The sequence below is a fragment of the Monodon monoceros genome, unplaced genomic scaffold (assembly GCF_005190385.1).
Source record: "Monodon monoceros isolate NGI ecotype Baffin Bay Population unplaced genomic scaffold, NGI_Narwhal_1 Super_Scaffold_6, whole genome shotgun sequence".
Lineage (NCBI taxonomy): Eukaryota > Metazoa > Chordata > Mammalia > Artiodactyla > Monodontidae > Monodon > Monodon monoceros.
Genome location: NW_021703783.1, coordinates 71,664,870 through 71,800,672, shown reverse-complemented (window position 1 = coordinate 71,800,672; position 135,803 = coordinate 71,664,870). Strand labels below are relative to the sequence as shown.

At 36.1% G+C, this 135,803-nt stretch overlaps 3 protein-coding genes across 3 annotated transcripts; all 3 read left to right on the top strand.

Annotated features, from left to right (window-relative positions):
• Positions 1–29,717: 29,717 nt before the first annotated feature.
• On the top strand, positions 29,718–37,463 carry KERA (keratocan). Its single transcript, XM_029206519.1, has 3 exons — positions 29,718–30,002; positions 31,342–32,235; positions 36,485–37,463. The coding sequence occupies exons 2-3, from the start codon at positions 31,350–31,352 to the stop codon at positions 36,658–36,660; spliced, it is 1,062 nt and encodes a 353-aa protein (XP_029062352.1). The 5' UTR covers positions 29,718–30,002; positions 31,342–31,349; the 3' UTR covers positions 36,661–37,463.
• Positions 37,464–74,396: 36,933 nt separating this feature from the next.
• Positions 74,397–112,681, top strand: EPYC (epiphycan). Its single transcript, XM_029206376.1, has 7 exons — positions 74,397–74,476; positions 76,841–77,018; positions 98,626–98,797; positions 104,059–104,217; positions 105,064–105,266; positions 106,572–106,667; positions 112,045–112,681. The coding sequence occupies exons 2-7, from the start codon at positions 76,854–76,856 to the stop codon at positions 112,213–112,215; spliced, it is 966 nt and encodes a 321-aa protein (XP_029062209.1). The 5' UTR covers positions 74,397–74,476; positions 76,841–76,853; the 3' UTR covers positions 112,216–112,681.
• Positions 112,682–118,876: 6,195 nt separating this feature from the next.
• CCER1 (coiled-coil glutamate rich protein 1) lies at positions 118,877–120,040 on the top strand. Its single transcript, XM_029204339.1, has one exon. It carries the CDS (start codon positions 118,877–118,879, stop codon positions 120,038–120,040), a length of 1,164 nt encoding a protein of 387 aa, XP_029060172.1.
• The last annotated feature ends 15,763 nt before the right edge of the window (positions 120,041–135,803 follow it).

Genomic DNA, 135,803 nt, shown 5'->3' with positions numbered 1-135,803 from the left:
TTCGAATTATAGGGGTCCCAGAAGAAAAAGAGCAAAAGAAGGGGACTGAGAAACTACTTGAAGAGGTTATAGTTGAAGAATTACTTAATATGGGAAAGGAAATAATCAGTCAAGTCCAGGAAGCACAGAGTCTTATACAGGATAAATCCAAGGAGAAACACTCTAGGACACATATTAATCAAACTGCCAAAATTTAAATACAAAGAAAAAATATTGAAAGCAGCAAGGGGAAAGCAACAAATAACATACAAGGGAATCCTCATAAGGTTAGCAGCTGATCTTTCTGAAGAAAATCTGCCAGCCAGAAGGGAGGGGCAGGACATATTTAAAGTGATGAAAAGGAGAAACCTACACCAAGATTACTCTATCCAGCAAGGATCTAATTCAAATTCGATGGAGAAATTAAAACCTTAACAGACAAGCAAAAGCTAAGAGAATTCAGCACCACCAAACCAGCTTTACAACAAATGCTAAAGGAACTTCTCTAGGCAGGAAACACAAGAGAAGGAAAAGACCTACAAAAACAAACCCAAAACAGTTAAGTAGATGGTAATAGGAGCATACATATTGACAATTACCTTAAATGTAAATGGATTAAATGCTCCAACCAAAAGACATAGAATTCAGAATGGATACAAAAACAACACCCATATATATGCTGTCTAAAGAGACCCACATCACACCTAGGGACACATACAGACTGAAAGTGAGGGGATGGAAAATGATATTCCATGCAAATGGAAATCAAAAGAAAGCTGGAGTAGCAATTCTCATAGCAGACAAAATAGACTTTAAAATAAAGACTATTACAAGAGACAAAGAAAGACAATACATAATGATCAAGGGATCAGTCCAAGAAGAAGATATAACAACTGTAAATACTTATGCACCTAACATAAGAGCAGTTCAATACAAAAGGCAAATGCTAACAGCCATAAAAGGGGAAATCAACAGCAACACAATCATAGTAGGGAACTTTAACACCCCACTTTCACCAATGGACAGGTCATCCAAAATGAAAATAAATAAGGAAACACAAGCTTTAAATGATACATTAAACAAGATGGACTTAAATAATATTTATAGGACATTGAATCCAAAAACAACAGAATACACTTTCTTCTCAAGTGTTCATGGAACATTCTCCAGGATAGATCATATCTTGGGTCAAAAATCAAGTAAATTTGTGAAAATTGGTAAATTTAAGAAAATTGAAATCATATCAGGTATCTTCTCTGACCACAAAGTTATGAGACTAGATACCAATTACAGGAAAAAAACTGTAAAAATTACAAACACATGTAGGCTAAACAAAATGCTACTAAATAACCAAGAGATCATTGAAGAAATCAAAAAGGAAATCAAAAAATACCTAGAAACAAATGACAATGAAAACACGATGACCCCAAACCTATCATATGCAGCAAAAGCAGTTCTAAGAGGGAAGTTTATAGCAATACAATCCTACCTCAAGAAACCAGAAAAATCTCAAATAAGCAACCTAACCTTACACCTAAAGCAATTAGAGAAAGAAAACAAAAAAACCCCCCAAAGTTAGCAGAAAGAAAGAAATCATAAAGATCAGATCAGAAATAAATGAAAAAGAAATAAAGGAAACAATAGCAAAGATCAACAAACCTAAAGCTGGTTCTTTGAGAAGATAAGAAAAATTGATAAACCATTAGCCAGACTCATCAACAACAAAAGGGAGAAGACTCAAATCAATAGAGTTAGAAATGAAAAAGCAGAAGTAACAACTGACACTGCAGAAATACAAAGGATCATAAGAGATTACTACAAACAACTATATGCCAATAAAATGGACAACCTGGAAGAAATGGACAAATTCTTAGAGAAGTAGAACCTTCCGAGAGTGAACCAGGAAGAAATAGAAAATATAAACAGACCAATCACAAGCACCGAAATTGAAACTGTGATTAAAAATCTTCCAAACAACAAAAGCTCAGGACCAGATGGCTTCACAGGTGAATTCTATCAAATATTCACAGAAGACCTAACATCTATCTTTCTCAAACTCTTCCAAAATATAGCAGAGGGAGGAATACTCCCAAACTCATCTACGAGGCCACCATCACCCTGATACCAAAACCAGACAAAGATGTCACAAAAAGGAAAACTACAGGCCATTATCACTGATGAACATAGATGCAAAAATCCTCAACAAAATACTAGCAAATAGAATCCAACAACACATTAAAAGGATCATACGCCATGATCAAGCGGAGTTTATCCCAGGAATGCAAGAATTCTTCATTATACGTAAATCAATCAATGTGATACACCATATTAACAAATTGAAGAATAAAAACCATATGATCATCTCAATAGATGCAGAAAAAGCTTTCAACAAAATTCAACATCCATTTATGATAAAAAGTCTCCATTAAGTAGGCATAGAGGGAGCCTACCACAACATAATGAAGGCCATATATGACAAACCCATAGCCAACATCATTTTCAATGGTGAAAAACTGAAACTATTTCCACTATGATCAGGAACAAGATGAGGTTGTCCACTCTCACCATTATTATTCAACATAGTTTTGGAATTTTTAGCCACAGAAGTCTGAGAAGTAAAAGAAATAAATGGAATCCAAATCGGAAAAGAAGAAGTAAAATTGTCACTGTTTGAAGATGACATTATACTATACATAGAGAATCCTAAAGATGCTACCAGAAAACTACTAGAGCTAATCAATGAATTTTCTGAAGTAGCAGGATACAAAATTAATGCACAGAAATCTCTTGCATTCCTATACACGAATAATGAAAAATCTGAAAGAGAAATTAAGGAAACACTCCCACTCACCACTGCAACAAAAAGAATAAAATACCTAGGAATAAACCTACCTAAGTAGAGATAAAAGACGTGTATGCAGAAAACTATAAGACACTGATGAAAGAAATTAAAGATGATACAAACAGATGGAGGGATATACCATGGTCTTGGATTGGAAGAATCAACATTGTGAAAATCACTATACTACCCAAAGCAATCCACAGATTCAGTGCAATCACTATCAAACTACCAATAGCATTTTTCACAGAACTAGAACAAAAAATTTCACAATTTGTATGGAAACACAAAGGACCCCAAATAGCCAAAGCAATCTTGAGAAAGAAAAATGGAGCTGGAAGAATCAGGCTCCCTCGCTTCAGACTATACTACAAAGCTACAGTAATCAAGACAGTATGGTACTGGCACAAAAACAGAAATATAGACAATGGAACAGGTTAGAAAGCCCAGAAATAAACCCACACACATATGGTCACCTTATGTTTCATAAAGGAGGCAAGAATATACACTGGAGAAAAGACAGCCCCTTCAATAAGTGGTGCTGGGAAAACTGGACAGCTACATGTAAAAGAATGAAATTAGAACACTCCCTAACACCATACACAAAGATAACTCAAAATGGATTAAAGATCTAAATGTAAGGCCAGACACTATAAAATGCTTAGAGGAAAACACAGGCAGAACACTCTATTACATAAATCACAGCAAGATCCTATTTGACCCACCTCCTAGAGAAGTGGAAATAAAAACAAAAATAAATAAATGGAACCTAATGAAACTTAAAAGCTTTTGCACAGCAAAGAAAACCATAAACAAGAGGAAAAGACAACCCCTAGAATAGGAGAAAACATTTGCAAATGAAGCAAAGGACAAAGGATTAATCTCCAAAATATATAAGCAGCTCATGCAGCTCAATACCAAAGAAAACAAACAACCCAATCCAAAAATGGGTGGAAGACCTAAATGGACATTTCTCCAAAGAAGATATACAGATTGCCAACTAACACATGAAAGGATGCTCAACATCACTAATCATAAGAAAAATGCAAATCAAAACCACAATGAAGTATCACATCACACTGGTCAAAATGGCCATCATCAAAAAATCTACAAACAATAAAACCTGGAGAGGGTGTAGAGAAAAGGGAACCATCTTGCACTGTTGGTGGGAATGTAAATTGATGCAGCCACTATGGAGAACTGTATGGAAGTTCCTTAAAAAACTAAAAATAGAACTACCATATGACCCAGCATTCCCACTACTGGGCATATACCCCGGGAAAACCATAATTCAAAAAGAGTCATGTACCACAATGTTCATTGCAGCACTATTTACAATAGCCAGGACATGGAAGCAACCTAAGTGTCCATCAACAGATAAATGGATAAAGAAGATGGGGCACATATATACAATGGAATATTACTCAGCCATAAAAAAACAAAACTGAGCTTTTGTAGTGAGGTGGATGGACCTAGAGTCTGTCATACAGAGTGAAGTAAGTCAGAAAGAGAAAAACAAACACTGTATGCTAACACATATATATGGAATCTAAAAAAAAAAATGGTTCTGATGAACCTAGGGTCAGGACAGGAATAAAGACACAGACATAGAGAATGGACTTAAGGACACGGGGAGGGGGAAGGCTAAGCTGGGATGAAGTGAGAGAGTGGCACTGACATATATACACTGCCAAATATAAAATAGATAGCTTGTGGGAAGCAGCCGCATAGCACAGGGATATCATCTCGGTGCTTTGTAACAACCTAGAGGGGTGGGATAGGGAGGGTGGGAGGGAGATGCAAGAGGGAGGGGATATGGGGATATAAGTATACGTATAGCCGGTTCACTTTGTTATACAACAGAAGCTAGCACAACAATGTAAAGCAATTATACTCCAATAAAGATGTTAAAAAAAAAAAAAAGAATAGGCAAGACACACCTGAAAATAAATGATGGAGGACTTGTCCAACTACAAGACTATATAAAGTTATAACTAAGATAGTATGGTATTGGCAAAGCACAGAAAAATTGACCCATAGGATAGACTACAAAATGTATAACCATATTCCTATTTGTATGGAAATTTGATATATGAGAGACAATGTTTCATATCACTAGGGAGAGTAGGAACAAGTCAACAAAAATAACTGGAAAAATTGGTAATCCACAAGGAAAAAAGATGAACTTGGATTCTTCATCTCACACTCAAAAATCAGTTCCAAATAGATTAAAAACCTAAATGTCAAGCACAAACTTTAAAATGCTTAGAAAAAAAGATAGATGAATATATTTCTGATGTGAAGTCAGGAGTGATTTCTTTTTTTTTGCGGTACGCGGGCCTCTCACTGTTGTGGCCTCTCCCATTGCGGAGCACAGGTTCCGGACGCACAGGCTCAGCGGCCATGGCTCATGGGCCCAGCCGCTCCGCGGCATGTGGGATCTTCTGGACCGGGGCACGAACCTGTGTTCCCTGCATTGGCAGGCGGACTCTCAACCACTGCGCCACCAGTGAAGCCCAGGAGTGATTTCTTAAGACAAATCATTAAGGAAGAGATTGATGAATTGGATTATATTATTATTAAGACTTCCTGTTTATCAAGAAATACTGTAAAAGGGAGTGAATGAAAAGACAGAAACTAAGAGAAGATAATTGCAACATATATAACCTGTAGAGGATTAATAACAATAATATGTAAAGAACCTCACTAAATCAATGAGAAAAAGGCCGACATTATTTTAAAATGGGAAAAATGCTGAATAGAGATTTGACAGAAAACACTGTGACCCTTTAGTTTCCCCACCTCCAAAAAAGAAAGGATGTTCAACTCATTAGAAATTAGGGAAATGTAAATTAAAACCACAAAAAGACATAATTTTTGCCTTTTCAATTGTCAAAAATTAAGTATGACAATTTAAAGCATTGGAGGAGACATAAGTTTTCTTATTTATTAATGATGTGAATGTAAGTTGGTAAAACTACTTAGGCAAACAATTTGGCATCATCTTGTAAAGTTGAAAATTCATTTATCCTGTAACCCAGCAATTCCTTTTCTACAGTGTTTCTCAAACCTCAATGTGCATATACATAAAACAGAGATCTTGGTAAATTGCAAATTTTCAAGAATGTGCCAAGATTCCATGTTTTTAGCAAGGTCCTGGGTGATGCCCACACAGCCAGTCAGCTCACACTTTGAATAGCAAGACAAACCCAACACAAACTTTGCATATGTGCAAAGAGAGATGTGTATAGAATATCCATAATGGTCCTTTAAAAAATAGCAAAAGAGTAGCAAAACCCAAATGTGCATCAATAAAAAAGTTAATGTAGTATCAAATGGTATATTATACAGTGGTAAAAATAATCAACTATGGCTAAACAGAATAACATGAATGAATCTTGGTAATAGAAAATTGAGTGAAAAAGCAAATCTGAGAAGACTGATATATTTTTTATAAAGTTCAATATTAAGTAAAATAAGACAATATATTATTTATGTATAAATATATGAGAAACAATTATAATTATGAAAGCAAAATCAAAAAATGATAAACACAAAATTCAGGACAATGGTTTTCATGGTGGGAGTGGCCATTAGAAGGGTAGCATAGGCACGAAGGTAACAGGCTCATGGAAGTGACAGGTAACACTCTACTTCTTGGAATGGATGCTTTACCCATGGGTATCATTATGTTATTAAAAAATGAATTTCAAAAATACATCAAAATCAAGAGAAAATAATATCTAATAGTATATAGTTCAGTACTTCATATATATTTTATATCTTAGAATTTATCCTCTCAACATTCCTATGCATTTGATATATCATAAAATTACAACGAAGAAACTGAGGAAAAGAGAGGTAAGGTAACTTTCCAGGATAATAAATGATATCCAGAGATTTCTCAAGACAGCAAACTAGAGAGCATCCTTGCTTCTTCTCTTACTCTTGTACCTCACATCCAGTTTATCAGCAATTTCTAATGAATAGGCCACCAAAATGTAGATCAAATTTGTCCATTTCTCCCCATCTCCACTTCTACCACCCTAGTGCAAGCTTCAGTTGATCTGGCCTGAACAACTGCAATGTTTCTAGCTAATCTTTCTGCTCCCTCTCTTACTTCCTGTTACGGGTTGGATTTAAGCCCCCCAAATATTCATATGTTGAAATACTAATCCCCAGTACCTCAGAATAACCATATTTGGAGGTCTCTATAAAGACAGGGGCCAAAGCCTGTATTTTTAACCACTTCAGACATTGTTCCTGTCAGGTTTCCAGAGTTAAGTTGCTTTGCTTCAAGGGCCCATACATCACTGAAAGATTCGGGTTAGGTAATACCCAAAGAAACTTTTATTCTAAAGTCCCTCATAGACTAGCAGATTCCTTGGCTCGAAATAACCTATTCAGAGATTGTCTGGTATTCTATTCTCCCTTAGGTGTTATGCAGATTCCCATTCTACATCAATTCAGTTTTAAATATTGCTGTTAAAAGATGAGGGAGAGGACTGGAGAGATCATTTGTTCTGCTAATTACACTTGGCCAGTTAACATTGGCCAAGGATTGACACTCCTTTGAGTATTTCTATTCCCCAGACAAATACATAGTCTAAAAATCAGGGCCATTTTTATGGGACCTGATCATTTTGTTGATAGGAACATGGCTTTTCTTCTCTTTAGTTAGAAAGACTAAAGCTTTCCAAGATTTTGCAATCACTTTTCCAATTTGTCAACTCACTGGAAAAAAAAAAAAAAAAAAAAAAAAATTCCATCTGTCTTCTCATTTCTATTCCTTGGCATTTTCCCAGAAAAATTCTGGGAGGAAGGTTCCATTTCAATTTTTTTTAATGGCCTTTAGTCCTGAGCACAATCATCTTAATTCTAGGTTTATTATTAAAATTTTATTGTTCTAAGAAAACAATAACCTTTATTTGTCTAAGATGGAATTTACAAGTACTATGACTTCATGGCTATTAGGATGTATAAAGAGGTGTTCAGATGTTTTAGCCTTGAAAATGGCTTTGTCCAAATTCTTAACAAAGACTTGCTTAGAAAAGGATTATTTTAAAATTAAAAGAATGGGAAATCTAATGCCATTTGCTAAACTTTTTGATCATGACTTAGATATCACAATTTAGATCATTTCAATAAGAGACATTGCCTGGTAAATAGACATCCAGATTTTATCAGGAAAGACTGCCAACGATGCAAATAAATCACCACACTCTCAGAAGTGGATGTACACACTTAAATTATTTTCCAGATATGTATTTTGAAAAGCCCTTGGGGGAGAGTTTCTTGACTATTACAATCTCGAGAACTACTTCTAACTCCCAGTTCACCACCATTCTCATCGCTGTTTAGGCTATTGCTAAGGTTGGAGTTTCCTCGACGACTGCTAGCATAGTTTTAGCTATTCCAGGGTTGTACTTTCCCTCTATTTACCTCATTCCACTATTTTAGCAACAGCTGAAAAGGTAATACTGTAAAAAAAAAAGAAAAAAGGAAAAAAAGAAGGTAAGCCTAATGAATGCCAGGAAGTAACTCTAGAGCAATTTTAGCTTATCTTTTTGCAATAGGTATATTTTTAAATATTCTCAATTTCAAACAGGGCAACCATTCTAAGTTTGCCTTATCTCTAGCCTTCCTTTACCCTTCCTCAGACAAGAAACAAGTGGAATTAGATTTCACTTAGACCTTGAAAAAGTAACTGGAGACACACTTCAGGGCTATTTGTAACCATGATAGATGTCACCACACTCAGTACTAGAGAAGCCTTTCATTTATGTACTTTTTTTTCTAAAGTGTATCTAATTCTCGCTTCAGAGATGAAGTATCAGGCAGCAGTCAGCCAGGTTCCAATTAATTCTTTTACCGTAGAAGTAAAATGCTTCCTTTGTTTCTCAAGTAAACCCATCTAGCACCTGCTGAGCTGAAGTATTAGATACACAAATTCCAATAGCATGAGTCCAAGATCTCCCTCCTTGAGAGGATGAGAATGTTTAGCTTATGATAAAAGAATTCTCTCTCACTTGTACCTTTTCCATGTCAAGTTTAGAGTGAGGACAAAACTTGAAGGTTTGGTTATTCACTTGGAATGTAAGCTGTTATGCTGTCTCCTCTCTCTCTTCCTCCTCCTCTTCTTCTTTCTTCTCCTTCCTCCCCCTCCCCCTCCTCCTTCTTCTTCTCCACCGAAGACAAGATAATGTAAGTATGTAAGCTGTGGCAACAAACAAACAACACTGATAAACGATTCAGTTTGTACAAACAACCCAAATAGGCTATTTTTTAAAATCATTAACAGTTTTATGCAAAACCCTAATATAATTACCTCCTTTAAAAATCAAAAGAGGGCTTCCCTGGTGGCACAGTGGTTGAGAGTCCGCCTGCCGATGCAGGGTACGTGGGTTCGTGCCCCGGTCCGGGAAGATCCCACATGCCGTGGAGCGGCTGGGCCCGTGAGCCATGGCCGCTGAGCCTGCGTGTCCGGAGCCTGTACTCCGCAACGGGAGAGGCCACAGCAGTGAGAGGCCCGCATACCGCAAAAAAGAGTTCCATGAGGTAAATCTTGCCCTTATTTTACACACTAGGAATTTGAGGCTCAGGGAATTTATATTAACTAGCCAAATTTCATACCGATGGTGAGATCTGAAGCTGAGGTTTAAACACAGATCGTCTCATCCTAAAGACTGTGAACTATTCTGTAGACATTCACACCCATTTTTGAAAAGAAGAAAATGAAGCAAAGTTTCCTGGCCAAGTAGGTGGTTTTATAGAGCAGAAAGAACACTGAGTGGGAATGGAGAGGCCTGGGCTATATATTGGTTATGCCACTAAGTATCTGGCTGAGTGATTACTTCTTTGATCTTTGTTATCTTCATACATAAATCAAGAAGACTGGAATAAATGAGCCCACAGTCTACTGAGCTGTAAGTGTCTATGAGTTTTAACTGATTCAAGGCCACAGAGCAAGACTTTGGGATCACCATGTGTCTTGACTATCTCAGTATTCTTCCTATTGGTCCCCTTGATGACACAGGTTACCCAGGCAATTGCAGGGAGCAGGGCTAGACATGTGCCATCCTACAAAGGAGGTGAAGCTGGACTTTGGCTCATCCTGGGTTGTTGCCTCTTTCGCTGTCTCTCTACAGCTTATGGTTTCCAGACTGTCCACTCAATCTCCAGTAGCCTTATCCTACCTGGAGGCTGCTGAGAGACACTAAGAAGGACACCCCAGGCAGAAAATAACCCATGGGCTCTTCTTGATTCTTATACTCTTAAGAAGAAACAGGTTACTCAGTTTTGTAGATAGATACAAATTGGTTCCTCTCTTTCATTAATTCAAAGGCCTACTCCATACTACTTACCCTTTTCCATGACCTCACCTCTGCAGAACTTTCCCACCCCTGTAATAAGCTTCCTCTGCCTTCTATGGTTATTCTGCTTTTACTACAACCTGAGATGAGTCAGTAATGTTCTTTCCCTTAAGAATATAAAAAGTCCAAAGGAGACACAGAAAAGAATGTGGTCATTGCAAGGTAGCTAAAGATGAAATCCATCAACTCCTGGCGCAGAAGCTCTTTGTTAGTTTCCTTCTAAAACTATAAAGTATTTATTTGTTTGCTTTGTTTGTTTGTTTGTTACATGTTTGCTTATTTGTTTTCTCTTCCTTACTTATGCATGTAACCCTGGTATCTTTCTAATGAATCTGCCTCTATGTTTAAACTAGCCAGAGTTGCTTTTGGTAGTAACTCAAAGAACCTAAATTGATTCAGAATGGTTTGCTTCCTTCAGATCCTTATAAAATGTCACCTTGCTCAAATTCCCTTAACTAATTTTTGAAATCTCTTCACACATCCTATCCCATTCCTCCACATTTGTCACCACCTAATATGTATATTTTATTTATTTACATTCTCTTATTAATTGTTTTACCCCTAATAGAATATAAGTTCCATGGAGGCATATATTTTAGTCTTTTACTTCTAATGCTCTCTCTCCAGGGCCTACTGGAGCATTAGCTCCTGGCACATATAAGTCACTTAGTAAATATTTGTTGAATGCATAGACATTTATGGGACTAAATTGTTGGGGTATCGTTTATCTCTCTCTCAGGACTTTGAGTCTCCTAATAATAAACTCTTCTCCCTTCTCTTCTCTTCCCTTCTCTCCTTTCTCTCTCTCTTTCTTTCTCTGTCTGTCTCTCTCTCTTTTTTCCACAAGGCCAAATTGCTTGTTAGTTTGCCTGTTTTCTAGTTGACAGATTTGTAGGATGACACAGTATAAAATTTTCCCTACCAGACTTATACATACAGCTCACCATTCTCACCTATCTAATAATATAGAATAGAAAAGTAAGATTTAGTTGTGAGCTTGGGGTCTCCAGTGTTGCTGGCCTCTGATGTCTGACCCTCATCTAGAAAAAGAGTGTTTTCCATTTGGGCCAACAGTGTTACGGAGTAACATTGGGAGTAAAAAATCATCTCAAAGAAATTTGCATCTGTATGGCCTTGACTTCTGTGCATTTATTCTCCAGATGCCTGGGGCGGAGAAGAAGAGTGGAATGCAGGACAGAATAGAGACATGATGAGTCCTTGGTCTTGGCCATCATTCAATATCTTTTTCTCCTTGGATACGGGAAATTGAAAAGTTAAAAGAAAAGACAAATGCTCAGAAAATACAATAAACAGAAACAACCTGATGAAGACCAGATTCCTTATTCCACATGTAATCCATCAGGTTTTCTCACATTATTTTTTAAAAAGTGCTAGGACATTCCATTCAAAGATATAAAATAAGTTCATTTATGGTATAAAATAAATATGCACAAATTCTAGAAGATGACACAAAACTTTTTCCTTTGTTTTGGGAGATCCTCTGTAATGCTTTTTTTCCTTTCCGACAGGAACCACAATAGGGTCAGCAAATTGTGACATTTAAATCAATTTTACTGATTACAGGAGAAAAATGGAACACCTGCAAAATCTCTTTTAAAAACCTTCTTTTTCAGAGATTAACCGGCCTTGCTCTTTATGTTTTCGATAGAGAGTAAAGAAAAATTTGTGATCTAGTGTCTTGATTAGGTAAGAGAAATATGAGAAATACATTCAGGTGTTACCAAGGGCCCATAGTTTCTTACAAGTTCTTTCTGATCTAAAGCGCATTTCTTTTTATTAGTTTACTCCTTCTGAACTGAAATCTTAGATTTCTTTGCACCACCTCTCCGTTCTCTCCCCCAGCTCTCCCCCTAGTCTCTGAGGAATGAATCCTTGCAGAATCCTCCTACAGGGGACAAAATATCACTTAAAGAAATCTGATAGAAATAAAAGTACATGAATTCATCTACTTAAGTTGTAAAACGTGATGCAGGTCTAGTTCTCAGACATTGTGAAGATTACGCATTTTTAATAAAAATCAACATTATTGACAAGGATGAACTTTGAGCATAATCTCATGAAAAAACCAACCACGGCTAAGAATTTTGAGTCCTTATCATCATGTACTCTAAATGTTAAAGGATAAAGAGAAGTTCTCAGGTGCTCAATGAAAACTGTTTTCATTCTCTCTAGCTCCCTCCAACCCATATTTCATGCCCTAGAGAACATCCCTGGCTAAATACTGATCGACTGAATGTAGTATCTGGGAACATGTCATCAGCGATAATTCTAACACTCCTTTAAAGACCTAGTCTGACCACTCAATACTCTTAATACATCATACTTTCCCACCTCCATGTCCAAACACTTTTACGGGGGATTTAAATGCCACTTTTTCTGTAAAGTCATTATTGCCTCCCATCATGAAATCAAATCACAGTCTCTTTCCCTGAACCTCCTGCCTGTCTGTCCCTCTCCCCACACCTCTAATTCTTTCTTTTCTTCAGGTGAGCTCTATGACAGTCCCTACTGTCTCATGCCACATACCATTTTATACCTTGTGTTAAGCTTGTTTACACACCTCTTCTCCACCTGTCTGGAAGATGAGTTCTATGGAAGAGGTGTTTATCTCCATTTATTCAAATGATTACTAGGGTAATACTTTCACCAAAAAGTGTTCTTGGCTTGGGGGACAGACACAAGGTGGCTTCCCACCTGTAACTGGTGTCTGCTAAATGTGCCAAAGCATCTCTTGTGCTGGACCAGTGGGAAAAGAGGAAAGTTTCCTTTCTCTACAGCCAGGGAATAAGCTCATGATAACAAAGAAGCCAGCAAAATGAATTAATGCTAAAGACTAATTAATATCTTTTGCAAAGATGTTTATAAGTTTCCCAAGAGATAGATTCAGTGCCTAGAAATAGGGATCCTGTCAGTGCTGGAGCTGACAGTCTGTCTACAGCACACCCCTCCCAGCCTGAGCGGCTTTTAAAATGGATTGTTATGATAGATTCCATCTGGTGAAAATGGAAAGAAAACCATGCAGGTTTTTCATTACAGTCCCCACATTGGCATAATGGCCAACTGGCAGGGTGTGCATTCAAGGTTTCTCTATTTTTCTCTCCCTTCTCATAAGCTATGGAAAGTTCTAAATTTTAAAGAACAACAAGGCTATATTTCAGAGGTGCCAGAGTGAAATTCTATGCTGTTCTCTCTACCTCAAGCTTAAGTAACTCTTTAATAACCGATTATAATATAGCTAAAGGAAATTCCCCAGCTTTGAAAACTTCTGCTGTAGGCCCTGGTCTTCCAGGAAACACAAGGAAAAAGAAAATGGTTGAGATCAGTAATCAAAATTTAATTAAAAATAGACAGCAAAAATTTTCAGAGTGTTTTGTTTGAACAATCTGAATCAGTATCACCATGAAGTCATGATAAAAGTACAGATTCCTGGGCTCCATCTCAAATTTACTAAGTCAGAGTCTCTGATACTAAAGCTTTGGAACGTGAAAATTGGACAAGTTCCCTGGATGATTCTAAATTTTAAGAATCCCTTAGGTAAGGGTATGGAAAGAATATTGAAAGTTTCTAGAAGGAATCTTCATTTAAAAATGTGCTTCTTTTTGGATCATTTATAGGAGGCATGATTTGTTTTTTGAATTTTATTTATTTCTTATACAGCAGGTTCTTATCAGTTATCTGTTCTATACATATCAGTGTATATATGTCAATCCCAATCTCCCAGTTCATCCCACCACCACCACACACCCACACCACCGCCCCCCGCTTTCCCCCCTTGGTGTCCATACGTTTGTTCTCTACATCCGTGTCCCCACCCCTGGAAGGCATTATTTTTAAAATCTGAATTTAGATCATTGTTCTTCTAAGAATTTAGAGAAGGGTAAGAGGTATATTTAAAATTACTTTGAGGTACTTTCCCTAATATTCATAGATTGAATAAGTTAAAAGCAATGCAATTAGGTGGCCATTAAAGGACTTAAAAAGCCAAAAAAAAATCACGTATTCTTGCATAAAGTCTATGAATTTGAGATAAAATCCTAGAAATGATTATAAGGAGTGAGCTGTCAACTTATGAAGCCAACAGCTTGGAGGCATTTTGAGCAATTGAAAATGAATTTAACAGTGAAAATATTTATTGTCCTTTGGCTGAAAACGTTATTTGAAATGAATATGTTTGACTTGGGAGAAATTTGTGAATGTATAGTGGATTATGGGGCCAGTTCTTTTTAGATTTATAATATTTCAAATACAATGTGCAATATTCTACCTGAGGGGAAAAATCCTTAGTAGCAAGTACTCCCAGCAAAGTCACTTTAGATTCCAATAACTTTGCTTCAGTTTACAAGAATTTTTTTTTTTTTCCTGTGGTACACGGGCCTACTCACTGTTGTGGCCTCTCCCATTGCGGAGTACAGGCTCTGGACGCGCAGGCTCAGTGGCCGTGGCTCACGGGCCCAGCCGCTCGTGGCATGTGGGATTTCCCGGACCGGGGCATGAACCCGTGCCCCCTGCATCAGCAGGCGGACTCTCAACCACTGCGCCACCAGGGAAGCCCACAAGAATTCTTTTCTATAAAGTGTGTATGCTTGTTCAATTTTCCCCTTGGATTTTTCTTTTTCTCTAACAATTCTCTTTAGCTAAATTCCAAGCAGATGTAAGAATAACTTTGATTATAATGGAAAATATACAAATGTGAGAATAATAACAATCATTTCATTTTGGGTACAGATCTCTTTAAAAAAACTTTTTTTTGTTAAAAAAAATTTTTTTATTAAAAAATGTTTTATTAAAGTATGGTTGATTTATAATGTGTAAATTTTTACTTTTTTAAAAATTTATTTTATTGGATACAGATCTCTTTATAAACAAAATGCTTAAGCTCACTACGAACTTTCAGGTAAATGTGGAGAAACTATTTTGTAGTTTGAGGAGGGAAGGAAAAGGATATTTTGAAAATCCAATGTCTGTTGGTCCTCTTGCTGAGGTGTTAAGTCTGATTTAAGTGTGCAGACAGTGCAAAGACAATTCCAAAGGGCTTCAGACAGTCATTTGACACTGTGATAGCTCAGGTGGCCTAGCTGATCATGTTTCCCCAGGCAGAATTAGAAAGTGTAAGTTTTTATAAAATTTTAATTTGATATTGGTTTTTCCTTACTGGTTTAATAAGGTAAATCCATCTTTACTAATAGCAATCTCACACATACACTCTCTCTCACAAGCACAGAGAGACTGAAATATTAAGGATTCTAGAAATAAGGTCTTCAGAATCAACAGACACAGTTAAAATGATATGGTAGATAGCATTCCCTAGAATCTTCATAGTAGAAAAGCCAAATATGAGGAAACACAGCTATTTGAATTGGATTTGCGGAAAAGTTCTGATTGTGTAACATTTCCATTATAAAACGTAAGAACTGTTGCAGAAAGGATTTATTCCAGGCTCCTCTAATACCCTAGCACACATTTTGTACTTATTGCGTATGATTATTTCATAATAGCCTTAAACACAAATTATGGTACAGAGACTTTGAGTGGGTTTGTTTTAACAAATTAGTCTTTGGGAGACTCAATAACTGGCAAATGGATGGGGACTGGCAAATGGATGGGGAAGTAGTTTGACATCTCAGTTCTTAAGAATTGTGGGGTAAACTATCTCTTCTATATTGTTTGTACCTTTTATAGCATTTAGCAAGGTAAATGATGGTAAACTTGATTTGATATGATCTAAATCTGAAATAGTGTGACATTTCTTGGCTTAAAACCTTGATCCAGCAGCCACATAATCAAAAACTTTCCCCAATATTAACTTTCTATTTATATCTTTCACATTGTTTTTCTTTACGCACAAAAAACAGCTCATGTTAAGGCCATCAGTTACTGCCATCAAATTCTAAATTAATTACAAGTGAAGTAAGTGACCAAAGACAATGACCATTTCAAAATCTTTATCCTCCTTGAACTTTCTGAAGCACTGAACACTGATAGGTAATTAGTAATAAAATTTAAATAGATGAAGATTCTTTTTATTATTGACCTTGAATCACACAGCTTCTTTTTCCTGTTTTCTCTTTTGTTCATTTAAATACTACTTTGTTTGTATTTTCACCGGGAAAAAACTGGAATTACACTGTATACAAACTTGTAAAAAATAGTATGGTCCTGAGAGGTATAAAATTAGTGATGAGATTTTTTAATGCAAAAATAGTTAATTAGTTAATAAATTTTCCTTCAGACTACTAGAAGGTATCTTTATTAAAAAATTGGACAAAGAACAAAAGGCATTTGTTTGAGGTTTTCACAGCACAACTGCAATCACTTTATTTCTGCTTCCCTAACTTAGCAGATAGAGAGTGAAGAAAGGTTGGCTGTATTACCACCAGTGCAGTTTATTTCTTCAGATTCAATAAATGAAATTCACAGTGGTTTCTGGAATTTCCATTACTGTACACTGGCACCAAGCATAGAATAAAAAACACATTTTATTTGGTTTTATTCAAGAAAAGTAGGTTTGTATTACACTTCTTCAGTACTTTAGCTATGGTAGTCAAACAATAGCACCAAACATTTTTTTCTTTAGAGTTTCTTAATTTTTTTTGATGCCTCAATTAGGAATGGCATCATTTTAGTAGAAAAAGAAGGCATCTTATCCAAAGTTAGGAATATGGAAAATATGGATGTGGTTTCTAGCCAGGAACATGAATGATTATTCCAACAAGAACACGAAAAGAACATTGTTATACAACATCCTAGCAGTTTTTAAAAGATCTGCTAAAGAAAAAGTCAGACTTTCAATTACAGGTCGCGGACAAGATGTACACATTGTAAGGTTGAATCGTAAAAAGAACTTGCTGGTTTAAAAAGTAAGAAACAGTGAGATATAACCAATAACATTTATATAAATTAAAAATGCGTTAATATAAAGATACATATTTTAAAGGAACAAATACAAACCAAAAGGTGTATATTAGATGAAAAGTATTGTTCATAAGGAGGGGCACAAGAAAAGCAAATGGTAAAAACTGCAAAATATTAACAAAACACAAGAGAGGCCTATATGGACAATTAACACAATCAGCCACACTTGAAGTCTGGCTAAATAAACAAACAGAATGCCAGTTTCCTGATTCATTAAGGTGTGTTTGAGGCACATTTCTTACTTTTAAAAAAAAGGCACTTCTTTTTCTTTTTTTATACTTATTTGTTTGGCTGCACCAGGTCTTAGTTGCCACCTGCAGGATCTTTAGTTGTGGCATGCAAGCTCTTAGTTGCGGCATGCGAACTCTTAGTTGCAGCATGCACGTCGGATATAGCTCCCCGACCAGAGATCGAACCTGGGCCCCCTGCATTGGGAACGCAGAGCCTTACCCACTGGACCACCAGGGAAGTCCCCTGACGGACATTTCTTGAACCAGCTTTTCACTACAATTCCAGTTAGACCTTTCCCTTTAGCGTTCTGACGCTCTTATTCCTTAAAATAGCAGTGATGTTAACAGCTAAACTTTGATGATTGCCAATGTTCTATGTGTTTTATATATTGATTTATACCTAATTTTCAAAACAACCAATGAGGTAATGTCACCATTGCCTCTATTTTACTAATGGAAAGGGCTGAGTGAGTGACCCAAAGTCACAGCTAGTTAGGTTCCTGACTCTGGAGACTTTCTTAACCATTATAATCCAGTTCTCACTGAATTCTTGTGTATAGTTGAAGTCAGTGTTTAGCATTTAATTACATACTATCTTTAGCTATCCTTTAAAAAAATAATTTACCTTCCAGTGAGGAAACTACTACAGAAATGTTTTTATTTAAAACTATTCTTCTCTAACATATTTTAAAATTTGAGGAAAATACAAAAAGCCCATATTCATAGGTGATTTTTGCCCTAAAAGTTTTACTAAATGCCTAAAGTATTTATTAAAAAAAAAAGAAAAAAAAGGAAAAACCTATACATAGGGAAGAAATTAATTGGACTATTCAATCCCAGAGAGTAGTTACAATCAGTAGAACTGAAAATTCCTATTGAGATAAACGATAAATATGCTAATTATTAATAATATTAAATATTTTATAACCAATAACTCTTCTCTCACAATGGAGAGAAGAGTTAAGAATTAAATGCTTAAAATTCAAGGGGACAGGTAGCTTAAAATTATTTTGTTAGGGAGTTAAAATTGGACTAAAAGGGCTATGAGAACTATTGACCAAATTCAATTTATCTTCCCCATCATATAAGCATCCGTTGAGCCCCTATGATATACCAGCACAATGCTGTTAGTCAATGGGGGAAAAAGGCAGAAAAAGAATTGCCTGCCCTTCTCCCTGTCACCTCTCCACTCCTTCTTCCTGCTGCCTCCAACCTGTGGCTCCAGGAAAATCAAGTGTATCTGAGCTCAACTAACTGTCCAGGGCCATAGGGAAAGCATATGAAAGTGATCCTTCTTGGAATTACAGCTGGAGGCTGCTTGACATATGCCGGCCTCACAGCACACGGGAGACGCTGGGTTAAGCTGTAACAACAGCGCTCCACGCCATCAGGCAGTAAATGGATTTCAGTTCCGCTTTAATTTCTAATGAACAGCCATGACTACGCCACACCCATCAGCAGGAGGAGACGATCCTGCCGCATTGACAGCCTTGTTTAATGGCTGCCTTCCCGCTTATCACACCTCAGCCTGATTAAATTGTTATATAAAGAGAAATGTTTTTGCAATAAATATCTGTCGGGAATTTCAATCGGGTTCCAAGGCCAAAACGACAAACAAAAAAAGAATTGCCTGTCATCAAGAAACTTGTAGCGTAGAAGACAGAGAAACAATCACAAATTGTTAGCTGGAATTGAGTCTACATTGGGTAAGTAGGTTCTAACAGGAGCATGTACTTATTTCTAAAGGAGAGTAGTATTGAATGCCTTCGTTGAGGAAGTGATGCTGTATTTGTTGTGTTCTACAGACGGATGGGTGGTAAGGGGATTTTGGTTGAGCAAGCATCACAAGCAACGCTTGGAGTGAAGATATAACAGTAAATTCAGAAAACTGCAAAAATCTGGGTAAGGATATAGCAGAGGGCTTGTGGATGCAGGGTGGGGGACCCATCAAGACAGAGTCCTGGAGTAAGCAAGGGACGATCATGAAGGCTTCTGTGCCGAAAAGTGTCCAGTTCATGCTTTTAATCAGGCAATTACATATTCCTGAGTAAAGGTCTGTCACTTTTTCATCTGTCCCACCTCCAGACCTTTTTCTTATATGTAGAAAACTGCCCTTGATTGTAATCTTCTTAGTGGGGCTCAGTAGCCCCTAAGTATCTCTTCTCTTCCCAGCCTCATAAAGCCAGGGTGGAGCTTATGGCAGGCTTAGCCAAGGAGAGGCGTGTTCTTGGCTTAGAATTCATCTGCGGTGGCCCCCAGTGAAGGCTGTTGGTAAGACCCTCTGGTTCCAGTGATATTCAGCAGTAATGGCAATGTTTCCTGGCCAGATGATTTCTATCTAGTTTTTAAAAGCTTCCTTATCTTCTGCCTGTTTTCCAGGTTCACTCTTCCACCCTCTTCTCATTTATGTGATTCCACCTATCATTTTCAAAGAAACCCTTTTTTTGTTGAAACACCTGGAATTATTCTCTGGTATTTATAGCCAAGGAGTCTAGTAGAAAAAGATATCAATACCAGAAATCCATTATTGACATCAGATTGTTGGGAAATATTGGAGAATTCACATTGGTTATCTGCATAGCTTAGGTAAAGGGCAGTCAGAACCCTGAAATTATTCAGAGGTAAGAGTCTGGATGAGAGTGACCCACAAAAATGGGACACGGGCCCTGTATAGTGACCGGAAATGACACATTTCCTGAGGGTAAGGCTTTGAAAAACCATACAGTAAGTCCCCTACGTACAAACGAGTTCCTTCCAAGAGCACATTAGTAAGTCCAATTTGTTCATAAGTCCAACAAAGTTAGCCACTGATCTGGAAATAGAGGGCCACCCAAGAACTGGCATAGGGATTAGACAATAAGATACAGATGAGAAGGAGTGGTCATGATTCTCAGCCCCACCGAACCTCCTTTGTTTGCTGAAAGAGCCCCAAACTACTTGATTTGTAAAGCAATTCCTTCCTTTTTGAAGATGCAACTAGTTCCTCAACTCAAGGCATTAACTTTAGGAGGGAATTTATTCTTTTCATGCCCCATTCCCCTTAGCCTTCAATGATGCCCACCTATAATAAGAAGGAGCAACAGGGTATCAATTAGAAAGTAAAATCTAGAGATGGAAATACTGTTATAAATGAACTACAGGAATTGCCTAACTTATATTGGCTAAATATTGGAAAAGATGGATGGATTCTGAAGGTACTCAACCAAGGAGAGAGAATGATAACATTAGATAAAGCTGAATTAGCTATATGAGTGTACTTTCAGAGACTGTGGATCCATTAACATAGTTTAAGGAGCTGGGAGTCTGTTAGTTTGCTGAAACACTGCAAAATGGAACTCAACGGAAGCATACATTAAATGAAGTTGATTCCTTGGCATAGTATAGAAGCACAAAATAAAAATTTTCACAAAATGGAATTCTTATACTATATGATAAAATGGGTTTTTATCACGTATAATCCACCCATCCATCTTCACCAATTGAGACATATATTGGAGATGGGAATACCAGTATCTTTAAAAAGACTTTAGTGATGTCCATGAATTGTTGGTGGAAGGCATAGCAATGAAAATTGATTCCCTGATTTCAGTGAGGAAAGGCAAATCTGGAGTGGAAGAGATAACGTAGTGTCATTCAACTCCCAATGAGTAAAACAGATACATTTTCCATTAATAGATATCAGGATCAGTACAAAGTCAGAAAAGTCTGATCCAAAAAGAACTTAACAGCCAATTGAGAATTAGATTTCTGGGAATGAAAGAGGTGTGAAGTCCTCTGTAGAGCTATTTGATTTGTGAAATTAATAACCCTCCGGAACTGCTCATCAGAGCCTTGGGTGTGTCATTATGACATATGATATGGAACTTCTGCCCTCCACTGAATTTTTAAAACATAGGTAAATCATGGACCTCGAGTCACCAGAATGAAAGAGAGGCCATCTTGTCTTAAATAAGTACTTTGCAATGATATCTCAAGTGTGTGCTACTATTTTTTTTTTTTTTTTTTTTACCTAGTCTTCGCCTAAAAGAACCAGAGTTCGTTACCAAAGTAACTGTGCCCTGTGAAAGAAAACATGGTTTTGAAACACAACTAATTCCCGGGGACACAGGACACTTCTGCAGTCCACTAGTGAGGGTATTTTGATGTTAAAATGACAAGTGGAGAAGCTACCTTTATCCTTCCCATATTTATTACCCAAGTTCTTGTACAGCTGGAATAGATGACTTCAAAATATGATGGATTCTTATATCAGCTCTGTAACCCATGCAAAAGGAACATTTTGATTGGAAATACCAAGTTGAAAATTGCAGAGCTTTCTACTACAAAAATATTAAACTAATAGCAATAATGCTTCAATAGAAATCAGAAATATTAGTGCCATCTTTAGTGACTTAAAAGTGCAGGGCTAATGATCCTCAGCGGATTCTCATTTGTGTTTAGTAGTGGAAGGATAGTTTGAGAAGATAAAATTGGATTTTCCAAAGTTTAATTAGATGGCAACTTCTGTTGCAACTGCTGTTCCATATGGGGTCCAAATCATTATAGCTCTTAGTACTTTGTATAAAGCAACTGATCTGAATAATGTCTTTCTCCTCTATTCCAATAAACAAAATTACTAGAAGCAGTCTGTTTTATTTCACCAGGCAGGAACAGTAATACAATTTTGCCATACTGTTTCTGGATTGTGTTAACTCCTTGGCTTTGTACCACATTATAGTCTGCAGAAATACCATCTCACAGAACATCATGTGATACAACCTAGAGGGTAAACTTTATTAGCTAGATACATTAATTAGACACTTGAATGCCAACACATTGGAGCCAAATACAATGGAAGACTATAGGGCTGTCAAGTTATTGATTTATTTTAAAGGTTAAGAGGTCTAAGAAAAGTTGGGCTAGCTCTCTAAAGTGAAGGCAGTTTGCTGAACCATGTCTCTGTGACCACTAGGGACATGAAGAGTCTCTTTGAATTTTGGAGGCCACATATTACTGCATGTGAGTCTGGTGCTGAGAAGCTGTAAGATTTGAGTTTGTCCCATGGCAAGAGAAGGCTCTCCAGACAGCTGAGGTCACAGTGATCCTGCTACTTATCACTCATCAGATTAAATGATATTTAAAGGGTTCATAGTAGGTCAGGTTGCTATATGTAGCGTGTGGTAAGCCTTAGTAAGAGAATTAAAACCCTAGCTTTCCAAAGCAAGGATATGCTTATATTTAGCAAATAATTACTATCCTTTTAAGAAACTGGACCCAAGGGGAAGCTAAACAACAATTTGACATTAGCTACTCATAAACCTAGTATTACCTGATCTATCTAGCCTAATCTCAATTGCTCAGCAGTGCTGATTCATCAAGTACACGGGGGCTCATGGGGGCTTTCTCTATGGTCAGCTGACTAAGAAGAGTATAAATACAATTATAATTATATAAATTATAATCAAAATTATACGATATGTAGGAAGAAATTGAGAGTGAAATGCTGCAACAGCATAGGACTGATTGGGATGCCCTGGAAGGCAGTTTGATAAGAAGCTAAGGAGAACAAGAATACATATTTGACTCAATGGATCTCCTCAACATTCTGGAGACATTATGAGTCTAATTCTCACTATTCTGATGAAATGACTTCTTGTAAGAGACCCCTTCTGAAGTGCTTTGGAAGCGAGCTTTAAACTAATTGGCTTTCAAGTTGCTCACTTCCTGTTATCTTAGTATCCTCTGAAAGCCAATAGTGCTAAGGTGGAACATTTGTAGAAATGGAGGGAGCTTGAGAAGCTGGAGGAGAACAATCCTAGAGCATATTGGTTCTGGATAGTTGGTAACACAGCTCACCCAAGAATCACAGAGATATTTTTATTTTTATCTTTTGATTAGGTATTCAAAGTCTTCTTGTAGAGTCTTGGAGGAACCGGCACCAGAGAGAGTCATAAATATCAAAATTGAATCAAAACATAAATAGCTTATAAGTGACAGGGTGTGCTACTAATTTCAGATAAATTTTGGACAGCATAGCCTCAGGACGCTTCATATACAAAGGCTAAACTATGCATGGAAGGTTATTTCCTATTTAGTCACAACCAAAAAAATTCATGTTAGCAGTTTTAATTAAAAAATCAAAGTTATAAAAAGTACACTAAGAAGAATACGTGTTGACTTTTTCAATTTATTCCCAATATGTGTGTGTATGTGTGTAATATATATAAAAAGAGAGACAGAATACCTGATCCTTAGCTGACAAGTGCTATTGATTCTCATAGATCTTCTAATAAGGTTACTAGTGCTTCTTCTTAAGTATCAAAATTCAGCAAAGCACCATCAGCTATGTGAGGAATGTTTCCAATGTGAAATACCTCTATAGGTCAAATCAAGCCAAGAAAAAAAAAAAGATATCAAGGGAAATAAAATTCTTGCAGGGAGCAGAAAAAAACTCACAATACTATCGAAACCTTGTAGTTTTTAGTCTCATTTTGAAGAGATTAAAAGAGAAGGTAGTAATTACATAAAAGAAAAGAATGCTTTAGGAAAGGAACAACCAGAGAATGTTTCCAAAGTAAATACATGAAGTATGATATAGAAATTTTAAAGAAGACAAAATTAAGGAAATCTGTTGGAAAGCATAAAAATCTTTTGATAATGGAAACAGAAAAGAAGAGATCAAAGATTTAGACAGTGTAACAAGGAGGTGCACCATCTAAGACTTTCAAAAAGAGAAAATAGAAAAAAATGGATGGACCATATGGACGTGAATTTCCAGATTGAAAGGACTCCCTGGGTACCCAGTGAGTGAGTGAAATACACCCTCTCAAGACATATTGTTGTAATAGTTCAGAAACTGAAGATGAAAGGAAAATCTCAAAAGTTTAATGAGAGCAAAAAAGGTCACATTCTAAAAACTGAAAATTAAAATTTTATTAACCTCTTCTATTTCAACTCAAGAAGCAACAAGACAATCACTTTCTTGAGTATCTTCAAAATTTGGAAGGACCATTATTTCAAATTAGAATTGTATCTAGTCGAAATATCAGTTAAGTGGATGGGCTGAGTAAACACATTTTTGTAAACGTGACTTCACACACACACAAAAAAAGAGTGCACAGGAAGTGATCAGAAGCTGTGTTCCCCCAATGCTGTGGAGTTAACCAAGAAAGAACAGAACACAAGATTCAGAAAGTAACAAGGGATCTAACCCAGGAGATGGGTGAAGGAAGTCCAGGACCACAACAATCTCACTGGACTAGAGACCAAGGATTCTATTATTCATAAATGTACTTTAAAAGACAGTACTTTGTCAGAGACAGCTGATTTTGTTGTTTGGTTTTTTTTCTTTGACATATCGTTGACTTACTATGTTGTGTTAGTTTCAGAGGTATAGCAAAGTGATTCAGTTATACATACATATATCTATTCCTTTCCATTATAGGTTATTATAAGATATTGAATTTGCATTAGTTTTGACACCTTAGTTAAGCTTAGTTAACATTTGAAGAAATTTTATAATGGAGACTCACTTCATGAATTTTTAAAATATTTGGTGCAAAATAAAGGCCTGTTATGTAACATACAGTTAAACTTATTTTCATCAAACTTAACACCTCTTTGTAGGTTGTAGGGGAAGATTCCTATAGCCCTCATTAATTATGAGTCAACTGAAATGTACCATAAAGAACTTAAAAATTGTCATTTACCAAATTTGCTTAGGTTGGTTTACAACAGCAAGCAAACTAGATTGAAGTAGGAGGATATGTAATTCCAGAAGAAATATCTCCCAGGAGAAAAAAGTGAACTTAATATTTCTGGGTTTTTTTTTTTTTATGAACACTTTTACCATGTTCTAGGTGCTTTAAAAATACTAACTCATTTAATTTTCATAACAATCCTATGAGGCGGTATTATTGCTATGATTATTTATATTATTATTATCCTTAATTTACAGATGAGAAGACTAAGGCAAAGATAAATAATTGTTCAATATTTCACAGCTAGTAAATAAGAGAGATTTATTCAAGCCGAAGCATATCTGACTTTTAACCAGCATACTATGTTACCCTACCCTCTGGGTCAAAATATTTCCAAAATGGTTTTATAATTCTGTTTGAGAAATAATTCTGTTTTGGAAAATATTAGTGACATAGATATATATGTATAGATAACATCACATATATATGTATGTGTGTATATATATGGCAATTAAGTGCAATACAATGAAGGAATTAAACTAATTTTGCACTGTTTTCTTCAGCAGTAAACAATATTTATATTACGTAATAACATGCAGTAAATATTTAATCAAAGTTTGTGGTATACATACATTAGGAGTTATTGAAAGGAATAATGGTTGCAGGTGGGGTAAGAGTGGGAATGAGCAAATGTGCTAAATCTTTATCTAATTGGGGGTGGTGGAAGGGAGGTCCAAGAGGGAGGAGTTATATGTATACATATAACTGATTCACTTCATTGTATAGCAGAAACTAGCACAACATTGTAAAGCAATTATACTCCAATAAAAAAAATAAAAAGAAAAAAATAAAAGAAAATAGTTGATGTTTAAAATTGATAAGTTAAACAAAAAGTACAAGCAAGGATATTGAAGTAAATATTAAAAGAAATCCAGAATAGAGTTGAAAACAATGGCCTCTTGGGAGCGGGACTTACACTGAAGTGTGGGGTGGGGGATTGCTTGGTTCATTATCAGTTTTGTAGTAATTTTGACCTTTTAAATGTGTCATTGCTATATTTTAAATGTATTATTTTGAAAAAATTTAAATACACATGTATATGCATGTGTGTCAGCTATATATTTTAGTGAATTCCTTTTATATTTTTAAATTTTTTGACAGAATTTAGTTAAACAGGCTAAAATTGATCTATGAAGAGAAAATTATTTCTCTTAGTAAACGTATAGTCAGTTGGACATAAACATAGGTCCTGGGAGCACCTAACAGTCCAACTATTGCTAACATAGATGCCAACAAATTTGAAATCCTACTAGAGTTTCGTGTCTTTTATACCTTTATGCATCGCCTTCTTTTTTTAAATGTCAACGATCTTTAGGAATGCAACAAGACAAATTCCCCAGTCTAAGACAGTTTAGCAAAGCGTCCTCCCTTTTACTAAGGAGTAGAAGCAAGCAAGATAAGCAAACAGGAAACATCAAAACGTGCTAACAGAAGGAAAAGAGGTTAAGCCACCAAGACTTTAACTCCATCTCAAGTTTCTAGGACTTCTCTCAGGAGGGCCAAGATACCAACTATCACATTCTCTGCTGAAAGAAGTTTCTGGGCCTTCTGACATGTTCACCTTCATTATCTTCTTTGATTTTCAAACAACCCTTCATAGTAGTCAGAACAGGTGCATTATGGGTAGACTTAGGCTTACGATGGTTAAATAACCTGTGCCCGCACAAACAGCTAGTAAGATGCAACAGGAAGACTCTAACTCACGTTTTTTAACCATATTTTGAAGGTTCTTCACCATATTCCTATACACATAGTAGTTATGCTGATCAAAAAAATCATAACTATCAAAATGATACGTGTGCCTTATGCGTTTATTTGTTCATTTGCTCATTTGGTAAATAGTTATTGGATACGTACCATGTCCAAAGCCCCAAGGACTTCTAAAATATTAGTCTGTCATTAGAAGGACAATTTCAAAGCCACATCGTTACACATTAGGCTTCATTTTTCCCTCTTAGCAGAGTCAGATAAGACTGGGCAGAGTCTTCCATTAATTCTTATAACAACTAGCATGACTCAGAGGTTCGCACCATTGTCTTAATTTAATTTATTGAACTTCCACTTAAGCAGTCCTAATGAAGAGTTAAGTCCCCATCCTTCAGGAATCAGTAATCAAAGAAGGGTAGATTGAATTGTAATGGGAAAAATTAAGACATAGACAAACAGAGATTATACTAACAGCAGAAGACATCCTATATTTTAGTCTGGAAACAATGATACCAAACCTGGCAAGCATTGTAGATGATCATTTTTATTTATATCATGTCTCTCAGGGTCCTTAAAATGTGATTGCTATCATATGCTCACAAAATAAGAAGGAAGAGTTGAGAATGATTTCCAGATTTCTGGTTTAGGAGACTGAATAAGATGATAGCGTCACTCAAAAGTATAAAGTGACAAGAGCAGTTAAAGGGAGATAGTGAATTTCATTTTAGATATATGGCTGTGAGACCTGCAACAGGAGATGTCTAGAAAGCAAGTGGATACACACATTGGAGTGCAGTTTTTCTTCCGTAGGCTAGATTGAAGAAAGAGCCCCAGGAGTCATCATAATAAAGGGAATGGTTAAAACCTTGGAATCGTTTAAAAATCTTTGAGATCTTAGAATCTCAAAGAGACTTAAATGCTAGAAAAGCTTTTTAAAAAACTGTTAGAGGAAACAGAGAGCTTCAGAACATAGATAGAGAGAAGTCACAAAGAAAGGGGAGGAAAAACTAGGAGAGAATGTAGTCCAAGAAACATTTTATTAAAGGGGTGGGTCTGCTTTGCCAAAAGTCACAAGCCAAGTAGGCGAAACACTAAAAGACTTCAACAGATTAGTAAATATGAAGGTTATTGCTTTTTTGTTGTTGTTGTTAGAGCAATGTGAGGGAAGCAGAGGGATTAGAAACCTTATTTTGATGGGTGAATCATGGGTGGAATGGTGAATAAGAAACAGAAATTGGAGGCAGCCAATGTACAACTAATTTTCCTACAATGGACACATAGCAAAATTTGTGTAATAGAATTAAGAAATGACTAAAATAAGTTTGGCTAAAAAAGAAAATTAAGAAATAAGAGAGTAGCTAAAGCGGGCCATGCAGATTCAGACATCATCTGTTGTTTTATACTGAGGGTTTAGAAAAAGAAGAAAGAGAAAAGGAAAAGTGCAGTAGAGAGAGGAGATCATTGTTGTGACAAAAGCAAATTAACACTTGATTTTTTTCTTAAAATATGATAGGAGTGTACCTGTTGGGCTACTAAGAGATCATGTCTGAATTTGATGGTAAGCTATCAAGGCTCTGAAAATTAAAGGTATTTTTCAGTTGAGAGTGTAGGGCTAATGCTACAGAAAGGCTAACATTTCCTAATCATTTACAACAAATTAGGGCCAACCTTGCGAGGTAGTCCAGCAGTATGTTTTTTTTTGTTTGTTTTTGTTTTTTTGCGGTACGCGGGCCTCTCACTGTTGTGGCCTCTCCCGTTGCGAAGCACAGGCTCCGGACGCGCAGGCTCAGCGGCCACGGCTCACGGGCCTAGCCGCTCCGCGGCATGTGGGATCCTCCCAGACCGGGGCACGAGCCCGTGTCCCCTGTATCGGCAGGCGGACTCTCAACCACTGCGCCACCAGGGAAGCCCCCAGCGGTATGTTGTAGATGACAAAACTGTGTTTAGGAGAAAGGAAGTAAGTGGTTCAGAAAAAATTTTTTGAGTCCAGTGCGCTCCCCTCTTTACTGTGTTCTATCTTTGATAATATTTATGTGGGCAGTGTTGAATGAGTGATATCAATACAACTCCCTTTTCCCAGAATATGATAGATTTTGAAAAACAAAATGATTACAATCAATCAGCAGGGTAATATCTGAAAATGAGATTTTCAAAACTTTCTGTCTTTCCTTAAGAGGCATACCATTTTTTTCCCTCAAATTACAAGAGCTGGAAGACATATTATCCTAAACTTGTATGTTAAAGAAAAACAAAAAACAAAACAGTGCAGCAGAATGTCCTATAATGGCCTAAATGCAAAACATCTTTTATAATGCAGGAAAGAAAAATCTCATTTTAATAATTATTTGGAATAAAGCTCCCAATGTGAAATAGAGACACAAAAATTATTTCTATAAAACAGTTATTTCTATACACCATATTTAGTGCCAACATCAGGTAGAGCTTTCCTGATTTCACTTTAAAATTTTTCAAATACATTTTTTATCTTTTTCCCCTTGATCAAAAACAATATATCTAAATAGAATCCCAGCATCTGTTTTATACAAAAAAATGAATAAAATATTTCCATATAAACAGAAAACATTGGTCTTTATGTCTTTGTATCCAATTTTTTAAAAAGATCATCTAGAGAAAAATGCTTTAAAATCTTTTTGTTGTAGTTGAAATCAAAACTGCTTTTAGTTTCTTGCTGTTAGATCAGGTCTCCAGATCAGTGCATTACAATATCTTTGGGACTGTGAACTCAGAGTGAAAGTTGCACTGAATTTTGTTATAGGTTCTTGAGATTAAAGTCAGAATTTCCTGTGCTGGGCTACGTAGGTACTGAGGTGCTGTGGTTGTTGGAGGGGTTAAAGCTGGAGCCATGGATGCATATATATTAGGGAGGATTCACCAAAACACGACAGTGGAGCCTGGGTCAATCCATTACTTTGAATGAGCAGTGACCAATAGAAAGGGACGAGGAAGAGCCAAGAAAACTGAGGTAAGCGGTGTTCTGAAGCTCTGTCAAAGTGGAAACAATAGATCAAAGGTGTTCATGGTGACTGGTCAGAGGAGGTTTTATTTTTTCTCGTAGGAGGCTAGACAGCATAAAATAAAAACAAATTCTTCTAGTCAAAGTTTTTTTTTTTTTTTTCTTAACTGATTTTAGCAAACTTCAGATCCAGACACAGGACTCAGCGATACATTCCTGGACAGCAAGGTAAACTATTTTACGCTTTTCAAAACTCTTAAAGTTAAGAATTCAAAGTTATGATTCATCAGAGGCAGGGTTACTGCTTCAATAACTAAAGCAAATCCCTATTCTGAAAAAAAAAAAATAATGTTTTAATGTGTCTCTGTTGGAAGATGACCAGAGCAGTATTCTGCAATCGCAAGAAATTTGACAGCTTGCAGAAGCTGCCCTGTGCTTGTCATTTCCCTCGATTTAGGGGCAAAATTGAAAGATCAGCATTTCTAAATGATGCTGATTTTATCTCTTCCTAAGGAATCAGTGAAATTTATTTGGTCTTTATTACCAAGTGTTTGAACTAAATGTACACTGATAAGAACGTTATTGTTATATAGATACATATTATTTTCCTGTTGGGATAGTTCTTTGTTCCCATAACCTTGTTGAAACTCAACAGGGAGGATTTATGTCTTTTAAATGTATCACATATCAGTAAGTGTTAACCTTTGCTCTGTTAGCATCCATACTGAAAATATGGAGATCCACCTGTATCCTGAGCATGTTCTTTGTTTTGTCTTGTTTCTTATCAACCATAGTAACACCGCTTACTTATGTGAGTGTGATATATATCTGTATCAACATCTATAGCTATATCTATATATAGAGTTTCATAATCCAAATTTCTTGGCTAAACAACTTGATCCTCTACTTAAAATATTAGAAGTCTTTCCCTAAACCCCCAAAATAAAACTTACCTGAGAAGTTGAGCAACAGAGCAAGAGATTAATCACACATTTTTCTTCAAATCCTAAAATTTTCCTTCACAAAAAGTTGCTAAAATGTTCTTTGATCTCTCTATTTCTTTGGTTGAAGGGCCAAAGAGCCTGGGAAATCTCATCCAGATGTTCTGCTCATTTAGGAGTAAAAGTGAAAGCATATGCCAACTTCTTAGGAACAACATAGACTCTAAATTTGAGTTATTAAAAGGTCACTTTTTTGTACTCGTGTGTTCAACTCTGGATTTCAGTTAACTTCCTTGCATTAAATAGCTTGAAATGGAAAAGCACTTAAGAGTTCCTAAAATTTGCTTTTTCTTTCTTGGTTTTCATTGTGATTGGGTTAAAACCAGAAAGTTACAAGTTGGTGAGTCAGTTTCAGTGTTTGCAAAAATGCTTTGCATATAGTGCCCACTAAATAGATGGGTATTCGTGCCCACTAAATAGATGGGTATTGGTTGATAAATATGTATAAAATGCTGACATGTCTTTACCTCCCCATGAAGAAGCAATGTTTATGGATCATTTTGGTGCATGCAGTTATCTAAAGGTCAAGATCGTTAAACATCTGACAATTGTATCCCTTACTCTAGGTACTAAAATGGCAACCACAATCTGTTTCATCATCTGGGTGTTATTCATAACAGATACTGCATGGACTCGAAGTGTGAGACAGGTTTATGAGGCAAATGACCCAGAGGACTGGATGGTGCATGACTTCCATTGTCCCAGGGAATGTTTCTGTCCCCCCAGTTTCCCTACCGCTTTGTACTGTGAAAACCGGGCTCTCAAAGCAATCCCTGCTATACCATCAAGGATCTGGTATCTTTATCTTGAAAACAACCTGATAGAAACCATTCCTGAGAAGCCATTCGAGAATGCCACCCAGCTGAGATGGATAAATCTAAACAAGAACAAAATAACCAACTATGGAATTGAAAAAGGAGCCCTGAGCCAACTGAAGAAGCTGCTTTTCTTATTTCTGGAAGATAATGAGCTAGAGGAGGTACCTTCTCCATTGCCAAGAAGTTTAGAACAATTACAATTAGCTAGAAACAAGGTGTCCAGAATTCCTCAAGGGACCTTTAGCAATCTGGAGAACCTGACCCTTCTTGACCTGCAGCACAATAAACTATTAGACAATGCCTTTCAAAGAGACACCTTTAAAGGACTCAAGAACCTCATGCAGCTAAATATGGCTAAGAACTCCCTGAGGAATATGCCACCAAGATTACCAGCCAATACTATGCAGCTGTTTTTAGACAACAATTCCATTGAAGGAATACCAGAAAATTATTTTAATGTGATTCCTAAAGTGGCCTTCCTGAGACTCAACCACAACAAATTATCAGATGCTGGCCTCCCTTCTAGTGGTTTTAATGTATCATCAATTCTAGATCTTCAACTGTCTCACAATCAACTCACAAAGGTCCCCAGAATCAGTGCTCATCTGCAGCACCTTCACCTCGATCATAACAAAATTAAACGTAAGTAAGCATCAGGGTGTGTCTTGGACTAAGATATTCATGGTTATTAAATTTATTCTATATCTTCTTTAAGAATATCAATAATGTTCATTTTCTCTCCAGCTCTCATGCCCTTAGATATTTTTTTAGTGTATTTTCAAGTTTTGTCTATTCACAGACAGTGTCAATGAACCAAGAAGTTCAAATGTTCAAATTGCAAATTGAAAAGTGGATTTTAGTAATCTACAGAGGGCTATTACCTGTTGGAGAAACTAAATGTCTCTATCTTCTTTTACTCTGAGGAGATTCTGATATTTCTGCCTCAGTGGGAAGACTTATTGAAGAAAGTGTACCCCAGCCACAAGCAACCTCATGAATAGTAATAGAAGGAATATGATTTAGGAGGTATCAGGAAGGGACCTCTGTCCTAAAACCTACAGGACAGCTGATGCCTACAATCACCCTAGTTAGAATTTCTGCTTTAGATCAGTGGGTTTCTCAAACTTCAGAGTACACAAATGGGTGGCCCCATCACAGAGTTTCTGATTGAGTAGGTCTGGTGGGACCTGAGACTTTTCATTTCTAGCAAGTTTCCTAGGGATGCTGAGATTGATGTTCTGGGGACCATACATGGGAAACCAATATTGTACTTTAAGGCTTTGCTCAATTGAAATTGAAATAAATGTCCCTGGAAGTTGGCAACTCCTTAGGACTAATGGCAGTCAACAAGGTAGAATACACACTCCTTTCCTGAAAATAGCTTTTTTTTTTAACATCCTTATTGGAGTACAATTGCTTTACAGTGTTGTGTTAGTGTCTGCTGTATAACAAAGTGAATCAGCTATATGCATACGTATATCACCATATCCCTTCCCTCTTGCGTCTCCCTCCCACCCTCCTTACCCCTCCCCTCTAGGTGGTCGCAAAGCACCGAGCTGATCTCCCTGTGCCATGCGGCTGCTTCCCACTAGCTATCTATTTTACATTTGGTAGTGTATATATGTCAATGCTACTCTCTCACTTCATCCCAGAGTACCCTTCCTCCTCCCCGTGTGAGAGATGAGTGCAAAGTGTCTTGGAGGCAGAGGTGCCATGAAGGGAAGAAGTGGTTATATAAAGAAGGGGCTGGAGACGTTAAAGGCAAACTTAGCATCTTCACAATTATGCCTGAGACCAGGATGACTCAGGTGTAGATGTAGACGATATCTTGGTCCAGCTACAGGGGATGATACCAGCCTGGCAAGTATCCATGCATGCTCCACCCTAGCATAAGCCCTTTAGAAAGCTAATCTTGAAGAGGTTTCTGAACAACCTTATAAAATACATTCCTAAAATGAGAATCAATTGGATAGTTTGCAGGAAAATGACACAGATAATTGTCAGAAGGTTGTGCTGCCTGCTTATTACTCACTAAACTTTTCATTAAGCAAATAATTACATAAACATCCAACCTATAAGAATAGACTATTTTGCACTGGGTATTCTTCAGTTTTTCAATGTTTTTTGGTTTTTTTCTAACAGCATACTTGAGCATAAAATCCAGGAACTCATGAGCAGGCTGCTCCCACCGCAGTGATTTTTTTCCATGGTGATGAGACACATTGTTTAATCTTGTAGTTAAAGCAAAAGATGCAACAGAAAAAAAAATGTTAATAGCTGAATCTGTGCACTGAACCAAATAGTACAGCAGCTAATATCAACCTAAATAAATGTAATTTTTTCCTGATGAAAGTTCTGTGCTTCTACAGGTGCATTCCTTACCTGACAACAAAAGTCCCATAGACATTTGATGTAGGAAGTTAATTTAAAGGGATTCCACACAGAGCACTATTTGTGAATTGGGAATTCCCCTGAAGTGGGAACTTGAGAATGAGAGTGTTCAGGAGTGAGATAGCAAAATTCAACACATAGTTGGGCACCTATGCTAGGGACTTACATAGTTTTACAAAGTTACACAAAGAAGAGGACTCTGTTCTTCCTCCACTTTTATTTTAGAGAGTTTTTTTCAAAGTTTTCTCATATATTTCTATTTTCCAATCATTCTCATACCTTAATGTGCATCAGAACCACCTGGAGGGCTTATAAAACACAGGCTGCTGGGCTCCAGCCTCTGGGTTTCCCACCTAACAGGTATGGGGTGGGGTCTAACCACGCAGTTCTCAGGTAGTATGGATGCTGCTGGTCCAGGGACCACACTTTAAGAACCACAAATTAATCATCAAAAGAACCTTGTGTGCTGTTATTAGGAATTTCTGAAGAAAGAAAAACTGAGGCTCAACTAAGTGAGGCTATTTTTCCAAGGACAAAGGATAAGTATAATAGCCAGGACCTGAACCTAAGGTTTCCCATATTAGGTGTTTTTTCCCCCACTCCAACATTATTATCATAGCACATTTTTCTTCAATGCCTAGAATATGAGACTTAAGACAAATTTCTATCAATAGAGGTAAAAATCGTTTTCACAGCAACAACATCAACAAAGAGAAATTGATTTACTTGCTGCTTAATGTAGATATCAAGCATGGTCATTTCTATATTCCAAGAAAAGAAATGGAAAAGAAGAATTTCCCTGGCAAGAGTTCTTGGCTCACCATTGTATCACAATGCATTATAATAACTGCTAAAGTACTTACTTCTTCTTACCTCATAATCTAGTCTAGTTGTTAATGAAGTGGTTGCCAAGAAACATACCTCTTATATGAAGAGTTCTCAGAATTTATAGGACAGTGAACTTTTCTTATCCAAAATGATGGAAATACTTATTTCTTCTGAACACCTTAGGGGACTTTAAATTTGACAAAAATGTTATCTATTCGAACAAGTTACTTCTTGGTACTCTCAGAAACATTATAATTAATTTATGAAAATATAATTAAATTTAGAATGCTTGTTTTTACATTCTATTTATTCACACATGCATGGGTTATGGGTCATGAGGGTGATAAGGATAGGAGATAACACATCAGAAAGGACATAATCTCTCCAGCAGGCAAGGGACCCTGTGTAGTAGGAAAGGGAAGAGGCTGGGACTCCGCTCTGCCACTTACTTGCTGAAATACCTGGTGCACATTGCCTTACCCGTCTGAACCACTATTTCAGCAATGCCCAGGTGGGGAGAATAATAATGTTGCCCAATACAGGTTGTGTCATGATAAGGTTATAATATATGTAAGAAAAAATACCTTGATGAATATAAATCTGCTATACAGAGTCATTATTTTTAGCAAGTTGAATTCACAAAATGGCATAAGATCAGAACAAAGCACCCTCACTGTAAGCATAAAATCCTTCAGAACGAGTCAGGACACAAAAGGAAGGTCATTGCCAAAGTTAGTTGGGTCTTATCTTCTAAGGGAAGATCTCTTCCTCAAAACAGTTTCAAAATAGGATTTAAAAGGAGTACATGAATTCATGGTTGAGATCAGCTATTATGCACACTTGTCAGAATTTCGCTGGTTTAAGAGGCTTTCTCTCCTGAATGCTCCTAAACTTCAGTATAGACATTGATGCCAAGGGCTCTGATCCAAGGCAGGTGCATGATTTCTCACATCTTAACCATATGAAAAGGCTGACGGGATAGTTCCTGGTTTGAATTTTTGTAATTCAGTTCTTGGCAAATGTTTCATTTCCAATTAAATACACTTAAGTATGGAGATTCAAGGTTGTTTTCTGCAAATATCACATATATAAAGTTATATTAATTGCACTTTATAAAAAACTTATCATCATGTACTACTAGTTTGAGTGTTTGCATTTTTTTAAGGTAACTTTCAAGCACCTTCTCTAATAATAGACTGGCTTCCTTCCTTTGCATCCATCTATTCCTCCATTCCACCATGCACCTACCCATTCTTTCAGTACCAGCTCTGAACCATTGTTTCCACCTCTAATGCCCAAATACTACCTTTCTCATTCTACAGTAATCAAATCATGCCTTATCTGGCTTGCTAAAGGAATAAGACAAGTGATATATCTTATACAACTTTTTTCCATCACAACTTTTAACAATATGTCCTTTCTAGTGCTCTGTATTAAGCATAGCAAAGTATGGACTGAGATGACTATGTGTACGTTGCACATTTTTTCAGGGTTACTTCTATAAAACAGATATGCATAACTTCCAGCTTACATGAAAAAGGTTTGTCTCTCTGCCACTTTCATAGACCAGGCCACTAGACCCTCCATAAGACTGTTATAATAGCTCTTGGTCTTCCCATCCTTAGTCTCTTGTATTCCAGTTCATTTATCCACGCTTTCTTTGTCTCCGTAGATGTGAACGTCTCTGTAATATGTCCTACCACTCCTATCACATTGCCTGCGGAGCACGATTCCTTCAGTTATGGACCTCATCTTCGCTACCTCCGTCTGGATGGAAATGAAATCAAACCACCAATCCCAATGGATTTAATGACCTGCTTCAGGCTCCTTCAGGCTGTCATTATTTAAACATGTCTTCAACAGTCTAAAATTCATTTAATGAGTTCATATTTCTGACCTGAAATTTGGTTGCCATTCATAGGTTTAAGATAAAAATCACTTTTCTAATTGCTTATGGCCACCATTTTTATTTGTATAGCTTACTTTTTTTCTATTCAAATTGCTTTTCCCCATGATATATAGCACAGACTGCTTTTCTTTAATTAATAAAACAGACACAGAGTTAAGATAGTTTATCAACTCAAAGATAGTTCCTTTTCGTCTCTCTCACAGCTTATTAATACCAAATAATACAAATACATTGTGATTCAATAGGAAGGATATATTTGTTTGCAAATGTTCAAAATTGCTTATGCAGATATTATATTCACAGTATAAACACAACATCTAACAGGAGGTAGGAATTTCTAGAGAAAATGAAAAAATGAGATATTTCTTTATCATAATTATAAAGAAATAATTAAATTCAGATTGTTAAGTAATATTTGTAAGTATAAGTTTGGTATTTAGCTCACGAATGGGTATGAAATGCATCAGATACTTTATAACAAGAAAATTCTAGTCATTTAATATCAAATAACAGAGCAATAGTCATTTTTAGTTCATTATACCTATTTCTTATATCTGCTGTTCTTAGATATAGTACAGTGTACTCTAGTAATTAAAGTTCTACATTTATTTTAACACATTTCTGACAGAACCTTAGTGTTTTAACACTTGAAATCCACTTGAATTGCAAATTGTTCAGTCCTTATATTTGCCAGTGCTTTTTGGATTTCTGAAATAAAAAGAGTGAATGCTTTCCAACAAAACAGAAGTAAAATATTTATTTCAGGAGGCTTATCACAAGTCTTATTAAGAATATATTTTTAATAAAAAGTGTTATAGTAACAATTAATTCCATTTTTCTAGCATGAGTACATTAAAATATATTTTCTCCTACCCGTTTTCCTCTTTTATCTAGTGAACACGAGAAAAAATTTATATTCTAATCACTTGACATAATATACCTGTTTCTCATGAGTCAAAAACAAAACAAAACTGGATTTTGTTAAGTAACAAAGTACAGTTTTCTTATATTTCTGACTTTTTTAGGTATATGTTATTAACAATAAATATTCCATGCAGATTAATACATCTATTTATATATATTTTTCCAGACATTATTCTGAAAAATTCTATAAATATATTTCCTTGGAAAAAGGATCATATACATTTGTGAATCACCACATTAATGAAAGCCCAACATGTTACTTTAATCCAAGGCTTCTCAGAAAATTAATATGTTACTCTGTTAAGTGAATTCCCAAGAAGAAAAAATAATGTGCAGGATTGCCTATGTATTTTCATACCAAAATTTATTTGGGGGTGGGAGGAAAGAACAATGAACATACATTGAACAGGTTTTTAATGCTGGCTGAAGGCAAGACATTAAGAAAAAGAAAAAGTTTAAAATACTTCAAAGCACATAAAGAAAATTATGAAAATAATGTCATATAAAATTATGTCATAAAAATACAGGTAATCAGATATTGTTAGGCTGAGGGAAAAGAATATGTTAACAGAAACATAATAACTTTAAAAATTTGAAAACTTGCTGTGTGAAAAGGGGGATGACACATATTCCAGGAAGCTCCAAAATGAAAGTAAGTAGAACATATGAGTGAAATTTATAAGGAGCCATATTTCATAGCTAGCTAAGGAAGAATTTTCTAATATTTGATCAGAGTCACCCAGCGATGGAAGCAGCTCTTCCTAAGGTACAGTTACCTACCACTGAAACTGTTCAGAGAGACGATTCAAGAGAAAGGATATAGCACAGGGAATTATACCCATTACCTTGCAATAACCTATAATGGAATATAATCTGCAAAAATACTGAATCACTACGCTGTACACCTGAAACTAACACAATATTGTAAATCACCTATACTTCAATTTAAAAAAATGAGAGAAAGGATGTGAAAAGAATTCCTGATCCGAAAGCAAAATTGTAAAATGTTCTTTTTAGACCTTTTCAACTCTAAGAATTTTCAGCCTTCCTTTTTTTCTTTCTGTCTTTCCTTCCTGTCTTTTTTCTTTATTTCATAAAATATATATTGAGTGCCATATATATAATAGACCAGGGGTCCCCAGCTGGTCCTTGGCCTGTTAGGAACGGGGCCGCACAGCATGAGGTGAGCGGCGGTGAGTGAGCGAAGCTTCATCCTCCACTCCCTATCGCTCATATTACCTCCTGAACCATCCCCGCCCCCTCCCCGCCTCAACACCTGGTCCATGGAAAAGTTGTCTTCCACGAAACCGGTCTTTGGTGCAAGAAAGGTTGGGGACCGCTGTACTAGACTATACTACACACAGGGAATATAACAGTGTGCACGATTTATACTACAGTGGGTGAGACACAAATTAGCTACATAATCACAAAAATATGTAAAATTTCATCTGTGGTAAGCTATATTAACAGAGAGCTGCATGGTGCAAAGGAATTTGAAAGGAGGATTCCCTAAAGAAATAATGGTTAAGGAAACACATAAAGCATGAGAAGTATTTAACCACACAGACTGAAAGGGGAGAATATTCCATGCCATGTTTAAAGAGTCTATAGTCCTAAGAACAATCTGGAAGTCACTGAAGAGTTTTAAGTCGTAAGAGATTACATTCATTGAGGTAATATCACATAGTGGTAAAGAATATTAATACTGAAGCTAAAATTGCTGAGTTCAAATGCCAGCTTCACTGTCCTGTGGTCCTGGGCAGAATCTTTAAATTTTCGGTGTCTCAGTTTCTCCTAATCTATAAAATAAGGACAAATAATAATACCTACCTTATGGTGAGAATTAAATGAGTTACAATATGTAAAGTGCCTTGAAGAGTGCTTAACACATGGTAAGTGATAAGTGTTTTTTATTATCATTGGGTGCATATGTATATAATATAAATAGAGATATGTACTAGATAGATATATACAATATATTTATGCACATACACAAAAGTTTCTTCTTGGCTCAGTGAGTGAAACAATTTGGAGGAAACTAAGACTAGACGTGAGGAGATCAGTAAGGATTTTAATACAAATTAGAAAAAAATGGTATCTCGAAGTGTAAGTTCACTGATCGTGGTGGTAGAAGTAGAGAGCAGTGGACACTGTGAGAAAATCAGGAGGTAAAATTATTAGGATCTGATGGCTGATTGGACAGATGGGAAGAGAGCAAGAAGGTGAGATGTTTTCTGACATGCATAATTGAATAGATGGCAGTACATTTCCTAAGAAGAACACATTTAGAAGAGAAGATCATGAGTTTGATTTTAGACGTTGTTAGTTTGAAATTATTTTTATTTATCCAAGAGGAGATGTCATGTAAGTTGTTAAATGAGGTCTATGAGAGGCCTGAATAGATATATAAACATGTAGGAGAAATTTTCTAAATTTTATTGATATTTCCAATAATTTTGGAAGAATTCTGCATTTAAATATCTATGTTCCCATGAGGTAAGACTGAGTCAGGGACAGAGGATGGATTAGGAGAATGCACACATAACTCTAAGCATTGACACATGAAGTTATGAGGAATAGAATGAGCTTTCTAAAATCAATTCCTTCATTTTTAATTTTTTAATATATGCACAAAGTTACTAGAATGTCCCTAAAATTTACGAATCTTGATGTATACATTGTGACTATTAAGAAAATCAAGAAGAATAGGAGATGGGATTATAATATGGGATGGGGTCATAATAAACTCTCAGTCCCTCATTTATGGCCCTAACTAAAACACAGAACAAAACAAAACAACATTATCCATGATCTCTGCATGTAAATATCATGAACATACAGGCAAAAAAAAAAAAGAGAAAAGGCAGTGTCCAATGATAATGAGAAATGTATTTGCAAACAATAATGTTTAAAAAAATAAAGATGGGGGGCTTCCCTGGTGGCGCAGTGGTTGAGAGTCCGCCTGCCGATCCAGGGGACACGGGTTCATGCCCCGGTCCCGGAATATCCCACGTGCCACGGAGCGGCTGGACCCGTGAGCCATGGCCGCTGAGCCTGCGCGTCCGGAGCCTGTGCTCCGCAACGGGAGAGGCCACAATGGTGAGAGGCCCGCGCACCGCCAAAAAAAAAAAAAGATGGACTTTTGGTAGTAAGAACTTTATAACAGAATTTTTTATTTGATTTCCCTTAAAAAAAAGAAAAAAACTAGACAGAACAACTGGCATGGTGGAAGAAAATTCCCAGATGACATCTTTGACAAAACTGGTGTCAAAGAATCCAATGAATTCTCCCAAATGGTTGAATGTAAATGTGTGTGTGTGTATACTGATAGACAGATAGATAGATAGATAGATGAGAGATGAATATATGTAGATACTTAAAACTTAAAATGTTCTAGGAACCATGCATTGGCAAGGAGGAGTATAAAGTTTATTGGTTAAAGTTAGGATTGTATATAATATATAAGGAATAATTTTTTAAATAAACTTAACCACAATATATAGGTAAAGAATGTATAACTGTCAAACTAATATAGAGAAAAATAGAACGACAAAGAGAATTTATTGAGTCCAAAAGAAGGCAAGAAGAGAAAAGTAATAAAAGGACAATAGAATGCATCTAAAAAAGTAGTGTATTTGAAGCCATGTATTACCATGTATATTGGTAATTACATGGTACAGTGGTTAGGAGCTTGTGCTTTAGAGGAAAAAGATTGAGTTTCAAATTCTGCCTGTGACATTTACTAACTATTTGATCTTTGGAAAATGTCTTAACATTTCTAAGCTTTGGATCCTCATCTGCAAAATAGAAAACAATATCTACGATCTTACACTTTTGCTATGGAGAAAAGAGAGAGAACAGATGTGCAGTTCTTGTCACCTGACACATAAAAAGTATCCGATAACTGATAGGTAGAAAGTTTATTACAAGTAGGGACTCCAGTACACAAAATTGCACACATTTTCTCCAAACCAGACCATTTTACAAATAAGGAACTGAGAAAAATGATTGAACTGATCCAAGTTGTAAGTTTTAAGTTTTAGTGCATTGGGAGGGTAAACAATGAAATGGAGTTGAGGGTTAAGGAGTGGGGCCAGTGAACCATGAGACTGAAGTTGATAGTGAAAGAGATGAAATCAGGAGGGGACAAGAAAATTGGAAGAAATAAGACTGAAGTACAGGGCTTCCCCGGTGGCGCAGTGGTTGAGAGTCCGCCTGCCGATGCAGGGGACGCGGGTTCGTGCCCCAGTCTGGGAAGATCCCACATGCCGAGGAGTGGCTGGGCCCGTGAGCCATGGCTGCTGAGTCTGTGCGTCCGGAGCCTGTGCTCCACAATGGGAGAGGCCACAACAGTGAGAGGCCCGCGTACAGCGCAAAAAAAAAAAAAAAAAAAAGACTGAAGTACAGGTTTGAGGGGAATTACAGAATACAAGACCTGGAAGAAAATGAGTGATCTGAGCTTGGGAGACTATACCTTAAAATGTCTTGAGTCCCAATGCTAAGACATGAGATTCTCGGTGTGGCTATGGAAAGGAACCACTAAAATGAGGAAGTGAATGTCACTGGGGTCAAAGAGACCAAAGGACTTTGAATTTGTAAGAATCTCAGATGCAAGTGCTTCCAGTTTATTTTAGCATCCTGGAATCAGAGAAGAGTCAGCACAAAATGAGAAAACTTTCAAACAATACAAATAGTTTTAAGTATCTTTGTTCAGTGTCATGGAGCTGCCGAATGGCAGATACAGGATTTAAACCCACGTAGTCTGGCTTCAGAGCTCCTGCTTTCAATCACTATGTTATACCACCTCTCATGATAAAATATGCCATTATGGTTGAAAAAAATTAACAAAATTATTCTAAGATATTACATATATACTTATAGTAATTGATTATTAAAATACCAGTTTAAAAGTTTGTGTACTATGAAATTATATTTTGCACAATATCTGAAGCATTGCATGTATTGAAGGCAATTTATACTTTAGCAAAACAATAAAATGTCATATTTACCAAAAAACTCTAGGAAATGTTTGTTCTTTATGCATCTGAGACAGATCTCAGGAATACTTTGCTCAGAATATTTCTGTACTGGGAAAAGAAGGAAAATGATATAGTTGATATAGTTGATATAGCTGATATAGTTGATATAGCTGATATATAATATCAGCATATTGTAGAATTCAAAATTGTTAAGTAAATATAACACGTAATTTATAAAATCACAGGACTATTATCTTGAATTTTGAATTTATTGTTCTACCTTTGGAAAAATATCACTTTCTTTGTGACATTCAGCTGAGTAAACACAATTCAAGTGTAAAAAAGAGACTCGTTGTCAGTTCTTAAAGATTTCTTAAGACAAGTTAAAATTATCCTGGAAAAAAGATCAGAACAGTACAATCACTAGCAGGAGTGCCTTTTGCAAAACTCACAGGAAAAGTTATCTATAGTGTATATAATGGTGCCAGGGTTTGTTTCCAACAGGGCAAGAGCCCTGCCATATATTCCATTTGCTGGCCTCCAGCCTGCATTAAAAGTGACATAACAAAGCTGTTGGTTAGTGGGAATATAGACCAGGAACACTATCCAGGTTGAGAAGTAGAAACATTGACTTCAGAAAGATGGAAACAGAGAGGGAGCAAACATATTTTCTATACAAGATTAGCACATTAGGATCAAACACACAGTTTTTATACACTGTTTGTTTAGGAGGAAAGAGAAAGTGATTTAGGTGACAGTAGTTTCTGATGTATTAAAATCAAGGCTGATGAGATACAGTAGTAAGAGCATTAAGGATGTAGAGTCAGATACAAATGATTTGAATCCTAGATCTGCTAAGGGAACGTGAGCAAGTTACTCAAACTCTTTGATCATTGGTTCTTTAATTAAAGTAGTCAGAGAATAATATGTACTTTACATGACAGTCCTCTGAGGATAAGAAATAGTGTAGTTAAGATGCCTAGACTACAGTAGGTGCTTGGTAAATATCTTCTTAATTGAAGTATAGTTGATTTACAATATCATGTTAGTTTCAGGTGTACAGCACAGCAATTCAGTTGTATATATATGTACATATATATATATTCTTCAGATTCTCTTCCCTTATAGGTTACTAGAAAATATTGAGTATAGTTCCTTGTGTTATACAGTAGGACCTTGTTGATTATTCAATAAATATTATTATCATTAGTATTATTGGTATTATTATTATTTGAATTCCTTAAGCAAAGTTATGCTAAAGAAGTTTTAGACAGTAATATATCTGGAAAAAATACGTGATAAAGCAAATACAGCAAAGTGATAATGATAAAGTCAAAAGACCTAGAATATAGGTGCTCACTGTAAAATTCTTTCAATACTGTTGCTTGAAAATTTTTATCATAAAATTTTAGAAAAAAATACCTAGAGGTAGAAAAAGGACTTGAAAATGTGTTAGGCTTTTTTCACTCATAATCTAATGGTTTGTAGAGGCTCCAAAATACTAATTATATTATTGAACCTATCAAAATCTTTAAATGCATATTTCTTTATTGTATTGGAGATATCCAGTGTTCACCCACACTATTTTCTTCTCTTTCTTGGCACACTGAAGGATTAAACTTTCCCATCTCCTTGAAAGAAAGAAGAGAAGCCATATGATAAGTTCTGGCCACTGGGCAAGGAGTGGAAGTGATAGGTATCACTTCCAGGTCAGAGGATTTCATTGCTGAGGTGCAATCCTCTTTTCCATTCCACTGTTGCGAGGGAGAGAAACGTACACATGCTCCAGGTTCCCGTGGTAGTGAGTCTTGTCTGCCACTCTGTCAGCTCTCTCTGTAGCTCTCTGGTGGATTATATGGGACAGAGCTGCCCTGCTAACTGCCATAGGGACAGATAGCATTTGAGGGAAAGTAACTTGGGTGGGTGGGTATTAAGCCGTTGGAATTTGTGGTTATTTGTTATTATGGCATTACAGCCTATCCTTAATAATTCATTCATATTTTGCATATCTTTTCAGTGATGTAAACTGATAAAGTTTGAAAACAGTGCTATATAATCAGTTTAATATTTTCCATTTAAGTTATTTATAACTAAATGATACATGAGCTTAGTAAAAAATCAAATAACGAAGAAAAGCTTCCAATAAAAAAAAGTGATTTCCTGCCCCACCCTTTCAACCCAGTCCAGTTCTCTAGAAGTGACATTTTAAATGTTTATTGGTTTAATTTTTTGTAGTTTTCTCCATACTGCTGAGAACATGTTTTTATCATTCCTGATTTAGCAAGTTTATGCATGCTTTATTGACTCTGATATAGAGAACCATTTAGCATACTCACACCTATCCACTCCCTTATTCCTAGATTTTGATAGCTATCTTATTATCTGTATTTCTTAACTTAGGCAATAAACTTAAATAAAACCTTACAGTTCTATTTCTAGTTTCAACAACTCTAGAAAATTATCTCAAATTTTCTCTATGTGAAAAGAGAACCCTTCCTCTATTCTTCCATCATCTTCTGTGAAATATTCCTTTAATTTCATGGTCAAAGTTGTTCAAGTTTACCTTTTCTTAAACATTAACTACGTTTTCCATGCATTGCCTATAAACTGATTCTAAAATGTGAAAGTTTAAAAATGACAGTTTAGTGTATAGTGAGTATATAAATATCATTTTTTCCAAGGTTAGGATAAGAGATGGGCTTCTTTTCTCTATCCATCCTTCAGCAAATACTGAAATGTAACTTTGTCCTCTCTGACACGCTAGTTGACACATGTTCATTTTCTTTCCACTATCATCCAAAGAGATGTTGAAATCTGCCATCCACAGTTGACCTCCTCCTGAATCCTCTTTGCTGTAATAAATTTAGTCCTTTTAAAAATTCTGTGCAATGATTTCAATGGGATCCTGGGAAAACATGAGACAAGTGTGCTTAGACAGCATCTTCCCTGTCCATCATTATGCTACTAAAGATTTAATGTCATGTAGCTGTTTGAAATCTTCTACCTGGAGTGTGTATGAGTCTTGGGATGAGATAAATGTTTGAAGCCGGAAGGAGAAGTTTTAGGGAAAGTGTCAGGAAGTGGGGAGTTAAAGGTAAAGGTGTATAGAATAGGGTGTCATAAGGGAGCCACAGCAGAAAGGGAAAGGAATTATGCATGGTCCCCTGGGTTACGTGACTGCGGTGGCTGAATCTGAATGACCTTTGACAACATTTAGGCTTTCAAATGTAGAGGTAGGCACTTATTTCATTTTGAGAGTAAATATTGTATATGCTTTTAGTAAAATTGCATTGCTCTATTAGGCTTATATAAACAGCTTTGCTCAAATGTTCCACTGTTAGTAATCCAACAACACCTCGTCTCCATACACTTTCACTCCCTGTATGCCTGATATTAGTAGGATTCCTGTTTTCTCTAATTACAAGATTTTGTTCTTCAGTTAAATATTGAAATTACCATGTAGCTTCCTCCTCTCTCTTTCTTTTTTTAATTTATGGAACTCCAAACAACTTACAGTTGATTATCATTCTTTCTAAATTTTCAGTTAAATGTGCTTCTCTTTTTAAAACATTAAAATCTTTATATTCTTATGAGTGACAGTTGTATTAGTTTGCTAGGGCTACCAAAATGAAATAGCACAGATAGGGTAGCTTAGACAGCAAAAGTTTCTTTTCTACCGTTTTGAAAGCTAGAAGTCCAAGATCAAGGTGTTGGCAGGTTTGGTTTCTCCCGAGGCCTCTCACCTTGGCTTTCAGGTGGCCGTTTTGTCCCTGTGTCCTCACATGGTCCTTTTTCTGTGCACATGAAATCCTGGTATCACTCAGGATGTTCAAATTTCCTCTTCATAGAAATACACCAGTCAGATTCGATAAGAATTTACGTTAAAAAACTCACCTTTTTAAAGAATTTATCTCCAAATACAGTCCATTCTGAGGTACTGGGGATTATGGCTTTAACGTATAAATTTTGGGGGCACAAGTCATTCTATAACAGTAGTCCTCAGAAAATTTAATATTTTCTTTTCTTGACTAAGTATTTTACTGAACAACTAGTAAAGGTACACAATAATAGATTGTGTGAGTGTTTCTCCCACATTTTATCAGACTAACTGTTACTGTTCACTAATATACACAGGTATATCTGCTAGGTGCTTAGTGCTTAAAGGAAAATCTGACTGCATTAGTAGCTATTGCTATAAAAATCTTTGCATACAAGAGAGCCCAGAAAAGGGAAAATGCATCAATCGCTACTAGATTCGACCCTCAGTTATCAGCCCTACAAAATACATCAAACTTTAAATATATACATGCATAATTTCTGATAGAAATAAAACTAATTAGTGTTCTCTGAAAGCAGTTCATTTCTTAGGAAGATGAAAATTGGTACTCTCAGAATCTAAGCAAATAAACCTTACGAAGAATGAATACTCAATCTAAATTATTAGCAATACTAAATGGCCAAGATAGTTCAACAGTTCCTAAGTTATCTGACAGAATCTTTTGGTCCTAAATAATAATTCCAAATATTTCAGTATTTCTCCAAATATTTGGAAAAAGATCTCAACAGAATAAACTGAGAATTGCCAAGTCAGTTCTGTGTTTATAATAGAAAACAGCTGTGACTGAGGGCACTGAATTAATATTCCAAGTTATCTTTCTGAATTGGAATTATGAATTTGAACATGTTCACAAGAAAATAAAATAAGCCCACACCCATTTGAAATGATCTTTACAGATGCTATGTAAATATATACTGATCCACTTTGCAATTAAATACCACATAATTAGTTCAGGGACTTCATGCCAAAAGTATGTTGTAATTCTACTAAATTTAAATTGTGCATAGTGGTAAATGAGAATAAACATTCCAAAATGATAGCTCATTTAACATTTTCACACACACAGACACATACACATGCACAACAGAATTAAACCAATGCAAATCTGGAAATAATTATATCATCTCTTTACTGGCAAACCCAAAGGAAAAGTTCACAAGAAAACTAGTTTTACATTTAATTTCTCATATTTCATGCAAGAAATATGAAAAAATAAATGACGGCAAAAAAATGGTTTCTATATATCTTTGTTGCATAAATTGCTTATTCTACGAACATATTGTAAAAATGTCCAAATGTTCTTTCTTTATCTACTTTACTAAATGATAAGTATTTTAATTCCAGATGGTACATATTACACAATATCATTCATTGAAAGCTGTGTGATTCCAAGCACATAAGACCCTTTTGCAAGAAAGTAACTGCTCTACAGTTCCTTTCTTTTTGGGTTGTTGTTTCTATTTCTTTCTCCCCTCCCATTTTTTGCAAGAGACAGCAGTATTAATTTCTGGGAGTGTGACACCTAACAGTACCTTTGAAAAGCAACAAAGATTCAGACACCATGAACTATTCTTTTCTAAGTGAAAAGTTAGCCTTTAGTCATGATTCTTTTAATAAGCATTTCTTAAGCTATGTACTTTGTCTAGGGAAGTCTGAAGAAGGGCTCTGCAGTAGAGTAACTAAAGTGAAAAAGCAAACAAACAATCAAACAAACAAAAACTAAGAAACTTTACACAGCAAAGAAACTAATCAGTCCAATTTGACTGGAAGATAATGTGTCAAAAATATTATGCTATGTCTATATGAGATTTTATTTTAATTAGAAAGTAGAATTAGAAGTCCTAGCAGAGTCCTAGGTCCTGATAGAATCAGTTTCCTGTAATCTATTAGCCCATCAGCTCAGAGAAGATAATTTAGTCCATGAGGTTATGGCTGAGATTAAGATGAAAAATACGCATAAAGAAACAAATGGCTGCTGTTTTTAACCAGCAAAAGTAAATTGCTATATATGTTTATAATGTTATGAATATACAATATCTAATATGTATTGAGCAATAAATAGTAGAAGTTTCAACTGCACAAACAAATCAACAAAATTTAGAGCAAATCAAAAATCAAAGATGTTATCTCTCAGTCTGGAAAGAAAGAGATTGCAGAATCAACTAAAGCAAAAGAAGCTCAGCTCACTTCTATTTCTGGTTGACTCCAGCCACAGGGAACATGCTCTCACATCCTGTAATTGGTGGCAAGTAAACAACAGATTATACTTGTTCATCACACCACTGACTTCTTGTATGATTTCAGGCAACTACAACCTATCTAGACTTTAATTTTCTCAATTTTTAATGAGATTAATAATAGGTGCTACAGCAAAATGGTTGGTCGCTTATGTCAACAGCCTCTGCTGATTCCCATTTTCTATTTTCCACTTCTCTATAGACATTGGAAAGGCTAAACACTTACTTTCCAATTCTCCCTTTGTCCTAATTTCAGTTGTCCCCAAAGCACATTCTGAGACAAAGATCTGGATGTGAAAGAAAAGAAAATAATTTAGAAGGAAGTGAAATAGAAAAGCCAGTAAAGGATGCATTAATAAGCAATTACCATGGAGGCAAATAGGGATCCAACACTATGCGGACTCTGAGAAACTATGGAGAAGATCTCCCAAAATTATCCAGTGAGAGATGAGGAAGCTGGGGGTTCTTGTATAACTACTCATGTTCACTTGTCCATTTTACCAATTCAACTTTCCACCTCTGTAAAATGGACAAGTGAACATGACTGCACCATGAGTAATTGGACACATAGGCATAGTTTTAAAAAGTTATATTAAAAATATGTGCTGGGCAGTATTACAAATTTGTCTTGGTAGTAGGAAGAGTACAGAATTTGATCAGAGACCTGGGTTTTATCTGGTTCTGGCTTTGCCACTAGCTGATAACAAAATGGAGTTGCCTCTCTGACTGGGCCTTAGAGTTTTGTTACTTGAGAAATGATAAAGTTGGATTGCTGATGAAACGAATTGTTTTTCCAGTTCTAAGTCCCAAGAATCTTGGATTAAATGCATTTTTATGATGTTTAGAATAACTTTACTCTTTTCTTTGTCAGATCCTAAAAATTTTCATTGCCGCATGAAGGTTTTTCACTAAATAGAAAATAGAATGCCTTTCCAATGTCAGAAAGCCCTCTGTATTGTGAATAAATTAACATGGCTAAAACAAAATCTCTTTTCAGGAGAAACCAAATTATCTGTTAAAGTGACTGAACATAGCTCACACAAATTTTCATAATAGTCCATGTAGTACAAGCAATGTTACCTCAAGACTTGAAATTAGTCAATGTTTAATTTTGAATTTTAAAGAGAATGGTATCAGGTGTTAGTAATAAAGCTAGAATCCCAAACAAACCAAATCTTCAAGAAAACCCTTTATGATTAAAATTGTTTCCTAAACTACCATATTATTGATGCCAGATGTTAATCATGAAAACAAGATAAAGAACTTATGCAGAGAGAAATTTCCATTTTAAACAGTAGGACATTAACTTATGAAAGTAATGAGTCAGGGTAAGTCAGATTAGCTAATAAGCCTCTGTAACTTATTAAAATGAACCATAGTTTGTATAGTCAAAATCTTTTTTACAGGACAAAATACATAATTTTTTTGGATAAAAGTCTTAGACTTGTGGAGGTTAGTGGCCATGTGACAAATGCACAAAAAGTTACATTTGAGAGATTTGGGGGACCTTTTCCCTTTTTTTGTATTTTGTTTTTCTACAATGAGTTTAGAGTCTCATTTACGGTCACTAGCTATGTCTCCAAATCCTGCCTTTCTCTTATAGTCCAAATCCACATTTCACAGCTTTTGTAACATCTTTACCTGATTACTGCTTTAGCACCAGAGTCCCCATAGTGTTTGATCCCTTAGTATGTCCAAACTTCTTTTCTCTAAAAGTTCTTTCCTCAGGCTGATTTCCTTTTCATTCAACGAGTTCATTCATTCAAGCATTGCTTCATTTATTTATTATCTCTTCACTCAACAAACAAGGGATTGATATGTTGGCAGAAGCTAAGGCAGATATAAAGAACAATAAAATACAGCCTGCTCTTGAGGGGTCTACCAGGGCAGTATCATACAGGATAATTATAATAAAATGGAGTAATTCTATAGTTGCTGTTAATGAAATCCTAAGCACTTCTTTACTCTGTAATTGTCAAGAAGTTTCCTCAGAGAGAATCAGTTGAATTTTGAATGCTGAGTAAAATTTTCCAGGGTACACAGAAAGGCAGTGGTACAGCATAACCCAAGTCAAAAAGGAGAGGGAAATAAAAAAATGATAGCATGCCTAAAATTTAGATTCATATTTCAAAAAGTATAATTCCATTTATCTCTCATCCTTTGTATTGCTATTTTTGTGTATGTATATATATCTACATATGCATATATATATAACATCTACATACGTCATAGTTCCCATAAGAGTTTATCCAGTTCTACTGGATACAAATACTCTTAGTTTTTATTTATTGACAATGTCTTTATTTTACTCTCTTTTAAATTTTGTTTTTGAACATTTTTTTTTCTGAATATAAACTTCATGGTAGACACCCTTTCAGCATTTTAAAGATGTCACTTCACTGTCATCTGCCCTCCATAATGCCCTAAAGGTAATGTGTTTCTCTCTGCCTACTTTTAAAAGAGTCTCCTTATTTTTGATTTTCAAGTTTTATTATTATAAAAATAGGAGTGTTTTCTTTGTATTTGTCTTGCTTGGGTCTGTTAGTAGATACTTGTTACCACATTTGAGAAAATTTTAGCCATTATTCCTCTGTTATGGACTGAATTAAGTCCTGCAAAATTTGTATGTTGAAGTCCTAATGCCCTACTTGACTGTGTTTGGAGATAGGACCTATCAGGAGGTAGTAGAGGTTAAATGAGATCATAAGGATGAGGCCTTAATTCATTAGAACTGGTGTCCTTGTAGAAGAGAAAGAGACGCTAGCTCTCTCTCTCTCTGCATGCCCACAGAGGAAAGGCCAGGTGGGGACACAGTGAAAAGTCATCAGTCCACAAGACAGACAGAGAAGACTCACAAGAAACTGACCCTAATGGCACCTTGACCTTGGACTTGCCTCCAAAATTTATGAGAAAATAAATTTCTGCTCTTTAAGCCACACAGTCTGTGATATTCTATTACATCAGCCCAAGAAGACTAATATATCTTACAAATATTTCTTATTTCCCTTTCTTTCTCTCCTCTCCTTCATGGACTCCAATTACACATATCTTAGACCTTTTGATATAATCTCACAGATCACTAAGAATCTACTGATTTATTTTCAACCTTTCTTCTCTCTGTTCTCTATTAAAATTGGATATTTTCTATTGATCTTTCCTCAAGCTTAGTAACCACTTATTTTACCATATCTGACATTCTTAATACTACACATTGTTTTGCTCAGTTGTAGAATTTCCACTGGGTTATTTTCTAGAGTTTCCAGTTCTCTTCTGAGATCCCCTATCTGCCTATTCATCATCATCATATTTTACTTCAAGTCCCCATACTTATTTATAATCGTTTATTTAAAGTCCTTGTATTCTAATTTCCATGTTCATGGTACTTTATGATTGTTTTCTGTTGACTGCTTTTCCTCTTGAGTGTGGGTCATAATTTCTTGTTCCTTCTCATTGTCTACTAATTGTTTATTGTATAGTGGACATTGTGGATGACCACTGTAGAAACTGGATTCTGTTATCTTGTTCTAAAGATGATTGATTATTATTCTAGTAGTTAATTAAATCGATTTGACACAAACTCAAAGTTTCAGCTCCCCTGAAGTGGGTATCAATGAAATGACTCATTTATCTCAGTCTTCTGGCTGTGTTTTTCACTGAGAAATCTGAACTCTCCACACATGTGAGGTTCAGTGGTTAGCAAATAATTTGGATAAAGTTTATAGACAGATGTGGGCTCTCTCCTCTGTTAGTCCCTCCTTTATTGACTCTTCCTCCTTACTCTCCTCAACCCAGTAAAAATACGGCTTGTATACTAACTTGAGAGTCCCGTCAAGAGAAAAGCTAGTGTAGTTTCCTTCTTTCATGGGTCAACTCCTTCCAGTTTCTGTCTACTTTGTTCACTATTTCTTCAAATATTTTACCCAGTGTTTATAATTTTTATCTGAATTAGGATTAGTAATGTATCATCTACTCTACCATTATGGGGATAAGAATTTATAGGAAGGTTTTTAGTAATAGTTTACACTTTTAAAATAGCTATTGGACACATCAGATTTTTTTTTTCTTTGCTCTCTCTCTCTCTTTCCCTCTCTCTCTCTCTTTTGGTCATCTTTAGTAATTTGTCTTTTGTAAGTACTTGTTTATTTCATATAGTTTTGTGAAATTTCTTGGCAGAGATCCCGGGTTTCTTAGTTATATTATTGAGCGATATACCATAGAGTCTGGTGCTTACTTTGCCTCTGGATTTTGAGTTGTTGATTATGCAATATTACCTTATAATATCATAAATTTGATTCAGATTTTTTTATCTGAAAGCATCTTGACTAAAGAGTAAGAATTTAGTAAATATTGATATGAATTAAATTGTCAAGATCCAGAATTTTTTACATTAAAAATTCACTTTATTTATATATTGCCATCATATAAAATCTTCCAGATGAAAATGACAATTTCCTCATTTCAATTTCAAATGGTCCCATAACTGGCATCAATCTGTGGTTGTACAAGAGGAGTGTGAAAATTTCCACTATTTCATTAAAAAGTTTAAAATAATTTACTTTATTTAGTCCCTTGTGGATGCAATTAAAACAGAATTATTCAAGTTATCACCAAATAATGGGAGGCTTCCTGTAAGGATACAAGTGGATATAATGAAGTATGACACTCAGGTATGCAATCAGATCTGAGGTATAATGGAAACCATAGCAGTGCCTGGTATCACAAAGGCTGAAACTGGATTCTAAGCAGCTCTAAGTAATGCAGTAGTGACTAACCTTTAATGAATTTTTACAAACATCTGCTTTTCATTCTTTTCCCCAAACCAATCTATTTCTTTATAGCTTTTGCTTCCTCATAATTTGATTTTTTTATGATTCCTTTTCTCTGCCTTATGGGTGACCTCTATCTCTGTTTCTTTTTAGCCTCAGATTTCTTTGCCTATGAGTAAATTTTCTCTGTATTAATTGGGATACTTTCAATTGCAATTAATAAAAATGCAAAGCAAATTACCATTAATGTAAAACAATTTATTGTTGTATATAACAGATAAGTAAAGGTTTACCATTGCATTCAGGAATGGTTGATACAGGGACTGAATAATATTTCTCTCTCTCAATCTCTCTCTCTCTCTCTCTCTCTCTCTAGATAGGTAGGTAGATAGATAGATAGATAAATACAGATAAAGATATATACATATATATTAGACCAGATTGCTCCATATGGTGGCCATATTGACATTACCAGACCTAGAGTTACATCATATCTTCTTAGTGACCTGGATGAAAGAGAGTGTGTATTCCAACAGCTTTAACATAATATCCACAAGGAGTATTCTGATTGACTCTAATTAACATAACATATTATGTGCCCATCTCTGAACCAATCTTTGTTTCATACCTATGGCAGTAGAAGCAGGGAGAATGCCAGCCCCTCCCAAACCACATCCAGTAAGTTTCTAATAGGTAAAATTATTATATTCCTAGAAGAAATATGAAAAGAATTATTGGACATAAACGCAAAGAAGGCTAGCATACTAAATAGTTCCTAGTTCAGATTTCCGACAATGATTATGTGGCCACTCTCATAGTCTGGCATGGATACACTTCTTGGATTCAGTCATTGTCTAGTCAGAGGTGCTTTTGAGCAGTATCACACGGTACAAAACTAGGTGTACAGAGCAATCCTGTGATAAAAGCTCTGAGTGGAATTGTTTTCCCTTAGAAGTGTTTGTGGGCTTGGAAGACATCATAATCATCATTTAGCTATTATTTCAGATGAAGGAAGTCAGTTGGTTACATTACTTTTAAAAACACCAAGATTCATTATTATTCTCTCATAATTTCCATCTAATATGTCTATAAATCTATGCCTTAACTCTTATTAAATGACAAATATTATAAAATCCCGACATTTTTGTAGATATACTGGCATATACCAATTTTGATTAAGTTGAATATTTAGGTTGACTAGAGAGGCAAGAATAGAGTTATAACCAGAAAATTGTCTCTTATAAAGGAACTGTTTGAAGCCCTGGTTTGACTGTGGTTCGTTTCATAAAGTTAAACAATTCCAGGGGTTATAAATCTTTATTGAAGCCAAAGATAATGTTTATGCAAAAATGAACATTTAGACATGGAAAGGGGTAGAACAAATTTCATACAGAATGATGTCTATGTTATTATTTGTACTAAACTCTAGTATGTGCTTAAATTCTGAATGTTCTCATAACTTAATGGTTTAGTATTCAAAGCACACTGTGTCTAGAAAAAAATGTATAGAAAAATTAAAGAAGGAGACAAATCACCTTATAAAATTGTCTGGTTTAAATATAAAGTAGGATACCAACTGGGCTCAAATATGTTTCATATCTTTAAGTATTTTCAGTAAAACAATTGGAGCATACACAATTTGAATACCAAACTGAATAAAAAGTAATATTTCATTCAGAAAACAAAACACAAAAGAGAATCAATGTTCCTTTCCTTTTCATCTCTCAACCTAGGAAAAGGCTTAACTTTGAAATGCAAATTCTAAATTTGGTATTCAATAATTCTAAAGCTTTCTCAATGAAATTAAAAGGAAATTCTCTTTCCTCGACTAAAAATTCCTTCTGCATTCCTCACAGGAAGAGATATGATTTTACTTATCTACTCACCTATCATAAACACTTGTATAAATACAATTTTTCCATAAAGTTGAAAACAAGTTCACCCTACTTCCCAACTCCACATGTCTGAAATATTCCACAACCCTTACCTTCTTTGAGAAATAGCAACAGACAAATCTGTCACTACAAACTTTCCTCACAGTGATTTTTAACTTTGCTGTATCCAATACAAGTCTTTTAAAACAACGGCAGTAGTGCCAAATTCATCATTTGGTTTCTTGGGTATAATATTTGCAAAGTACTGAACTAGGCTTCCACAAATGAGAAATAAAAAGTGATTCCAGGATGGACCACATTCCTCCACAGGTAGGCCAGTGACCACTGTGGAATTGGAGTTCTCCAATGTAATATTTGTGGTAAATTGGTTTTCAATTAAACCATGATCTTCTATTCATATCATTTTATGAGACTCTTCCTCTAATTGTGCAAGTTAAGAAATATGAGATCTTACAACTTGAGTCATGAATGTCTATACATATACACATTTATATTCATTTTCATACTTGAGAATATATATGTAAACATATTTTAAGAATTTGATATAAAATTTAATTCAAAATTTTGTAAACCTAAAGAAATTTAATAAAAATAAAGCATTGCACGTTGATACAATTGTGTAGTGTTTAAAGCTCACCCAATACTGTCTTTCTTTAGCTATTCTTTTTTTTTAGAGTCAAATTTCATGAAAATTTCGTCCTCGCATTCTTTTCCTACTTTTTCGTTTCTCTTTACCTCCAGTAACTCTAATTTGTCTCCTGATCCACTGAAGCAGTTTTTTACCAGTGTCACCGGGGTCATACTTGTTGCTAAATTCAATTATAAACTTAACCCCTATGGTAGTGTTAGTTACCCAACCAATATCCATTCTTTAGGTGAACAGACCCCAGTTAACCTACTGGTCCCAAGGTAGAGCAGAACAATTGCACTTACAGCAATCTCTTACCTCAGGCAACTCAGATCCACGGGAATAAACAGCTGATATTTTAAACTGCCGAATTATTGGATTATTAGTTTTTTTGTTTTTTAATCGAAAACCATCAACACTTTTGAAAGAAATGTATTGCAAACAGTGACTTTTACTAAAGAGGTGAATTTGTTCTAAATGAAAAAAAATTCCCTCCATGAAAGAGCAAACACATTTACCAGACAACTTATACTGCATTAATGATTTAACAGTGCACAAATAAGGACCATAGATTTTATTTTAATTAGGACTGAAAGATCAGTATAAATGCTGATGGTGGGTGGGTGGGGGGTATGTTTTATACCTTGAGCTCCAATATTCTAACCCTGTCCTGTCCTGTTGTTATAATTTGTAAAAATCTTTGAGTTTTTGTAACTTCAATGATGTGTTAAAGGCAAAGAGTCTTGATTTGAAGAATTTGTTGTAGCCAAAGGCCAGAATAGTACTCAACTCTGATGAGTAAATACATAAAATGTTGGGTGATTCCTTCATGTATCCAATATTTTATTTTTAAATTCTGAAGTGGCAACTGTTCTAATTTTTTTCCATTATAGATTCATTTGCCTGTTTTCGAATTTGATACTAAAGTGTACGTACACTTTGTGTAAATCTTCTTTCACTCATAGTAATGTTTTTGAAATTCCTTTACATTGTGTGTTAATTAAAAGTCCATTCCTTTTAATTGCTATGTAGTATTCTTTTGTATTTTACCTATTTTGATAACATTTGCCTTTGCTTTTATTTGTTTAGTTTACAAACCTTTAATGGAATTATTGATACTATAGTTTTGGGTCTATTATCTTACTATTTGTTTTCTGTTTATACTCTCTTTGTTTTTTGATCCTCTATTCCCTTTTTCTTCTTTTTTTTGATTATTTGAGTATGTTTTTGAATTTAACTTATATATTTACTTTTCAGTTGTATATATCCCTTTTTGTTATATATTTAGAATTACTTTAGGATTAGAATATTCACCCTGGAATGTTCTTAGTCTATTCAGATTTTATATTGTTGCTGGTTCCATTCTGATAACTCATGTTTGAATAAAATGATTTTTTCTAGCCTGATTACTTGAAGGAGGTTTTCCTGAAGAATGGGCCAGTATTATATTCCAGGCTGGTGAGAAATGTTTTTATGCTCTAGGTTGGCGTGCATGAGAAGTTTATTAGCTTTTACTGATCCAAAAATATTACAGTTAGCAACTGGCAGGCAACTCACAATGATGTGAAGTGCCTCTCATCTCTCCTTGGACTGACCTGCAATGTAGGTTGTCTGTGTGATTTCACACTCATCCTTTTCCATCTTCTTTTCTCAAAACAGAGCCAGTTCCAAGGAAGCTCCCCATGTGCTTCAGGCACCCTGTTGCCATTTTTGCAAACAAGAAACTGTTGCTTTTGAATCTCAAGCTGTACCACCTACTTAAGAATAAACATGTTTATGGCTTTTTCATTGAGTTCTGCAACCACAAGGATCCTCTCTGTATAACCCTGTTGGTCTTCATGGTTTGGACAGTCCTCTCTCCTATTTAGGAATTCAGTGTTGCTTGTTGATACATCTGAGATTTTATTCATATATTTTTATTTAGTTTCTAATGGACTTCATGATTCTATTTCTTATCCTCCTCGTTGCCTCTGGATGATTGCCAAGAAGAAGAGGGGGGATGTTGATTATACTTGTCCATATTAAAATAAAAGTTTCACCTTCCCAGGAACTTTCCTCTTTTAACCTGTTTTATTTCCTTTGTAACACATATCAGTATTTAAAATTTATTTATTTTTTCTTTTTATTTGTTTGTCACCTCCACTTGACAGTAGACTCAACAAAAGCAGCAGTTTTGACTGCCTAGATTGTTTCTGTATCTGCAGTGCATAGAACAACTCCTGACATCATAATTCATAAATATTTGTTGAAGCAATAGGAATCCAGGAAACATCTTTTTTTCCAAGTTTTTATTTTATATTGGAGTACAGTTGATTAACAACATTGAGATAGTTTCAGGTGTACAGCAAAGTGATTCAATTATACATTTTCCCATTTAGGTTCTTACATAATATTGAGCAGAGTTCCCTATGCTACACAGTAGGTCCTCATTCCCTGTGCTGTATAGTAGGTCCTCGTTGGTTATCCATTTTAAATATAGCAGTGTGTACATGTCAATCCCAAACATAAATATCATTTTAAAAGCTATATTTTTACCTACATAAAACTAATTTTTCCCCAAAGCATGATACACTTCCAAGTGGTTTATGAGATACATATATTGGCAGTTTACATAGGGAGTTAATTTATTTTTAATGTGATATGCACACAACAATAACAAAAACATGATTTCACAGAAATCATGAGATAGTATGAGGCTAAACTTTTAAAGAAATCAAGTTGCATTTGATTTGAAAAACTATTAAGTTTTTATATTTAAAACTTAATGGGTTCATAGGGATATGACAAAATTCATTTGAGTAGTCTGAGAATAAGGGAAGTTTGGAAAATACCGTATTGATTCATATATTTAAGCATGACATTACCAGGCCATCTAACTCCAGAGCCAATGTTCCTTACCTTGTATTAGGAATAAAATGCTCTGAAACCTGTAAATAAATATCAGTTATAAGGTAGTGTGATAGTTAATTTTGTGTGTCAACTTGTCTAGGCCAATGTGCCCAGTTGTTTGGTCAAACACTAGTCTAGATGTTGCTGTGAAGGTATTTTGTAGATGTGATTAAGATCGATAGTCAGTTGACCTTAAGTCAAAGAGATTACCCTTGATTATGTGGACGGGCTCCCCAATCAGTTGAAGGCCCGTAGAGGAAAAACTAAGGTTTTGAGGGGAAGAAGAAATTCGGCTTCAAGATTGTAATATAGAAATCCTGCCCCAGATTTCAACTTTCATTCGCCCCTATAAATTTCAGATTCAAGGCTACCTCAACTGCTGCCTGAACTTCCAGCTTGCTGGCCTGCCCTAGGAACTCTGGGCTTGCCAAGTCCTCACAACTGTTTCAGCTAATCCCTTAAAATGAATCTCTATAGAATATACATAGATTCTATTGGTTCTGCTTCTCTGGAGAATCTTGACAGATATAGAGGGCATTTGCACCTACCCTAACTTGCATCATGTACATCGCTGACAAGGAAAGGTGTTGGTTAAAAAGCTGCTTAAATTAGACTGTTGTAACAGAACCCATAAATGGCACCATCTTATGTTACATGCTGACTCATGCTGGCCATTATAAATCAAAGGCATTTTTCCATGCATACTTTCAGAAATCCTACACACTGCTTTGAAACTATACATGACTTTAAGATTTCAGGCAACTTCAAGGATATCACCTTAGATTTCAAACGATAAATAAACCTCCCTTGGCCCATTCCCACTGCCCCCAGGCTCCACACACTTGCTCCCAAATTCTTCTTGATTGCCTTCAATGAAACATTTGAATACCCCAGGAGAGGCATTTACATATTGTACGTTTTACAGTCCTAGAAGACCTTTAAATTCCCTGTCATTTTAGAGATTTTGAGGTTCTATGTGGGATCTTTGCAATGACTTGCTGGGTTTGAAGAGATCCGCTCTTACTTTTTCTCGCTCAAGTTCTGAACTAATTAGAGTTGACCATAAAATACAGGACACTCAGTTAATTTAAATTTCAAGTAAATAATAAATGACTTTTTTAGTATAAATATGTGTCAAATATTGCACAAGACATACCTTTAAAACATGTCACTCACTTGAAGTTCAAATTTCACTGTGTTTGCTGTATTTTTATTTCCTAGATCTGGCAACACTCACTAGTAGTTGAGAGATATAATTACAGAGTTAACCAAACAGGAGAGTAAAACGTAACACTTGCTATTGATATAATAATCAGTAATATTGGCAAAATAATAATTGCCAGAGATTTTACTTTAATTTTCATAAGAATACTATAACAAATTATAATCATAAAAACTGATTAAAGAGCTTTGACTTTTCCAGGTAGCATAGTTCAATTGACATTTTCTCAGAGCTGATGGAGGTTAACGACAGGTAACACTTCTTCAACTTAAATGATAATTTTGAAAAATGAAAGTTGTATAAAGGATAAAGAAAAAATGGTATTGTCTGTAAGTGTAAACCATATAGACAAACATCTATAACTTGGTATATTTCCCTCCAGTCTTTGTGTGTGTGTGTGTGTGTGTGTGTGTGTGTGTGTGTGTGTGTGTGTATGTATATTTACACAGAACGTGGTCTAGATGTGCACAGGCAGAGTGAAGAATTGGTATCATAGTCTCTCTACTGCCTCCTGTCAACCTCTCCAGCTCTAAAGTTTATCATGTTTATTAATTTTTATTCCCTATGACTTTTGGGTGACTGGCATATCATGACTGATAAAGACTTTTTGAATGAAAAAGGGCTCTTATGAAACAGTGAGTAGAAGTTAGAAAAACCCAACAGTAATTACCCACTGAGTGGCTAGAATGGTGTGTCTTTCAACCAAGTGTCAGCTCAAGGACTGACACAAGATGTACTGAATAATTACCAGTACCAAGTACTGTTTCCAAAATAGACACTTTGACCATATGAGGAAACAGTGATCCAGGTGGTCTTTACTTGGATCCTATGTATTTCTGTACTAATTTGTATTAGTATTGTATTTCTATACTAACTTGACTCAATAAAGCTGAATGGCCTGAAGAGCCTTATAATTTAAATTTTGAAATTATATCTTATTTATTCCACAAACATTGATTGGAGCCCTCCTTTGTTCCAGAGAAAGAGCTAGATAATGGGTATCCAAAGGTGGGAAAATAAAACATAAATTTTGCCCCCATTAAAGAAGTAATAGTGGGAGAGGTAGTACCCATAACAATATTTACCTCATTTCAGTTTTGTGGAAGTTAAATTTGATAGTACGTAAACACAAAATATTTGATAAGAAATATGGTAAAATAAAGCAGGATGCTATGGAGAAGAAGCAGCACTTGAAATGGGAATGAACTTGGTGTACTGGAGGCAAAGAGGACTGATGTGGCTGAATCTTTGATGAGCAAGGAACACAGCAGGATAAGATCAAGTTGGAAAGGCACTAGACCATATCAGAAAACATATTTCAGCTATATTTGTGTTTTTCTATTTAATTCTAAGCATAAGAAAGAGTCATTGCTTCATTTTGGATACCAACCGTATTATCAGAGGGTTATCTTAGTAACTCCGGTGTAAAACGATGCACTGTAGACAACTTAAAGAAACTCAGACCAATGCATTAATTAGAAATATAAATTTAGTAGTCCTTCAAATGGAAAAGTTCCTTAGTTGTTGTAAACAGTTTGTCTATACTTTCTCTTGTAAAGAGAAGCATTTATGATTCTTTGAGGCATTTACTTGGTATTTTAAATCATAACAAAAACGACTAAGTAGAATTAAATCTTTAGGTTTGCTGTCCATACCACCTAGTATACTATACAGTTGCTTTTAAAATTTTTCATCAATTATTAATAAACTTCCTAAAACCCCATTCTAGCTCTCTGTCTTAGGTATATTTGTTTTCTTTTTTATTATCTATCTTTTTGTTAATGATTTTGGTATTAAATAATTAAAAAACAAAGTCTAAAAAATGATTATAACTGGGGAACCTGTGAGAATAGGAGAGAAAATCTTAGTAGCAACTTATAAAACCTGTACTGAATGCTATCTGAAGCGGCAAACACCAGAGTAAAATCAACATTTGAAACAGAAAGAGTGAAAATTGGATGATATTTTGGGATCAGAATCAAGCTTGAAGCAAAAAGCCTATTCACCTACACCCGCTGTGAAGGCCAAGATGAAAAACATAATATCTTGTAAACAAGTACATGAATTAACTTATTCAATCCAGAACAAGTGATTTAACCAAGTTAGACAACACAAAGTAACTTCAGCCAAGAGAAGACTAGATATTAATTGTAACAAGAGCCAACAAACATCAGACTTGGAAAACTTGGGAACGAAGTGTTAAGACTGCTGGCATTTATATGTCTGTGCAGACCTTAAGTCAGACGTCAGAAAATATTTTCTAGTAAGAACATCATAAATGTACTGTGTGATACGGTTTCCTGCTCTGATAAAAGCCTCTTTTGATTTCAAATGTTTTTCTTTAGCAAATATTTGCTAAAGGGGACAAAATTTCTCAAATAGGTATATAATGTACACAGTATGTGGGTTATCCCTGAAGATTAATGTAGGAACACATCCATAATTAGAGTAGTAACAGTGGGAGAGGTAGTACCCATAATAATATTCACCTCATTATGAAACGTGGTCAATCTTTAATCTGGTATAATACGTATATTTAGTGTAGGTTCTTTCCACATTAGGAGAATTCTGTAAAGCCATATACCCCAAGTACTGTGCCTGATATATAATAGGCACATAAAAAATGAGGCAAATTAGGGAGTACATTAATATATAATCTTTTTATTGGTCTGAAATGAAAAGACTGGATATTTAATTTTTTTAGAACAGTTTTGGATTTACAGAAAAATTGAACAGATGGTACAGAGATTTTCATCTTACTCTCTCCCATCCCCTGCACACATTTCCTCTATTATTAATATCTTGCATTAACGTGGAACATTTGTTATAATAAATGAACCAATATTAATACATTATTATTAACTAAATTCCATAGTTTATATTAAGGTTTGCCACTTGTGATGTACAGTGCTATAGGTTTTGGCAAATGCATAATGTCAGGTATCTACCATTACAGTATCATACAGATTAGTTTCCCTGCCCTAATAATTCACTCTGCCTCACCTCTTAGTCCCTACTCACTCCCTCTACACTCCTGGCAACCACAGATCTTTTTACTGTCTCCATAGTTTCCCTTTTCCAGAATGTCATATGTTTGGAATCATACAATATGTAGACTTTTAAGATTGGCTTCTTTCACTTAGTAACATGTATTCAAATTTCTTACAAGTTGTTTTATGGTTTGATAGCTCATTTTAAAAAATTGTTTTAGGAATGCTCCATTGTGTGGACATACCACTGTATATTCATTCACCTTTGAAGGATACCTTGATTCCTTCCAGTTTTTGGTGATCATAAATAAAACTGCCATAAACAGAGTATTCCCAACCTCTTCCTTCCATCCTTTATAATATTGCTGTTATTTATTTTATTTGTCCATATGCTATAATCACCTAAAACATTATTGCTATGATTATTTAAACGATTATTTATTAAATTAAGAATAAGAGAAAAGGTTTTATTTTATCATCATTTATTCCTTCCCTTATGCTCTTCCTTTCTTTATGTAGATCTAAGTTCCTGACCCATATCATTCTTCTCTCTAGACTTCTTTTAACATTTCTTGCAAGGAAGATCTGCTGGCAACAGATTTCCTCAGTTTACATTTGTCTAAGAGTATTTCTCCTTCACTTTTGAAAGTATGTTAAACAAATACATAAGACATTAGGATTTGGGGTTTTTTTCCCCTCCACACTTTAAACATTTCACTCCATTCTCTTCTTGCTTGCATGGTTTCTGACTAGAAGTCCAATGTAATTCTTATTCTTATTCCTCTAAAGATAAGTTTCCTCTACCATATAATAACTTTTTCAAGATTTCCTCTTTGTCTTTGGTTTTCTGGTGTTTGCATATGATATGCCTAGGTGTCGTTTTTTTGGTATTTATCCTGCTTGTTGTTCTCTAAGTTTTCTGAATCTGTACTTTGGTGTCTATAAATAATTTTGGAAAATTCTATTATTAGTGCTTCAAATATTTCTTCTGCTCCTTCCTGTCCTTCTTTTCTTTCTCATGTTTCTATTATACATATGGTACATGTTTTGTCATTTTCCCACATTTCTTGGATATTCCATTTATTTTTTTTCTGTTTTTTTTACTTTTTGCATTTCACTTTTGGCAGTTTCTATTGGCATATCTTAAGGTTCACTTATTATTTCCTTTGCCATGTTTAGTCTACTGATGAGGCCATCAAAAGCATTCTTCATTTCTATTACAGTGTCTGTGATTTTTAGAATTTCCTTTTGACCTTTTCTTGGAGTTTCTATCCCTCTGCTTACATTACCCATCTGTTCTTGAAAGTTGTCTACTTTTTCCTATAGAGTCTTTAACATCTTAAACATAATTGTTTTAAATTCTCTATCTGATAATTTCAAAATTCATGCCATATCTTAGTTGTGTTGTTACTTTGTTTGCTCTGTCTCTTCAGACCGTTTATTTGTTTTGTCTTTAGAATGCCTTGTAATTTTTTGTTGAAAGCTGGACATGATGGGGTTAATAGGCACTGAGTTAATTAAGCTTTTAGTGTGAGGCTTTATGTTAATCTGGCTAAGAGTTGGGTTGTGTTTAAAATTTGACATAAATGTAGGTGCCAGAAGCTTCTAGTTTCCTTGTCAGACTGTTTTCCTCCTGTTGCCTTTGGGTTTCCCTTGGAACTTCTTAAATAGAGTCTGTGACTCTCACTTGTAATCTGTTTTTATATTGATGCCCCGTTGGTGTGGCAGTAAGGTGCTGGGAAGGGTAAGAATTCTATATTCTTATAATTAAATATCAGATTTTTAATAGTCCCTGGGATGTGATCTTCAGAACATTCCTTAGCCTTTTTTTCTCATTCTTTATGAGAGACAAGTCTAGCAGGGCCTGGATTTGTTTGATTGCCCTTTTCTCAAGTCAGGTAGGGTAGAGTACCTTCCTACGGAGGGTGTTGTTAAGTTTCCTTTGGGCATACTTTTAAATATTTACTAAAATCTGTAGAATAGTGGCAGAGTTAAGAAAATATACAAAAAGAGTGAAATAATAAACAAATTGAGTGAAAAATGACGGTGATGGAACATAGCAAAATGAGTTTCAATACAACATAATTATTATTCCAGAAAAATGATTACAGTTAATTAAACAGAAATAAAAATTCAAAGGTATGCTAGAAGAGATTTGTCCTGAAATTAACAATAGTAATTAACCTGCAAGTGAAAAATGGACCTTCTTCTTCTGGAAAGATTGAAACTGTAAAGGGCAAACCATCATTTGTGATGTTACCAAGGTTCAAAGTCTAGGAAACATCTTGTGAGCCTCCAGAGAGGAAAGTAAGTGATCTAAAAAGTGGAAAATAATTAGGCTGGTTTCAGACTTTTCCACTGCAACCTTTAGTGCAAGAAGACAATGAAGCAATGTCTCAATGTTCTAAGAAAAATGTTACCTAAGAATATCCCACCAAACTATTTGTCCTTAGAGTAAAATGTTCACAGACATTTTTAAAAATGCAAGGACTCAGGGAACATAGCATATAAGGGATGGAAAGGAATATAGCTTAAAAAGAGTTGTATCAAAATTGTACATTCAAAACTGAAGCAGATGTGAAAAAAAAAGAATAGGTCATTGGTATTAAATACTATTGTGTATATATCTAAGGTCAAACATAAGACACATAATTGTATAATGGGACAAATAATTGGTCTGGGTCCAGATTCTTATAGTTTCAACTCTGACGCATTTTAGGTGTATAATCTTGGGCAAATTAATAATAAGAAAGATTTCAGGGGGCCGTTGTGAAGATTAAATGTGTTATAATATGTAAATAAAAGTGAAGGAGACATTAGAACCCCTCAAAATATGTTAGCTAAAGGAAGCAAACGTGTATTCAGACAAAAAGAAAAATTATCAATCTCTGATAAGTAAAATATAACAAAATTGGAAAGTGAAAAGAAGTGCAAATGTAAATGAGTGCATATAAGCTAGAAATACTTTTAAAAGATTTAACTCAATAACTTTCATAATTTTTAATCTTTAAATGGATAATTTTAGATATTTTCTGGATAAAATGTCTATCAACCTTTTACCAATTCCTTAAAGTTCAGTAAATTTTTCTCATATTAAATATAAGTAAAGTTAAATATTTTAAATAAAATATATCATAGTATTATATCTTGTAATATTATTTATACCTACTTCTTTCATCCCTTTTTATCTGTAAATATGCAGAGATAATAACATTTTGGGTGGTAAGCATGTGGATGACTATTTTGCCTTTTTCTCAAAACTTAATTATAGTCCTTGAATTTTCATAATGATGAATATGTATAATTTCTACCAAAATAATAAGCTTTTTATAAAAATTCAACATAAAAAAGACAAGTAAAATGTAACAATTCAGAGTCTCAATTATGATAAAATAAGCATTAACAGTATCTAAAATTGTTATTTTAATTTTTACTGATTAAGCATGAGTAATGTGAAAATGACAAGGAAAATATAGTATACCATAAACTATGCATGAAGCAGAGATTTAATGATACTACCATAACATCTTGTTCATCAATGATTTGTATATATCTCACATCCAATTCATTTGCAAGACAGATAAGAATCAGAAATTTAGCAAAAGAAACAGCCAAAATAGTTTTCAGAAAGTCCATGCACAAAAATTAAAAGAATTTGCGATGCATGACTAATTCACCCTTCTTTTACTAGTTTTTTCTGGGAACTACTCTTCACTCCCTTTTCAGTCTGTTGCAAGCTCAAGCATTTGGCCAAAGGTCCAAGTCAGCTCATTAATTTATTCAACAAATATTTACTGAATGCCTAATAAGTGCAGTGTACTAGAAGTACAGCAATAAACATAACAGATAAACCATGTTTTGTGGAGATAACATTCTGGTGGAAAAAATAAATAAACTAATAATTTATGCATGGTCATATAGTTATAAGCATTATGAAGAATTTGGTGCTCTTTTATATGGAGTGGTCAGGAAAGGAGTAACTGAAAGGTAACATTTAAGCAGAGCCTCAAATGAGGTACAGATTCAACCAAATAGACACCAAATTCTCCCAAATCTATTGTTATTTTTTTGGTGTTTGTTTTTTGAGTGATGAGCCTATGATTTGATCAGAATCAATAGCACAAATGGAAATATTTTCTTGGGTTATGAGAATAAAAAATTGCCACTTTCTCATTTGATTTTAACCTAAAAAGATATAAGATATGGAGCAGATGTAGCCAACACCTCCATGTGGAAGACCACCAATTATGACATCAACCAAAAGGAAGTTCTCTGGAAAGAGAGAAACTTGTACTTTTCAGTTACTTGGGTCAATTACCTTTTTTCTTTTTCTTTTTTAAATAAATTTATTTATTTATTTATTTTTGGCTGTGTTCTGTCTTCATTGCTGCTCGCAGGCTTTCTCTAGTTGAGGCGAGCAGGGGCTACTCTGTGCTGTGGTGCGTGGGCTTCTCATTGCGGTGGCTTCTCCTGTTGCAGAGCACAGCTCTAGATGCACAGGCTTCAGTAGTTGCGGCACGCAGGCTTAGTTGCTCCGTGGCATGTGGGATCTTCCCAGACCAGCGCTTGAACCATGTTCCCTGCACTGGCAGGAGGATTCTTAACCACTGTGCCACCATGGAAATCCCCAATTACCTTTTTTCTAAGTCAGTTTGATTTGGAGTAGTCTATACTTCTATCCAGCAGTCCTAAGTGGTATGGAACTCTCTCAGATTCTCATCAAAAGTCTGTACTATATATCTTCGTATGTAACACAAGAAAGTCTTTAGCAAATAAACATAAAGGCTTGCTGCATGAGGCCCATGAGCAATGGCTTGAAAAGTGTCCGCAACCAGACAGACTGACAGTTAGCTAGAACAGAAAAATGCAATTAAAAAAAAAAAAAAAAAACAGAGAAAGAAATAAATTTAGCATGTAACCAAGAACCAGTTATCATAAGTGGAAGTAATCCTATATATCTTAGAATAGCCCAAGGACATCATTACAGTTTATTAAGTGATTGTTTATTATTTTGAATTACTTTGCATTTGATTCATACAGTCAATCATTAATTGATTGATTCATTCAAAAAACACTGGGCAAAAACTGTGGGCCAAGGACTACTTTAGACATTAAGGATGCAACTGTGAATATGACCAGTAAAGATAATGCACTGTGGAGTTTGTATTCACCTGAGAGAGACATATATAAGAACAGAAAAATATAATAACAGGTTGTAGCAAGTGCTATGAAAAACAACTGTGGTGAGGCATCACCTTCTTTTCCCATGAAGGAAGTGGGTCTGCTCTGATGGTGAGGGGGACAGGGAAAGGCCCTTTGAAGTGACATTTATGCAGAAATGTAAACTATTTAAAAAGTGAGCCAGTCATTCTAAAATGAGGGGTAATGATATTAAGTGCAATACTTGGAGGAAACAATGATTGGGCGTGATTCAAGAACAGAAAGGTCATCCATATGACTGCAGCAGAGTGACTGAGGGAGAGGTGTTTGATCTAAGCTTAGAGAAGTAGGTAGGCCCCAGCTGATGGGGAGCTTTCCAGGACATGGCTCAGGAGTTTAGATTTTTGTTCAAAGAGAAATATAAAGCTACTGAATGTATTCAATGAAAAAACGTGGAGCTTTATATATTTACATTTTAAATGACCTCTTGCTGGTCTTTGGAGAGTAAATGATAGAAGCACAAAAGAGGAAGCAAGGAGATCCAGAAGTCTGCTTTTTTGGTAGTCCATGGGAGAGAGGATGGTGGAATAAAATATATTTTAAGTAGAACTGATCTCTTCGATAGATTGGATGGAAGAGACACATTAAGGAAATGGAAGAAATCTACAATAATTGTAAGCTTTGGGCTGGAGTCAACTAGAGAGATGTGGTATCATTTAATAAGATGCAGAGTAGAGGAACACAGTTTAGGGGGGGTCCAAAGGCCATTACTTCAGGCATATTATGATTTTCCAATTAGACATCCAAGTGAAGATGTCAAGTTCTAAGTAGTCAATGGCATAAAAGAGTCAGCAGCTCAGAGTGAACTGTGCAGACTGGAGCTGTAATGCTGGGAAACTTAAACATAAGGCGGTGGTTCATTGTTGTGGTTAAGAACTTGGGCTTTGCTGCCAGATGGCTTCAGCTCTGATTTTGGCTCTGCCTCTTACTAGCTGAAGTCACTTAATCTCCCTGGACCTTGGTTACCTCTCCGATAAGTGAGGATGATAAAAAATGCCAGGCTCACAGTGAGCATTCAAAATGGTAGTTATTATTAAAATTACTTTTGTTTTTGTTGTAATTTTAGAGTGGAAACAGACAAAGTCACCCAAAGACTAGAACCTGAGGTACTCCAACATTTATAGGCCCGGTAGAGAAAGAGACAGCTGAGAAAGGAATTGAGAAGGTATAGCCAATGAGGTATGGAAACCAAGGTGGGCTGCCAGGACAGCAGTAAAGGCAAAGACAGGAAATTACCCATGCAGAACCCCAAACTGCAGTACAATGAAGAGTGAATGGGAACACAGCAAGAAGAAATAGCAAATGCATTCTGTAAAAGGGGTCATAAAATGGGATAGTAGGAGGAGGAAAATGTGGAGTCTAAGAGCCATTATTTTTTAAAGATAAGACATAATATCTGAAGTTATCATTGAAGAATTTATAGGATGACTCAAGTCTGTAGATACATTTTTAGACTCTGGAGTGTTTTAAAATAATTTGATTTTGAATTTTATTTTAGAAATGGCATGTGTTCTCACGGCTACTACTGTACCCATTGTATTTTGTATTTTCATTCAGTTCACTTGTGTTACGTAGAATGCCTGCCTGTGCACAGACCATGTATGTTTGTACATAGAATTGACCTAGTAGGGAGGGGAGATACTGAGGGGGAGGAGATAATTAAAGAAGTGTAGACCTTGAGAAGAAGAAAGGGAATTAGATCCTGGGCATCATTTGGGGAATTTACTTTTAAATTCTTGCACTGTCACAGAAGGGAAAACAAAGACGACACATACAAGTGCAGGTGGATTTTACACTGGAAAGTTAATTGAACACTTCTCTGATGACTTCTATCATTACTCTGTTGATGTTCCGTGAGGAGAAAAGGAATATAAGACTTTAAGGACAAAGAAAATGTTATAATGTAGTCATCTTAGAGTGTTGGAAAGGGAATCAACATCAGAAACACAGCAGATCTGCTGGCTAGGGTTGATGCTTATCTTTGAGAATTTAAAGTAACACCAATTGTTGTACATGATTTTTACTAGGAATATACAGCTGCTCAGATGCAGGAGAGAAGAGAGTTGGGTGTTGTGTTCAACCGAAATTTAAGTCTTCATAAATGAGTATGATAAAAGGAAAAAAAGAAGGAAAGCAGAAAGTGCTTGAAAGGGAGTTATGATAATGGTCCATCAAAACTAAAGTTAAGGAAGGATTTGAAGATAGGAGATTTAATAAATAGTGAAAAAGAGATGGAGTCTGTGGAATGAAGTTCTCACGAGGTGAAAGGAAAAATGATTAACAATACCCCAGTAGTAGGGTTATATAATGCCCGGTGATAATAAGCTGGAGGGTATGACAATAATAGTGGGTAACTTTACTACACATGAGGAGATAAGGCAACTCCTAGGCCACCACGGTACGTGGATTATGCACATGGAAGCACGTCACTAGACATGATGACCAGGCATCGGTAGAGAGTATGAGTGAGGCAGGAGCAAAAGTCATTGACAAGGAGAGGCTCGACTAGGAGGTCCAGCAGCTGGGGACGGGGAAGAGGTTGTGGATAATTAAACCAGATGTCATGAGTTTCAGAATGGATGGAGTTTTTTGAAAGAGTAAAAAGAAGAAATTGTTTGGAAGAGAAAATGTAGAGCAAGGAACAGTAGTGTGTTCTTTGAGTTATGTGAGTGAAGAAGAAAACACAGCCACTACTTTAAAGGACTGCAGTGCAAAACCTGTGTCAGGAGATAGCCAGATACTTTTAAGATTAAGAAAAGCAAAGGGAGGGCTTCCCTGGTGGTGCAGTGGTTGAGAGTCCGCCTGCCGATGCAGGGGACACGGGTTCGTGCCCCGGTCCGGGAAGATCCCACATGCCACGGAGCGGCTGGGCCCGTGAGCCATGGCCGCTGAGCCTGCGCGTCCGGAGTCTGTGCTCCGCAACGGGAGAGGCCACAGCAGTGAGAGGCCCGCGAGGACAAAGGAGAGTTTTTGGGTTGCGGATCAGGCTTGAAAGTTTCTGGAAGAGGAGACTGGGTAAGATTAGGGAATACAAGCAGCACATTGTATATGAGTTTATGGTGATGCTGGAAGACCTGGAGCTTTGGACTTCTGCTGATAATTAGGTATCTGAGGCAACAAGGGAATTCTTCATAGTGGGGTAGCTAATCATTTCAGTCGATGGTTTTATTCCTTATAATCAGTGGAGTGGGATATCTATACCGTCCTGCAGGTCTTACTGATGTGGCCTTTGGGGGCTGGGGACAAGGGCAGAGAGCAGTGGACTGTCCTCAGAGCGACTGCTCCTCTCTGCTCACCACTGTTACAGAACAGAGAGAATGCAATCATTAACAGAAGACCATTCTGTTTAAAATGAATTCTGTCTCAGCAAGTAGGATGGTATTTAATTAATTTTGTAGAGAGTTGTAGCCAAAAGGATTTGTAAAATGTTTGGGGACTTAAAGGGATAAAGGCATAAGCTCTCTGTTACTAGGTAATACAACTTGTCATAATAACTGATCTCCCAAGGGTGTCTGATAACAAAGTTCAGGCTCTATTAAGAAAATTATCATGAAACTAGAAGATATTTACCAGGGATATGAAAGGCTAGAACTGGTAATTAATCCTCCCTCACTGTTCAATGGAGATTAGAGCCTCATGAGGTGGTTACAAATTTGAGCTCCCACAGTTCAAAACAGATTTTGAAATATTGGAGAGAGTCCAAATAAGAATAAGATAAATTATTTTTTAAATTGTCCATTTTAAAAAAAATTTTTATTGGAGTATAGTTGATTTACAAAGTTGTGTTAGTTTCAGGTGTACAACAAAGTGAATTAGTTATACCTACACATATATCCAAACTTTTTTTTTTTTTTAGATTCTTTTCCCATATAGGCCATTGCAGAGTAACGAGTAGCGTTCCCTGTGCTATACAGCAAGTTCCTATCAGTTATCTATTTTATATATAGTAGTGTGTATATGTCGGTTCCAATCTCTCAATTTATCCCTCCCCATCCCCCTTAACCCCTGCTAACCATAAGTTTGTTTTCTACATCTGTGACTCTGCTTCTGTTTTGTAAATAAGTTTATTTGTACCCTTTTTGTTTTTTTAGATTCCACATATAAGCGATATCATATGATATTTGTCTTTCTGTGTCTGACTTACTTCACTCAGTATGACAATCTCCATTTTTATAAGGAAAGAGAATTTGGAAGAAGAGAATACTGACAAATGATCATTTCTGCTTTCAATTCTATATTAAGACTTGTACTTGTCTTAATATAATGTTAATTCTGTGTATAGTATTACTTCTATATATAAGATATATATATGTATATATAAGACTATATATTTCCGGAAATAGTCTTACAAAGTCAGCCAGAGCCTTCCAGAAAGCAAGGAACTAGGTAGATCCCACCTCACCGTCACCTGACAATGTGTGCAGAGTACTAGACTAAATAATGCAGGAAGAGGAAGAAATATTAGATATTTTCATGGATATTTTATTCATCTATTTTTATTCTAAAGCGTTTGAAAGATCTGAAACACTAGTGACAGGTAAGCAGCTTTCGAATCTAAGTAACTGAGAGATGTCTGCCTTTTGACGTTCACCGATATCCCTTAGATGGGCCCAGTAACATCTGGGAACTTGTCCCAATCGATTTTCTCTTTGTTTGTGTCACATGTGACACTGGATAATTTAACCTCTCTGAAGAGTGATGATCACTCTGATTGAGAATGTGTTAAAAGAATTAACAACATATAAAATCATCTAACACACAGTGTGGGACATTGCTGCTTAAAAGAGCCAGTACAGGAATTCAGATTCAGGCCTCTTTCCAGAAATGCTTCTGAAAGCAGCCTCTACATGATGTGGTAAGACTGCCAGCATGCAGGACCGCCAGGAGGAAATCGCTGCCTCCAAGATGGCCTCTCTACTGCTTGAGAGGTCTTGGTAGATTTCATACTTTACCTTGTATCACTGCTCCCATTACAAGTAAAGCTGGTCCCAAGAAAAATAATTCACACTGAGAACAAATTATTTGGAAGCAGGTATAGATGATGGGAGTAATAACTGAGAGTGCCCTGAATAGACGGACAAAGCAGTCTGAGGGAGGAAAGATGGGAGGGAAGCAGAAAGGGGAAGAGAGTTCTGAAGACACGCCATCTCCTCCGTCAGTTTGTCCAGGACCAAACCTGTTTCTGAAGTCTAGTACATAAAGCTATTCACCTCTGGTCATGAGGAAAGATTCCTGATGCACAGGTGAGAGCTAGATTTACATAACACATACCAGAATACAAAATGCAAGTTTTATCTTTCTCTAGAACTTCTGCAGTGTGAGTGGAAATGAAGAACGGAGATTTAATACAAATACATTTTCTCTCCATACCTATAATAAATCTCAGTTTCACAAACCATGTCAGGTACCAAAAGCCTAAAACAAATCTTGTACTCTGGGAGAAAATTTTTTTTAATGTAATTTGATTTGTTTGGCTCTGATAGATAAAAGAGAAGAAAAGGAGCCTTCTTTTCAAAACACTCAGATCATATTTATGCATTATTTCTGGGCATAATTTTTCATAAATATTCATGCAAGAGGTTCATGGTTTGATTGCTCTCGAAGCTTTCCAAGCAATCAAAATATTTTTTTGGTTCTGTTTTGTTTTTTGCTTTTACTTACCCAACATTATACAGGTAAGGTTTTCGCAACATTTACTAAACTTCAGTTAACATTAGTGAAAATTGAAGAAAACAATTCAAGATATGCAAGGTTTGGGAAAATTATTTCTTATTAGAACATTTCTGAAATATCCATCTACAGTATCACTGTTTACATTAATGTCTTAATTGGTGAATTGGTTATAGATGAGATATGTTAAAACCAACTTTTTCCATTTAAAATTTTTAAGGTGACACATTTGCAATTATACCTCCTTTAACATAATTTCAAAAGCTTCATATACTCTGTAGTTTGAATTCTACTGCTTAATTTGAGTGATTATAAAATAATTTGGAGTTTTTAGAGACTGAGAAGCATTTCCCAAGGTTAGCTTTTCCAAACAGAAAATTGAGTATTATAAATTCCACCTCCCACAGACCAGAATTCACAACTATTGGTCAGGGGCAAACACCACTGGCTCTGCGTCCTCAGTCACTGTGTGCCATTTCACCAAGTAGGAGCCAAAGGTAAGTTTTTACACTTGCTTTCTTCTCAGGTTATACACTTTTTTCCCTACTATAATAACCTTTAAAAAAATAATTCAACTTGCTTTAATATTTTGTGGTGAACTTTGATTCAATCAGCTGGGTTTACTTTTGCTCTTTTTATATTTATATTATTCTTGGAAAATCCAAAATTCTGAATTAGCTTAGGAATTCATAACATACAGAAAAATAGTTGATCTTAATAGCCAGGAGAATAAAATTAGATGCCAATAAAATTATAGTAGTTTCCAATATATTCCTTAAGTCAGGTGCCCTGACATGGAACACGTTCTTTGCCAGTATTGACAGGCACTATTGATTGTTATTGATTGAAATATTATGCAAAAGAAGAAAATGATAAGATTTCAGGTGTTTAAAATATACTGATTATATTACAATTTTCCATTTACAATGTCTTTTTAAGCTATATATTTTAAATTTTTATATAAGTATAAGCTATTAAAATGTCATTAAATGGTATAGAGCAGACAATATGTTTAAAGTTTCAACAAAGACATTACATTAAATACCAATGTAAGTATTCGAAGGAAGGAACATGCTTTTTTAAACTATACATGGATATGTGTTCTTCATATTTCTAAGGTTCACAGACTGCCTTATTGATGATAGCTTTAGGGGATATGTCAAATGCAAGTAAACTCTAATATGCAGATATATATAATCAAACATAGAGTATGAAGTGAGAAAAAGAATAAGCAAGTGCATAATTTTTTTGAACAATGAATGTTGCCAGAACTGTACAAGGAAATCTATATATTTTTTAGGTTAGTGGTGGCCACTGTTAATGCTTCCCATCTGAATATGGGAGGATGGTTTCTGAAAGATTTGCAAATCACACTGTTTTATTAAGTAGGACTTTGTTGATAATTGCATAAAACTGTTCCAAATCTGAGGTCCTGCAAAGACCTCTGCAAAGGCAAGTAAAATAGAGGCTTAGTTTATCCAGTATGAATAAAAAACTTATTTGAAGAAAGCATAGGAAAGGATAAAAAGGAGCTCCTTGTACTACTTCCTATTCTCAGAGGAATTTCATATCCTTCTGCCTAAACCTGCTTCATAAAGACTTTCTTTCAAGTAACTGAAGGTCAATTTTTCTGCCAGTGCATTCAAGTTTGAAAGTAGTATTTATCATGAATTCCTTTTTGTATGTGTGCATAGGTACAAACACCACATGTACTGTTCTCAAAGTAAACCCAAGAAGTGTATCCAAAATACAAAACCTTTAAAATTAGATATGCTTGATCAAAATTTTACAAATACTTTGCTTCCTCAATGAATGATCACTAGGTAACACTTTTCATAGGCCTAATTTAAATGTTTAAAATTAAACATAAGAGATTTTCTTCTAAACTAAAATGTATGCAAAGGAGTACATACAGAATTAAAATAATTAAAATTATAAGATCTTGACTGAATCTCCCCAAAGCATGATGTTACCATGGAAACTAAGAATAGCGTTTATTAAAGAATTACAAAACAAAAGATTGCTCTAATCCCATGTGTGTGCAAATCCTCCTCTAAGGAAATCTTGCTAAATGGTGACTTTCAGACATGTATTCCTATTGATTCTGAGTTTAAACTTTAGATAGCCACTAAGGATTGAAATAAAACACTAAGGACTAAAAAGGAAAAGGACTAAGGAAAAAAATAATTTTCTTGTCTGCTCCATTTAGTTAAGACAAGCTTTGAAAATATTGCATGAAACATTAATTTTATGTGTGTAAATATTAAATTATGTATGCATTAAAGACACCCAGAGGCAACAAAGAAGTAAAAGAAAGAAAAAACAAACCTTCATTATTTTGTCTGGAAAAAGCCCTAGACTTAAATGTACAAGAAACAGTCCTAGCTGTATTACTAGCCAACTCCGTCTTGGTTTCCTCATTTGTAAAGTGGTGTGACAGTTATAGTGCTTAGCATCATCATCCTCATCATCCCTACATCCCAGAGTTGATGAAAGAATCTTAATGCTTAGTAAGTGGTAAAACTCTTAGATAATGTGAAGGCTTTTGTGAATAAGTATACCACAGTCTTTCTGCATACCATTTTCTCCATGTTTCTCTATAAAATAAAATCAATTTCACCATAATTCCAATATCTACTGTAAAAATGTGGATAGGTTTGTGAATTCATTTGAGCATCTGGCATCAAGAGTCCTCGGAAGCCACACAATTTCATGTGCTATGTTTATAAATTATCCATGGAAAGAAAGCTACCAGCTTGAGTTTCTCAGTATTGACAGTGATTTATCATTCCTATTTAGTGAAAACTATTCATAAGTTATTATCAATTAAATATGTATGTGTTTTAATATTTTATGATTAGGAAAGTTTGAAAAATGAAAACATTAGCAAGACTCGTTCTGGGACTTGTCATCTTGGATGCTGCTGTGACCGCCCCAACTCTAGAATCCATCAACTATGACTCAGAAACCTATGATGCCACCTTAGAAGACCTGGATAATCTGTACAACTATGAAAACATACCAATGGGTCAAGCTGAGGTAACTGATTCCTCCCACTCCTGAGACTTTTTAAAGCATTGTATGAGGAATTATTAGGGTTTCTTCTCTTTAAATAGATTTTTGTTTACTTATAAGTGGAGATGTTCCATCAATAATTTCATATTAACTTTTTCTCCAGAACATGTTCAATGTGATGGAGGTTAACATTGGGAAACTCTTTTGCTTTCTTTATACTTCACTTTGTTTTCTTTATATTTCCTCATAAAATTGAAAAATAAAAGTTTCTATCAAGTTAGAACAGAGAAAATTAGGGGAAGAGGCAATCAATGAGGAAAAGGTGAATTCAAATAGTACACATAAAATGATAAGGAAGTTTGGGAAGTTTGAAGTAAAGAAAAAAGACATGAGATTAAAATGTAATAGAAGAAAACTAAAAGAATGCAGAAAAAGGACAATGATTTGAAACTTTACTGTATTCCAAGTGCAAATACGCTTCCCTAAATGACTGATTACCCTCAGCAGTAATGTAGGCATTGGCAAGGTTACAGACCATTACCTAAATCTGATATGACATGTTCCTAATTAAATGGTAGGCTTTTTACATAACTAAAGGATACAGACTAATTTTTCTGAATCAGAAAACAAGCAGATCTTGAAATGCTGGAGTCTAATGAATGTACAACATTGACAAAAACTAATTAAGTACAAATAAACCGAAAGGGAAATTACATCACCTTTACAAGATCAGAACATATTTGGGGCAGTCATTCAAGTGTAAATTTTCTTAGAATAGCTACTTTTGACAACTAGGGAAATGAAATATTTAGACAAAAGCATGTATTTAAATTGTATGGGACTTAGATACATCTTTATTAAAATAGTAAACATTCTCATTATTGTTTATGTTGCCTTCTAAAATACAAGAATTAGATTTTCACAGTACAGTAGTTTTTATGTATTTTCCCCCTGCACTATTCTTTTCCTGTCTTTCTCTCTTTTGCCATCTGTCTCTCTCTCTCTGTCTATCTTTCTCTTCCCCACTTTTTAGTAAAGTTTCAGGCTTGACAGCAGGCCACTTTTCTTCTGAACATTTAGTTATGACTCTGTTTTTAAGTCTTTATCAACATTCAGTGCTTGATTCATTTCACTGTGTGGCTTCTATTATGTGAAGGGGATTTTCTGTTGAGAATTTACAGTCATTAATACCAATCTTGCTATATGTGATCTCTGTATCTCTAATCTAATGCATCAATGTAGAGTATAAGAAGAAAGTTTTTCAGTGCTTAACTCATCTGCCCTGTTCCTTTTTCCATCTTGCAGAAATACTAAAAAAAAACAACTCAGTGCATATCTGCAGTTATCTACCAAATTAAATATTTTAATTTAAACTTATTTAATTTAAACTTATTAAACTGTCATTCTTCCAAAAAATATTTCATTGGATTGGTGAGTACCATAGTGAATTCTTTACTTTAAGTAGGGCTGGGGAATTTGGATTCAAGGGTTTATTTATTCACTTCAGAAGACCAAATGCATAATAGAGGGACTACCATTTGAGACCAAGCCTACCCTAGGCAAAACTGTGAAGGAAGTGAATTTTATCTGCAGACTGCTTTTAAGCTATTCCTTGCTGTCAGGATCCTTTCTGTTGCCCAGGAGGCCCTAGACATTCTCATGAGAGTCTGAAGTTCTTCCTGCCATCAAGGAAAATTAAACTAATATATATATACATATTAGCTTAATTATATATATAATATATATAATTATATATATTATATATTAGTTTAATTTTATTTATATATATATACATATATATATATACATATATATGTGTGTGTGTATATATATAAAGATGATTTATTATACAACCTTTCCTCAGTATTTGCTTATTCTGGAATAACAACCTTCCTGTAAGGTACTGAATATGTGGCATTGTATCCTTACACACCCTAGCCCTTACTTCATGCAAACATTTCTAGTTTTCTTACTGGCTAAGCCAGACTCAGAAACCCTAACAACTGAGGGTTCCAGAAAGCCACTGATAATCCCTTGTAGTTGACTGAAATATACAAGTCAGCCCTGATTTAACAATCCTTTGTGGTGAAGTCATCACCAGCAAACTGGTTTTAGGTAGATGATAGATATGGATACAGATATAGATATAGATATATACATGTGCTATAATAAAACTATAACACATTTGAAAACATCAAATATACATAATTTTTTAAAGATATTTACAAAGTTGTTCCAACAGCAAAAATCAATCAACCAACGTACTCACCCACCACCTATTGGAAAAAAATCCCAAAACAAACAAAATCAATATGATAAAGAAAATAAGATGACCTAAGGAAAAAAATTCAGAAATTTAACTCAGATCTCAACAACTTATAACTATAAATTCCTTACAAACAACTAGCATATAATTCCCTATGGGAAAATATGAAATAAAGCCAATACTTCCAGTCATGTGAATGGATTCTAGAATTTGGTTAACATGGCATGAATTTCTTGAATGCAGTCTTGTAAGTTCAGATTCTGGAAGGTCAAATAAACTTATTTATCTCGTCTTTATAAATTAAAGGCAGTGGTTGCACATGTTCTTGATCTTATGTGACACTTTTTGAGTGAACACTGATAACACACCCATATAAGGTCCAGTTGATGAAAAAGTTCACAGTAAATGATAGACATAGGGAATGATGGGATCAGATTCTTCAGTTTTTTGTCCTTGATGACAAGAGTATGGTTCTGCATAATTTAGCCTAGAATTTATTTCAACTGTACAAAAGACAACTTTATATTCTAAAGTTGTAAATTTATAGGATAACTGCTTCTAAATGCCAATTTCTTTCTTTTAAAGTTGAAGACTTGGCATCTTATGCCAATAGAGTAGACCCTTTGGTCTAAACTTGGAATGATTAATAGTTAAGGCCTTTGATATATGTGGTAGGTAGAATTCTAAGATGTGCCCTAAATGGCCCATCCCCTGATGTGTCCATGATCTTTGTAATTGTTACCATCATGAATATATTGGGATATCACTCCTGTAATAGGTTATGTTATATGGCACAGTTGAAATTTAAAAAGGGAGATTATCTTGGTCTGCCTGACCTAAAGTCATGAGCCCCTTAAATCAGTGTCTTGAGGTTAGGGACAAAATTTGAAGCATGAGAGAAATTCAATGCAAGGGAAAATGTTTCTGGCTTTAAAGATATCAATAGATGGGTCTATGTTCATAACAAGAATGCAGGAATTCTCTAGATGCTGAGGAGAAGCTGACAGTCAGCAAGCATATAAGGATACAAGAAACTCAGTCCTAAAGATACAAGAAACTTCAAGTACTTCAAGTACTACATGAGGTTACAGCCCTGGCCATCACTTTATTTTGGCCTTATGAGACCCTAAGCAGAGAACCCAGTCAAGCCATCCTTGGACTTCTGATCCACAGAAACTATCCGTTTAAAAATGGGTATAGTTTTAAACTGTGAAGTTTATAGAAATTTGCAATGCAGCAACAGAAAACTACTACAATGTAATGATTTAAACTTTTTTTTCTGAAAGCCAAATTTGAATTACTATAAGGCTGCAAGGCTTCCATTTATGAGTCCAACAATTTATCTAGTCAGTGAACCAAACCACCCCTGATTCCCAGCGTTAGAATCTCAATAGAGCTTTATTGATTTCTATTGGTGGTAGTATATTCATTATCTCCTCAGTGGCTGGAAAAGGGTAATTGAAAGTATTTCTGTTTTGAAAATTATATGCAGCAATAGTATTTCAGACTCATGACTTATGTGATTTCTGATGATCTAGAATATCCAGGATCCACTGGATACTATGTTAGAAAAAGATTTTAGGCCCAACAATTCCATCATAATGTTCTATATTAGCCAGTGGATAACTTTGCTGGCATAACGTAAAGTTGTTGCAATTTTTACTGAGCTTTCATTTTACTTTTAATGATATGGATAGGAACTGGTTATAAGCCATAAGACCAAAATGCAGACGTTTTGCTTACTGATGAATACTAGCTAACCCTGAGCACTTCTTATGTGTCAGTAGTGTTCTAGGAATATCACATGTATTATCTCATTTATTCCTCCCCAAAAAACAATGAAGTGTCATTATTATTCCCATTGAATAAAGATGAGGAAGGATATTGAGACAAAGAGCAGTTAAGTAACTTGACTAAGATTACAGTTATTCGTAATGTATAATCATAGTGATGTTCTCATATCAGAAAATAATTTCCAACAGACTAATGAAAGATTATATTATCCTCCCTCCATTTTTTACCACTTTCTAATTGTCCTTTTAACTTGAACTGGTTTTGGTTGAGCTGAATGCCAGGTGCATTCTATACTGCACTCTTAGAAAGAAAAGCATTCTTCTATGGGTGAATAATGTGAACTAGAAGTAACATTTATAGACAACTGACCGTTATCTAATTACTGTAAGAAAAAAATGGCTTCGACTAACTACTTAGTCTATACTTGAAAGAATAATTGTGAATATGTATTTGCCAACATATATCTAAGTTATGAGTAATAACCTGAATATATGCATATATACACATATATATACATATATAGATATATTTGGGAGTCTAGGATCCAGGGAAACATTTCCCTATTTTCCTTAAAGGGTTCACCAAAAAACTAAATAGTTCAAAATTCTGTATTCTTTGAGTGGCTTAAGTTGAGACTGCGTTTTTGACCAAGGCAGGTATTTGTTTCCATTTTCATGCTATAGTTTTTGGGTTATTGATTTTCCATTCCTCTTAGGTCTAAAAAAACATTGGTCCTGACCATGAGTAATTTATTTTGCCCAGAAAAGTACTCAGTGACTATATTAATATTTATGGAAGTTCTCCTGAAAGATATGAACTTCCATTCCTCCAGGAAATTCTCCTTGGCTCCAATCAGATAATTAGACTTCTCCTCACCTATATCACATTATTTAGTCTTACATAATTACCTCTACTTAAGTGAGCCTGCACTGTTCCTGCATCTTCAATAAATACCAGGAATGTTATACCCTGTGGTCCCATGAAGCACTTGATTGTATTTGCTGTAGGGTGGCGTGAGGGCATTTTCAACGCCACACAATACTCTTTCATGAGAATGTGGAGGAACAGGTTGCAATTTTTAAGGAATTTGTTTATTTTCTGGGCCATATACCTTGTAACTAAGTGTGCTTATCATTTTGCTCAGAAAAATGGCTCTTAATTGTTGCCTCATTCTTCCCTGGTGTCATATTATTTCCCACACCTTTATTTTCCTATCATCCTAATCTCCTCATGGAGATTTTTTTTGAAGTATTACCATACATGCTTTAAAAACTGTTGGTGGGAATGTAAATTGATACAGCCACTGTGGAGAACAGTATGGAGGTTCCTTAAAAAACTACAAATAGAATTACCATATGACCCAGCAATCCCACTACTGGGCATATACCCTGAGAAAACCATAATTCAAAAAGAGCCATGTACCAAAATGTTCATTGCAGCTCTATTTACAATAGCCCGGAGATGGAAACAGCCCATCATCGGATGAATGGATAAAGAAGATGTGGCACATATATACAATGGAATATTACTCAGCCATAAAAAGAAATGAAATTGAACTATTTGTAATGAGGTGGATAGACCTAGAGTCTGTCATACAGAGTGAAGTAAGTCAGAAAGAGAGAGACAAATACCATATGCTAACACATATATATGGAATTTAAGGAAAAAAAAAAAAAGAAGAGCCTAGGGGTAAGACAGGAATAAAGACCCAGACCTACTAGAGAATGGACTTGAGGATATGGGGAGGGGGAAGGGTAAGCTGTGACAAAGCGAGAGAGAGGCATGGACATATATACACTACCAAACGTAAGGTAGATAGCTAGTGGGAAGCAGCCGCATAGCACAGGGAGATCAGCTCGGTGCTTTGTGACCGCCTGGAGGGGTGGGATAGGGAGGGTGGGAGGGAGGGAGACGCAAGAGGGAAGAGATATGGGAACATATGTATATATATAACTGATTAATTTTGTTGTAAAGCAGAAACTAACACACCATTGTAAAGCAATTATACTCCAATAAAGATGTTAAAAAAAAAAACTGCCTTATATACTTTCTGGAATGAGATAAGGTATGCATTCGTAAGTAAATAACATTAACAACTAATTTTAAAAAACCACATCAGTAACAATTGGCCAATAGGAAATTTCTTGAATGAGGAATGCTTTTCTTGCTATTACTCTCCATTGATCTTAAAATGAAGGCCATTTTTTCTCTTTCACAGAAAGAACAAGTGGCTAGATTGTTTAAAATTAACCCTATAAAGAAAACTCCCATTGAAATAAACACATTCAGCTTCAAAAATAGCATTTATGGATGAAGAAGGTATAAGCTCATCAAAGGGATGAAAATTAAATTTAGTGAAGTTATAGGACTGGGAGAGAACTCAGTGAAGGCAGTTGTATCAAGTAACAATGGAGCAATGATTTCTTTTCTCTTGTCATAACAGGGTGTTATGCAACACATGTTATTATTCTTTTAGAATACATATTGATGGTCTGTAACACCTGAAATTACTTAAGTAGAATCAAACTAATTTAGGGCTACTTATAGAAATCAACATCCACTTTAGATAATGATATATAAGAAGGATCTTAAAATTAGGTTATCTAAGTATAATAAATTGGTATAGAACTTTGCTAATGCTATAGGATAGTTTGTCTCAAAACTCATCTTTATATTTTCTGAACAAAAAGTAATTAAATTACAGATATTTCTACAATTTATGTCCTCTGGTGAAAAAGGCTTGCAATACTTTTATCTTTATATTTGGAATTATGTCTCACTTTGGCCAATTTATACAATATGTTTTAAAGTTTCAAATATATGGTTGGCATATAAAATACCTCTTACTGGAAGAAGTAACTTGTTAAAGTGTCAGTCAGCCTGAAGTAAATATTCTTTTCAGGATATGGCAAAAAATAAAAGCTAATCTTTCTCTTTACCCTCCCTTTTCACTGAAGATGCTCTGGAGGATGAGAGGAAAGAATTTTGCTGATGATCTTTTAATACGGTTGTCTGACTGACTTTCCATAAGCTTCTTTCAAAAGCAGCATTAAACCATTTGATTCTTATGGTAAGCTATTTGAAAACCTTAAAAAAATGAAGCAACAAAAATGTACAATCATGCAGGCTCACAGGAAAAGAAAATTATTCATAGTATTTGCCAGTGATTTGTTTGTGTTTGTATCTGTATTATACATTATTTATGAGACCACAAATATAAGTTAATTATCATAACTGTCCCTTGAAATAAGACTTGTTATTACTATTATCATTATTATTAAAAACAACCAAGGATCAGAATGTTGCCCAAGGTTATTCAACTAGTAAGTTTCAGAGTAAAATTTAAACCAGGTTCTTTTAACGTCAAACTAGAGAGACCCTGGCACTAAAACCTCCATTATTTTCCTGTTCCTTCTCTTTCATCTTTACTTCTTTTAGCTGTGTCCAATATTGAGGTTTATTTTCTCTGAAATTAAGTAATTTGATTATTAGGAATCAGAAAAAAATTTTCAAGTGATTGCAATTAACACACTATCTAAGCATCTCTCTTAGCTGTCAAAGTATTTAAGGGAGAGACAGGACAGATGATCCTTCTGAACTGAAAGCAGCTTTGTCAAAAATATGGGGACTGAGCAATCTTTGCCAAACACATTTCTTCCTCATTCATTTTCAAGATAAAGTAGAAAATAAGATACAGCTTTCACTGCCAATGTTCATGGTCACATTCTTTTAGATAATTAACATGAATCATTTAAATCAGTTTGAGTACCAGACTTATGCTTAGAGCAGAATTTCACTGCACTTAGCATACCTACATGCCAGCATGTGGAACCCACAAGAATATTCTTTAGTTACTCAGGCCGAATGGCCCAGGGCCTTTTAACATGTTCAGAAACCAATTTCTGATATAATGATAACAACATAGAACACTTTCAAGACTGAGTAGCAAGTGGTGGGATAATTTGGGAGAAAGATAAATTTAAAATTGTTTTGTTTTACAAATATCTTACTTAGTGTTAGAGTAAAAATCCAAATAGCATTCTGGATTTCGAAGACTTTAACAAAAAGGGAGATGGGCCTATAATTTAAATATTATGTGCTGAGGAACTGAGCTTATTGGTTAGGTATAGACTGGCAGGGTGGCGACCCTAAACTAAGCAAATAAACAGATGAGGACTTTTGCTTCTCACTCTGGCTTTGCCTGGGCACTTAAATCATTATCACACACACTACAAAGAATGGTGGGAGAAACCACTAGCTTTGGGTGCTGCTCATGTGCACACCCCATTCATCCTTGAGAGCCAGTTTTTCACAGTGTTGAGTGACATGGGCTATGGAGTCAGTCTCCTCATGTGTGAGTCCCAAGTCCATCACACCAACTGTGTGGCCTTGGACAGTCATATAACTTCCTATTTATAAGATAACTCGTGAGAATTAAATTAAAAACTTAACGGTTTAACTTAGAGCCTGGCACATAGCAAATATTCAATAAATGTTACTTTTACCATGGAATCAGTCATTGAATCAACAGCCACAGAAGCTTATGCACTGGTGATCAGAGAAGCCGTCAGGGAAGGGATGGGATTTGCGCTATAATGAAGACTAACTCTACTGGGCATGGGTTCACCTTGCATCCACTTCCCAATCTCTTGCTGAGAGCCAGGAACAGAAGCAGGTAAATCAGACCAAGTCCTTCCCTGTCCCTCAGTATCCCTCAGTCTAGTTATCTTATAAACACACAATTTCAACACAATAAAGGAAGTGAAAAAATAAGAATAAACAAGATCAGTAGTTATTGGGACACAAGGTTTCTATGAGTTCAGTCACAAAATATATACATATGCTGAGAAATTATGTCTCCAAACCTGCCATTATTTTACTTATATGTTTATCTACCACCTTTTTTGAACAGTATGTAAGTCTACTTACATGAATAAAAGCTATAATACAGAAATAGATATATAAATATATATAATAAATATAAATATAGATAAAAGATTAAATATAAGCTACATACAATATTATCTCATAAAATGGTTTATAATATATATATAATATAGAGTATATTATATTCTCCATATCACATCTCATATTGTATATTATTAATTATGTGTTATATTACATTATAGTATAAAAATATAAATTAGGAGAGTGAGGCAAAGAAAAAATAATAGTTGAGAAAATAATATGAAGCCAGGGGCCAAGTACATATTTGAAAATGCATACCATTTTGTATTATGATACATATAGAGACTCATAATATTGAAGTTTTCTGGGCAATAGCGTTAGGTTTTAAGGAACCTCATATGTGCTTCTGCTATGCCCTACCTAACTTTAGAATCAACTGAGGGACAGAAATGGGACTCAGACAAATAACATTCAAAATATCCCCTTTATTACTGATAAAGGCTAGGTTGTAATATATGACTTAGGTGTGAAGCAACTATGGGCTTCTTAATACAAAACTTCAGAAATAGACTAGGTCATCAGTCACAGGCAATGCTGGCCAACCACAGGCCTCAGAATACAGTAAACCTTCGTGCATGCACAGAGGGGCAAACCAGAACTTATGCTCCTGACAGGCAGGCGACTCCCCTAAAGAAGAAGATGAACCACTCAGGCCAAGCTCCTTCTCTCACTCACCAACTACCTTCATCCTTCTTCCTCTCATAGGAGGAGTGAGTAAAGGGGCCCACAGAGGATACACCCACTCCCCAACACGGTGGCCTCTCAAGCCATCAGCCTTGCCCGTTAGGTTCAGTATAGCTTTCCATGTCGAGAGAGAAAAGCAGCCCATTTCTTAGGACAGTCACTCCTACCTTCATGAGTCCTGCCCTCATGCCAGCTGGCACTCTTAGATGTCCTCTGGAAGTCTGAAGATTTTGACCCCAGAAAACTCTGAAGTGGATCCAAGAACATCAGTGAATTTATCTCAAAGGCCTCTCTGCACCTAAGATTGAAATTTCACTCTCAGTTCTACGTTCTACCTCAAATTATATCAAGCCACATTATCTAATATCAGAGTTTATGAGAGTTTCTGCAATGAAATGAAATGCTAAGTAAATACACTCCAATAAGACAATTCCAGAAACAGAGAGGACACAGATTAGCATATAGCTCTCCTACCTCTATAAAGTTTTTGAGGAAAAATTAAAAACTGCACGTTAATGTCTCTTACATATTAAAGTCTAAACTTGTTTAAATCCAAAGATATTGCTGTACAAAGTCAGAATTACCTGCCTTGTGATTTAAAAGTCCAAAGAATATGCAGTCCCAAACTCCCCTTTCTCAATTTCTTTTGCTTCATCCCAGCTAGATGAATTCTTTTTGCTTAGGTCAAGCTGGCTTCTTTCAGTAACTACAACCTGAGTAGCCTCTACTAGATACAGATGTAGTTCTTCAGAGGCACATAAATTGCTATTTGTTCATTACCAAGTCTCCCATGACTTTGATATTTAAAGAGAATGAAGCATTAATTGCACATACAATATTATCACATTATTGACCTTAACCCCCATCAAATTTTTAAAAACCAGATAATCCTGAGTCCCTAAAATAGTTATTCTAGGCAAGAGTATATTCCCCAAACCAGTACATACTGTCCAGAGACCAAGAAGAGAGTTGATGGTACCTGAGAAGTTGGAACATGGAAGAAATCTTGGTTTGACCTCATCCAGATGTTGGTCAGCATATGTTCATTGCCTCTAGTCTGCATAGTTAGAGCTCAAGTACAATTGGGAGAAATCTCCCACCAGGAGTTAAATTATGGCACTGTTTTACCATTATTAGAGCAGCTGTTCTCAAAGCGTCAGCATCTCCTGGGAGCTGGTCAGGAATGCGAATTCTCAGGCCCCATTCCAAACCTAACGAATCAGAAACTCGAGAGGGGGGCCCAGTGATCAATGATTTAACAAACTCTCCACGTCATTCTGATGCACCTATGGTATGAGCAGCACAACATCCCCAAACACAAGCTCTTCTCTCAGAGTATTATTGGAGATATTCCTGTTTCTTAGCACAGTTTTTATACAGCCTGTTATCTAGCACAGGTGACTGACGGCAGGCCCAATTACCAGGTCCATCTTAGGCTTCTCTTTTTTTCTGCATACTGCCTTTGAATTCCCATTTTCCTGCTAAGCCCTGGTATTCTGGTACCTGGTGTTGCATTGAGTATGTGTTCTGTCAAGTGACAGATTCTGTTGTAAGCAAGGATTTTCAGCCAGGGGTTTCTCTAGTCTGGAAGCTGTGTGCCCCAGGGCAGGGGCTTTTACTCTTGCTTCAGGCTGTGGAATTCAAGAAATCCGCCTCCCAGAGAGTTTCCACTTCTTCCCCATGTTTTTGTTTTGTTTTGTTTTGTTTTTCAGCTGGAGAATCAACCTCAGCAGATTCCTGAACTGAAACTGCTGTTGATGTTTCTGATGCCTGTGGTCCTTGGGAGGCTAGTAAAAAACAATCCTTCTACCATATTCTCATCAAGACCTTACTCAACATTTCAAAGTTCCAGGACTTAATTAGCGTTTCTGTCTCCCACGTCCTATTCTGCGGAATTAATTTCCCCTCTAGTGTAGTGGTTCTTGACCTCGGCCATATGTTTGAATCATCTCTAGAGTTTTAAAACATTTCAATGCCTAGACCACACCCTAGACTATTAAAATCAGAATCTCTGGGGGTAGGACCCAGGTGGGGTATTTGACGTCCCTCAGCTATTCTTTTAGTGTGTCAGGTACTATTTTTTTAACCAGTTTAATATGCTTTTCAATTTGGTCCCTTTACTTCTCTAGTACTGTGTGCTAAATGAGAGCCTTTTTCTCTTTTCTTTCTGGTCCAGATTTTTGTTTTACTGACATAGTCCTCCAGATTTTGTCTTGTGGCATCTTCCACAAAGACATTAAAAAATCAGTAAATTACAAATCTGCCAAAAGTAAACAATATTGTTCAAAAAATCTTTGGAAATCTTCACATTTCTGAGTTGGATAATCCTATCCTAGACATGTTCTCCTACCATACTAATTTCTAACCCCAGATGGGACCTGACCTCTTATTGCCCTACATAGCCTTTTTCTTAAATGCCTAATTTTCATTAGACCCTCCCTAATTCCACAAATTTCTCATTCTAACACTCCTAGGCCAAGTTATGGTAAACCTTGTCTTGAGTTTGTTAGGAACAGAGAGGCTTCCACTGTTAAGGTACCCGTACACACACGCACTGAAATAATTCAAGAATTACCACTTGGCAATGTTGTCATCCATCAGGTTGTACAATTATTGGCTTGTGATGTCAGTGTACTCCACATAAGATGCAGATTGGCGGGCCCCAAAGGATAATCACAGTGACAGCATATCAATATCTTTGTTAACATTCAATACGGGCTTTAAAGAGGTAAATGGTATATATGCAAATATATTAAACACTCCATTTCTTAATTCATATAAGGAGAAAAGCAAATAAAATATATCTAAAAGATATTGAGGATTGATCAACTCTTTTTTAAGTGTGTTTTCTCTGGAGTTATGATATCAAAACTCTGATCAAAGACATAAACATGAAAGAAATCAAATACAGAACATTTAAGATAAAAATCCTTCACAATAACTATATTGAATCTATAACATATATAGAATGGAAATTGAAGGGGATCCGTACATTTTTGTACTGAGATTAAAAAGGAAGATCAGGGCTTCCCTGGTGGCGCAGTGGTTGAGAGTCCACCTGCCAATGCAGGGGACACAGGTTCGTGCCCCGGTCTGGGAGGATCCCACATGCCGCGGAGTGGCTGGGCCCGTGAGCCATGGCCGCTGAGCCTGCGCATCCGGAGCCTGTGCTCCACAACGAGAGAGGCCACAACAGTGAGAGGCCCGCGTACCGCAAAAAAAAAAAAAAAAAAAAAAAAGGAAGATCACAGAGTGAAATATTGCCAAAGCCAATTAACTGTTATTCAGCAGCCTTCTCCTATTGGCAGGAGGATATCTATCGTGTTAGACTGCAGAAACTTAACGATAGTCAGCAAATCTAAGGATTTCGAACCCTTGAAAGACAGCCCTTCCTTTACATTATGCTATTATAGAGCTGATATACCCAGGTTCTGCTCCTACAAACTTCTGATTATAATCAGGCCCCCAAGTGAAGCTACAGAGACTACAGAGAACATATTGGTGGCAATAACAGGGTTCAGGTTAGCATCCTGGTTTAGTACAGTCTTTGGAATTTGTTTAAAGTAATTCTTCCCCTGAGAGATAAAGTCAGGTTTCTAAATTTGTAAAATTTTTCAAGGCTTTACCACTGAGACTGTACATGAGTAAAAAAAATAATGTAATAACTATCTATTTTGAAGGCAATTGGCTACTAGCTGCTCCTCCCTGGGACATCCTCCAAAATGCACGTTTTCTTATTCAAAATGTCTATAATTACGTCTGATAAATACATCATCAACATCATCATCAATGAATAGCAGTTGTATGCAGAGAAGTTCTACATATTAAAAGGCACAGCTTGTTATAGTTTGTGCCTCAATAAAGTCTGTGTTAGAAGGAACAATTTGCTTTGTGTTAGGATGGGAAAGATTGAAACTTAAAAAAAATACTAAATTACTTCATCATAAAATAAAGACCTAGCATTTGAAAGGTTCTAAATATCTTGGTTTTCAGTCCAACTTCTTTGTTTTCAATTACTGTGATTGACTGTCTCTCCCTACCCCCATCCTCATGAGATTACTGATTTCAGCCTACACGAAATTGTCCTGGCATCCTTACTTGGGGAACAAGGGCAGTAAGGGGAAAGGGAACATGAACTGACTTTGCTATTAAATAATGTTTCTACGGCCTTTGCCAAAGTTCCCTACCAATATTATTTGGAGATATTCAATTAGAACTAGATGATACATTTTGTGAGAACTAAGATATTGGAAACCTATTAAGTTTCTGGAGTCTAAGGGGATGATGGTGAACAGTCCTGAATAAACTGGGGATAAAACTGAAGTAAAAAATCTTTCTGGCAAGTAAAAATGAAACATTGCCATGTTCTGACAACAAGGAAAGGAAATGAGAAAATAAACATGTGAACAAAGAAAAACATGCTGAGGTCCCAGAAGAGACACAGATTAGGGAGGGTATGATTAAACGGAAACTTTAAATCATCAGCTTTTGTTTCTTTTGCATTAAATTTTTCACTTAAACATTGCACTGAATACAAAGAAGCATTACCATTTAGAGTTATTTATGAAGAGTAACCATACGTTAGGATAGATTAAAAGAAAAGGAAGCATTTACATGTTTTTGTCAATACATACATATCTTAGCAAGTCAATATCAAATGTTATGATTATTATATGCTATTTTGATTAAACAAAAAGCCATTGACTAATTTTGATTTTGACTTGCAGATATTTATCCATTATATAGATTTATTAATTTTGACTTAATAAAATACTGAGATTTAAAAATAAATTGAAACAATGGTGAATTCCCTAAAATTAAGTGATATAATATTTCAGTAAGTACTATACCAAATAACCAAGATCAAAGAACAGTTGTTTGTAAAAGAGAAATCAGAGAGGATAGAGAGACAAAAAAATGTGCATTTATTTTTTCTAATGTCAATGATATGTGCTAGATAGCTCAACCCCCAAAATATTAGAAACTGTTCCATCAGTGTAATTAGGAAACACATAAGAAAACAAAAATTGAAAAGGTCTATATTAGGGCAAGTTACATTAGCAGCTGTAACAAATAATTCAAAATCCCAATGGCTTAACACAATAAAAATTTCTATCTTGCTGACATGACTACCCAATGCAGGTCAATGAGTTTACTGTCTTCCAAGTAGTTATTCAGGGATTCAAACATCTTTCATGCTAGAACGTCACCATCCTCACCTTTGTCACAGTGGATCTTCTGTTGACAGATTAAGGGAAGAGAAAGAATATGAAGAAAGTATGCTTATTCTTCACTGAATTTGACCAGATGCTGCACATGACCTTCTCTGCCCGTCAGTTGGCTAGAACTAGCCAAATGACCCAAGCTAGAGTCAAATAAATTGGAAAATTTATTTTAACTGAATGCCCAGGAGGAAAACGAGATGATTTGGTGAATATATGAAATTGTCTTAGCCATCATGCTTAACCAGACTAGAGTTTCATTCTACATAATACTTATTTCTCACAAAAGTGAGAGAAAATTATAATAAATGCGGCTTGAATTTTACACTCTACCTACATCCCTGTTATGTGATTTCTTTTTATACTTGTCAATTTCAGGGAATGACTGGCTGCCAAGTGCTACCACCGGGCAACATGGCCTTGGTAGGGTGTTCAGCCTTCAGGTTCAGCAACTGACTAACATAATCAGTCACCATCAGAGCTGATGGTAGGTTGATAAATGACACCAAGAAAAAAAAATCACGTGAGGCTTAAAATATGTACAAGAAAGTCCATTTATGAATTTATAATGTGAAGTCATTCCCAGCGATGACAATGCTCACTTTTCCTATCCAGAGCTCCTCTTCCTCAGAGTGAAGATATTTAAGAAGTTAGATTATTCAGCATGATTTTTTTTTGGCTGAGTACAGAATCAGTAAATGTTAAGGGCGTTGTGCAGTTCTGTGGCAACGATAATCAAGTTCACATCCTGGCCTTACTACATAGAAGCTATGTGACCTCAGGCAGTTTATTTAACCCTCCCTCCTTCCATCCTCAGTTTACAAATCTATTAAATGCGCACAATTATTGGTACAGATTTTTGTGCTGTATATGTGGCTATTTAACTAATATCTATTTCCCCATGAGGGTTAATGTTATATACCTTATTGTTGTTTTTTCATCATTATATTTGGTGGCTTAAAACAACCATTTATTTAGCTCACAATTCTGCAGTTCAGCAATTTGGGCTGTGCTATGCTTCTAGTTTGCACTGGGCTCACTCATATATCCCCAACCGGCTGTTGGGTTGGTTCAGGGATGGATGGACTAGGTTGGCCTCAGCTTACATGGCTTTCCTGTACTCCATATGCTCTGTCATTTTCCAACAGGCTGAAGCCAGCTCATTCATATGATGACTGGGCAGGGTTCCTAGAGATCAAATGAAAACATGCAATATTTCTGGAGAACTACCCTCAAAATGGACACAACAATACATTCTGTTGACTGAAGCAAATCAGAAGGCCAGTCTAAATTCAAAATTCAAGGGATGAGAAATTACCCTCTACTTCTTGATTGCAGGAGTTGAAAAGTCATGTTGCAAAGGATCTTAGAAAAGGAATAATTGCAACAATCCAAAAAAACCACACAAATCTACCATGAAATCAATGGTGGATGTGCCAAAAGAAGTACACAAAGCTCTGAGAGCCACTCATCAAACATGTTTGTCTAAGTCACAAAGATCATGAGATGTTTCCTTGAGGAAGTAAGACCTGAACTAGATATGAGGGGCAAATAAGAGATTACAAGGCAACTTTGGGAGGTGGTGGATATTATCTAATATCTCGATTGTGATGATGGCATCACAGATGTTTGCATATATCCAAACTCATCAAACTATACACATTAAATATGTGAAGTTCTTTGTATAGCAATTATACTTTCAATAAAGCTGTTAAAAATAAAGTAAGGGAAAAAAAGCTGGGGAGTGGAGGGAGTTCCAAGCAGATGACTAGTGCATTCAAATGTCCTATAGAAGAAGGAACATGGAGAGTATAAGAAACAAAAGATGGCCAGTGTAGCAAAAGAAAACAATTGGCAGGAGTTGAAGGCAGAGGACACTTGAAGGGCAAACCATGCAGGACTCTGTGAATCAAAGAGTTTTAAATTTATTTTAATAATAATAGCAAACCTTTCCATGGCACTTACTATGTGTCTGACATTATTCTAAGTGTTTTATGTGTATTAACGTTTTCATCCTAACACCGCTGTAATATTTATATCAGGATTTTACAAATAAAGAATCTGAAGTTCAGGGAGGTAAAGTAACTGCCTAAACAGTGAGGCTAGATTCAAACTCATCTAGTCTGGATCCTTCCTCGTAATCAATATGTTGCAGTGCTTCTTCAAGGCCATTGTTCTGTTGGTTATCAAGAGCAATAAAAAGCCACTGAAGGCTTTCAAACAGGGGTGGACATGATCAATTTTGTATTTTTAAGAGTTGATTCTCACTGAAAGTTGAATATATAGTAGAGGAGATCCCAACTTCCTGTAAGTAGACTATGACTGTATTTCAGGCAAGAGAACAAAGTAACTTAGATTATGGTGATGGTAATAGGGAGAAAAAAACAATGGTATTTATAGATGTTTAGAAAATATTAATGATGGGTAAAATGGACAGTTACTTAAGTGTAATGTTTGGCACAGACATTCAGTCTGGTTGATTAGACAATTATAAAGACTGGTGAACCTTCCATCATTTACAAATTCACTTATTCATTTAGTGATCCTTTCACTCATTCATAAAGATAGGAAGCAAATCTGAGTAACAAATTCTTTCATAGCATTCTTTCCATCACACATATATTACATTTTCATTGAGTTCCTCATTGGAAACAGTGCAGGTTAAATGCAGAGATGAAAAAATATTAAAATATCAAAAAACAAAATACATTCGTTTTTATTAATTCAAACACAATGCTTAACAGCAGCAAATGGTTTGTGACTGCTCTGAACACGTGTGAGCCGCATCTCAACAAGAGGTCTCTACGGAAGGAATCAGTGGTGAATGAGCCAGTTAGGAAGAAGTGTGACTGCTGTTTCTGAACATACTAATTTTTCATATTTTTACTCTGAAATTAAGATAAATAAGAGGCTTAACGGTAGTAATATGGTTAATATGGCTGTATGGATCATTTATATGTGCTTTTTGCTAAGGGACAAATGGAGATATGATTGAAATTTGTTTTTGTTTTTTTAAGTTAATTTTTATTGGAGCATAGTTGATTTACAATGTTGTGTTAGTTTCAGGTGTCCAGCAAAGTGAATCAGTTATACATATACATATACCTACTCTTTTTTAGATTCTTTTCCCATATAGGTCATTACAGAGTATTGAGTAGAGTTCCCTGTGCTATATAGTAGGTCCTTATTAGTTATCTATTATATATAGTGTGTATATGTCAATCCCAATCTCCCAATTTATCCACCCCCCGCCCCTTATGTTATTGTCACTTAAAATGTTGCTGAGTACTTTTATAGGAAGATTCTTCTATGGGCAACTTTGCTGACTATTGGAGAATAAAAGTCTCAAATCTTTTGCAGTATTATTAATAACAATATAAATATTGCCGGTAAAAGTCTGAGTACACATCATCTGGTACAAAAAACTGTAACTGACTTTCTATTGAGATTCCTTATTTCTCCAGGAGCAGAAACTTCATGTAAGACACCTCGGGGTCATTTCAGCCCTGATTTTCCTGAGATTGCACTGAGGTGCTGGGTTGCTTCTGTGGAGCCAAGTCTGTGCTGGGTGTGGAGGCTGAGGCAGGGTGGAGGACTCCTCTTGGCACTATGATCTCTCCAGCCTGACGTCTGCTGAGACGTCACTCTACCCAGGTCACTGTCTATGCGCTATGCATTTGTCATCCCTGGTAGAGATATACCTCTCTCGTGGACACGGAAAGTGCTTCTAAACACAGTCCGCATGGCATCAGTCATCTAAAGGACAGTAGACAAGAGAATAGAATGAGATGACAATCAACTTAAAGATGTACCCTGCTGGTACTGGGTCAAGAAGATAAGCAAGTGCAGTGATAGCTAAGCTCAAGGTCATATGTGGGAGTGACCCTGTATTGTGTTTTTAAACTTTAGGGAAATATAATGATTAGATCAAAAAGTCAATTCAGTAGGGAGCAAGTCTGAGTAAAATAAGGCGGCAAAACGAAAAAGAGTGGAGAAAAAATCCAAAAGAATGAATACTTATATCAGAGGCTCAGATATGTTTGAGTGTTACCAATTGTAGCCTGAGAAAGGGGGGCAGGGATATCTTCTGGCCATTTGTGTTTATTCCCAAATTTAGGTTTCTGCAGCATAAGCATAAAAGTATGCCTCACAGAGAGCCAGGTGGTCACGTTTCCCTGGCCTCACTTCTCTGCGTGCACTGCCTCACAGCTTCACATCATGGTATGAAAATTGTTAAAGAGGAGAAGACGACAGAAGCCTAAATCACTTCTATTCAATGTGAGAATAAATGGTGTCTGCGATCCAAAAGGCTCTCCTGACACAGTACTTTGAGGTTACAGTTCTGTAATTTTGCTGAACTGAAAAAAAATCCCTTTCCTTTGGTCTTAAAATTTATTCAACATTCACATTTTATTAGCAAGTAAGCATGAACAAAACAGCTTTTGATAAACACAGAAGTTATTTTGCCTCATTATATTGAATGACAAGTGAGACCTTACAGCTTCACATCAAATCAGTGGAAAAATAATTATCTGTAAAAAGTATGTGCAAACATTTTTCTACAAAGCTAAAGATTCAAGGCAACGTGTCTGGAATGTGTTTCTCCCTTTAGGCTGCCTCCATTCCGTGAAAGATCTGTCTCAATTTCCGCTCTTCCCAGAGCCTCCTTTTGGTCTCTCTGCAAATCCATTCCTTCTGAATCTGCCTCCTTCCGACCCTGCAGATGGAAACCGTATGTTTCTCTGTTTAGGGAAGTGTGCCTAATCTTCTCAAGCAGAGATTTCTGGACACGTTTTATAATATCTTCATGTATGGCTTCCTAATGCACCAAATACACTGTAATTTGCTTTTGGTTTGCTTTCAACGCATTAATACATTCGTTGATTTTTTCTCAGCAAAATCTCTAAAATTAAGCATAGAGCTGTGAATTAGATTTATTTTGGACAAGCAAAATTTTTTTATTATTTTCAGTAAGTACGTGTTGATCACCTACTATGCTACAGCTTTGAGGTACAAAGATAAAAGACATAACTCAAAGCGTACCATCAAGTAGGCTTGGGTTGGCAGAAACCTAATGGAATCAATCCCATACAATGTAGGAAGGGCTGAAATGGAGAAACTACAGAAGCATAGAAGGAGACACATCCAGAAAAGTAAACTGACAAAAAAAGTTTAGCGTTCCTTAAAAGGATAATTTTCATTTGTGATGGAATATATTCAAGTGTATAAAAGTGACATTAAATCATAAGTCTATCTTAAAATTTTATGGTTAACGGAAACATCTATCTAAAATATTCAGAAAATATCTAGCCTAATTATGTACTTATTTTACACATGAAAGTAATAGCTTGCATATCATTTTGACATTAAATAAGTTAGAAAGCAATTTGTGTGTGTGTTTTGCTTTATTTTTTTTTTTTTTTGCGGTACGCGGGCCTTTCCTGTTGCGGAGCACAGGCTCCGGACGTGCAGGCTCAGCGGCCATGGCTCACGGGCCCAGCCGCTCTGCGGCATGTGGGATCTTCCCGGACCGGGGCACGAACCCGTGTCTCCTGCATCGGCAGGCGGACTCTCAACCACTGCGCCACTAGGGAAGCCCTGTTTTGCTTTTTTAATGAAACCAAATAAAGGATGGAAAGAATCAGGAGGCCATATCAAGGTGATAAAGCGAGAATTTGGAATTTTTGGGATGCCATGAAAAAACTAGGCCTCAAAGGGTGGTTCCTACATGTTGATAACTAATTGTCTTGAACAGATTTCCTGCCCAAAGTTACAAGGTCGGCAGGAATGTAGGGTAGGGAGGTAGGGATTTACTAAGGGATACAAAGGAACAGACTGAGATAAGGGAAGAAAGTTGAGAGTAACGGGTTGTTTTAAATGCAAACAGTGTTCTTAGAAGCAACAACTCACCACATAAAATATGCAAGTAAGAAGAGAAAAGCAAGTGTAATCTAAAATAGAAGCCATGAAAAAAAACCTTTGAGAAGCTTTTCAAATTTTACAAAAGTGCCTCCTATTGTCAAAGCTCTCAAAAAGGTCAATTTTAATACCCAAATATTATTGGTAATATTTGTTATTCAAATAATAGTGAAAATATATGAGAAATAGCATTCCATAATCAAATCATGTAGTTTTCTTGTCTCCATATATTTTATTTTAGTACAAAGGATACTTTTCACTAAAAATGCAATTGAAGGAAGTGTAAGTCATTGTAAAGGAACAGAATATTTCAATCTAGAAAACCAAGGATTAAAAGGACTTGAAAATACACATCAATTTCTTATTGGTTATTGTCTACAAGAGGAGTAGAACTGGGGCTGCAGGATGAAGGGGACTTTGGATTTTACTCTGCACACTTGTGGATTAATTTGAATCTTTCACAACAATAATATATTCTTGCAATGGTAGGTATTTAGAAAACAATAAACGAGGTTATTTTTAATGTTGTAAAGAGCAGTAAGACCAAAATTAAAAAGGCATTGGAAACTATTACTAAGATTTGAGAAACAAAATTAATTAAAAACAATAACAGTAACTGGAACCGCATGTACCTTCCCAGGCAAGCAGGCGTCCCACCTTGTTCAACTTCAGAACACCAGCGACCTCTTGCGGCAAAGATGGATACATTTTAAATGTGTGTAACTGCCACAGAGGGTGATTGAGAAGGTTGCCTGATGAAATTCTGCTTCTTTTTCAGATTGAAATAGCGACAGCGATACCTTCGGGGAACAGAGAGCTCCTCACCCCGCCACCACAGCCAAAGGATGCTGAAGAGGAAGAGGAAGAGGAGTCCACCCCCAGACTGATTGACGGCTCTTCTCCACAGGAGCCTGAATTCCCTGGGGTTCTGGGCCCACACACCAATGAAGGTCAGGTCCATCAAAGCTGGATTGTAATGAAGTCCACTTGTTCATTCCTCAAAGCTGCCAAGCTCCAACTCTGCAGGGAGCCCCCATGACCCAAGGAGTAAACTTTGTTATAGGCTAGGTTTGAAGCAGGAGATATACATGTATTTGGTATTAAAATATACAGCTGTTTTAATAATTCCGCTTTGGCATGATGGAAGTGATCAAATAACAAAAGATTTGGGGTCAAAATATTTGTCTGGCATCATTACTCAGAGAGCTTTGTGGTGGAATGCATCTCTAGGACAAACGATACACCATCAGCAAGATCAGAGTCTGTGTCTGAGAGATCAGCCCCGCAGTTCAAGGAGATGAAGTGATGATGGATGGCGATGATGGTAATGATGATGGTGATGATGCTAATACTATTTTACATTGATTGAGCACATGCCTTCTGTGGGCCATAATGCTCAGCACTTCACATTATCTCGTTTGACTACTGCAACCTCCTTGTGAAGGTATTAGTATTAATTTTGTTCATTATTACCAAGGAAACTAGCTCAGAAAGCGTAGGAACTTTCCAGAGATCACATATTAGGTTCACACACTGGGTTTGAAGCAAGCCTGTTCTGATTCTTGTCTGCGTACTTATTGGAAAACAGGCTTCTTTTCACTCAGTCCTGGGAAGCAGCAGGAAAAGGAAAAGAGAAGAAAGTATTTCATAACATCGGACTCCATCTAGTAGGGCCTGAAGTTGATGTAAACCATGGCCTTTTATTTAGGTCATGAGAAGGAATTCCTGGTGCTGAGCCTGATTCTATGATTTGTTGGTATTTCATGTTAGAATTTGTCAGTGTCAACCTTGGGGGCTGTTCAAGTGGACTCACACCAGAACACTATTACACACATGGAGAATGGTGTTGTGAGGGGGTACAGAGTTCCCATTGCAAAGGTTTGGTTAGTATCAAGAGTCTCTATACTAGAAATTCTGGAAAATGACTACTGTTTTCACAGATATTTCTGTCTAGTACAGAGAGACAGACACGTAAACCAACTTAGAGACAGTGATATGTTATAGGTAATATAAGAAAAGTTTGTACAGAACACACTGAGAGAACAGAAGAGAGGAGAGAGCATTCAAATCCCAGCTTTGAGACTTTGCTAGATATACAGTCTTGAGCAAAGCAGTCAATATTTTTTTGCCTTTGTTTCCTCATCTAAAAAATGGGATAATAAATAATAGATCTTACCTCATAGAGTTGTTATGAGGATTAACTGAATGAAGTTAGTGCCTGGCCCACAGTAAACATCATAAATGTTAGTTATTCTCAATGCTCTATTCTTGATAGAAGAGTATATCTTTTGTTTTTGTTTTTGTTTTTGTTTTTTTTTGCGGTATGTGGGCCTCTCACTGTTGTGGCCTCTCACTGTTGTGGCCTCTCCCGTTGCGGAGCACAGGCTCCGGACACACAGGCTCAGTGGCCATGGCTCACGGGCCCAGCCGCTCCGCAGCATGTGGGATCTTCCCGGACCGGGGCACGAACCCGTGTCCCCTGCATTGGCAGGTGGACTCTCAACCACTGCGCCACCAGGGAAGCCCAAAGAGTATATCTTTTTTGTTTACTCTCAACAAACTTTTCAGTGTGCAATACAGCATTGTTAACTATAGGAACTGTGTTATAAGCAAATGTCTAGAACTTAATTCATCTTACATAACTGAAACTTTATACCTGTTGAACAGCTCTTTCCCCCTCCTTCCAGTCCCTGGTAACCACCAATCTACCCTCTGCTTCTGTGAGTTTTTAACTGTTCACCAATAAGTAGTGTAAAAATGTTGTCTTTTGTGAAATGCTGCCTATACGCCAGCCACTAAAGTGTTTTATGTATATTAGCTCTTTGAAGAGATACAACAATACTAAGTACTAGTTACTGTTATCTTCGCTTTATAAATAGGAAAACTAAAATTCCAAAATACTATAAAAGTTGTCCAAGGTCATGGAAGTGGTACGTAGGGGCGCTGGCATGAAAACAGAGGCCACTAAGTCCTTTCTTTAATGAAGACACCATATTCTTTCCACATAGTCAACTTTCTATGAAGTAGCAGAACATGCTACAGACAGAACCAGGGAGATACACACACAGTGAGAAGGAAATGTACATATCCAGCAGAAAGTCCTCAAAATAGGGAAATTAAATATCTCTAGAACATTACTTACTTTTAAGTAATTTCAGATCTTTCAAAAGTGGACTGATCTGGCATCATTACCTAATAAGCCAGGAACAATAGAAGAGCAGAATGTCCAATCTTTTTAAAAGCTTTAGTAAAACTTATGGCTCAATAATGTCAGTTTTGAAACAATATAAGAAAAATTATGACTTAAAAAAACTTTTTGTCTCTAAAGGAGTCTGAGAATAAGTAATGAAGTTAAAATTTTAATTCACATTTTACTTTCCAAAGAGGAAGCATCTCTCGAAATTCTAAACTTTAAAATTAAATTTAAATCTTATAAATTTATCAAAGGCAAATAGTTTGGAAATATTTAAAACATTAAAAATCAAAATATTATTTGTTACTATGAATATCAATTTCTAGAAATAGTATTCTGAAGCCACATAAAGTAGGCTTGAGTTATGAGTGGAAAAAACTAGAATTAAATAATAACTGGTGTGACTATATATAATTACCCTAAGTGATTATTGAACTAGCATGACCATGAATATACAGAACAAAATGCTTTACTTTCTAAAAACTGTGATAAGTAGCAAATATTCATTTACAGTGATTAGAAAAATTAGCAAGTATTAAATAATGCATAGCTCTCCCTTAAAATTTTTTCCTAGATTTACATTCCTAAAATAGTTTTCATTCCTGAAGTTGTTATTATAAGTGATTTTTCTATTTAACAACAGTAATAAGACCTTAGTAGGTGCATTACCAGTTCTTGATCTCAAACCACGAATAGCTCCTTCAACGAAGGCAACCAATTGTCCCGATTTGCCTGGGAGTGAAGGGATCCCAAGACCAGGGGCTTCCAGTGCTAAAACTAGCAAAGTCTCAGCTAAATGGGGATGAATTGACACTGAGCAATCCCAAGAAGGTCTTCCATCACTTTCTTCTTCTATCTCTCATGGCTAGATCACTTTCCCCATCCATCTCATGTCTCACAACTTTTTTCTCCTCCTCCCTAAACCCCTCAAACTCATCAGAGAGCTTAGCCTCCTCCTTCACAAAGAAAATGCAGTCTTCTGGTCAGCAGTTCTTTGGTCTTTCTGTTTGCAGACATATAATTTACCTACATCTACATCCATGCATCTACTCCTATTACAACAGAGGAACTGTCTGTCCTCCCACATGTGGGATGTAAATTCTTCCGATTGTGTTTTTTTTCCCCTACTACACCTATGATTTATTATCAGAATTTTGCATTCTTTTTCCAGTAACAGTGGTAGAATTACATTAATTCATAATTTTTCCAGGGTATGACTAGTGACCAGAAGCAACTAGGAAAACTGACAAATTATAGAACAAACTTTCTCTCAATGAACTAAATGATACATACAGGGATTGAGCTAGGAACCTTGGTTTCACAGATGCGTCCTTCACACCACAGATTTTAAATTAAACTGAAATCTTCATTCTTCCCATTGTGTTTTGAGTCCCATTTCCTGCTGCCCTGTCAGTATCCGTTTTATATTCAGTCTCTCTTCCTCTGGATTCTTTTCTTCAAATCTCTCCCACTTTAGTCCATTTCCTCATCATACACACCACAAATACGTCTTCTTATAGTTATCACCATCTTTCTTTCCTTTTTCTTTACAGTCAAACATCTCAATAGCATGGTTTGTACGTGCTGTAACTATTTCCTCACCTCTAACTTCCTCCTTCAGTGGCTGTAATCCAGCTTCCAACCTCATGACTCCACAGTGTTTACTGAAGTTTCCTATAATCCCCACAGTAACTAATCCAAGAGACATTTTTCAGTCCTTAACTGACATCTCAGGAGGCTTAGATTATTTTCTATTCCCTATTCCTTCAAACTAACTCTCCACTTGGCCTCCGTAACATCATCCATCCTATTGTCCTTCTTTTCTTCCGGCCATTTCTTCTCTATCTCCCTTGAAGCTCACTGTCCTCTACATGACCAATAAACAGAGTGCGAAGGATGGGTGTGTGTATGTACGGGGGTGATAGAAAAAAATAGATTAATAAATGGAGATATAATCCAGCCTGACAACTCTTTTGGATCTGTTGTCTTTTCTATCACCATTACCCTAGCCAAGCAACCATCATCTTTTATCTAGATAACTCATCTCCTCTCTGCCTACTGGCCCTCCCTCAGTCTTCCAGCTTACCTTCAATCAGCGTGACATCTTAACATGCAAATCTGATCATGTAATACCCCTGCCCATCCTTAAGATAAGGAACAAAATCTGTAACACAGCCTATAAGGCCCGTGTGTGTTATGTCTTAAACATTGCAATGCTCGCTGTACTGTAGCTACAGGGACCATCTTTTGGTTCCTCCAAAGTGAAGGGACTTGGCACCTGCTGCTTCCTCTGCCTGCATGCGCTTCCCTGTCACCTGCATAATCAAGTCTTGTTCTTCCTGCAGATTTCAACTCAACTATCACCTCCTCAGAAAACGATGACTCTCATACTGAATCAAATTCCTGTAGTTTATGCTCCTATGATATTTCTTGACATTTACCACAGTCATCATTTTATTTATTTGTGATTAACATTCATCTTACATAGCAGATTATAAAACAGAACTGTCTCTTTGGCTCACCACTGTTTCATCAGCTAGCACAGTGCCCAGTGCCATTTACAAAGAAAAGATTTAATAAATGCACATTGAGTGAATTAATATTAATGATTATTGCCCTATCTTTTTCTTGATTTTGTTTCAGTGGGTTGTTTAAATATTGAATGAAAGACCTAATAAAAATATTATATGTGATGTTTTAAATGTATAAAAACCACAATCTTAATATTTACATTTGAAAATAGAATTTCCAGTAAATATAAGAGCAACAACCATGCAATATTCACTCAGTAATTTAAAATAAAATTTTAAAGCATTACAAAGAATATACTAATTATTGGGGTAGCCTTAGTTGGTATGTTTGACTTTAATATTCCATTTAAAGAAAACTATATGAGAAAATATTAAATATGCCAGAATAGTCTGAGATGCGAATCTTGTTTAATAAATATTCGTAATCACATAATTTGTTAGAAGTTGCTTTTGTTGCTTACATATATTGTTTGCCTCTTTCTTTTAGACTTTCCAACCTGCCTTCTGTGTACTTGTATAAGTACCACTGTATACTGTGATGACCATGAACTTGATGCTATTCCTCCGCTGCCCAAGAACACTGCTTATTTCTATTCCCGCTTTAACAGAATTAAAAAGATCAACAGAAATGATTTTGCAAGCCTAAGTAAGGATGATGGCACTAATACCCTTCTCTTTACAGACTTTTCCTAAAATGTTTGCACTGTGAAATGCTGGTACTGAAAATGAAACTTGAATATCAAAATATGACTCAAATCAATTATTTTTACTTTTGAAGGTTTGTTTTATAAGAAAAAATGGTTGTTATGAAAACTATAAAGGTGTTTATGAAACTATATAGTTGTTGATATTCTCAAACTATTTTCAACTAAAGAAAAATCACAAATAATTCTATTTTATAGGTTAAAGCTCATTATCATGTTGTAACAATAAGAGTAGAAAGTCATGGTCATATATTTACTAGGATCTGGCTTGTCTGAATAGACTTCCAGTAAAGCACAATTGCTTTATGACTGATGAATGCAAACCTAAATTCTGACTTTATAATTGTTGTCAACGTTGAAGAATTTTGGTACTTGTCTTCATTAAGTGTTTTAATCATTCAAAAGTTTCTTTTTAATGCTTTTGTATTTTAATGCTAATGCATCTATTACTATTAGAAAATACAATAATCTGCCTTCAATGAGAAAAATGTTTTAAATAGAAAATCCAGACAGTTTATGAAGAATATAGGGAAAAGACCAGTTAAATATAATGAGTCAATTTCTTTGCTAAAGTTACACTTTCTTATAAGAGCATAAATATGAATAGTATTTGGGGGAAACAACTGAATTTTTATGAAGTTGTTAGAAATAATTGTTTCATTAGTTGTCCATTGCTAATTAAATTCATATTTATATTTGCTTGTGTATGGGGAAGTTTATATTCCTATTTTTATGTGAGCAAAACATATTCAAGAATATTTAACTACTTCCCTCTTTTTTTTTTCCAGATGATCTAAGGAAGATTGATCTGACCTCAAATTTAATATCTGAGATTGATGAAGATGCATTCAGAAAGCTACCTCGACTCCGAGAGCTTGTCCTGCGTGACAACAAGATAAGGCAGCTCCCAGAATTGCCAACCACTTTAACATTTATTGATATTAGCAACAATAGACTTGGAAGGAAAGGAATAAAGCAAGAAGCATTTAAAGTGAGTTTTGAGTTTGAATATGAAAGACTTGCATCTTCTCATTCCCTTTGCTATCAATGACTAGCCTTTTTATTTCCACAAAGGGATTCAATTTGATGAGATTTTAACTCCTAAAATAAACTTTACAGCACTATGTATCATGCTTTGGGGAAATACTGTGTTCTGGTACATTCTGAGGCAGCTCAAACACCAAAGAACAGAAAGCAGAGCTGGAGTAAGAAGTGCGTGGCTATCTGGAGCACCACTCTATAAATTGCACCTGGAAATGCTGTAAGCTGGATGAATTGTATTTACTAAAAATGCCACTTAACAAGAGTATCTTATGTGGTTGGAAGGACAACTACTTGTACAGAGTGTGGGTGGTGCCTTTGAGGGTAGAAACCTTCTAAATTATTTTGTAAGGAGAATGGATTCATTTAATCTTATGCATTTTGTTTTTTAAGTGAAGGAAACAAGTTTGGGGTTAGAGTGACTTGCTTGGAATAACAGCATAGAATCTGAGAATACTAACCAGATTGGCTTTCTTACCCACTCTTACTCCATTCAAGCTGCTCCTCTAAATATATGTTGAACAAACAAATTTAAACTACTGTTTGAAGGGACATCACATTACTTCCATGGAGGCTACAGGGGGTTACATGGACCCGTTAGCACTGAGCAATGGTGGAAACCCTGTCTCTCCACTAGCTCTCCTGTGACACCACCCTGGTGGGCAAGGAAGTTAGGGCACCTCATTAGAGCCTGGCAAAGGTCAAAATCTAGTCTCTCCACTCAGATTTTGTTGGCATGGGTGGTAGTGAGTCACAGTTTGTCCTGTGATGTTTGGCTAGAGTAGACCTGTTATTGTCTAAACTTATTCTGTCTTGCTAGGCTGCCCTTTACCTGGTACTTGGGCTGGAGCGAGCAAGATTTTGTGGGGGAGAACTTTTCATTTCTCCATTCCTGTAACATGAAGGAAATTCTTGCTATGTCTCACCAAAATCCTCAAAATCCTATTGCAGAGTGTCTTATGTGGGAAGTCGCTGCCTTGCTTTAATAGAGAAAGTTAGAGTGGGCAAAGAAAGCTTCTGCCTAGAGATTGAGAAACATGTTTCATTTGCATAGAGAGATATTTGCTTGCTATCAATTCTTCCAAAACTCATTTGAATTGTCCAGTAACATAGAAAACTAATTTGCCTCAATTTTACAAAACAAGACCTGAACAGGCATGTATTATTTCACAAATAGTTTCACAGACAGGGAATTAAAAATACAACTGTAGCACCACTAATTTTTATTAAGACCCTACGTTTGGAATGTTTACAGGATATGTATGATCTCCATCATCTCTACCTCTCCGATAACAACTTGGAACACATCCCTCTGCCACTCCCAGAAAATCTACGGGCCCTTCACCTCCAGGTAGGCTTCTACTAGTAAGTTATCCCCAACACCTCCATGGAAAACAGAAGCAAACAGGTGAAGGTGGGATGCAAAAGCTATTTATAATGGCATGTTGATACACTGTGACAATTTTTCTTTTTTTTTCTCCTGTCTTTAATTCATTCTCTCAATCTGAGTACAAGGTAATTGTACATTCATGACTCTTATCTCTACTGATTTATTTCTGATAAGTTTAGTCTTTATTTTCATTCTTTGCCAAGTCATAATGCATCTTTTTGACAAACAAAGCTTCTTTTAAAAAAATGAGAGCTTCATCTGCTGAAGAAATGTGTAAAGATTAGAAATGGAAGAGAAAAAGAGGGAAAGAAAAATCTGATTTGATTTCTAGCTTTCAGGGGGAAAAAAATGTCAGTTTTAGCTCTTGATTTTAGGTTCCATGTACTGAGGAAAATTCATTCCTATCTGCTGAGAGATGACAGACTTCCATCTCTCTGGATTAAGAAAATGCAGTTTTTTCTAAACAAACATATTTGAAAGCTTGCATTATTTTAAATCCCTTTAAGCTACATTTTATCTCTGAAATAATGAGTGAAAACACATTTTCGAAACGTTATGATCTAATATTTTCTAAATATATTAAAAATACGATCAATTAAAACAAATGTTTTTGGTTGTTGAAACAAAGAAAGATAAATTATTTATTTCAGATATGAGTAACTTTTGTTCTACAGCTGTAATCAATGTAATAATTTCATCTGTGGAATAAATCTGTAGGGAACACAACCATTATGTGCTCAAAGATACGATATCATGGTGTAATATTACAATCTTTTAGCAAAAAAAGTATAGACCATCACAAGAAGTGATTTTGCTATGTGAGAGCAAGTCTGATTCTTTTTTTCTCTGTGGACCCTGTAATTATTTACCTCTGTGAATTTTCTTTTATTCTTATTTATATCTTTCCATACTTCTTTTTGGTGTCTTTTTGTGAATATCTGTCTATGAGTCTTGTCTGAGTCTGTCACTTTTGAGAGTTTTTCTGGCTGTGTTAACTTCCTTAATGTGTATTCCCTTTCTGGTGCTCGTCCTGTTTCTCTATGGCTCTCTCTTGGTCTCTCTTTTTCTGGGGGTGAATTTCTATAAATATGAGGATTTCTTGTCTTGTTTAGGATTGGAAGAGGATTTTCAAGGGCATCCTCAGGGAAATTTTGGAATTTTTTTCCAGTTCTGAATTAAATTTTATTATTATTGTCTTTGATGATATTGACTTCTACAGAGTAACCAGGTCTCTCATGTTATATTTAAACTGAATGCGCTTGTATATACAATATAAGATTTTTTTGAAGTAATTGGCTTTACAGTCCCTATTCTAAGGTTTAAAAAGGCATTAAGTGAACCTTTTAAAATATTTCTCTTTCACAATCACCTCACCAATATCCAGTATAAAGCTGTTTTTAATTTAAATTATCTTCATTTTATATTCATTTTAATGCTCATATAAAAATCTCCTTTTTTGATTCATTTGAAAAATGTTTTTCAACATATGGTATAGTAATTAAGAATGACAACTCTGGCAAAATCAGACTCCCTGGGCTGAAATTCTACTTGACACTATTTAATGATTGGACAAATATCTAAACCTCCCTGCATCTCAGTTTTAGTTTATAAAGTGGGTACTGCATTGACTGATACATGATAAGTATCACTTAAAGGTGAGGCATGATAATTATTAACAATGTGTATCTATTACCTAGCAAAGAAAATAGTACAGTGCATAGGCACTAAATCTGTGTTATTCCTCATGGGCACTTTGTAATCATAGAGAGTCAATCCATCAGAAAGATGTAATGCTTATAAACACATGTGCACCTAACAACAGAGCCTCAGAATTTATAAAGACTACACTATCGGAATTAAACGGGGAAATAGACAATTCAACAATAATAATTGGATTCCTCAATACTCGACTTTTAATAGTGGATAGAACAACTAGCCATAAGATCAACTAAGAAACACAAGACTTGAGCAACATTATATACCAACTAGCCCTAACAGTCATCTATATAACATTCAACCCAACAACAGCAGATATACATTCTTCTCAAGTGACAAGGAACATCTCCAGGATATACAATATACGAAGCCCCAAAACAGGCCTCAACAAACTGAAAATAATTGAAATCATACAAAGCATTTTTCTGATTACAATGAAATTAAAATAAAAATCAACAACAAAGAAAACAGGAAATTCACAAATATGTAGATATTAAACAACACCTTCATTAATAAGCCATGGATCAGAATAGAAATCTAATAAATTAGTTCAGCAATATGACAGTTTACAAAATCAATATATAAATACTAATGTATATGTATATACTAGAAATGAAAAATCTGAAAATAAAATTAAGAAAACAAGCTTATTTATAATAAGAAAATATTTAAAATAAGAAAACAAGCTTATTTATAATAGTCACAAAATAATAAATTACCTAAGAATAATATTAATAAAAGAATGCAAAATTTGTATACTGAAAACTACGACATATTGTTGAAAGACTTCTGCACAGCAAAGGAAACAATTAACAGGGAGAAGAGATAACCTATGGAATGGGAGAAAATATTTGCAAATCATACATTTGAGAAGGGGTTAATACCCAAAATATATACAGAACTCAAACAACTCAATAGGAAAAAACAAATAAGCTAATTAAAATATTGACAAAGGAGTTGATTAGACATTTGTCTAAAGAAGACATACAAATCGCCAATAAGTATGTGAAAAGGAGCTCAACAAGACTAATTATCAGGGAAATGCAAATCAAAACCAGAAAGAGATGTCACCTCACACCTGTTGGAAGGGCTATTATCAAAAAGACCAAAGTTAAGTGTTGGCAAGGATGTGGAGAAAAGGTAACCTCTGTACACTGTTGGTGGGAATGTAAGGTGATACAGATATGGGGAACAGTATGATGTTTCTTCAAAAAAAATTAAAAACAGGACTACCATATGATTCAACAATCCCACTTCTGGGTATATGTCCAAGGGAAATGAAATAAGTATCTTGAAGTTATCTGCACTTCCATGTTCATGGTGTCACTTGTCACAATAGCCAAGATATGGAAACAACCTAAATGTCTGTCAATGGATGAATGGATAAAGAAACTGTGGTCTATGTATACAATGGAATATTATTAAGCCTTAGAAAAGAAGGAAATCCTGCCATTTGCAATAACATGGATGAATCTCGAGAAATAAGTCAGCTATAGAAAGAAAAATATTATATGATCTCTCCCATGTGTAAAATCTAAAAAAGTCAAGCTCATAGAATGGTGGTTACCAGGGACTGGGGGGTGGGGGATAGAGGGAGACGTTGGTCAAAGGGTATAAAGTTTTAGTTATTCACGATAAATAAGTTCTGGAGGTGTAACATACAGCATGGCGACTGTAGTTAATAACACTATACCGTATACTTGAAATTTGTTGAGAGTAGATCTCTAGTGTTCTCACCAGACACATACACAAAAGGTAACTATGTAAGGTGATGGAAATGTTAATTAGCTTGATTGTGGTAACCATTTCACAATGTATACATAAGCCAAAACATAATGCTGTACACCTTAAATATCTACAGTTTTATTTGTCAAAGATACCTCAATAAACCTGGGGGGAAAGAGAGCTAAATAAAGGAAAGATATCCCCATATTCATGGTTTGGAAGTCTTAATATTAAGATGGAAATACCCCCCAAATTGATCTACAAATATTTTAAGTAGAAACTCACAAGTAATTTATTAAATTATTTGAACTAATCAATGAGTTCAGCAATGTGGAAGGTTATAAAATCAACATAAAATATCAATTGTATTTCTATGCTAGCAATGAACTAAACCACAATGGGATGCCACTTTACACCCACTTGGTTGGCTAAAATAAAAGAGACAGACAATTACAAGTGTTGCTTAGGATGCAGAGAAAAATGGAACCCTCATACATTGCTGGTAGAGGTGTAAAAGAGTGCAGCTATTTTAAAAAGCAATTTAATACTTCCTCAGAATATTAAACACAGAGTTATCATATCACCCAGCAATTCAACTCCTACATACATATGCAAAAGAACTGAAAACGTATGTCCACACAAAATTTGTACACAAATGTTCACAGAAGCATTACGCATGAGAGCCAAAAAGTGGAAACAATCCAAATTCCCATTATCTGATAAATGGATAAACAAAAATGTGGCATATCCATAGAGAAGAATATTATTGAGCAATAAAAGAAAAAGTACTGATACATGCTGCAGCATGTACGAATCTTGAAAATACAATTCTGAGAGGAAGAACCCAGTCACAAAAGATGATATATTGTTTGATTCCCTTTGTGAAATGTCTAGAATAGGAAAATCCATAGAAACAGAAAGTAATTTAGAAGTTGTCAGGGCCTAGAGGTTGGGGAAAATGGGGAGTTATTTCTAATATCTATGGGGTTTCTTTGGGGGATGTTTAAAATGCTCTGAAATTAAACTGTTGTGATCCTTACACAAGTCTGTGACTATGTTGAAAACCACTGAACTGTACACTTAAAATGGGCGAATTTTATGGTATGTGAAATGTACTCAATAAAGCTATTTTTAAAAATCTAGGGCTTCCCTGGTGGTGCAGTGGTTGAGAGTCCACCTGCCGATGCAGGGGACGCGGGTTCGTGCCCCGGTCTGGGAAGATCCCACATGCCGCGGAGCGGCTGGGCCCGTGAGCCATGGCCACTGAGCCTGCGCGTCCGGAGCCTGTGCTCCGCAACGGGAGAGGCCACAACAGTGAGAGGCCCGCGTACAGAAAAAAAAAAAAAAAATCTAGTTCTGGGCCCTGCCCAGACCTATATCTTCCTGACATTTGCTCACTCTCTCCCTCACTTCACTTCAGCCATGTTGACTTTTTTTCCCATTCTTAAACTTTCCATACTAATTACTCAGAATTGGAACTTCGTGTTCTCTCTGCCTGGGATATTCTTGCCTCAGCTCTTTCCATGCCCATGTCTCCTTGTCACTCCATGCTCAGCTCCACTGTTGCCTCTTAAGATAACTTGTCACAGTCACCATCCTTTCTTCTGAGTTCACATCGTTTTTGGAAATAACTTGTTTTATTTAAATTTGTTTTTTCACCTCCTTATTGTATATTCCCATTACTGAAGTACAAGCTCCGTACTTGTGTATTATGTTAATTGATTTATCCCCACTGCTTAGAAAGTGCTTGATGTATAATAATCACATAACGTGCATTTTTGGATGAGAGAAGGAATGAAAGAGTAAAAAACAGGGGTGAAGCAAAATGGACTATATTATTAATCAATACCAAGAATATGTTATATCATGTCTAATCATTTATTTTAATCTTTTTTAGAATAACAACATTCTGGAGATGCGTGAAGATACCTTCTGCAATGTTAAAAATTTGACTTATATTCGTAAGGCACTAGAGGATATTCGATTGGATGGAAACCCTATCAATCTCAGCAAAACTCCTCAAGCCTACATATGCCTACCTCGTTTGCCTATTGGGAATCTTGTCTAATTGCAGATAATGGTCAGCGTTATGATGCCTGCTATAACAAAACAATTCTTACCGCTCTCTTCCAAAAGAAAACTCAGCATGATACTTTCAAAATGTGTTCTGAAAGATAATTACATAAAATACAGCTAAAAGTTTTAATATATGATAGCAATTTAGGAATCTAAGAAAACACGAGATGAATCAGGAATAAACTAAAAGATGTACAGAAAGAGCAAAACTAAAAGATAGAAAATATTTCACAGATATTCTTATATGTCACATGTAATTTGCAAGTTTTAGGGATTCATATCCTCTATAATTTTAAATTAATCATATAATAAAAATTAAAAATTAACATTTTAGGTATATTGCCAAGATTTAAATGTTTTTAATTAAACTTTTCTCTCCTTTTTTTTCACTAAAACATGTTTCTTTTTTCAAATTCATTAAAGAAAATGAAGAAAAGAATAAAAATATTTGAAAATTATAATGGCTTTGTGGAAAAATATTCATTATAATCACAACATGCAAATAACCATAATAATACACATAGCTTCAGTATTTGAAAAATACTTTATCATCTTAAAGACCTGCCAACTCATTTTAGACCTTTCCTAAACTGACATTGGCATATTTCTGTGCCTGTGAAAAAAAAATATACAAAACGGAAAACATAAACAATGATATGAAAATCACAGTAGGGAAGAAGTTGAGGAGTACCTTCTAGAAGAAGTTGATCTTTCTGAAATGTATGATAATAATACAGGCACTTGCTTAAAAACTGAAAGATAACAAAAGAGTATACAATGAAATGTGAGCTTCCTTCCAGCAGCAAACCCTAAGCTCCACTCCTTAGAAACAGTCAATGGTTTCTTGCATACTTTTATTAAGTTTTCCATAAGAAACAAAAATTTGCACATAAATGATTTCCCCTTTTTTACAGAAAAGTGTATGCGTTTGCTACATGTATATATATACCACCAATATGTATGTATCAGTACATGTAATCATGGATTTTTAAGCACAAAAGATAATCACTATTCTGCACCTTGCTTGTTTCACTTAAAAATATTTCTTGGTGATGTTTGTCATATCGGCACATACAGCTCTACTGATTCTGAACAACACGTATCAGCCCATTACATGGATATACATTGTTATAATAGGAGCCAATTCTCGGACACAAAATACGTACCAGGCATCTACTGAGGTGTTCTGCATGTATTAATTCACAACATCTTAGGAGCTGGAGATAGTAATGACTATTCCAAGTCACAGATCAGAGACAGAGCTTAAATAATTTGCCCTGGATTAAGGGCTGACTCCAAAGGCCTATCCTATTCCACCCCACTGTCCCGCCTCAAATACTATGAATGTGACTTTTCCCTGTTTTATAATACAAGAAAGTGGTGTACAGGCTGGACAGAGAAGTTGTTATGAACTGAATGTTTACCCCCAGAATTCATATGTTGAAGCTCTAACCCTCAATGTGATGGTGTTTGGAGACGGGGCCTTTGGAAGTTTAATTAGGGTTAGATGAGGTCATGAGATAGGGTCCTCATGATGGGATTTGTGCCCTTATAAGAAGAGAAAGAAAAAGAGATTACTCTGTGTGTGTGTTTGTGTGTGTGTGTGTGTTTATGTATGTGCACATGCACTAAGGAAAAGCCATGTGAGGACATAATGAGAAGTCAGCCATGTGCAAGCCAGGGAGAGAGCTCCCATTAGAAACCAAATTAGCTGAGACTTTGATCTTGGACATCCTAGCCTCCAAAACTCTAAAACTGATCCCTGATTAAATACAATCCTTTTTTTAATGACAACGTTTTTTTCTTTATGAATTTGCTACACACATTTACTTTTCTCTAAATATTACAGGTTATTTTCCAAAAGGGAGGACACTGCATTTTATTGCCCCGTATTACTGTGTACTTTAAAACTATTTATAAGCAAACATTTCCATTTAAAATTCCTAATTAATTCTTACTGAATACACAGGTTTTTCAGATGACAGGCCTAAAATGTGTTGTGTTAATCGTCTGAAAAACCTGAGTTATTATAGGGTTAGTAATATTTTCAAAGGACGATAGCAAATAATACCTACACATAGTACTATTATGAGTGTAAAATTCACATCCTTACTTCTCTTTAAATCTGTAGCAACACTGTCTTTGTAGTTATATCATTACAAAGTTAATTTTCCCTTCCTAATTTACTTAAATAATATGAGAATTCATAAATGTTTCGAAAATACTGCAGTGGTATTCCCTGATTCACAACATGCCTCACCAATTTGCAAACTAACCCCACAACTTCCCAAATTATGAAGAGAAAGCAATGAGTTATTTTAAATCCCTTTTTTCTCACTTTCAAAAAGTCAGAAAGGCTTAATACCTTGTATTTAGCCTCTGGAACTGCTAGATGGTTTCAAATTACATGATTATATTCACGGTGGAAAAAGGCACGTTTTTGAGAGTGCATAAAATGAGTTCTATTGACATTATTTTTCGTATAACATAGCAATGCATTGGTTACAAAGATAAATCTGAAATACTTGTTGTATTTCATTTCTCTGACCAAATGTATCAGGTATATCCAACTTTTCTCTAAAGAATTTTATTTACAAGTTTAATTAGCTGAGGTTTGAGTTCCAAAAGCCTGTCAAAAAATACTAAACTCTAATAAATATACCCAATGCCACCACACTAGAATAAATAATAATTAATATTGGCAACCTGGAGTAATTTAAATAAGGTATTCATGATCAAATATATTTATAAAGGGTCTAACTTCACATAGTTTCTTTCATATAAGGACTTTCACTGACTGAATTTTGAACGAGTTACTACTGCCATCAAGTGTTAGGATTCATTCTTTTCAAGTCACCCAAATGCACAAAAATCAACACCAAGACTGCAGTGTTTTCAACTTAGCAACATAATGCTCTGAATAACATAAAACATAGCAAAACCCATGCTGTCACATGGCACTTATCAGAATTTCAAAATGCAACAATATCATTAAAATCTCCCAAATAAAGTTGTAACTAGTTAATACAAAGGACATATTTTACTGCATTGACTTGAAACGTGTGGCAAACAGACTCTAAGTTGATCCCCAATGATTTCCTGCCTCTTGGTGTTCATGCCTTTGTGTAGTCCTCTCTCCCTGAGTGCTGGTAGGACCTGGGCCTTGTTTCTGACCAATAGGATATGGCAAAGGTGAGTGATGTCACAAAAGTCAAGCTCCATGATTATAATACGTGTGTGTGTGTGTCTGTGTGTGTTCATTGTGCTAGGAAGCACTAAGGAGATGCTCTTGGCTGGCTTGATGGGGTGACCAGCCATGTTGAGGAAGCTCATGGAAAGGAACTATGGGAAGCCGCTAGAACCACTGCTGTCCTCGAGGACCTGTAGGTTGCCTGGAAACCTGAGGCTTCCTTCAGCCAACATACAGCTAAAGGGTATGGCCCTCAGTTATACAGCCACAAGGAAACAAATTCTGCCAAGAACATAAATAATCTTGGGAGCAGATTTTCCCTAATTGAGCAGCAGGATGAGAACCCAAATGGCCAAATGCTTTGATCACAGCCCTGGTAAGACCCTGAGCAGAGGACACAACTAAGCTGTTCCAGGATCCTTGGAAACTCTGAGATAACAAATGTATGTTGTTTTAAGTAACTAAGTTTGTGGGAACTTTTTATGTAGCAATATAAATGAATACAATATATAAAAACACGGTGTGTTATATTTTAATGTTGAACCAAAATAATTCATTTTGCAGCATTTAAAGAGTATGGGTCAATTTTAAAAGTCTTTAAAATTTCTTAGTTGCATTTCTGACGGTGGTTTTTAACATGTTCTTGTGCTAATTTTCTAGGGTGATTTACCAGTACGTGTATTATAATGTCAATCTATTGAAAAAAACAATAATCATAAATTGTAATTTGCTGCTTCTCTTAAGAAAGAGTAGCACAAAACAATCCTGCATTAATTTTTTTAATAGGGAGGATGAATATGAAAGATATATATCTCACCATGAAAAAAGTGTATAAAGCCAGTATTATTGGTATAAAGTTCAACTGTTCAAAAAAATGATGTCCTTAATTACCTGTGAGTTAATCTTTTTTTAAAAAAAGAAGAAACTGATGGGAATTCCACTAAGCAACATGTTCAATTTCTAAAGCTCTTAATTAAAACTCAATATCATATACCAAGTATATTCTTAGAAAAATAAATCTGGATTATCACCATTCCGTTTCAAGTTAAGCAGATCAGAGGCTGAGGCCAAGTGTGTGAGTCTCCATCCAAAAAGAGACACTGGAGGCTAAAAATGTCAGCATTCTGCACTTTGAGTCAAGCAGGCTTGTCTCCTCAGCAAACCACAGAGCAAATGAACTTGAATGATGCCTGTGGAATCTATAGGTCCCACAGCAAAGGGTGGAGGGCTGAACCAGGAATCCATGTACCGTTCTCAATTTTCAAGCAGGAAGGCATAAATGACCTTTGCAAGCATCAGGGCTTCCCCTAATTTTGCTTCTCTATCATTTAATGGAAGCTTGTATGGACTCAGGTTCCCAGTGGGCAGTGTTCCATTTTTGCACAATTCCACTCAACACAGGAAGGTGATAAGGAGATACACTCAGTGGTTTTCTGTAGGATCAAGGCTGGTAGCACTTTCTTGATGTTTCTCAAAAGTGGGACAAGAAAAGGACCCAAGGATGGGGGTGTCTATTTTTGCATCAGGCACAGGGTTAGTTATCTTTACGTATACTGTATCAATTTCTTTACAAGTCCTAAAGCATGTAAATATGGTACTGATGATAGTTCACAGTTACTGAGTGCTCACAGGGTACCTGTGCTAAGTGCTTTAATCAATACCTTACTTAATCCTTAACATAACTCTGGAACAGGCACTATAACTATACTCATGGTATGGGTAAGGAACTGGAGGCTTCCAGAGGTTAATTGGTGAGTTGAAGTGGAAACACCTCTACTTTTAAATAGACCTTGTTTTTTAGAGCAGTTTTAGATTCACAGCAAAACTGAGAAGAAGGTACAGTGATTCCTCATACACTCTCTCCCCCTACTTATACATAGCCTCCTCCATTATAAACATCCTCCACCAGAGTGGTACATTTGTTAATAATGAACCTACATTGACACATCATTATCACCAAAAGTCCATAGTTTACATTAGGGGTCACTCTTGATGTTGTACATTCTACAGATTTGGATAAATGTATAATGACTTGTATCCACCATATAGTATCATTCAGGGTAGGCTCTTGTCTATTTAAATCAAAGCCCATATTCTTAACCTTAATACTATAAAAGCTCCCAAGGTACCACACTGTCTGGTTAACAAAGGAAAAATGTAATTTGCATACTAGCATTTTTAGGTACAAACCCATGGTATACATCCTGGTAATGTTTAATCAACGGACATATGTTCTGCATATGCTACAATTAGTAAACTGCTTGTCCATACAGATTCCTTGTACTCATCACCAGAGTCCTATTTAAGGTGCCTGGGCAGTGTAGTATAGTAATCTCATGGAGAATTTGGACTCTGAGGTCAAACAGGCTCAGGTTTAAACACTAGCCCTGAAATTCATCAGTCCCACAGCCTTAGGTAGATTAATTTCGTTTCCTAATCTATGAGATGTGGTAACAATGCTTACCTCCCTGAGTAGGCGTGAGGATTATGTGCCATGAGCCCACCTGCCCGCAGTAAGCACACGCAATAAACGTTTGCTGTCTTGTTTCACGTACGTTGACACAGAGCTCCTAGGATTTAGAAGAGTGGGGCCACAAGGTAAGGAGTGGGGCCCAGTTTTCTGACTCCGAGGGCTTTCTCTTTACCCCCTGGGCTGTCTCAAAGGTGTAGGATATTGGTTTTCGATACACAAATTCTTCCCCAACCCCCACCTCTGCGTTCAGCCGAAGGTCCATCTTCTACAACCTCGCACCTCAAGGTGGTTTAAGGGTTCAAATAAACTGCCTCAAGCGTTTCCTAACGTGGGCAGCACAAACCCAGCCTCCCGCCCCTCGCCACCTCCCTCAAAAACTGCATCACAAGTCCCCTGCGAATGTTCTCGGGCAACCTCGTTCTGGGCGGAACCCCAACTCCACGCCCAGGGACAACGACCTCAACCCCAATTGGCTGTCTCCCGGGGCAACCAAGGATGCGGTGGGCGCGTGGGGCCCCTGGCCGCTATTTAAAGGCTGCCGCTGCCCACCCCGCCTCAGTCTAGTCAGGACGGCGACGGGGAAGCACCTGAGCTGAGAAGGAGCCACAAGGTAACGCGCAACCCCTGCCTCTCCTGTCCCCAGCCCGAGCCTCCTGTGAGGCTGGGGTGTGTGGGACCCGGGAGCGGGTCTCACTGCGCATCGCCCACCAACACCTTCCTCCCCCACCATCCTTACCCAGCCCCAGTCCCACCCAAACTCACCTGGACGAGACAACCCGGGTGCCAAGGGGCAGAGATTACGTGGAAGAACGATCGAGCGAGCAGAGAAGAGGGGTCCTTTTGGAGAGAAAGGCGTGATCCCAACGGCAGGCACGTGGTGCTGCGCAGAGAGAGAGAGAGACACGAGGCTCTTCAGACCGTCAGATCTGGCCAAACTTGACGGCAGCTTCTAGGACGCTTCCGTTTAGACCTCTCAGAGCTCCCTGAATCATGACCCAGCCCCTCGATAGAAAAGAGGATCCTCTTAACCTGGGCCACGGGGGGGCGTCCTCTGCCCCATTAAGCACCTGGTCTTCCTGCCATCGAAGGGTCAGGGGCACTCCGGTTTACAGGCAGTGGCATCGCTATGGTCCCAAGGCCGAGTATGAGCCCCCGAGGAAACAGCCGAAGCAACAGCACGGCTCAGGACCTTGGTTCCAGCCACCCGGACGTCCCTCTTGGGCCGTGTATTCTAATTGGGGGCGCTGGGGAGGACCCTGGCACCCACCTCCGGAGGGATTCCGGAAGCCCCCTGGCCGGGTGCAAGTGATCCGGGTGTACGGCCTGCACCCATTCTGCCTTTGCTGCTGCTCCTGCTGGCGCAGGCCCTGGAACCCCTGCTGGGCGAGGCCCCCGGCCAGGAAGAAGCACTGGGGCCGCCGGGGCCGCGGCCTGCGCCGCGACCCTCGCTGCTCCTTCCAGAGGAGCCCTTCAGAAGATCTGAGCACGCTGCTGCGGCCGGTCAACCTGTGCAGGTGGCGGGAACCCGGCCTGCGGGCACCGCGGAACACCACCCAGTTCATCATGAACCAGATCTACGAGGATATGCGGCAGCAGGAGGCACTGCGGGCGCAGCAGGCCCAGGCGGGCGGCACCGCATCCGCGGCCGGTTCCTTCGGAAACGATGCGCCCCCCAGCGGTGGCGAGGAAGACGCGGAGCTGCGGGCAACTTTGTATAGCTTTGGGCAGAATCCCTCTCTAGCCTTCAGTCCGGACCCGGATGAGGAAAACCGGTCTCCAAGCCCACAGCCGGTAGAGGAAGAGGAGAGAAATGAGGAGGAGGGGGAAAAGTGTGGCGAGGAGGAGTGTGACTGCAAGGAGTTGGAGAGCGAGGAGGAGGACGCGGAAGCCAACGATGAAGAGGACGCCGAAGAACCTGACTCCGTGGAGGAGGGGGCGGAGGGGGAGGAGCATGAAGAGGAAGGGGAGGGGCTGGAGGAGGAAGAGCAGAGGGAGGAAGAGAACCGTTTGCCTCTGGAAATGCCTTTATCAACCCTAGTGGGGGCTGAAGAAGAGACAGAGAACTTTATAAACTGTACTTATTTAAACCCCAAACAGATAATTCCCAAAGTGCCACAGGAAGCTGACCTCATGGTACAGGACATTCACTGTTAGACATCAGGAAAGGGACTGGGGAATGAGATGGAACTGATGTGAGGCTAAAATGAATTAGCAACTTATTAAAAACTAATTAGAAATGAGTTCCATTAACAAATATATCTATGTAAACCCCTTCTTTGGCCATTATAAAACGTTTAAAAGTTGGTGTGCTTGTGTATGGCTATGAGTGGGGGAGGGAGAGCTTTCAAATATAATTTAACTGGAAATGGTTAAAGGCCAAATAGTCATTACTACAGTTTGAATCTTTTCATTTGGTGTTTTCCCCTCTAGATGCTTGAGTTTTTCATTTTTTGTTTTTAAATTCTGGCAGTGCTGAAAATGTTTCTTTTTATAACAGATTTATACATTCCATGCCTAAGAAGCATGTGCCGTGTCTATTGAATGTCCATCAGTGCTCTTAACATGATAGCTGAAACTTTTTTAAAACGCCTATTTTAATATTTTTTTCTTGTAGTTTTTCCACCTTCAGAGTTCATTTTTGAGGGTTGTATCTTGGTAACCCCATTTGCAGTCTCTTGTGGCATCGCTCATTTATATTCCTTGTTCCACAGTACTATGGATCTTCCTCAGAAGAGCGTGAAGTTGCTTCTGTGGAACTGGTTATCTGCCATGGCCTCAACAATCCATAAATCCATGAATGTAGAGGATTCCCCAAGGTCAGAAGTCAACTTGCACACCTAGTTAAAATCCAAGCAAACTGCAAACAGTGGAACATAGCTTAGATTTTGAAGCCTTTTTCCTGGATACATTCCTTGTCATAAGTTCACAGGAATAATAAAAATAGTTTTTGCAGAATGGATTTTTTTTTTTTAGAGACGATTGGCCTTGGGCTTCCCTGGTGGCGCACTGGTTGAGAGTCCGCCTGCCGATGCAGGGGACATGGGTTCGTGCCCGGGTCTAGGAAGATCCCACATGCCGTGGAGCGGCTGGGCCCGTGAGCCATGGCCGCGGAGCCTGTGCTCCGCAACGGGAGAGGCCGCGGCAGTGAGAAGCCCGCGTACCGCAAAAAAAAAAAAAAGATATTGCGGGCTTCCCTGGTTGAGCAGTGGTTGCGAGTCCACCTGCCGATGCAGGGGACACGGATTCGTGCCCCGGTCTAGGAAGATCCCACATGCCGCGGAGCGGCTGGGCCCGTGAGCCATGGCCGCTGAGCCTGCGCGTCCAGAGCCTGTGCTCCGCAACAGGAGAGGCCACAACAGTGAGAGGCCCACATACCGCAAAAAAAAAAAAAAAAAAAGATGATTGGCCTTTTGGGGGTGGAGTATCTTTTTTTTGAATTTCTTTCCCAGTTGTCTTCCTTATAAAGGAGAGTAAAACAAATATGTTTAAGTGCAAGCCTGCGTGAGCTAGTTTCTAATGTGTAAACAATTACCTACGGAGAATTCATCACTCGGAATAACAGCTTTTATTCAAACATTTTTAGGAAGTGATACCGTTCTTCTTGGACCCTTAATACTCATAACTTAATAAAGGTTCCAGCCATAGCATATTTTCTTAGATGAAGAATTTGAGCCCCACTTCTCAAAAATTACATCTTTTGACAAACTATACTTCTAAGTATAGTTTGAACCAGAATTCAGTATTTAGTGAAGAGAAGACTGTAGGGTGATATCTTGCCTGGATGCTGATCTTATTGCAGCTTTCAGGGGTGATAAGCTTAAACTGTTAAAAAATAAATAAGAAAAGTGTTGAATGAAACTACTCTGCATCTCACTTCTTATTTTTTAAATATCAGACCTCTTATTCAGCAATACTTCAGTGGCCAACAGGATGAACATAAGAAGAAAAACTAACACAAACATTGTGGGATTTTTTAAATCACACCAAACCCTCCAAGCTACAGCAGTGAATAACCAAACATTTATTATACTCTTAAGAAATCACTATTTTCTACAAGATGCAATTTTTGAGTGACCTATAAAAGTAGTATAAAACTGACCACCCATTATGCATTTCTAATGCACAGAAGAATCCTGCTGCTGATATTGATCAATAAATCCTTACAAGTCATAGTCCCAAAATACTTTACCCATGATCCTCAATCTCTAAGTTCTCATTAAAGAAACACTTTCATTTAGGACTGAATTTCTTCACAATCATATCAGAACAATCCTCAAGTTATTCTTATAAAAGATTCCACTTTTACATTACAAAATTCAGCACACATTAACTGTCTCCACATACAAAAGACATTACCCAGTAGTCATTGGAAGGGATGCAAATATGAGGAGTGCCTCGAGAGTTTTGTTCAGGAACCATTATGTAACAAATAATTATGGAACTACTAGGGGCCAAGCACAGTGAATAGTGATAAGGATACAGTGGTGAGTAAGCAAAATCCCCACTCTCATGCTGCTTGTAGTTTAGTTGAAAGGACAGACACTAAATGAAGTTGGACAAATTAGTCACTGCAAGAATCCTAAAGGAAACACACTATCATGAAAGTATATATGACAAGGGAACCCAAGAGTGAAGCTGGGGATGTTTACTGTGGACAGAGGGAGCCTTGAGGCTAAAGACCGCTGAGAGCTGGGAGGAGCTTGGTGCCTTTGAGGAACTGAGGACAGAAGGACAACAGTGTCCTGGAGGAGTGTCCAATGAGAAGTGAGAGCGGTAGGCAGAAACCATATTACCTGCTCGTTTCTGCGCTATCCATATCTTCTGAATAGACACCAGCAAAAAATTAATGAAAGGAGAAAACAATTAGTCACTGATGATTCCCTACCTGAACTCATTTCTTTTTATTAGCCAGATACTGTGATGATCCCTTTACTAACCCTGAAGGCTGATGTGAAGTGATTAAATCAAGTCGGGGGATGGGAGGGTTAGACATCCCAGTACACCTATTACACTTTTCAGAGACCTACCCACCCACTACCATGTAATGACAGGGTCCTAGGCATTGCTGCTCAGCATGATTGGAGCTCCCTGGAGATGCTCCACACCACCTGATGATGAGTCAGGAGTATCAGTGTTACTATGGCTCAGAATAAACCCCATCTTTAGTTTTAGATGTAAGTATGCTTGAAGAAAATGCACAATTTTTAAAAAATTCTCATTCTCAAAATCATTTCAACCTTGAGTGGACACAATGCTAATGAGGTGCCACTTATCCATGTCTTTCAAGAATGAAAGTATTATTTCCTTTGTCAACTGTCGGAAAAATAACTTAATAAATCATAAATATATTTAGAAGGCCTAGGTTTGCTGTCTCTCGTCAGGTGTTTTTACGTGAGAGATTCTGGTATTTTCCTTTCCAGTGACTGACAGCGTTTCTTGATTTATCTTCATTACTTTGTCTCCACAGTAACTTAAAGGGATTTTTTTTTTCTGTGAAAATATTAGTCTTCTAAGGATGGTAAATACACTTGACATTTAGAGATCAACTCTGAATTCTGAGTATGGTTTCATAAAATTTTATAACATCTGCATACGAGGACAAGCGTTATTCCAACATATTTAGTTCCATGAAAATAAACACAAGAGGTTAAATAACGCAGCTATACCAAACCCACAGAGTCTGGGAAGAATATGATATGAATATCACCCGTTAGGTGGTCTTGGGGCAAGGGAGTGAATAGGATGAGAAAATAGCTTCTTCAGTTTAATTTTGATTTTAACAGCATAATAAAATGATGTACGTGGCTAAATTGTTTGTATTTTTACAGGTTCAAATTAACGTAATCACAATTGAAAATTACTCTTAATATTAATGCTTCTGAATCAGTTTGGCCTTGATTATCTGTGTTTTTAAAGCAAAATCAGAATGTGGCTGTATCTTAGCTGTTTCAGTATTAACATTTTTCTACATCTATTTAACTTTCAGCCAGTTAATGGAACATAGCTCGACCTCAGGGTCAGCGATGGAAGAGAAGAGTTTGGGCACCTGTATGTTGTCACTGCTGCCTGAGAGCGGTGGTGGTAGTCTTGGGTCTCTGTTTCCTCAGGCATAATTGTCCTACCTTATTACCACTCACAACGATTGTGAAGACCAAATAACCAAATATTTAGGAACAACTTCATTATATACTGTTAAATCACTGTTATTGTCCACAAAATTACATTTTATAATCAAAGCCACCATCTCAATTTCTTTTATTTATGTATTTATTTTATTTTTTCCTTTTTTAAATCGTTTTATTTTATATTGGAGTATAGTTGATTAACAATGTTGTGTTAGTTTCAGTTGTACAGCAAAGTGATTCAGTTATACATATACATGTATCTATTCTTTTCCAAATTCTTTTCCCATTTAGGTTGTTACATAATATTGAGTAGAATTCCCTGTTCTATACAGTAGGCCCTTGTTGGTTGTCCATTTTAAATAGAGCAGTGTGTACATTTCAATCCCAAACTTCCTAACTATCCCCCCCCCCCCCCCTCCCCCCCCCCCCGGTAGCCATAAATTCGTTCTCTAAGTCTGTGAGTCTGTTTCTGTTTCGTAAATAAGTTCATTTGTATAACATTATTTTTCAGATTCCACATATAAGTGATATAAGACATTTCTCTTTCTCTGACTTAGTTCACTCAGTATGACAATCTCTAGGTCCATCCATGTTGCTGCAAATGGCATTATTCGCAGCAATATTTTTTTCGATCCATCTCCTGGAGTAATGGAAATAAAACTAAACAAATGGGACTCAAAAGCTTTTGTACAGCAAAGGAAACCATAAACAAAATGAAAAGACAACCCACAGAATGGGAGAAAGTATTAACTGATGATGTGACCGACAAGGGATTAGTCTCCAAAATTTACATCATCTCAATTTCTGAACATTAGGTCAGTCTCGATCCATTAACAAGGCTCAGGAAACCTCATCTCATTGTAGTTTTGTTGGACTGAGATATCTAGGTATTATAGTTGTTACTAACTGAACTAAGCATGAACCAGCTTGTCCTGGAAATTCGGTTTTGATTTCTGGTAAAAAAAAAAAAAAAAAAAAAGTGTGCAAATGCCGTACCCTGGCACCTTGATATTGAAGCTGTGGTCCATGGACCAGCATTAGGGGCACCACCTGAGAGCTTGTTAGAAATGCCAATCACTCAGACCTACTGAATTAGAATCTGCTTTGTATAAAGACGTCTAAATGATGTGCATACACATTAAAAACCTAGAAGCTCTGTGGGTTTTTGATCCATCGTAGAGCCCTCTTGGGAATTTAATGATTGAGACTGTGGCTTATGGGTTCAAAACTTCTGTTATTTACTACTTGTGTGACCTAAGGCATATTCTTGAAATTTCAGCTTCTCATTTTCCTCATCTATAGTATCTACCCCATGGTGGTAAGTGAGATTATGATGGTTAAATGGGTCAGTGCTTACCACACACTCAGAACAGTGATATATTCAATATTTACCAGTTATAATAATAAGTATTTAATACATGCACAGATGATACCACTGACATCTGGTATCTAAAAGTCACCTGCTAGTAATAAGAGCAAGTATAAATGTAATATCTAACAAGATAACTAACAAAACGATTCACTAACTGTCTTGTTTTCTCTTGGATAACTGTAGTCAGATACATTACTTTGAGCTGCATATTTCATTGTGCAGGACTGTGAAAACCACTTAAATCTCTAGAGCTGAACTCATTCCCCAAGTGCACTTTCTGTCCTTTATCTCCTCCCCTTACTACCAGGTCATGATATTTCCTTTCTTTTTATGGCTGACATTAATACTCTGATAGCTAGAGCTAAGAATTATCCACTCAAGTCAAGATCATTCCTTCCCATACAGGCAATGCATCTTTTCAAAATCAAAATGCATGTGTCATAATGCTTAAAGAGGAAGGTTCTGTCTTATGCTATACCTGAAGATAGTGAAAATTTCAATAAATATTAAATACTTACTATAAGCCACTTATGCAGAACACAAAAGCTATTCAGAACAGAGATCTAAGAATTCAAAAAACATTAAGCAAATGCAAAATTTTAACATGCATTATCACATATAACCACACTATGAGCTAATGCTTTATTTTCCTTTTACAGATCAAGGACCTGCAATTTAAAGAAGTAAATTGTTTCGGGACTTAAAGTCCTCTATTCTGAGTTTAAAGTTGTGGGTCCACTGTACGGTATTATTGGAACATATCTCCCTGTTGTCTTATTTAAAACAACCTTTCTAGGAACAAAATTTCCTTTAATAAGCTTAACCTGAGTTCCAAAGAGGGTAGAAAAAAATATAGTCTCTTCAGTGTGAGGTCGGTAACAACGGTACCTAAGGAAGATATACTGATATCTCCGTCTCAATTATAATTGTTAGTAGTAGTTTGATAGCTTATATAATTCATATAATGACCATCTAACAAATTGTTGATTAACAATTAAAGTATTAATTGTTGATTAATATTTTTATGTATATGTGTACCAACATACACATATTTGGTGGGAAAAAAATACCTGAGTGGAATAAATTAGCCTAAGATACTGTTATGGTGCTGTTCATCTATAATTAAAGTAAAATCAAAATTTTACTGTAGGAAAATATTCATAAAATTTGTAGGTAATTTTATAAGTGTATAAGATAACTGGTTAACGTTCATAATATTACCACATTATTGAAGGTTCTGCCTTGTGCTACACCTAAAGATAAACTATTGATATTAGCATCTTCTGATGTTTTCATATGGCATTTGAACTTTTATGATTGATACTCTGTTATCATGAAATATTTGAATATTCCCTCCTATGAATATATTTAGATTTTAGCATGTTACTTTTAGTTCTAGTAATTTAAGACTTTTAACTGATGTTAATTTATCAATTCTCACAAAAATCACTAGTAGATTTGATAATTCATATGGCATTTATCATTAAATAGCACTACCAAATGCAAATGGAATATAGAATGCTGCTATATATAACTGTATTTTTTGTGATTTTCTATTGATTGTAGCATTCCCTTGAACTGAGAGATTATAATATAAAATAACAAGCTGAGGTCAAGACTAAATGGCTGTACATTTTCCCTTTCTCCCAGTGGATTTTCCAAAGTCAAGCTTGATTTTTTATTTTTCCTTAAAATAGTTTATGTTTTTCTTTTTCTTAAAAAAAAGTTTTATGAATCCCACACTATTTCCTGTAATAAACCCATGACCTCAAAATATACACTAGCACAAATATTTAGATACAAAACAAAGTTAATAAAACTAACTTTCCTTTCTCTCATTTACTTTCTATTTTGCCTTCTTATGCAGAACATATGCTCACCAACTATTAATATTTAGGTGCCACCTAGTGGCAAAGGTATTGGATTGGCCGAAAAGTTCATTCGGGGTTTTGTAACATCTTACAGAAAAACCTGAACGAACGTTTTGGCCAACCTAATAAAACCTTTAAATAAAAATATTAATGGTCATGGTGTTCCTGTCGTATTTACAGATGCATTTTTGGTGACACATAATACATTGACACATATAAAAGGAGTATTGCAAATGTGTTGGCACAAAGGGTCATATTAAAATATTTATATTGTTTGTTTGAATGTGTTGCCATACGTTGTGTTGTTTAATAATAGTATCTTTTTGCCCAATGAGACTAAGCCACAAAAATAAACTATCAAAGTTTGTAAAGGAAAGAGGGAAAACATAGACCCACAAGAGGCCTTGGATTTCCATGGATCATTCTTTTTATACTTATAATAAATTTCACTGTTAATAAGAGTTTAAAGGCATTACTCCAAAACTATCTATTTTGGATTCCCTTTGACATTAACTCCACTAATTAACATTAGCAATCTGCAATTATATCTGTCTTGCTTTTAATACTGACAACAGAGAAGAAAATGAACAAATCTGGAATTTATATGTTTACATTTTAAATCCAAATTCCTGAACTAAATAAAACTTAATATCTTAATCCTGATAAATAAAATGAGGGTATATGTCCTTTGGCCTAGTTTTAAATGCAAGACTTGTGCAAGTCAATTACCTCCTAGGACTTGAGCATCATTCAATTTATTAATGATCACAGCCACTTATTAGAGCACAATTTGTTAAGGAAAGAGACAAACCTGTTTATTTGTTGGTCTGGTATAATTTGTATTTGTATTACTGCCCTATTTCCAGCGCTTTCCAGCTGCTTAACCACTTCTATTGGAAGCATAAATCAGTGCTAAGGACTGGCTCTGCCTTAGACAGTTAGTTTCCACATTTACAACTTTCTTAAGAATGCATTCATCAACTGTCCCAGAGTAGGTACTCCTGCTTTGTACTTCCTTCACACTCACTCCGTTAATAATTCCATTATCCTTTTACAATTATAGTTAGTTGACTGTGGCTCTTTTCTGTCTAGAAAATCCTAGAGGGCAAGGAACTGATTTTCTACTTCCAGTGCAGAGTCTTGCATATAAGAAGCCCTCAATAAACATTTTTGATATTATGAAAAAATAGGTATAACTAAATCATATGCAATGAACTATGATTATCAGGTAGCTCTAACAGGGAAGCATAGTGACTTATTCATGATGTGTGTACTAAAACCACTTTCAGTAGGAAAGCATAAAGAAGGGTGAGCAAGGAAGGAGCTGTTAGAGTAGCAGGTACCCGACCACATCTCTTGCAGCCTGAATTCTCTGTTATACAACAGACTGGTCCTCATGGACAGACAGATCCTTATAGGAACAGAACACAAAATCCTTTGATGTAATAGGGAAGCTCTTGGCTCTGACTTGCTGGGCCACAGATTCATGAGTATGAACCTCCTTGATAATGCCCACAACAACGATTCTCCTCTTAGGTGCACATTATAATAAACTTTAAATGTATTCTACAGTTTAAAGTACCTGGCTTGGAAATTGAAAACAGCCAACACATTTTATTCCATGTTTAAACTAGCATTTGCTGAGCACTTACCCTTTACCAGGGCCTGGGCTAAGCACATGTGCATAGTTTACCAATGAGAAAGCTGATGCTAACAGCTACTGAGCAACTTACCTAAAGTCACACAGCTAATAGGTGACAGAGGCTGGAAGCCACACAGTCTGTTTCCTTATATCATTAACTCTGCTCTGTGAAATGGATGGGAGTATGATGAAATTTTAAATTCAGTTCAGATTATTCAAGTATATAGTTCTGAGTCAATATTCCAAGTCAAATTTTTGCAGTCATACTGCATATTGTAATACAGTCCTGGAAAAATGCTGAGTCTCAGTAATTGATGTCCAAATGTTCTGTGATAAATTACTTATGAGATGAGAGATTTCAAAGAGAGAAAAGAAGCAGAGTGCAAAACTGCTGGAATATTCACATCATTAGAGAGGTTTCCTGGCCCCTTTCCTCTTTCTTCTAAGGTGAAATTATAAAACTCACTCTTATTGCAGAATTCTTAATTCTCTAAATTAGGAATCAGCTGTCACTAATGGAAGTGGGTGGAAATGAAAAGTTGCTAGCTACTGGCAGGAGAAGAGCCTAAGGGCTGACACATGGCAGTCACAGTTAGGGGAAAAAATTAAATACAGTATAAAAAGTAAAAGCAGTCACCAATATCAGGAAGTCAGTTGAAAGCATCTGGGTCTAATGAAGAATCCAAGTGTAAAAGCTGAGAAAGTTTCGCCATAAGGAAAGTATCAGGAATTAGAGTAAGAATCTAAATAGGGGATGTGGATGAAACATAAAAAGAAATAAGAATTTATCTAGGAATAATGTCATGTAAGGTATTACAAGTCCTACGTCCCTAAGATTACCAACAGACCCAGCCATAAGTATAGGCAAAAGACAGGGTGTTTACATCTCATTGTACTTTAAAACTCTATTTTATTTAAAATAGTTTCTACTGGTCACTGGCATATTCATATTCTCTCTAGCTTAAACATCTCACCTTAAGCGTCGCCACTCCTTTAGCTTAAGACAAATTTTATCCTTATAAGTCAATTATTAGATTCTGTATATATCAGGAGAGAGTTGGCAATTAATAATTCCTGGTGAATATATTAGTATATTAGTATGGATTTGTTTATTCAGTTTGGTAAAGTTGTTGCTTTGAGGGAAAGAGAGACCATAGGGAGTAGAAGAGAATAAGATCTGATGGGGATTCAAATGTGGTGATGCATTGTTGAAGGATAGGAGGAGAAAGCTGATTGGTCTAGATTACATATACAAGACAGAGCCACAGGATTTGGATAAAATCTTGGAAGTCAAGTATGTTTTAGAATGCAGAATTTTTCAGCATTTAGGGTGTTCATTACTATTAGCCATTTTTACAAAAAAAAATATAGCACAATAAAGTTTAGACTCATAACACATCTACTCTGCAGACAGAAGTTAATCAGTGCTAGATGGATTTAACATATCTTAGGGGTGTTACATGTGAACTGCCAAGTAATTTAAATAATTTTACTAGGCAGTGATCAAATGTCAAGTTTAGTTATCTAGGTAGATAAATTTATAATCCATCTTAATATATTTAAGAATCTCTTCTATTCTATTACCAAAGTTACTACTCCTTCCTAAGATTATATTTATTTGTGTATATATATATATATAATTATGTGATTATTTATATATATACATATCATTATATGATTATACATGTTTACATATAAATACAATTTTGTATGATAAAATAGTTCCCTTTGGTGACCATTATCTTTTGATCACCTATAAAGATGCTTAGTCTAGTGATAACCTAAAAAAGGGATGAGAATAATTTATATTTGCCTTTGCCTTTACAAATGTTAATTATGCCTTCTACAGTAGACTCACTTCTTAATTATGTTCTTCTATTTTTTTGTGGGAAAGTGGTACATTCGGTAAACATACACAAAGCAGTGGGTAGGTCCAGTTTTGGAGGCCATTCACTCACCCATTATGCTTTGTATCCCTCCTAAATGTCAGGCACTATATACATTCTAAGTGGTATAGATACACGTATGGGTTATATTCAAAATATTTAACCACTGGTATTTACTATGGGTACCAATTAATCAGAACAGACACTGGCTCAATAACACCCTGGAAATGACTGCATACAAAACAGAGTCCCTGCCTCCAAGAATCTTACCATTTAATGGGGAAGATTGAGGAGTTAATAGCCAGTCACTAAACAGTATGACAGCTGATCTAATGAAGGTAAACACAGGACAGTAAAACTTCTTCAAATAATCCATAAAGTTGTTTTCTCCCTGTTTATATTTTCGCCTATTTGATAATACTTGATGCATTAAAAATTCACAATCCTGAGGCATCTAATTAACAAAAAGTTATCTTCAGAACATGTGATTTAATTCAAAATTACTTTTAAGAGGTTTTTTTTTTTGAGAGAGTTAACTTTTGAAGGTAGCAGTTTTTTTTTTTTCTTTAAACAGGACATAAATTTCTCACGGCTGCTAAATCATCCATTCAAAACTACCTTGAAGATTTTTTGCTTTCAAGTTCCGTTATTTGAATATAAAGATTACAAAGATTATAAAGATTACCACATGGATCATATTTCATGTTGAATTGCTTTCAGAAAATGCAGTGATTCAAAAACAGAAATTGAAGCAAAGAAAAATAGCCTATATTTACCTGAATCAACCAACTAAATTATCTCTCACTCTACTTGTTCTGATTTGGGACTTAGGCAGAAATGCTCAGAAGCAAATGAGTTTAAGGAGAAAATGTTTTTGTTAATTTCTAAGACTAAATTGACATAGAAATCTTTGACATGTTAGGCTCAAACATTTTCAGGGTCCTAATTAAAATTCCTCCTCATTTTTAATTTTAAGTTGAAGAATTTGCCCCCAATGTAATCAAATGTTAGGATACCTATTTTCTAAAAGTATTTCTAGATATTGAGGAAAAAATTAGAAGTCAAGCCCTAATGCATAAGCAAACCTATATGCAGTTCTAATGTTACTTACAGATAAACATAAAATTAGACACAAACAAATATTCTAGGGCCACAAGTTAGTATGGGTTTTGTAGGTGGTCCACCTCATTTACTGAAATATGAGAACATTTTACATGTTTTTATTCTTAAGTATGTCACCAGGTATTATGCAGCATGTGTGGTGCATTGCAGATGTTGCTTTGACTTATAATTTCCCCTAGGTGGCGATCTTTTCAAAGAAGCGTTGCCTGCACCTGCACCTAAAAGAACTGAGCTGGTATCAGCACCTAATATTTATACCCGAATCTAGTTGCTATTTTCATCTCCACCGGGAGAAAAAGAAGATACAATTTGGGGACACAATATGATTTTGAATTTTGTCTCCAAAATCTCAATAGATTGAAGAGATGAATGTTATCTACTTTAAATTTTAAATGTATGTTTGAGAAAAGATGTTTCAAAAACATTAGTTTGAATTAAGCTGGGGTTTTAATTAACTAAGGTGGTGACTGAAGCATCTTACTCAAATTTTAGTTTCTGAACTGTCTAAAACTCCTTTTCTAAAATCCTGACATTATTATTTAATGAAATTTTCATCGATCTCTTTAGATTGGTAAATTTATTTTTTTCTTTTACACTGTCCACAGTTGCTCTTTTGTGGGTATACCACTGGTGAGTGAGAGAAGGTGAGTAAGTAGGGCTAAGCCCCCTTGCATTTTAGACTCTTCCATACTATATTAAAAAAGAGAGAGAGAGAATAACACAGAAAAAGACAGACTACTTAGATGTAAGAACATGATATGGAGTGAAAAATATTCTAAAATTCACAAAGATACAACCTTTTTTTCTCTTCCCACATTCTTTTTACCCTGATATATATCTTCTAGGACAGTCACTCATTCACAATTGACATTCATATATATATAAACTTAGCTTTCATCTGATTTGGAACTTACCTTTTGTTTTTGCTTGGTTTGTGTTTAAATTTTTCATTTCGTCATCGAGAGGTTTAACCTTCAAGAGACATAGGGCTGGCAATGATGAAGCATGACTCCAGCATCTCTCTCCTAAATGCTGTTACAGAGTAACTTGAAGTATCCCATAATCCTTCAAAAGAAAAAGAAAAGAATATAGAATTAAAGTACCGATTAATATTTATGTAGCTGTTTGCAAGGCAATTTCACATTTATTAAATACTTTAATGCTTAATCAATCCTGAGCAGTCAGAAAGCAGGAATTATCACTATCCCCATTTTAAAGATTAACTTCAAAGAAATTAAGGTCTGTAATCAGAGTTAAAAATTGGGGATTTTTTTAAGCACTCAAAGCCTGTTCTTTTTTCCTCTGTAAGCTCAGTGGTTTGGGTTGTATCCAGCTCTTTACAATGAGACCCAAATTCTGTCCCCACTGCCTCTACCTGCCCACTGGCCTCTACCTGTCCACACATACCATGAGTTTACTGTTATATTCCACGAGAGGAGCTGTTTCCAATATGAAGTGCAGTTTCGCTAGCTAAATGACCCCTGGGAAAGGATTTATTGAACGAGCTTGTAAGAACCTCTCAACTTTCTGTTTGGTACCCTGAGTGGAAGCCATCAGCAATAAAACTGAGCATTAGAGTTCAGTCCACTTACATTAGACTTGTCCTAGAGTTCCATTTAGATATGTGACAGGGTAACTTCCATGTCTTTCTGTTCCTCAGCCACTGCTCAAAATACAACGTCCACCATCCCCTGTTGTCTCAGTTTAATCAATCCATCCTCCTCCTCCCCTAAGGTCTCACTGATGCCCCTTCTCACCAATCCCTCTACTCACTATTGCTCTCCTATCATCTTTCCCGTTACGTTTGGAAACCTCCAGTCAGGACCTGCTACATAATTCGCAGGACCCAGTGCAAATGAAAATGTAGGTCTCCTTGTGCAAAAAAACAAGGGGAAAAAACCTATTTTTTCCTTTCTTTTGTGATCTCTCTCTAAACCCATTCTGGTGGGTTTTATTATTATCATTCTGTGTCAAGCTCCCTCAGGCGAGGGGTGAGTATAGACTTGCCCAGGAGCCCAGCACAAGTCTGAGTGTGGGGCTTGTATTGCTAATCCCCATCCCTCCACAAGCCCCTGGCTAGGTCCCCTGGAGGTGGCAGCATCACTGGACAATGGGGTGGGAGCCGGGGGAGCAGGTGGCTGAGGTCTTGCCCAGGGAGGCAAGATAACAGGTGAGCTGAGGTTCTAAGCCCCCTATGCATTCTCCATCATCCCACCAGATCAGATTTCACTTGCAAAACACAAATTCAGGAATACAATTGAGAAGAATTTCAAGGTGATATCCAGAGTGCAGAGTCCCTTTTGAGAGCGAGATCCTGTTTGTGGGCCCTAGGAGCACACATAGGAAGCCCAGTGGACCCCGCCATGGTGAGCAGCTTTCCCAGCATTCCCAGCGTTTTCTCAGACAGAGCCTTCTGTCCTCCTGAAATCTGGTGCTCCCTCGAGGAACTTGGCGTCTTTTGAAGCTGCCTGAGCACGCACTGCTTACTCTCACATGCCCATGGGAACTGGGGTTGGGGTGGGAGACACAGCTCCCAGCTCCATGATGCTGCCTCACTCAGAAACCATTACTCTTCCAACCTAATGTAAACGAGGTGCACAGCATGATGGTAGCCACCATACACTTTCTCTTCATCCATCAGCCTCCTGTATGCTGTCCATCTTCCATTGATCATTTACTGCCTCTAGATCACAATCTTCCTTTCCACCCCAAACCCTGCCATCTTCCTAGCCAGGTTAGAAACCATGCACCAGTCCCTATTTCATGGGCTCTTGGCCTCAACCCCATTGTCCTTCAACCCCACCTAGTCACTTAATTTGTTGTCATATCCTCAGACTTGCCGTAATTGAGAGCCACCAGGCCAATGAAATCTTAAATTTTAACCTCCTGTACTTTGGCAACTTTCTTCTCTTATTCTGTTCTCTAACCCCTTATGGTCATAAAGAGTGAGAGGAACCGATTCTTTGGATGTAGTCAAAATGAGCTTTTGATTTTGTCTTGAGGGTTTTAAATTGTCCCATATCAAATTATCCTGTGTCATATATTTCACAACTTTTGTAGTTGATATCATGTACTTTTGATAATGTTATCACATTTCAAACTATTACAGACACACACACACACACACACACACACACACTTCCATTCCAGAAATTAGAGGAAAGGGAACACACTTCCTTCTCCACTCTCCATCCTGCCAACTCTCCATGTAGGCTCACTACACATTTTTCTTTGACTTCTTTGAGACTCTCAGACCCTCCAAAACTCATTTTTCTTTCACTCTGCCAAGTCTTTTCTGGCTTCACGTTAATCAGTAATATGTTTAAATTTCACGATCTATTACTTGAACTGCTTTCTTGAAAATATCCTCAAATCCTTTGCTTTTCCATTGAACCAGCCCAGAAAACTGGTTGAACCCTAGGTCAACAATGATCAAAAATAGTACAAAACATCACATGCTTTACATGTATTGTCTTGATTTTATCTAATTTAATCTTCACAATGATTGAATGAGGTGAATATAATTATCCCCAATTTACAGATAAAGAAACTAAGGATCAGTGAGGCTCAGTAACTTATTCATGTTATTTCTAAAGTTAGAATTTGTGGTTCTCAAACTTCAGTATATGAAAATATCATCTGGAGTTCTCGTTAAGTAGGGTTTCTGGGTCCTGCCATGGAAATTCTCATTTGGGAAAGTTTGCACGTGGTATGGGATTTCTGCATGTTTCATAAGCTCCCCCAGTGACTCTGACTGTGACGCCCACTTTGGACTTCCATAACTATCTTTCCTGTAGGTGTTTGTTTGGACACTTTTGGTGAAGGGGAGACTTATCCAGAGGGGGATGGCAGCTTGGGGAGCCCTCATTTTTACTTTTGGACCATGGCTGTCCTATTAC

Coding starts and splice junctions, on each gene's coding strand:
- KERA (XM_029206519.1), top strand. CDS start 31,350: ATGGCAACCACAATCTGTTTCATCATCTGGGTGTTATTCATAACAGAT. Junction 32,236..36,484: donor CGATCATAACAAAATTAAAC/GTAAGTAAGCAT, acceptor TTGTCTCCGTAG/ATGTGAACGTCTCTGTAATA.
- CCER1 (XM_029204339.1), top strand. CDS start 118,877: ATGACCCAGCCCCTCGATAGAAAAGAGGATCCTCTTAACCTGGGCCAC.
- EPYC (XM_029206376.1), top strand. CDS start 76,854: ATGAAAACATTAGCAAGACTCGTTCTGGGACTTGTCATCTTGGATGCT. Junction 104,218..105,063: donor AAATGATTTTGCAAGCCTAA/GTAAGGATGATG, acceptor TTTTTTTTCCAG/ATGATCTAAGGAAGATTGAT. Junction 105,267..106,571: donor TAAAGCAAGAAGCATTTAAA/GTGAGTTTTGAG, acceptor GAATGTTTACAG/GATATGTATGATCTCCATCA.